Source organism: Dysidea avara, chromosome 1, assembly GCF_963678975.1.
Source record: "Dysidea avara chromosome 1, odDysAvar1.4, whole genome shotgun sequence".
In the NCBI taxonomy this organism is placed as follows: domain Eukaryota; kingdom Metazoa; phylum Porifera; class Demospongiae; order Dictyoceratida; family Dysideidae; genus Dysidea; species Dysidea avara.
The window spans coordinates 57,067,759-57,211,937 of NC_089272.1; the positions used below are offsets into that span (position 1 = coordinate 57,067,759).

Here is a 144,179-nt window from a genome sequence, read left to right on the forward strand (position 1 = left end):
ATGGTCACACACACACACACACATATATATATATATATATATTTATATACATATAGCAGCATTGCTTGCTAGTGGTGTGGCCAATGACATGTCCCTGACCATGTGGCAAGGTCGGGGTTCTCTTATGTTGACCTTGCAAGCTACGTACATACACAATGTACATGCACATCTTCTAATTAATTTGTTAAGGTGACTTCATCACCTCAAGTAGTACCAGTATTACCTTCCCCTGATGGCCCACTGTCATGTGAAATCCCATCAACCCTGAGCAATCAGTGCCGCGAACGAGGAAGTTGAGAAGGCTGTGGCAAATCTGTCTGAAGGCAGTATTATAAAGGAAAGAGGCTGTTTACATCCCAAAAGAAAGCCATCGTAGGAAACTACACATTGATCAATGGTCAGAGTGCTGCAGTTCACCACTATTTAGGGGAATTTTAAATTTTTGATTGAGAGTTTCATTCATAGGGTCACAAGTGATTACTCCTCCATGTCTTAAAAATATAAACCGTGTAGACCTATAATCTTTTTTGGCATGTGCCACACAATAACTCCAGTTTTTACCACCTTAAACTGCAAACTGGGGATCCTATATATTGCCTCTCTTGCATTGTATTGGTAACATCCAACTAAAAATTCCTTCTACTGTTTGTTTACTTTTTCAATAACATAATCATGACTACTGAACCCACACATACTGGATCAAAAGAAAGAATGGTGCCAAGCATGCCATAAAATTAATTTTTCATCTAAACGCAAGTCCCAACAATCAATTACTGAGAAATGAAGTGGCCATTATACTTTGTTTTCAGCTATGTTCTGCCTGTTACACAGGCCTGAGGGTTACAAAAAGTTAAGCCTGTAGCCTTATCCATTGTTGAGTTATGCTTGGCTGGAGGCATCAGTTAGTCATTTAATCAGTCAGCATAAAATTCTGTTAAATAAAAGTTTCGTAGAAATTTGAACACAGACCAATATTGCCAAGCTGTAACAAAGGAAAAGTGAGGCTGTTTTTTGGGTGATATTTGTTGGGCAACAAAGCCCAAGCCACCATGATCCCAAATGTACAGTACCACATGGTGTGAAATTTTTGTAGCATAAAAGTTTTGTAAAATTTAGTATATAAACATTTTGTAGGAAATAATTTTGTGCACAGCTGCCATTGTGAGTTTCGTTGATTAAGCACTACGTGGAGCTACCACACTATAGGATCCAGTTCTAACAATGGCTGGTTTACCTGGAGAATTACAGTTTAATTCTTGTGTGAGAAGATACCATGTGTGTCATTAGGGATCAAAGGAAAAAAGCAGTGAAACAAGAGAGGTTCTGTATATACCGACATTTAATCCTTATACTTCAGTCTAGTCTTGTTTCGCTACTTTTTTAAATCGTAAATTTCCTCATTTTTCTTCTACTTGTACATTTAACAAAGAGTTGGTTTTGTGAATGTTCAATTCATCAATACTGAAGATTTGTCACTTTATCTGTTATGCACTTACGTACCTCCTGTACATAATTCATGGTAATGCTTAACCACATGTTCATACCTATTACAGGGTGTATGCTTGTGTATATCACTATTTACTTTCTTCACACAGGGAATAAAGAAAGGCATCGTAGAGATGGCTGATGTTATAGCCATCACAAAAGCTGATGGAGACCTCCTACCAGCTGCTAGGAGGATACAAGCAGAATACACTAGTGCTCTGAAACTGGTCAGAAAGAAATCTAAACACTGGTCACCACGGGTAGGTATGTGTAGGTGTGTTGTATAAGTCAAGATTTCCTGTCGTACGCTTTGTGCTCACTTTTGGTCCTAATAGTAATCCTGTTAATGAGTTTTTCACTTACTGACCCACTGAGCAAAAACTCGACTTGTTTGCATTTTCATATTATGACTTTTTTGTTGTCTAGAGGGCAAAACCAATACGCTGTTAAAGTTTTAGTCCGATCTGATAAGTGCTTTTGGAGTTATAGCGATAGAGCAAAGCAATCAATTTGTACAGTGCTGTATATGGGAAAAAATTACCTGTGCTTGTTTAATTGATCATAAGTAATTTACGTCTCAAGTGCAATTGGCTACAGAGTTGGGACTTGTGTCATTCTATTCACCGTGAACTAGGGCATTCATCAAGATACATATATAGTTTTGGCCTAAATACATCCATGCTATTAAGTAAGAAGGCTGTTCAAGATTAGCAATGGTGATGATTAAGTTACCTTTTACCGCAATGTAACCAAACATGCACGTTAACTCATGTTTGCTTTATGGTAACAGGCTGTAGGACCAGGTGTCCTACAGACCTTCAGCACTTGTGCTGTAAAGCATTAATAAATAAAACAAAGATATTCTTACTCTCCATGAAGATGCGAATCAGTTGGTATATTAGATATTTCAATTCAAGTCTTCCTTCACTGCTTACTGAAGTGATTAAAACACACATAAAATTATTTACAGTATATGTAATGCGTGTTTTTTACTCCATGTATTTCTATAAATTATGCAAACAAATCGTGTTGTCACATAAATCTGGTGCCATTCTTTCTTTTGATGCTGTATTTTTGGCCATAGACTATTAGACACTTTGTTGGCTTCTGTATCATTTTCTGACCAACAATTTTTAGACATGTTGATGACTGTCTGGAAGCATGTGTGTGCGTGCGTGCGTGCGTGCGTGCGTCTGTTTGTCTGTCTGTCTGTCTGTGATGTGTGTGTATGTCAGTCAGTCTGTCTGTCTGAGTGAGTGAGTGTGTGTGACCTTTGTAATTGCACTATTGTGACTAAAGTGAATAGACCGTTTCACTATAGTAAGACTAGTAACTTTACTTGTTGTGTTACAGGTGTTAGGATTATCGTCACTGAATAATGAAGGAATATCAGAAGTGTGGAATGTGATGGAGGAATTCAGAGATACAATGTTGGTCCGGTAACTTTACATTGTGTATGTGTGTTTGTTTGTGTGTGTGTGTGTGTGTGTGTGTGTGTGTGTGTGTGTGTGTGTGTGTGTGTGTGTGTGTGTGTGTGTGTGTGTGTGTGTGTGTGTGTGTGTGTGTGTGTGTGTGTGTGCGTGCACGTGCGTGTACAGTATGTATGTATGTATGTATGTATGTATGTATGTATGTATGTATGTATGTATGTATGTATGTATCAAACAGTACGGTAGTAGTGTTCAAGTAGGATCCTCCCAACAATGACGCCTAAAATGCTGCGTTAAATATCATCCTAGAAACATCTTATGTGACGAAAATCACTTTTACGGAATAATATTGGTCCATCTAACACTAAATGTAGCATTATTAACAAGAAAGACACTTACAGGTGGCCGGGTATACGAAGAATTGTTTTAAAAATTGTCAAAACTCGAAATTTTGTCTGCCTCATTTACTCACTCGCTCGCTCACTCACTCACTGCCTGACCATGGACACAAGCCTAGAGGCCAAACAAGGCAGCTCACAGCCACAATTTTATGCCACAATAACCAACTCACCAGTGGGATGTGCCTTTTGAAGTTCCGACGAATGTGTGCCCTCTGCATCTTGTCTTTCCTTGTATCTCAATCAAACTGTTCCTCCGTCTTCTTCATGCAACGAAACCATATCGATGCATTAATTTTCCTTATCAACACTTTCTTTGAGCAGCATAATAGGCACCACAAAATATTTAAGACACTTAAGACTATGCTACTGTACGGAGGTACTAGATACCTGTATCTTATAGGTCACAAGATCATGTTCTGTATTCTATGCCCATTATCGATCTATTGATCAACACCACTATGACCACACCCCTTTTAAGGCTAGCTGTTTTTATAATGGAATAGTGACCATACACCTTCAAGTTGGTAGGCTGACTTGAGATACTCTAATAATTGATCGAGACCACAATGACCACACTCCATTTAAGGATAAGCTGTATTTATAACGGAATAGTGACCACACTTTCTGACTTCCTGTATTCACAGGCTTTAGCCTCTCACAGTTCACTAGTGGGCTAGCATTTAATAATCACATCATTGTAGGCTGACTCAAGATACTCTAATACAGCAGTCACCCTAATAGAACGGTCACACGTTTATAGTTAGCTGTATGCTTTAACAAAAAAAAATCTAAACTAGTATAAACCATGCCAAAGTAGGGATTTCCACTGAGCTATACTGTAATAGCTACCATCATTCATCTCTTGTTCCACTACTTTTTATCGCTTGGATCCCTACTTCATTTTTAAATTTATAATTTTTAATATACTATGCATGCATGTATGTATGTATGTATGTATGTATGTATGTATGTATGTATGTATGTATGTATGTATGTATGTATGTATGTATGTATGTATGTATGTATGTATGTATGTATGTATGTATGTATGTATGTATGTGTGTATGTACGTATGTATGTGTGTTTGTGTGTGTCAGTGTGTGCATTTGTGTGTGTGTGTGTGTGTGTGTGTGTGTGTGTGTGTGTGTGTGTGTGTGTGTGTGTGTGTGTGTGTGTGTGTGTGTGTGTGTGTGTGTGTGTGTGTGTGTGTGTGTGTGTGTGTGTGTGTGTGTGTGTGCTCGATGGTACACAATCAACATATTATATTTAGGAAGTTGGGACTTTTGAAGAGAGAAGAAAAGAGCAGAGAAAGACATGGATGTGGAACAATGTACAATGGCAACTGATGCAAAAGTATGAGCTTAAAATATGATGTGTTTGTGCGTGTGTGTGTGTGTGTGTGTGTGTGTGTGTGTGTGTGTATGTGTGTATGTGAAAAGTTAACTACCAGTTAAAGTTTCATCCTTGAAATGCAATACATACTGTACATGTCCCACAAGGACTGGATGTGGTGTTTGCTTTAGAGTGTGTCTATACCCATGTGAGCAAGTAAGGAAATGCTACACAATTATGCAATTATTTTGTTCCACTATAAATATGGCATATGGCTTTCAGGTTCTGGTGAATGTCTACCTTCTACACTTTGCCTTTACCTTTCATCCCCAATCTTACTGCTAGTTCCCAATCGTGTTCTTGTGAAGAAACTATATTGATACATTACTTTTCTGTTTCTTACATGTGTGTATAGATATTAGTGAAGTATTATAAGCTGTATATAGATAGCTGCACTTATATCTACTGGTTTCACTGCAGAAAACAAAACACGGCAATGGTGCCTCTTTAATGATTTATCAGAGTTCTATTGATAATCTACCTTTACCAGTGGCCCACTCCAGAGCAGCAGTGAGGTAATAAACCAGTCACCCTATTACAATAGGCATGTAGCATAATATTAGTCCATCTAACATCAAATGCAGCATTAAAAACAAGAAAACACTTAGGGGTGGTCCACAATTTTCTGCTTTTTCACGAGCATACAAACCATACGCTAGGGAGAGGGGGTAAAATCGCATGTACGGTTTTTAAAATGTTGATCATGTGGGTTGGCGAGAAATTCGAATGTAGCGATAAGGCTCTAGTAGTAAACCTCTACTGCTACTTATTTAGTGTCCAATTATAAATGGTGGACCAAAGCGAGCTGATGCTATTAATGCATGGGCCCAAGCCAGCACATGATTGGACAAAATTGTGCTTCGGCGAACTCTGGAAAACAGCGTAGCTAGGGTTAGCTACCAATGAAAAGAAGCTTTATAAGCTAAAGGAAAGATAAAGCTTATTGAATCTACAGGTAAGACGGTTGTCAGCGTGATAACACATACTATAGGCTTTATATTTTTTTATAACAGCACTTACTCTTTCTCTTTAGTCTTAGCCTAGCAATTAACACTGATAAACGGTTACAACTGAATAGCTTGTTGCTTCACTGCTTGTTGCTTCACTGCTTGTTGCTTTTGTTTTCTACCTGCAGAAGGTGTTGTTGTTGTGGGTTTAGGAATACTGTTGGGTATGGGAGGCTGGATTATGTGGGTACTAATTTGTTTACACTACATAGTTGTGGTCAGTGGCGATTCTAGACCTGACTTACAGGGGGGGGGCAGTAGGGAACAGCATAACTATTGTTGTTTGGCTATAGTATAAAATAGAATTTTCAGGGGGGTCTGGGGGTGCAACCCCCAGACGCTGCAGGATTTTTGCAATTTAAAGGCTTGAAAACAGCCTAAAATTTGTTCTAAAAACATGGAAAATGCTAAAAATAACAATGCCAATCTATACAGCAACTTTTCCCCAAGATTTTTTAAAAGTTATTTTTTAACAGGGGAGGCCCATGGCCCCCCCTGGCCCCCCCTTAGAATCGCCTATGTTGTGGGTTGCCTATAGAGAAAACCTGTCTCTGCAGAGTGTACCCACATCTCCTGACTCCATTCCACCTCAGACTATGGTGAATATCCAACAAACTAGTACTACTGTTGCTACTGCCCGTGTTGGGATGGTTTTGTATGAACACATTGAAGATAGCCAAGAACTATTTCTATGATGTGTATGTACACATTTGCAAATGTGCATCAGGTACTATTGCCCGCTGTGTGTAGGAATGTTTCTTTCAGGGCATCAGCTTCAAAAGCATCAAAATGATAAGATGCCTAAAAGACAAAACAATTACCAAACATGAATTTTGCAATATTAAAAAAGTATCCATGTGTTTGTTCAGCCATACAATACATCCATGTGTCAACATTTATACAGTACGCTTTGGGCTGGGGGGGAGGGGGTTAGAAAAAAGAGTACTCTTTGTACGCTCGCAAAAAAACCCAGAAAATTGTGGACCACGGCAGCCGAATATAGAATTTTAAAAAAAATTGCAATTGCCAAAACTCTTTATTGTGGTCCTGCCAGCCTGCTACAAGGCAAACAAAGCAGCGCACGGTCTCCATTTTACACTGCAATAACAAACTTACTGGTAGTGTTGCACTGATAATTGGATTAGCTGTTGGAAAAACCATATATTGGCTGTGTTTTTTGTATATCGGTATCGGATCAGCACCACAATGAATATAGCAGCAGATACAGATACAGTATTACGTATGTATGTATGTATTTAGAAATACGTGCTCATGATGTTTACAAATGTGTCAAGTTGCATTTTCCTGCATTGTTATTACTGCTTCAATGTACTGTCAGTTGTTGTAATAGCAATACTGCTGTTATAAACAAGCTAAATTGATCCTTCACAATCAAATTTCTAGTAAAAATTGCTACAAGATAGACACATGTGTTATATCAGATCGGCTACATTTATCAGCTTGAAAATGTTATCCAATATCGGTTATCAGAATATTGGCCAAATCTCATATCAGTGCAACACTACTTACTGGTGGCATGTGCCTTTTTGGGTTCCAAATAGTGTGTGCCCTGTCTTTTGCTGGTTGTCATCTTCTTTATCAATATTTAGGCGTTAATGTAATGCGTTACCTAAGTAATGAAGTTACTGTAACGAGTATAATATTATGTAATATTATTACTACAATATCGAAGTTACTAATCTCGTTAGTAATCCACTGAGTAACGCCTAGTCACAACGAAGTAATGAAGCCTACTGAATGAAGCTTATTCACCAGTTTCTTACTTATAACCAAGATTTGCACATTGTCCAACAACGCAATCATATCACGTGATTAGGTGGTAGTTTCACACGTGACAGCTTAAGGCTGTGGAAACAAAGTAATATAATATGTAATATTATTATAGTTACTTTATTTTATGGGTAATATGTAACTGTAACTAAATAGTTCAGTTGCAAGTAATATGTAACAAGTTACTGTTAAAAAATAATTGCCCCAACACTGACCATTTTTATAATGATAGTTTAGCTGTATTTGTAATAATGGCATGGTAAAAATAGGGAATACTCCTTGGTAGGTGAGAGACTGACTCGAGATACTCTAATACAGCAGTCATCCTAATAGAACAGTCACATGTGTATAGCTGTTTGCTTGCTTACCTGATTCCTCTACCAAATTTTGATAGTCTGTGGTGACCATGAAACTTCCATGTAAAATTATCTTTACCTTTTTTTTCTTCTTCAGCTAGTTAGTTGAAAACAGCATTTGTGATGGTTTAATTGTTCCATTAATAGTAAAAAAGTATCATTTTGTGAAATACCTTAAATCACACTTAAGAGTTTGCTCATACAGAATTTCTAGTTGGTAAAGTTGCAAGAAGAAAATCCTTTTGCATAGGTGTAGCCGAGGGTGGGCATGGGTGGGCATTTTCCCAACCATCACAGTTTCTTGCCCAACCATCACAAGTAGCTTAAGATTCATGTGAAGATTCACAGCAGCACACAAAACAACCCTACTTTAATAGTGTAAAGTGTACTTCATTTGTTGAACCATGACTTTGAACGAGGGACCGAGAGATAGAGGCATTAGAGGGTGTATCATGTAATCCATTGGGCAGAAATTCCTTGGGAAGTCCCTATAATTACACTTCATGAAGACGCATGTGCCATGTTCCTCTGCATTCGAATTTAAAATGGAGTCGAAGCGTAGTACTGTATCTCTTAAGTCACAGTGAGTGATATAAGTGTCAGTAGGATTCAGTGTGAATGGTGCTGGTAGCAAAAGATTTAGTTTCAGTGCCATGGACTTGTCAAGCATATTTTTTGATAAGGAAGTGCCGTATAGCCTACTGCTGATGAAAGGAAACGGGAAAATAAATTATACTGATTTAGGTAACAATAATGGAATATGCAAATGGAGGCTGCTGGAGCTGGAAATGGAGAAAAGGTCAAGTCATTATAAAGTGTCACATGCACGATTTGTACTGATTAACCGAGTTATGGTTTACCTGAAAATTTACCAGATTCATGCAAAATGTACATTGGCTGCTATAACTCTGGGAGTCCGGGATGAAGCTTTTAAAATGCTGATCTCATAAATTAATGCCCCCAGCCTTCATTTGGGGCCATGTGGCATTTACATTACATATCGCTGTAGTGGTTGGTCTGTAAGTTGTAGTCTACTACCAGTTGATTGTAGTAAGTATGTGATGAACTGTTTATATTGTTGGTTCTTGTAGGTTCAGCAGTTTGATGTCATGTGATGCTCGGTTATGCCAATTGTCGGTAGATGCCTGCCCTACAAGTTTAATAAAAGCTAGTAAATGTTTGCATGCATGCAAACAGCATTTGTTTGCACTATAGCACAGGTAGATGTAGGCCTTGTGTTCATACGCTTTTCATATTAATTTTTTCTTTGATAATGTCTCACATGAAAGTGAGTGTGTTTCCTTTGTATGTAGTTAAGTTGATGTTATGCCCAACCATCAAATATTGGCTGGCTACGCCCCTGTACTTTTGATCTTAAAAGTGTATTGTACGTACTTCATTAATTATTTGTTAGGTTTCAACGTCATCCTGAAGTAGTGTCGATGATCAATGAGATGGAGACGAAGGTGATGGTAGGAACAATCTCACCTGGTCTGGCTGCTGATCAACTGTTAGAAGTGTTTCTTAATCAACAAGAAATTAACCAATAATATAATGCTATAAACTGTATAGTGTATATATTTGTATATTTACAATAAACACATTAACTATGGAGAACCAGTAGTGTCAATAATTTGTACGTATATATATTCTAACTACAGCTATTTAGCAAGTAATATCCATGTACATGTGCAGTGACGACTGCACAAGGACTGGTGTTTCAAGTATTGCTACAATGTGCATGTTGAATTGTAATTTAATAAATTAAGCTACATCCACACAAGTGTAAACTATACACAGCATAAATAAAAACAATGTAACAACACTATATATGAGCTACTCCCACACTGACTGTACTTCCCTTTTATTACTGAGAATTGATGCTCCCTGTCAATGCATGTAATAAAATAGAGTATCTAAATCAGACCTGGATATTGTATATATCGGCTGGGATAAATTAATAATCTTAAAGTTTAGTAGAGGTAATAAGGGAGGTTGCCTACACCTGCAGCAGTAGAAACTTAACTTCAGTCATTGTCATACATTCAACACTAGAGATCATATAAAGGGGAGCTAGAGATTCATATGGTCTTGAAGAAACCTAATGTATTATTTTAGTGAAGAAATTTAGTGTATTTGTGTGGTGAGTGTGTGTAAACAAAAAGTAGCATTACCAAAATTAATTATAATTATTAGGTAGTCAAAGTACAATTTTTCTGCACTGGTAGATTAAATGTTGAATAAGTGACGTGGCTTAAGTGTAAAAGAGAAAAAAAAATTAACACAGCACAAAAAATTTGTTTTACAAAAGTGATAACCTTTATGCTGTAGCTAGCATTATATTTGGTGATCCACTAATTAATTAATTTCTTACCCTATAGTAACATCTCCCCTCACACACTAATATGTACCAATCAACCTCTCTAGTTACAATATTATCATATCATGTAAACAAGTAGTAACCATGGTAATAATAGATTACATCATACAAACACAATTTAACTGTTAGTAATAATTTGTAGTCTCTTGTTGTTCCCCTCTACAACATAAATATTGCCAGTAGAACTGATTGATATACCATTAATGTTATCAAATTCTCCTTGTTGAGATCCCTTCTTTCCAAACACACTGATCAACTGATGGGTGGGGCTCCATACTCTAATACTTGTACCATTATCACAACCAGCGATGATGTGACCATCAGGGCTAACAGTAATGGCCCATGGCCAGGTACATGTTATCCTACTAATAAAACTGCCAGTATGACTGAAGAGACGAATGTGATCACTGTAGTAGTCACTAACTAACACTCTATTGTCAGAAGCAATTGCTATTTTAACAGGAAACCGAAATTGTCCAGGGTTGTACCCGTAACTGCCAAATGTAAATGCAAATTTATCATCTTGTTGGAATACCTGGACTCTGTGATTACCACTATCTACAACATACAACATTTTATTACTACTGAAGACTAGTCCTCTAGGTCTATTAAACTGGCCATTGTTGTTCCCTCTATTGCCACCAATTACTGATAAGAGTTTGCCTTGTAGGGAATACTTCTTCACTTGATGGCTAAAATACTCACTGACAGCTATGATGCCATCCTTACTGACTGCTACACCTTCAGGCGAGTCCAATCTGTAGGGACCCGCCGATTATATGCTCATAATTTTACCTATTATGCTATGCTGCACTGCTAAAAAATTTACCTATTATGCTTAAATTTATGCTCAATACTTACCCATTATGCTCAAATTATGCCCAATTATTTATGCCTCGTTCTCATGCTCTACTTATAATTTCCAGTTTATGGATAAATAATAAGTGGCTGAAGCACAAACTTACTTGTCAAACTGTATATTACAGAGAAGATCGATATACTCTAATAGAACAGTCAGCTATGTGATTGTTCTATTAGAGTTACTGACTGTTCTATTAGGGTATATCGATCTTTCTTATAGCTACTTTGACAATGGCGGATCCAGGATGGGGCATTTGGGGCAAATGCCCCCCCTTCAAGAAATTGCATACAAGATCGAGATACTCTAATAGAGCAGTCAATTGCTCTAATAAAGTAGTCACAATGTTCATGAGGCAGTGTAGCTTACCCATGAAGTTATAAATAGGATTTTATTTTACATAACATACGTGATATAATATATTTGGTAAAAGATCACTAGCTATTATTGTTGTGACTTTTTTTTTTTTTTGCTCTTCAACTTTTTTCAGCAAAATGCCCCCCTCTTTCCAAACTCTGGATCCGCCCCTGTTTGATAAGCAAGGATTCATACTATTACACAAATATTCTACCCATTATGCTAGCATTATGCTCAATGCTTTCAGGCACCTATTATGCTCATAATTATGCCAGCATAATCGGCGGGTCCCTACCAATCTGTTGTCATCACTTCCTTGTCCAATCACTGATAACAATGTCATGTTACAGTCTAACACTATCACACACTTGTTAGTATAATCACAAACAACTACTTCACCATGTACTCCTATAGCAACATCATGGAGTTCACCAAACTTGTTCCCTCCATAATCAGTCACCACACTACAATCTTGTTATCTCATCTTGTTGTATAGTCTCTCAGTACAACTGATATCCTACAGTAACATGACAGGATCATGTGATCTACTGTACACTTATACTAATAATACTGGTGATGTCACTTCCTGTATGTATAGGAAATGTGATGACATACATAGTGTGGTGAACTATAATTGTAAATTTTATATATATACTTTGATCTCTGAAAATACAGGTATGTCTTTTAAATTGACTACTTATTGAGACCAACTACAAGGGTCATGGTGGATCATACAGTAAAACTAACAGATTATAGAACAGCAGTTGAAACCCACAATCAAACTTGTACTAGGTTTTAAATATACTTTAGAAAATAATTTAAGGCTATGTAACCTAGCTCTAACACTTGAAAATGAGTAATCTGGACACTTTGTAATGTTCCAAAGTATCCCTTAGGGTGTATACTGATATGGTAAATCAGGACACTATTGGTCTGTCCTTAATACACAGGTTTCACTGTAATGGTGTACATATCCACAAAACACTCTAATAGAACACACATTATTCCTTACTTGTGAGGACTGTCTGGGATGTGTTGTCCATTAATTACAATTGATATCACATGATCTCCAAGTGTCCTGGGAGTGAAGGATACTGTGTAGTTTCCACCACCAATGTCCAGGACAGGTTTAACTGCTATACTGACTCAAAGTTTTTGTTCATCACTAACACTTGTATGGTACCAGCCCTCCCAATAGCATTATCATCATTGATATCTTTAAGTGTTAATACTAGTGAGTTTTCTTTGTTAATGATCACTACTGCTGGAAATGATACTTTACATTTACTACAAAAAGTACCAATGCAACCATGTAAATACTGTAGTAGAGTATCTGTGGCATAAAATAGCATGTGAAACATGCCAATCCAGGGATCTGGTGTGTGTTCCCCTGAGAAAGTTAGAGATTGATTATGAGAGTGATCTTAAGTAGTTTATCAAAACTATTATAAAAATTTACTTGACTATTATATTAGGGTGACTGCTCTATTAAGGTACCTTGACTAGTTTTGAAAACCTCCTTGGAACTTCCATTGGATGGACTAGTCCGCTTTGATTATTTTGTACTGTTAGCCTTATGTTGTATACTGGTCTAATAGTGTGTAGAGTTGGTAACAGGACATTGTTTCCAGGAGACACATATCCACTAGATTGTAACACATGGTAATGATGACATCACATCTTGTAATGTGTCCTCATGTTTGTCTATACTAGTTCATGTACCAAAAATGGTTTAGTGGCGTGTACTGAGAAAGCTTGTCTACCAGGTAATGTCCTTGATGGTGTTACATGGTACAACATATCACTTGTTACAGCTGATTCTTGTGCATCAGTGACCTGTCCTACAGGATCACAGTGTGAGGTATACAAGCCAACTGGTGAAACATTTTGAAATCCATCATGTGATCTTGATAATGGAGGATGTCCAACTGGTCGGACCTGTTCACTACAACAGGTTCAGTGTGTTAGAGCTCCATATCCTCCTGTGGTCCAGTGTAGTAAGTTATAAGATTATTACTCAACAGCACTTGGACATTATACTTTTGAACAGTACCCAAAAATCACCCACGTGCACTATGCTCAAGAAATTCCCAAAATTACATACATTACAGGGCTGGGAGAAGCATCAAATTATTGGTCAGGCAAAGCTATCAAAACTTGGTAATGGTAAAATTTCATGACTAACTTACTGTGACAGTAAAATATTGGTCAGGTTCTTGCCTGGGCTGCCTGGGCACTTCCCCCAGCCCAGCATTAGAGTAATGATTCAGCTTCATTCTTTCTTTTAGCTGGTTGATAGGCAGCTCCAGGATCGGTTTCTGATCAGGAGTATAGCTGGACTTTTGGTAAAGACCACAACAAAGCAAAAAAGGTAACTACCTAATAAATGCCCTCTTTATAGCTACACAGCTTGCTACACTGCTTCTGTGACTGTTCAGTTTATTAGAGTGATTTACTGCTCTATTATGCAAATCAATGCAAAATATATTTAGCTGCTTGAATACACTTGACTGGTTTCTGAAAACCTCAGAAACTTCACTGGAGCTTCCCCTGATTACAGTAATCCATCACTGTTAGAGTATCTTATAACTGATTGTTCAAGATGTCAGCAGATTCAGCACTATATTCCTGATGCCCAATGCCCATGTGTACCAGTTATTAATGAAATGATGTCACATCCTCATTGTTTGTTACATGTGAGTCAGTGACCTGTCCTACAGGATCACAATGTGAAGTGGTGAAACATTTTGTAATCCATCTTGTGATCTTGATAATGGAGGATATTGACCTGTTCACTACAACAGGTCCAGTGTAGAACTCCATGTCCTCCTGTGGTGCAGTGTAGTAAGTTCATATCATCTGGTTCTTAGTGTGTCACCATTACTCCCCCCCCCCCCCCCCCACCCCCCCAGAATGTCCTATAAAGGGTCAGGTGTTCACAACATGCGGTACAACATGTCCCCCAACATGTAATGATCCAGGACCAGTGATATGTACACTACAGTGTGTGGTTGGTTGTCAGTGCCCAACTGGTACTATACTAAATGAGAAGAAATGTGTACAGCCAGCTGCAGATCAATGTGATTAGTGTTATCCCATCACTCATAGGCGGATCTGAGGGGGGGCCAAGGGGTGCTGTGCCCCCCCTGGCCTTTCTCTTGCCCCCCTTGGGCTCACAGTTGATACCAGAAACTGGAATCATGTATTCATACTGTATTCAGAAGTATAGAAAGCAAATGGGCAAATAGAAGACAACAATTGTAAATGTACTTTACAGTTATACTGTACATTGTAAAGAAAGTGAGACATATAAGTTTGAATTTTTGTGCCAAGATCGAGATACTCTAATAGAGCAGTCACTACTCTAATAGAACAGTCACAATTGTAATGTCATTACAACAATACTAGCTATAGCTACACCTTATCTCTATTTAGCACACTTTACCATCAAATAGGCTTTATCTCAATTAGGCTAACTAATCTTTATATTATGCATTGTAAGCATACACTTTGTTAGCTAAATGCTATCAAAAATGCTCCCAGATTCAAACCTAGGAAGTCTAATTTTAAAATTTTTTTCGCCAACTACAGTCTTACAACCGTATGTCTATCATTCATCCAACTATACTGAATGAAGTTATGTAACTAAATATAACTTGCGTACTAGAATTCCTCTTAGTGGAATAAACACTTTTGTACACTAAAACTTTTTGCCCCCCCTTGGCCCCCCCTGACAATGCCTCCTAGATCCGCCTATGCCATCACTGAACTGTATACCATCACATCACTTTACTATGTGTCATTAGAGTGTCCTCCCATCTGTTCCCCTCAGTTCTGTAGCAATCCAAGGAACAGATACAGACCAAGTAGTCGGTGAGTATGTCCCTGTACTCTACTAATAATAAATATTTCACATTTATATCCTCACTGTACCACCGTGTCCTGACACGTGTCGTAAAACATATTGTAAAGCCTGTTACTACTCTGATACTGCTCTCCCCACCCCCTCACGATGTACCAACGTGTGTCACTTCCTTCCCAGTTTAAAATGTCTAAGGAGTTGGGCATCATGTATTGGACGTTGTAGCAACCACTACGTGAGTCACATTATGGTTACCATGTTGTCTTGTGTAGTGGAGGAAATCTTCTACCTTCCATTGTTATGAGTACATCACCATTACACCCTGTAGTTAGTTATATGGCTACATCATTGTCTATTGTTTCAGTTTAGCCAACAATTCAATAATGTAGGGGTTTACTCAATTTTGTTGCTCAGTATAGGGATGTCCCTCAGCATTTCTAGTATAACAAATACCTGTCACATATGTGGTCATGTTGTACTTGTCATGTGACCACACTTAAGATTAAAGCCATGTTAGTATGTCGCCATATTTGGTGCATATAATAGCTCCTCCAAACATTTTTGGAGTATGTGTTAGTTACTAGCATGTTCAGTACCACCAAGAGTTCACAATAGGGAATATTATGAACTCTTGGTACCACTAATACATAGCTATCAGGTATGACACGCCATCATCATGTGATCCCTGCAGGTGTCGTGTAAGGACATGTACTAAGTTATTTTGGAGTTTACTATCAGCATCTTCTGAGAGAGCTGCACTCTAATTAGTATAAGACTGAATGATCCATTACTATTGTAATACAATATGGATAGCTACTATTATGTGTATAGCTTTACACCACTGAACAGCTTGTTGTATGCGTTCTTTAGCTTTCTTTATAAGAAATCTTAAATGATAGTAGCTATATAAGTATAGTTTGGTGGTTTACCTGTAATCATATAACATTGTCTATTGTTTATCCAACAATGGAGAACTGTGTGTGGTAGTCACTTCTTGCACAATAAGATGTTTACAGGATAAGAATATCTCTCAACACTTTTAGTGCAGCAAAGACCTGTACGTGTGGTCATGTATAGGCCAAACTTGAGGCCTTATAAGGTTTTACTGCCAAATACTTGGCAGAGTTGATTTATACAGTTACTTCAGTGAACCTTGGTAACCCAGTATATAGACCACAACAAATACATGCACAATAGGTAGCCATACTTGAAACTGAATTATAACTTTCTAGCCACGTATAGCAAATTTAAAATGTTTCTTTTTCATTCAGCATCTCCACCCCATACCAGCTCTGCATACAAAACAAAGCAATGAGTTTATCTGGCAAATATCTGTCCCCTAGAATATGATGACACAACACTTATGATGTCATTTCTAAGGTCATTTCTATCAGAGAAAATATTACACAATAATTTTCCAAGTGTTAACTTGTCTAACAGGTATAGTAACTACATAACATATTATATCACCATAATAACCAAATGTGGAAACTAATTATGTCAGTAGTTGACATCACATGACATCATAATAATATAACTTCTAGTCTCACAGCTTATTTTGTTGCTTTACAGATCAATGTGTGCATACAGCTAGGGACCCGCCGATTATGCTGGCATAATTATGAGCATAATAGGTACCTGAAAGCATTGAGCATAATGCTAGCATAATAGGTAGAATATTTTGTAACAGTACGAATTCTTGCTTATAAAAATAGCTATCACAGAAAGATCGATACACTTTAATAGAACAGTCAGTAACTCTAATAGAACAATCACATAGCTGACTGTTCTATTAGAGTATATCGATCTTTTCTGTGATGTGCATTTTGACAAGTAAGGTTGTGCTTCAGCCACTTATTATTTATCCATAAACTGGAAATTATTAGCAGAGCATGAGAACTGAGGTATAAATAATTGGGCATAATTTGAGCATAATAGGTAAGTATTGAGCATAAATTTTAGCATAATAGATAAATTTTTGAGCAGTGCAGCATAGCATAATAGGTAAAATTATGAGCATAATCGGCGGGTCCCTACATACAGCTGCAGAGAAAAATGACATGGTCTGAAAGAAACTAGCTACTATATATGTTGTAGGATAACACTACTGGCTAGCTATTTTGTAAAATAAAATTTAATAATCAATGAGCTAATTAAGTTATGGAACTTTGCACCACACACTGCATGTCATAGTTCAAATGATGTCATTGTGTTACATCGTCAACAGAAGTCACATGATCTCATTGTCAAGGTTACTATATAAAGACTACTACATCCTTATAGACTTTATTAACTGTTAAAAGATGAACAGTGTGATATTAGTACTAGCTGTGCTTGTTTCAAGCAGTTTAGCAGACTCCAGTGAGTGGCTATCGCAGTATGGGTGAATAACTATTTGTCTGTCAATAGGATCATCATGTCCAATAAGGGGTCAAGTGTTCCAGGCATGTAAGACCTGTCCAGCTACCTGTACTAATCCTGGTCTGTTGTGTACTCTACAATGTCAACCAGGGTGTGGTTGTCCTCCTGGAAAACTCATTGATGTTACTAATAATAGATGTGTACGGCCCAAGCAGTGTCCTATTGATTGCTCTGTAAGTTCAGTTGAAACAGTTAGAAGTCACAAGAAGGGTATAATGCAGCCTGTAACCACAAGCTGGTTGCAGGAAAAATAATCATTAAAGTGGGAGCAATATAGCCAACACCTAGAGAAAGCTAACCCAGAACAGCTAACATGAGTTAACAGGCCACCAGAACACTGGCCAAGTTGTGAGTGTTCTTCCAACAATTTTGAGCCCTAACACTTGTAATGTATCATTTGTGACTAGTAACAATTACTGTAAGGAGTTACAATTACTCTAGAGTATAGAATACTTTATCCAATAGGAGATGTCCATTATTAATTATCTTTCATCACTGTTATAGCTGGTGAAGTGTGCTCTACCAGAGTGTGCTACTGGAGTAGGTACTGGAACAATTCCTGGTCAATGTTGTCCTTCATGTGGTAAGTAATTTCATCTGTTATCATTGAATATTATACTGGTCTAATAGTGTGTAGAGTTGGTAACAGGGCATTGTTTCCGGGAGACACATATCCACTAGATTGTAACACATGGTAATGATGACATCACATCTTGTATTGTGTCCTCATGTGTGTCTATACTAGTACATGTACCAAAAATGGTTTAGTAGCTTGTACTAAGAAAGCTTGTCTACCAGGTAATGTCCTTCAGTACAACCTGCATAATAAATACCATCATATCACCTGTATAGATCCTTGTGCATCAGTGACCTGTCCTACAGGATCACAATGTGAAGTGTTTGGACCAACTGGTGAAGCATTTTGTAATCCATCATGTGATCTTGATAATGGAGGATGTCCAACTGGTCAGACCTGTTCACTACAACAGGTTCAGTGTGTTAGAGCTCAATGTCCACCTGTGGTCCAGTGTAGTTCTAGTAAGTTACCTTGTGGCTCATAGTGTGTCACCATTAGCCCCCCCCCCCATCCAGAGTGTCCTATAGAGGGTCAGGTGTTCACAACATGTGGCACAGCATGTCCCCCAACATGTAATGATCCAGGACCAGTGATATGTACACTACAATGTGTGGTTGGTTGTCAGTGTCCAACTGGTACTGTGCTAGATGAGAAGAAAAGGAAATGTGTCAAGCCAGATCAATGTGGTTAGTGTTATCCCATCCCACTGAGCTGCATAACGCTAATCAGTGTCACCTAACTTAGCTACAGTCAGTGTCCCCTGTACATTAGGTCAACCCATTAACTTACCTATTTATGTGGTTTAGTATGGTCACTAAGCTGAACTTGTTACAACTCTAGCTACAAATCCTTGTGCTGCTGTTCAGTGTTTGAAAGGATCAAATTGTGAAGTATTTGAACCGACTGGGGAGCCATTTTGTACCCCATCATGTAGTCTTGATAATGGAGGATGTCCTGATGGTCAGATATGTACAATACAAGATGTTGTGTGTGTCAGAGCTCCATGTCTTCCAGCAATCAAGTGCAGTGAGTTACTGTAACAACAATTGCTTCAATGCAACTTGTTAATTCTTCTCTTATAGCTGATCCTTGTGAGTCAGTGACCTGTCTTACAGGATCACAATGTGAGGTATACAAACCATCTGGTGAAACATTTTGTAATCCATCTTGTGATCTTGATAATGGAGGATGTTCAAGTGATCAGATCTGTTCACTACAAGTAGTTCAGTGTCCTAGAGCTCCATGTCCTCCAGTAGTACAGTGTGCCCATCCATTCAAAGGATGAGCTAGTTGTGGCACGAGACTAACAATATAGTTCATTATGTATAGTATATTAGGCACATGCTACTAACATCAATTATTGTACATTGCATTAGGCACATGTGACTAACAGTATGGTCTATTATTGTACATTGTATTAGTACATGTAATAACAATACTACTATATTACAGGAGTAATATATCGCATACCCCTACACAAAATCACTCCTATATAATACAGGCAGGGACACCCAAAAACAGTGCAGGGTATTCAATATGGCACTCCATTGGCCCAGTGTAAACAAAAATGACCCATGGCTTCTGCTCCAATTTTCTCAGCACTAGTTCAGCTTTGTGACTAATACGCATCTAATGTATATAGTAAGTTGAACTAAATAGCATAAAACTGATCAAACTTTGTTAACACAAGCTTTCAATGCACTGAGGTCCAATGTAGCTCTCAGTTCAGTCACCAATATTTTGGTGAACTGCCTCACCTGTCTAAATTGTAGCTACGCCTTTGTGCTATTAGTTTTTACATCCATAACATGAGGGACTAATATTATTCAGTCGATACACATCCTGTAGTCCATACAAAATGATGGCTATCCATGCATACAGTTTGAGCAAACTAAAGATATTATGTATTTACCAGATGTTTAAATTGTGTGTTTGCAATTTTGTAGATATGTACAGATATGACTTCTGCTATCTCATGGTGTAGTAGTAGTAGTAGTATACACTGATCTCTGAAATCACAATGGCTTGATGACATGGTTATTAAAAAAACAATTACCTCTGAGGCTAATTAAGGACATAGACTTGATCTTTTCACTGTTACACTCATTTTGGCATACCAGAGAACATATAGTACATGCACTTTAGTCCTCCTTCATGTCCATTAAGCTTGGCTGACAGTGTAAGGTGTTGTTTCATGGTGCATGATGGCTTTCCTAAATGAACTTGTCATGCATTTTCTGCAGTGGGAAACGGGTGGATCCAGGAGCTGGCAAAGGGAGGGCACAAGGAAGTTCAGATACACATGTACCATTAAAAAGGGGAAACCACTCTGAGTAGCTATGATATAGCTAATTAGCTACGTAGTCTGTTATAATTGATGTACATATACACATGTAACACTTTCATACCTCAGATCAAAGGAACTGCCTAGGCTACATTTTGTATGTAGCCCAGCTAGCTGGGCTACATACGAAATGTAGCAGGGCTACAACTAGGCTGTTTTGACAGCTAGACTATTTTGACATAATTTTTATAAGGAAGATCAGGGATGAATGTGGTAATTACAACTATTATGCAATACTTTGAAGTTGTATTTAAAGCCTTAAATCGATCAGTTTAAAGTTACTTCATGTTTTTGAGAATACTTTTGATGTACTTGAAAGTGCTTTTGATGTGGTTTGGTATAGTTTCAAAAAAATTTCAACTATAGCACTAGCACTTACTATGTAAGGTTTTCAAAATGTTTAAGAAACCTATATCACTAAGAGATAGTTTTATTGTGGGATTCAGTTTGTCTCAATTGAGAGCCACAGTAGACTCAATTGTAAGCCACATGAAACCCACAATGTAAATAAAGTGCATCTTGCCTATATAGGTTTTATATACATTTTAGTAGTTTCTAAAAGAAAGAAACACTTAACAACACAAATAGGCAGATCAAAGGAAATATTTCTTTGATCTACCCATGCAAAGTGTTACATATCAGCTGTAACACGGGGCATTCGGGCTTTGCCTGATATGTATGCCCTCTGCCCTCGGGCTTGCGGCCCTTGGGCAGTCGGGCATACATATCAGGCAAAGCCCTCATGCCCGTGTTACAACTATTACATAACAACAATATTAATTTTGGCTTGTAAGGCCACATAAACTTTATTAATTTCTTATCCCCTGCTGCATTGCCGTTTTCCTTACCTCATTGAGGATTTTTTTGCACCGCTGGTGGCTAAGGGAGGCCAATTAGCAACTTTTGTAGTTGGTACCTTGCTAGAGCAGTCTAAGAAAACTGAGTAACTTCGCTGACATGTCCTTTCATTGTAGCCACCAGTTTCATATCAGATCCTTTAGTTGCAAACTGTCGTAAATATATCAGACGATCCGTTGATGAATATGCAAACAAATTCCTAACAGAAACAACCGAAATAGCACGAGTTATATTAGTACTAAGGTTTATTTTGTGTACATATTTACCATCTGGAATTATGTAGGAATCAAACTGATTCATGCATGCAGTAACCATCAAGTTCTAGTTCATCTCAATCACTGTAATGTTTTAGTTTCACTATGCATATACACATGTAATGTTGGTGGTTGATGGCTATAGTATTATTATGGTTCATGTGTGGGAATGTGTTAGTACACTGCCCACCACTATGTGGTATAATAGCCCACCAGTTAAACGTTGACATCACTAACTGTGTGACTATCAGGTTGGAGCCAGTGTGATGTTATTTCCACAATTAACTACAACCTACATACTTCTGTGATCTATAGTGTTTGTGAGTTGTTAATGATATTAATCATAGTCAGTTCAATGACGTTTACCAGCTGTTGTTCATTCATGATTGTAATTATATAATTGACACCATGTAAAAACATGTGAATGAGAAAACAGTACAACAGTAAATGCTTTCCTTTCAAAATCTTTGTCGCAATAAAAATAGAGACAGATATTGTATATATCCACGAAATCGTTTCAATAGGTGTACTGATATCAACTGTTATACTCTACCACCTCCCCTTTACATGCATTATGAGGTAACATCAGATAACATGATTTACATTTCACTTGAATAATCCAGATCAGTGATGACTCCATCTGAAGCCACCTCATGTCCTCCCAGTTGACTATGGAACTCATCAACTAATCTGAAAGCGTATGATATTATGAAGTGTTATACAAATGATATGAATACGTACTTTCCTGTTTCAAGATTCCATAGACAAATCCTTTGATCCCATCCACCAGAAATCTGTTTGAAGGAGCAACAATTGTGACCCAGTCTGACAAAACCGGGCTTATCGCCTATTTAAAAGTGTCGAGAAATGCCGGTTTTAAGTATTTGGTGTGTTAATTGTAGCTCGCCAATGGTCGAAGCTATGTGTACCAAATTTTCACACATTTTACACCAACTCCGTACCTTCCAGAGCATCCACTGTACAAGTAGCCAGCAACTAAGTTTCCCGCCATTTTAGATAGTTTTAAACCGAGGTTGACTGTATCAGGCGAGCTGCAAATTGGGTGAGAGGGGGGGCCCTGGAATGCGGGAAAGATGGTGTTCAAAATTGAAATGGAAGGCCAAGGGATGAATTAGGCCAAGTTTTGAGCCATTGAAGTCTCAAAACTGGCTAAAATGAAAGGAAATTTACAGCAGAGGTACTTATTCAACACCACAGAGCTGTACAGCCACATACAGTCATTCCCAGGCTGACCAGAGCTCCATTAAGGCCCTACACCACACGTACGGATCGCCACTGGGCTCGGGAAAAGCAGCCAGCAAAACCAGACCACTGAAGACTAGCTGATTTTAAGTGTGGAATTAGATAGTTTATTCATGTAGCTGTGTGTCCTGGGTGAAAAATCAAATCTGCTGACATGGGCGATAAGACCGGTTTTCTCAGACTGGGTCACATTTGTGCTAGTACTGACATGTTGTACCATACATCATTAGTACACTTATCATGTCATTGTTAGTGGATGAGATGTGTTCCTACAACATTTAGTCACTACTCTTTGATCTATACATTATCAATGGCTTTATACATGTTTGAGTCATTTTAGCTAGCTGATTCAGCTATCTAGTTAGTCAAAAATAAAATAAAAATCCGCCCTCCCACACTGCTATTTTGGGTACAGGAGGATGAAAAACTAATAATTAAGGTTATGTGGCCTAAGGTGTGATTAGTAAGGCAGATGGAATAGTCAGGGCCACCCAGAGAAATTAAGGGGCCCAGGGCAAAGAGTTAAAGTGGGGCCTCAGGGGTAAGGAGGTTTCCATTCTGAATCACAATTTCACCCAAGCTGCAAGTTGACGACCAAAAAAAAGGTCATTACATACTGACAATGACAATAGCTACCCCTCACCAACCATATCTCCTTATTTACAAGCTTGCTACACTGCTCCTCTGAAGAATACTGTGACTGTTCTATTAGAGTATTTAGATCTGACTGCTCTATTAGAGTATATCGATCTTTTAAACAGGTATTCAAGGGGCCCTTCCTGGGGCCCCTTTCAGGCTGGGGCCCCTTTCAGGCTGGGGACCGGGGCAAAATGCCCCAGTTGCCCCCCCTGTGGGCGGCCCTGGGAATAGTGGCTTGAGGTGATTCACTAGCTTGTAAACCCTGAAGGTCAGCAAAAACATGGATAGATGAATTATCACTACTGAAACATTTCTGTGAGTTTAGAGGCCAGAAGGCGAAGAATTTGATCATGACAGTACTGATGTATATCTCTGTTGTAGTAAGGCAACAGGACAGCTACTTACTGTAGGATGTGAGCTGTGGTAGGACGAGTTGAGTCACACAAAGTATATATATATATATATTTATGATTGTAAAACTCACAAATTTGAGTATAAAAACAATGTCTTTAGATTATTAATTACTGTTTTTCATTGAATGTGACAGTGTTGATTGAAGAATACTATCAAAATCATTTAGGGAAAAAATATCATTGATTGGTAGTTGATTCCATAGGGTAATTGATCTTAGGTAAAAGCTAGATTTGTATGCATCAACACTAGCAGATGGTTTGATGAACTTATCCTGGTTTCCTCGTAAACATCTTGTAGAATGTATAATATAACTGGGGATAGGAAGCTCTACTAGGTGATTGACAATCTTGTAGAACATCAAGAGACGAAGCCTTGTATGGTGGAGCACTATGGATTTTAACTTTAGTGAATTTAGGATGTGTGATATACTACTTAATCTGCGGTAATCTGACACAATAAAACGAGCGGCACGTTTCTGAACAGCTTCTAGTTTATTGATGTAGTATTGCATGTGTGGGGACCAAACTGTCGCAGCATAGTTTAAAATTGGTAGAACAAATTAAATATCTTGTAGGCATCTAGCTTACCTTTTTGGTGACAGTGTTTCAGATTTCTTAGTAAGAATGTTAAAGTGTTATTGGCTTTTTGGCAAACAGTGTGCACATGATGGTTGAATGTAAGCTTGCTATCAAAATTGATACCCAAGTATTTAGCATTTACAACAGGATTCAGTTTTTTGCCATGGAGGGTGTATTCCGTAATGTAAGGATTATGTTTTAATGTGATTGTTAATATCATGCATTTCTCTATATTGAATTTCATCCCCCAGGTCTCTTCCCATATTTCCAGTTTTCTCAAGTCTTCTTGAAGTATTTTAGCATCATCCAGTGTATCAATCTTTCTGTACAAAATACAGTCATCAGCAAATAAACGACAGGAAGATGATAAATTGGTAGTGATATCATTGATATATGCTAAAAATAATAGTGGTCCCAACACACTTCCCTGAGGTATGCCACTAGTTACGTTTATAGGTTTAGAGGTGACACCACCACATACCACACGCTGAGTACGGCTGTCCAAAAAGTCAGTAATCCAGTTCAAGATGTTACCACTTACACCATAATGTTGAAGCTTTGTGAGCAGTAAGTGATGCGGTGCTCGGTCAAAAGCCTTGCTAAAATCTAGTAATACGGCATCAGTTTAGCCTTTGTTGTTTAAGCTAGAAGCAAAATCATGAGATGTTTTTATTAATTGTAGTTCAGCTGAATAATTCTTAAGAAATCCAAATTGGGATTCAGAGAGTACACTGTGTTCAGAGAAGTGAGACATGATGTTTGTATGTACAATATGTTCCAGAACTTTACAGCATATACATGTAAGTGATATTGGTCGATAATTTGAGGGGTTGGATCTATCACCTTTTAAAATAAGGGTGTCACGATAGCCTGTTTCCAAATTTGTGGGATGGCACCTTGATGAAGGGAAGCAGAGAATATCAGCTTCAAGCTAGGAGAAATTTCAGCAGCCATGGATTTCAGTATAATCTAGCAGGTACTTCATCAGGACCATGGGATTTTGATGGGTCTAGATCATTAAGTAAGCAAGTGATTCCTTCACAACAGATCTCAATATTAGGTATATCTGGATAGGGGCTGGGTCCCATATCCGGGGGTGGTTGGAGATGTTCATCATTAGTAAAAACTGAGGAATAATACTGGTTTAAAATACTAGCTTTAGCTTAGTTGTCATCATGCCGAAGTCCATCTTTTTGTAAAGTTGGTACACCACAATAGTCTTTCCGTAGGGATTTTATGAAACTGAATAACTTTTTCTTTTTACTATTTACATATGAATCATGGATAATGTCAGACATATACTTGTTATAAGACCTACGACATTCTCGTTGCATTTGTCTTTTAAGATCTTTAAATTGTGTCCAGTGTAGTGTTAAATTAGTTTGTCTGGCCTTGTTATAGGCCTTTTGTTTACGTCTTCTCAACTGTTTGATCTTATGATTTATCCAAAGCTTACGGTTGCTAGTGTGTTTGATCTTTGATGGAACAAATGTGTTTAACAGACTTAATAATTTGTTATGAAATAGTGACCATAGTACTTCTACAGGTGTTTCAATAGAATAATCTTGTGTAAGTTTGGAGGAAAACTCCACCATACCTTTCTTCATTTCTTGTAAATTAGCCCGCTTCCAAAGATAAACTTTGTAGCCCATAGACTTTTGGTAAGTAATTGTTAATTTCATGGTAGTCAAAATGGCACAATGATCACTAATTTCAGGCAGTGGCATACACTGCTCCACAAGAGATGGTTGGGAGGTAAAAAGTAAGTCAAGTGTATTGGGTCCTATGCCATGAAGACTCTGTACTTAGTACTCTGTCAGTAGGTTCCAATGATTCATCAATTGGTACTACATTTTGGGAGCTTAAGTTGTCTAGTTTAGTTGAGACCTCAGAAACAAGGCGGTGGAGATTTCCTTGTTCTGCCTGAAGTGATTTCAAAGTTGGTAGGTCAGAACGTTGTTCTAAATCATTATAGTAATTGTGGATTAGTTGTTTAACACGACTATTACAGAAGTTTACTTCACAATAATATGAAATATTCTGCACCTTCCTAAACACACTGTTAAAATTATCATAACACTCACTTGGGATTCCCGCTTCACATTCACTTAACATCAAATTGAACATACCAACGCCTTAAGTTAACTGCAGTTGGTAAGGTATCTGAAGCAGCTAGCCCGGAAAAGAAATAACAACTGCCCAGGATGAAAACCAGACATCAGCCAGTTCCATGTCTTGCACGATTCCTCTAACTAATAGCAGAATCTCTAAACTTACATTGGACTGAAAGTGTCTGCAGATGGGTATCACATTGGGACTTAATGTTGTTACATAATAAACGTTTAGCTTTTATTAAACATACCGGCAAAGATCGAGCAGTTGGAATTGAAAATAGTTGCTCACGAGCAGACAACAGCAAAGAGTAGTCATCATCTTGTATTTGTCAGACTCTCTCAAACTGCAGTTGCAATCCTAGTTCTTGAAGGCGATGGTCAGAAAGGGCTTAGCCCCCCCCCCCCCCCCCCCCCCCTCAGAATGATATCACGCCGAAATTATCCTTCTTGGAGTGGGGCTGAAAACCGCGATAAAGATCGAGATACTCTAATAGAGCAGTCACTCTAATAAAGCAGTCACAGTATTAGAGCAGTGTGTAGCGAGCTATGTAAGGATTTTATGTAGTTTATCAGCCGGCTATAAATGCGTAGCTGGTGAGGTGGGCAACTATTCTCAGCTGGCTGTGACCTTTTTTTTTGGTCTCACCTTACTAAGGGGGCATCTCCAAACTGATTTTGGTACGCTTAACGTGATAATGACGTTAGGGGGGTTCAGCCCGTGACGTTAAATTTTTTTATTAAAGCAGTTATAGTGTAAACAGCTAGGAACAGAGAAAGTGACGTGATCAAGCAGCAATACTGTTTGTAGACTATGTTTTCAGGTGAAGAATATAACGTTTTGTGCTTCTATTGCCCGGCAATGCATTATTTTCATAGTGTGACGCTAGAAATCAGTTTGGAGACTCCCTCTAAACTAGAGACAATGTAGATCATTTCCATAGGTCTGGGTCTGTCCAGCCCCCCCTCATATCAACTACTTCCTCCGCCCCTGACTCTAATAGAAGGCTCAAATTCCCTAATCGAAGTGGATATTTAGCCGGTCACCGGCTAAGCATTCAAAAATATATTTAGCCGGTCGTTTGTTGTATAAACATTAGGAAGTGTCATCTATAAGGCGAGTATCATATTTTATTGAGAGAGCAGTCAAGGCCTTCATAAAAACGTGTTCCTAAAAATAATAATAAAAATTTCCTACAACGGGAATCGAACCAGGTACCTCTTACTTCAAGAGTTGGCGTCTTACCGCTGTATCAAGTGTTTCCAGGTTTCCAGGTGGCCATAAGCTGCTTATAAATGCTATTATGTTAATTAACCCTGTGGTCAACAGCTAAAAGCTTTGCCAAAAAAAGTTTTTTAACTGGCAAATAGTGTTTTAAATAGTTTTGACTAAAAGTTGGTCTTTTAGTAAAAAATTAATGCTTTAAATTGTACCTATAAAATTGCTATAAAGTAATTTTGGTGAACTCTGAGACGTTTTCTTCAAACTTTCTGACCACTGTTTTTGACTTATCATTGTATAGTGATTAGCTTTTGTATTTTTATTTGTTTAACATGTTTGATTATGTATGTTTCACCTCGTCTGTACTTTATGCCTAGTTAATTGTAACTCTGTATACGTGTAATGCTCCGGTAAGGAAGAACGGCTATGCTGATTACCATGAGGTCAATAAGTACTACCTGCCATGCATGCATTGAATACACATGTGTACATACTGTTACCATCAAATGTGACCATTTCAGGCAGCTAAACCTCACTTACAAATAATTTATTGAGTTACTGCGGCAGACAATTGTAGTACTAACTAAGGATCCTATACAAAATGTTGTGCCATTCCAACTTCATGTAAGAATTGTGGAAATCTGAAAAATTTCATATAAATAATAATTTTCATTGATTTGCTTTGCACCTGTTTTTAAAATGTATAACCCAGCATTCATAGGCTATTCTTTTTCTGGTGAGGAGGGAAGATGTTGAACGTAGGTTTTAAGATACTTGGGGAAAGTGTATATTGGCATTGCTAATTATATTAAATTTATAGCATCGATTTGAAGAGATCTTATTAAAATTCAAAAAAGGTATACTTATAACTAAGGGGTTACACTCCAGACCACCTGAAATTATACTTCATACTAACACAACCATACTACAACATTCATTTTGCATGTGCCCCACTTATATGCTAGCTCTAAAATGACCACTGCCAATATTTATATTATGTATTACTATCGATTCAAATACAGTTGTCCAGTTTGTACAGCACCCGCCTCAAGTACAGTAGTATCTGGTGGTATTGGACACTACTGATGTGTTTAAATACAGATTGTCTTAGCCTCTTAGGAACAGGATTACGTCATCTACTAGCATGAACCAGCCTGGCATAATTTTGAGTATAATAGATGCTTTGAACTATCAAGCACAAAATAATGAAGCTAAGCTATAAAAACCTTGTCTGTGAAATGCATCAGCTTGCTGTAAAATATCAATCTATTTTATTACAATAATAAAACTCCAATAGAGCTGGCAGGTAGCCATTTATATATGACTGTTTTATTAGAATATATTGTACACATGGTTCATGAAGCAGCCAAATAGATAGAAGATTCATTTGCAAAAACTATTAATACTTTAAAGTACAGGCAAAATATAAGAAATTTTATGATCATAATGGGTCAAATTTTTAGCACTGCAGCATAACATAACAGGGGCAGATCCAGACATATCGAAAGGGGGGTCAAAATGAAACTGAGGCACTACATTGGCTGGTTTGGTAAGGTGAGACCAAAAAAAAAAAAAGATCATAGCCAGCTGACAATAGCTGCCCACCTCACCAACTATGCATTTATAACTGATAAAGTACATACAAATCCTTACATAGCTTGTTACACACTGCTCTAATACTGCGATTGCTTTATTAGAGTGACTGCTCTATTAGAGTATATCGATCTTAGTATATATACTAAAAATTTTTGAAGGGGGGTCAAGAGCCCCCATGTATCCGCCCCTGATCATAATATGTAAAATTAAAAGCTAATAAGCTAGAGTGCTATGCCAGCATGAAAATAGATTGGTACTTTCTAATATAGCGATCATTGGAAATAATAGAGCACTCAAATGCATTGTACATAGCTCCTTAGATCAATACTCTCTAAAACAGTCACTTTGTAGTGAAATATTCCAATAGAGCATTCACTGAATAAAATGTTCCAAGAAATGTTGCTATCCTAGGGGCATAATGCCGGCATAATGGGAACAACTGAATAGCATAATAGGTAAAGATTTTGGGAAATTCCTGAAAACATTTTGGGCAAAGTTTTGAGCATATCTGACTAATTGACCCAGGCCTCAGTTTATCTACTAGAAAGGAAATCGATGAGCCAAAAACTCACCATGCTCTGTCTCTAGTGGTGTGGGTGTGAGTCTGTAAATGAAACAGAAGGCCTCCTTTAAAAATATAATGTAAGCACTACTAAACTAGGTAATATAAGCTGTTGAGGGATGATGTACAATCCCTGTCTTTAGTAGATGTTGGTTGGACCACATGATCAGGACACTGGTGATAATTATAATGGTCCATATGATTTTGTTATTTTTCCCTCTGGGAGATATTTCCATAGAAGGTATAATAATATAGGATATTGTCACAAGCCACTTAGTTCTGGAGGGACTTGCTGGTTTTGTTGCTTCCTGTGACTCTTTTTTCTGTTGAAAGCTATCTAGGTCTCAGAAACTTCTCCATACTCGTATCATTAAGAACTATACTATCACGTAAGCCTCTGAAATTACATGCACACCAGCAATTCTTAGCAAAAGTAATTATGGTGAAAAATAAGTTTCATCTGAGCTCTTTTGGTTTAATACATGAAATGCTACCTAGAGATCTACAAATATCATGTCCACAGCTACATACAGCTGCAATGCCAGTCTGTTACCCAGCACTATGCATTGAATTAAATTACATTTATTAAAGACTATTGTATATACAAGAGAAAAGATTATGACACAGCACAAAAACTTTTCTACAATAGCTACAACTTGCATAGCTATCAGTATATTATGTTATTTTGGTTACCCGCAAATTTCTAATTGTATAATAGTAGCATCTCCCTTCACACACTAATAATAGTATTACACTGTATATCAACCAATTGACTTCAGAATATTATCATGTAAACAAGTAGTATTTATGATTAAATCATACAAAAACACAATTCATCTGTTAGTAATAATTTGTAGTCTCTTGTTCTTCCACTCTACAACATAAAAAGTCCCAATAGAGTTCATGGCTATACCATGGATATCATCAAATTCTCCTTTTTGAGATCCCTTCTTTCCATACTCACTAATCAAATGATGGGTGGGGGTCCATACTCTAATACTTGTACCATAGCAACCAGCTATGATGTAACCATCAGGGCTAACGTAATGGCCCAAGGACTGTCACATGTTATCCTTCTAATAAAACTGCCAGTATGACTGAAGAGACTAATATGATTACCATCACAGTCACTAACTAACACTCTATTGTCAGTATCAATTGCTATTCTAATAGGATCCTGAAATTGTCCAGGGTTGAAATTGCCCTTTACTATACCAAATGTAAATGCAAATTTATCATCTTGTTGGAACACCTGGACTCTGTAATTCCACCTATCTACAACACACAACATTTTATTACTACTGAAAGCTAGTCCACTAGGCCTGTTAAATTGGCCATTGTTGCTCCCTCTATTGTTACCGATTACTGATAAGAGTTTTCCTTGTAGGAAATACTTCTTCACTTGATAGCTACTACTCCAGTAGCTAACAGCTATAATATCATCCTTACTGACTGCTACACCATAAGGAATAACCTCATCACTTCCTTGTCCAATCACTGATAACAATGCCAGACAAGAGTCTAACACTATCACACAATTGTTAGTTCCGTCAACAATAACTACTTCATCATTCACTCCTATAGCAACATCATAGAGACCACCAAACTTGTTCCCTCCATAATCAGTCACCACACTACAATCTTGTTGTCTCATCTTGCTGTAGCCTCTCAGTACACTTAATGATATCCTATAGTAATATTATATGATATATAGGAGTACATGAACTTCTGTGCACTTATACTTGTAATGTCACTTCTCACATTTACAGGAACGTGACAGCATTTATGAAATCACCCAGATCAGATTTTGGAAAACCATTCTGTTGGGCACATACAAAAGTTGTAGGAAAACTCAATCAATTTTTTGGCAATACTTTTAAAATTAAGTTTTCGGATAAAGCAACTATATTAAACCTTCTTGCTGTGAAGCTATACATCCAAAGCTTCCTTCTGCTAAGAGATACGGATGATTATATCAGGCCATGTAGTAATTTTACAATGCATGGGGATACCAATTAAATTGGGTGAGATTTGCTCGGGTGATGGAATGCTAAAGTAAGTACCATATTAGCAGAAATTTTGGCATGTAGCTAATTAAAATTGGCAATTTGGCCAATGCTTACAAAATCACCAAATTGAAATCTCATGTCGCTATAATTTTATTATTGTTGTTTCTTACCAATTTTACAGGCTTGAGATCAAGTAAGGTGCTGTACCTAGCAAGCTAGTCAAGTATGGTGATGTTGTAGGTTGACGAAATAGTAGTGGAGCTCCTGATACAAAAGTAATTAAGTAATAGCTAGCGAGATTGTTGACGAAATAGCTATAATATAGCTATTTCGTCAACTGGTAAAGCAGATAAAAACAAAGCAAAAAATACTTTACCTCTATGGGAGGCATAGTCTGGACAATATTTTTACTAGCGATGCACCAAAACTCAATCCTACCTCACCTGTGGTTATTAAATCATCAAACAATTTTACAATTGTATGATAGCTACTTATTTCTGAAGGAATAAAAGGTACACGCACCAGATATCTTGTACAGAGAACTTAGCTACTGAATCATTTCGTCTCCCTTTTTGGTGGCTCAGTGCTGTGCTGGCTATGAATTGAATAAATCTGAGTCTGCCATTTCATGTGAAAGACTCTTTCCAGTACATAGGCCAATACGTACATAAGCAATGAGATAAGTGTTTATACATCTTTGTTAATGCAAAGCCACGTAGCTATAGCTTGCTGCCACAAGGGATTCACTTTATTATACACATGCATTTCATCAAATTAAACTCTCACCAAATGAAAATTATTAAGCAAATGCTAAATATTCTGCTCACCAAAATTTCTGCTGATGCGGCATTAGACGATGATTTAATTGAAGAAAAGAACAAAGAAATTTAATTATCAGAAATTTTGTTTTACATACTTATTTTAGATGGTAGGAACGGAATCATTTGTCCAATAAAATGATTTGTCACCATTTTTCACACATAATCACTCACAGAACTTATGATAAAAAGTTTCTTTGTATATATATTAATAGTAAATGGGCCATATCTCTGGAATGCATCGAGATATCAAGCTAAAATCTTAACACAAGACAGATAAACACCCAAAGCCTCATTTTGGCTACAAAGGAGAAAATTGACCAATGTACCAAAAAGAATGGTTTTCCAAAATAACATGTTTACATGTATAGGAGAAGTGACACTCTGTATTAGTAAAGTAGCTTAGCATCAAATTTGAGGAAATCATTACGAAGCAGATAAAAGCACCAATTTTGTTCTGAAGGTTTGTTGAAGCATTTGGACCATGGTGCCATGCCTCCATTATTATTGATCACTACTTGTAGCAAAAAATCTAAATGCTCTAATAGAGCAGTCAACCACTAACAGATATAGTTGTGTATATCTCCTTTAATAAGCTGTAGCTAATAATTTTTCTGTAAAAACACAGTAAGAACAGTCTAAAATGTTATAACAGTCCTTCTATAACCTGCAATACCCCTGGGAAATATGACCCCAGACCCCAGAATGGCATCCAAATCTGCTGTATTACTCAAACTTCACTGTGTAATTTCATTTCCAAAGTTAACCTATCCCCACTTTCTGGCTCGCTTCATGTTAAGAGTATATAGGGGCAAGGGATTAAAGCAATGTTTCTTTGGCTTCTCTTAAGTTGTTAGTTGTTTATGTACAGTAAGTCTAATTTTTGACCTGTTTGCCCTTAAACTTAATTGCCAATTTCATGGTAGCACAGCATAGTGTAAATATTGTATATAACTAACATTAATATGTTACATAATTGTGTTGATGATCTAGAAACCTATCATGCTGGAGAGTCTAGTTTGTAAGCATTTTTGAGTTTTAAAAGTACACTCAGCTACTGCATGTCATGGATAGCTAGTGCTGTAATTGAATACAACTTCCTGGAGTCGGTCCACCCTGTTATGACTATACAGAACGCAATTTTACCACCATGAAATTTTAGACAACACAATTGAGTGTCACATGAATAGACAGTATACAAGGCAACACAAGATTTTAAAAAATGCATGCAGAAACATACAGTATATTTCAGCAAATAAATCTACATACCTGGTTAAAATGGAGGTACTTGAAATGCAAAGTAGGAAACAGACTGAATTGTCCATGTGGTTACTTCAAAACTTATGATTCTTCATGCAAACTAGTTTACTACTGAACATTGCATCAAGACGATCTATTGATTTTTTTCCTTACTTTGGCCCCTTTTCTGTTACACCTTTTCAGCTATAAACCACTAAGTCTAAGTCCTTGCAATTAGGTTAGGTAATCCTAAGGCTGCAGCACATGTTGCTGTCAGACCTTCAGTGCTGGTCACTGTAAAGTGCTAATAATAATAAATAAAAAAATAATAATATTCTAAAGTGATGGTGGTTCTGTGGCACTTAATATTCCACATAGCCAGGAAAGGTTTTCAGACCAATGCAAGCAAATGCTTGAAAAGCCATTATCATCTTATAGTGCATCTATTGAGCTACGTATAGCCACTTGTGACTCAAACATTGATATAGATTATTGGTATTTATTAATTTGCTTAAACCAGTCTGTTCTCTCTTATTAATATTGCTTAGCAATTAATGTGCTGAACGCATTTTCTAAAATATTGAGGCGATTTTGAAAAAAAAACTATGTTACAGACTCTTTTCCAATATTACAACCTACCTTGCTTTCAAGGGGAAAAAAAAGCATTTGGTGGCAAATGTAGTTATAGATTATAGCCAATTTTATGCATCTTCCCAGCACCGTTTAAAGTTTCCAGCAATGTGAAAGATTTAGTATTGTCTGTAGTTTAAAGATGCAAGAGTAGGTTGTTCAGCAAATGTATTTGCTGAGCAATCTACCCTTGCATCTTTAAACTGGCTTGTCATAAAGACAAAACTAAACCTTTCACATTGGTTGAAACTTTAAAAGATGCTGGAAAAGATGTATAAATCTAATTATGTGTAGGGTGAGAGCAAAGTGACCATCACGTAGCCCCAGTATAGTACATTTATGCTTGAATGTTTATATTGGGCATTCAAAATGTGTCAAATGAATCAGTAATTGGAAATGTAAGTTAACTTTTGCTTGTGTGCAATTTGCAATGAGTAGTCTTCTGTATGGGTCAAACGTTAACAGTCATTACCAAACTGCACTGTGTACATAAGCTATAGCTTGAGCCAAAATTTTGTACATGTATTATTGAAGTGTTCAAATACCTGTTGACACAGCAAGGTTGTGAACATGCATCTTAAACTTTGGTATTAATTGCCACTAACTGGTCTAAGAAGACTACTCAAATTGCTCACATGCAAAAAAATTTACTTACAGTGCCAAGTCTATATACACATATGGAATGCAAACTATAATTCAATTAAAATAGGAAAACTACGTAAGTGTGAATGCATCAAGTAAAAATCAGGCCTTCATGCACAAAGCATTTTTATACTGAGATAAATATATTCACTGGATGCATGCTATAATATTATTATAGTGTATAACAGAAAATGAACAGCAGTACAATTCAATTTGTATAAAATTTTTACAGTGAATAGACCATAAGTTAATTACAATTTAAAAAGCATTTTAGTTGAGTGATCTGAAAGCCTGATTTTTACTAGATGCATTCACAAGTACATTTCACTCAAGTGTATGATATACCGTAAATGTACTATCCACACAAAACAGCCAAGCTGTGAAAAAATGGTGCAGCCTTAAAAAGCCTGGGTGAAAAAAGTTGTGAAATCAAAGGTGGTGGCCAAGAAATGGCTGTAATGATGTTAATGCTAATAAATTTTAACAATGAACACAGCCATTTTTAAATTTTTTAGCAGTAACATCACTGCAGCCATTTCTTGGCCACCACCTGTGACTTCACAACTTTTTTCACCCAGGCTTTTTAAGGCCGCACCATTTTTTCACAGTTTGGCTGTTTTTGTGTGGATTTCACTCCTTTTTGTACTGTATAAGGTCTCAAAACCAGTCTATGGCTGAATTTGAGATTTGGTTTTACTCACATTTCTTCTTTTCTATATAGATACAATGATGAATATTGAAAACAGACTTATAAATGTATTTCATTACATGATTTAATTCAGTATTTGATAATATTATTGTAATACTCTAATAAAGTGCACATTTTTGAGGACTTCTAATAGAACATACATAGAATGTTCTAGAACAATCTAGTACTTCTATTGGTAGATCTATGAAATTACAAACATTTGATTATAAGCAGATTTCAACTAATGGATACTTAACTTTTCAGATGATAATTGGGGCGCGCAGTGCTATTTCAGATTCGGCATGCGTGGGTTCACCAGTCATAATATTTATTTGCAAAAAAGTTAACAAGCACACAAAAAATTTAAAATTTTAAACTAGAGTGCACATTGATAAAAAGTACCGAAACAAGCTGGAGTAGTGCACAATATTAAATCACAGTAAAGCAATAAGAAGTGTTATATCCTCTAAAAAGACCACTTTTAATTCTCCAGGTGAACTATTTATACACTGGTTAACCTGTTTAAAGCAACCACCTACCTAGTAAGGCCAAAAAATCTTGGCCCTAAGGTGACCAACTTAGACAGGTTTCCACTGTAAATGAATGGGCTTGATTTATCTGAACTAATTCACACTTTTGTGATTGAACTGGCACACAGGTGTTCGAATAATGGAGGTCCCACTGTATCTTTTTCTAAAGGTCCATATTGTCCCAAGAATCCAGAGAGACGAGTCATAGGTTAGCAAACTCACTATTTCTTGTGAGTGTCAGGGAGGGATACCGTAAGGCAAGCTTGCTTGTTGTGTTACTTCCTCCCTTACACCAGAGGTGTTGTAGTTATCATGTTGAAGTGAACTGGCACACTACAATGCATTGATGTCCTGGTGTATCAGCACCATATCCCCTGTTCAGTGTTATATATATCTTGCTAATGGTCAAGAGAAAAGTGCTTTCCAATGACCAGCAATAGAACAATTTAACAGTTTGATCCTGCATACATTTTGGAGCACACACACACACACATACACACACTGCATGCATGTCCAGTGAGATATTAGTATAATGTCAAGTAGTATGTGTATAATCTGTTCACCTCTATGTACATATATATATGTAACGTGTATACATAACTTAATAAAATAACTTTATAATTTCAAGCTACGTCCACACTAGTGTAAACTACACAACACAAATAAGATGACAGTTGTGCAAATCACGCGTAGAGAGCAGTACTCATGATCAGTGCTTCTTTGTTCACTGATACCCTTCAAACTTCTCTTCCACTTTCATGTTTGCTGTTATGGTTTGAATATTCTAAAAGAAAGATCGATATACTCTGATAGAACAGTCAACTACTCTAATAGAGCAATTGAAGAACTTTGAAAAAGGTGTACCTGCAGTAAAAGGTCCAAAAAGGCGAAAAACGTTTGTCTGACTTGGGGAATTGAACCTGCACTTTTCAATGAAGTGTAATCTGCACCATTCTACCATATGTTCACATACTGTTTGTTTTCTTCTAAGGCCCCTATTTGGTGATTATTAGTTTTTCATCCAGCCTTTCTAATTATTATGATGCGGGCGGGAGGGTATTACCATTATGCCATTAAAATATTAACACACTGATGTACAGACCTTGTCCAAATTGTCTTTCTTTCTTACTACAAACATTTCCTTCACCAGCTGATTCTACTTTTCGTGATCGCCAACTGTTTTTCGACAGTCAACTGAAAGCTGCTTTGATGAAGTCGATATATAGAACACAATTGCAACTGGCACTGCAGCAATTTGCTAAGGAAAACAACAGTTCTCCTGGCGATATATAGCGCATTGTAGCGTTCATCAACAAAAAATTATAACAGTTTGGCATCACGTGTTCTTCTGAGCATGCACAGAGTAAATAATGGCTTACCATGCGGTAGCTTAAGAAGGATGCGGGCGGTGGATGAGAAACTAATAATCACCAAATAGGGGCCTAAAGGAATTTTAAATGTTCTGCAGCATAATTATGACCATAATTGCTATTAATCGTGAACCAAGTATATACATGTCATGGCTGCTGAAGGAGTTTTGGGTGTCAAAATACTCACATCCAAGCTTTGAAAATCCTTCTTTTTTTTCAGAGGTCGTACCCTAGATCCCCCTAGCTTGGCATGTTTACGCTGCTGCTACTGCTGCTGCTGCTGCTTTGCACAGGCATTGCCATGTAATGTCAGATCATGTTAGATCAACTTTGACTTTGAGTTGCAGATCAATGAAGGCTAGTTATAATCCTCTCTACATATGTCACACACACCCGCACGCACACACACACACACACACACACACACACACACACATGCACACAAATTCACTATTGTATTTTTATTGGTTATTTATTCACTGCTTGAATGATGGTGGCTGCTTGTAGATCACAACTTAGGTTGTTGTACTATTAGCAGGGATGGTGGTATGAAGCTACCATCATCTATCAAGTCATTATACCAAATAGCTAGTGTGACCATACAATTGTACCAACATGTAGTACAGTGTTCACTTACAATCACATCTTGTTCTTGTAGGAGCAGGATATGGTACAGTGATAGTGGAGATTGTTGGAGTGGAACAAACTGAAATAGCTGATATGGTGGAGGAGGGTCATGTGTGGAATGACAGTACCCTGACCATGTGATGGAGACTAGGCAGGGTCATACTCCAACTTCACTTTGTGTGGAACCAGTTAGCAGGTAATTGTGTGTATTGTGCATGGTCAACGGTAAGTGATAATATATACAGTATGACAGGTGGTCAGACTGAGGGATGATTGCTATTAGCAACTGAGCTATTCTTGTATGCAGTGAAATTGAGTTTATTTTCTCGCAGAGACAAGTGCTGATACACAGGTGTGCACCCACAGGCTGCTGTGGGCACATGCCTGGTTTCCTGAAAAACATATACATGTGTGTTTAACCCATATGCACCCACATGAGCAAAACCATTAAATGGTAAAATCAGCCAGTATGTAAGAATAATAAAGTTTGTATTGAACTTATGCACGGGTAAGCTTTGCTCCGAGGTGGTTTTTTTCAATGGTGTGAAATACAGTTGTGGTGACTCTGGTGAATGACCTCCCTTTGGGTTTTACAGTTACGTATTTCATGATTGATTACCGGCCTCACAGGCTATCAGAGATTATTTCTTTGAGTTGAAGGAGAGTGTCCCGTGCATATGGGAATGAAAATTAAGGGGATTTCTCTAAAGAGTTTGCATGAGATAACATGGTAGACAAACTATAAAAGTTTTCTACTGTCTGCTTACGTCTTCAGTTAAGAGTAGCGGCTTCTTTTGCAAAAATGTTCCGGCCTTAAGAAGAAACCTTTAGTTTAGTAAAATAAACACGTACACTGTGTGTGCTATTGTCTTAGTTTACCTTTAATCTTTCTTTATGGTGGCCATCTCTCATTGGTAGGGTTTCCATCTACGGGCATATGCCGGCTACGGGTATTGTACCAATTTATTCAAATCATAAACACGTGGCTGAGCGTTTGAGGCTATGCTTGGGTGAAGTCAACTCTGAGTAGTAGTGTTGCTGTGACAGTGAGTTAAGACGGCAAGCTAAACACTGCGTGTGAGTTCTAGCCAGAGAGTGTAGGAAGCATGGGTTCTTGGGCACTCATTAATATGTTTATGTCTGAGCCATAATGCGCCTATCAATTGTAACTCCCAGTACCCCCAGTACGGGATCCATAGGGGGTTTATATGGGGGTTCACCTACAAAGTTACCCCCAGTAGTGGGGCTTTTGACACAGGCATTTTATAGCAATCGAATTGTGTAACTGTATTTAGTTAAATCACGTGACGTTGACCCGTAGCCAGCGAAGCGGCGTTGATCATGGAGTGGGGGAATACCTCGGGAAATATAGGTGATAGGTAGGGGATTAGACAAACACTTAGGCCCCAGTAGTGGGGTTATTGCTCTTGCAGGGTGTCAAATCCCCACCTTGTCCCCACATGGCCCGTACTTGGGGGGGGGGGGTACGGGCCTAACATTGATAGGTGCATAATGGTTAAAGGAAGTATTATCTCTCCTTTTCTAGCTTGCCAAACTCTGACCAGCGTTGTAAGTGGGCTGGATTATTTGGGTCACAGGTCAAATGGGTCTTATCCACTTCACTGAATATTTGGGTCTGACCCAGATGAGATCATGTGTGACTATAAGTTAACAAGCTCGATTGTATTGATGGAAGTGCAGTAAACACTCAAGAAACTTATGTGGAGCCACACCCACCATTCAGGAATAAGCTTTGCTGTCTGTGTGGGGTATGTATAGCCACGCCCACTTTTAGAATTGTATCAGCTGTGTTCTGTGGGCATGCATGCATCAGCAGATCTGTGTTGCTACTTGAAATGTAGGTAACTAACTTCTAAAAAATTCTTTAGCTGCATGTAAACTTACGTGGAGCCACACCCACTTGATAATACGTAGCTACTCACTTCTTGCAGACAAATTTTTATAGTGTAAAAAAAAATGTAGGGCTGACTAGTGTAACTTGTGGACTTTTAATCTAGTCTTGTTTTAATCAGACCGGGTCACATGAGGGTCAGATCCGGATTATTATTCGGGTCAGTGGGTCAAACGGGTCAACAGTACTGACCCACTTACAACGCTGACTCTGACTACTAAGGCTCAATAATGTGTGCTTTAAGTCTGTTCCTGTAGTCAGTATGAAGTTTTTAATATTATAACCTGCATGCTGATTAGTGTCTCTCATATGAACTCAAAGCAACTGGACCTCTTTTTCCTTTTTGTAGTTAGGTGGGAAAAAAGGGTCTCGTGTAAATTATAGCCATTTTGTTCTTAATCCCCAGATTCTGGGGATTGTTGAAAGGGTTGAAAACAATCTGCAAACAAAACAAAACTTTTTATATTTCATGCACTGTCATGGTGATTGCTCAGTATTTGCAGCAGGTGCTGTTGAGTTAAAAAAATTTCATATTTAATAGAAGTTTGTTGGAAGGGTGTTGGGTTGCTCCGAAGACATTTAGAAGCTTGGTTATGGCTAACCAATACTGCCAGGCTGTGAGAAAAAAAAATGAAGTTGTCTTTTGATGATATAGAAAGCCTAAGTTCTTGTCCACGGCTTTTTTCTTTTTTTTTTCAATCCTACAACAAGAGAAAAAAAAGCAATCTGGGCATGAGACTACTGGGTTTCACCCATAAGGTAAATATCTTCCTGAAAGAAGCAGCAGCTTTAGTGCCCTGTGTAATATAAAGTTGGGTTTTGTCTGCTTGTTTCAGTGGTTTGTTGTAGTTCCTACTCATACTAAGTTTTGCTTATACTTGAAGTATTACAACAGATATCATACAATTCAAAGAGACTATCAATACTTGTTACTCAAAGAGTTGATACTAATACAGGTAGCTCACATGATCAATTATCAAAATTGTACATAGGAAGTGCATACTATTGTAACTGTCAATGTCTGTTTTCATATGGAACTGTGTTGCTTGATTAGGCTATGTAAAGCACTGTTTGTACTTTTGACAAAGAGATTTTGTTTACAATTAGTTGTGTTATAAGTTCATTTCAGCATGTAGGTACTATGACTTCAGCAGTTTTGAATGAGATTATGATCATATTGCATCACATCAATACTTTGCAATACAGTATCAAACTTGTTATCACCCATCCCTACGTAACAGTATTGAACTTCAAAAGTTTCTATTTAATTTAGGAACCACAACAGGCTAGCATTATTTGTTCTGGATATACCTGTGTCACCGTTGTCAAATATTTTGGAAGCATATTTACAAAGACCACCTGTGTACAAAGACCACATTGTAAAATTTCCCTTATTAAAGGGACATTGGAAACAGTGGAAATTGAAAACTGAAACTGAAAAACTAAAATTGGTCAAAACTTCGTATTAACAGGTACCTCTTAACAAAGACCACCTCATTATAGTAGTTATGTCAAGTAGGTCCAACAAAAAGGCTATAAGGTGTATTCATAATGTAATAAAGTATCAATCAATCAGACAATACTTAAAAGTTAAAATGACAGCTACAGGGTTGTACATAAGGATACACTATCTTACTATGCCAAGACCTAAAGTCCATGGTCATGTCACAATGAAAAAGGGGTAATTGCATACATAATTTACTCTGCTGATACTGGATTTGATAATGGATTTCTCATGAATTGTGCATGATTTAAGAGTTGCATAGTTAAATTAATGATCTTGGACTTCGTATATTCATGTGACATGACCATGGACTTTAGGTCTTGGCATGATAAGATATATCCTTTTGTACAACCCTGCAGCTGTCATTTTAACTTTTAAGTACTGTCTGATTGATTGATACTTTATTACATTATGAGTACACCTTAGCCGGACCTACTTGACATAACTACTAATGAGGTGGTCTTATTTTAGAGGCGGTCTTATTATACAGGTGGTCTTATTGTAGAGGTGGTCTTTGTTAAGAGGTACTGTTAATATGAAGTTTTGAACAATTTTAGTTTTTCAGTTTCAGTTTTTCAATTCCACTATTTCCAATGTCCCTTATTAAACCTTTATATTGATCTCCAATCAGTACTTGTTTAACACCTGCAGGCCTGAAATAACCAGTACAGCTACACACAGGCTTGAAATAACAAGTAAAGGTACATGCAGGCTTGAAATAACAAGTATAGCTACATGCAGGCTTGAAATAACAAGTATGTGTTTGAATTTTTACTGCATTCTCAATGTATGCTCAATATGTAGGAGAGATCATTACTCAGTTTCACCCTTTTCTCTATTGGACCATAGCGAATAGCAGTCATCCACATTGCAAACCATATCTCAGACAGTCTGATCCATCAACAGATAGAATGAAAGGGTAAAATTGTCATAGTGGTCAATGCCTTCCTGTATGCACATTCTCTTTTTACACAGCTGCATGTAGCATAGCCAGCCAGGAGGTATTGGAGAGGCAGAGTTCGCTAATATGCACTCTCATAACATGCTCAACAATGCCAATGGTTGTATAGACAAAAGGCTAATGATCCAATGATGGGCTAGCCAACATACAGTGTTGTATTCTAACTGCTAACAATGAATCATAACTATGTATGCAGCCACTCTAACTGTTTGAGCTGGATCGAGCCTTGTCTCACGTGCCTCAACTGTACTCCAGCATATTCATCCACTAGATCTATGAAATGCTTAAAGCTATCTAAAGTGTTATAGCCAGCTACTTACCTATACAAAGTCTGTGTCCTACTCCTGGCCACACTGATTTTATCAAACCTCTGTGATTCCAAATTCTCCTAAATTCTAATTTCAAGTCTATAAGCCACAGACCTGGGTTCCATCTTACTGTTACAGCAGTTGGTCATAGTCAAAATAGACGTAGATAAAAGTTGTTTGGTGCCATGGCATGATTAAACTTTCACTATATATAGTATAATACAGCACAATAGTACTGTATAGTAGGGACATCGAAGGTGTGGGCATGGCCAGTGATATAATAATATAACCCAAAAACCTGCCTCGATTTTTCCTCACAACAACACGACAGTATCAGTTGGGTAAAATCAAGCCCAAAAGTGTCTTCAGATTGACCTGAAATGTTTCCGTCAAGTTGCTACAGAATATAAATATATATATATATTCAAATGATTTTTCTACTGCCTGCCTGACGCCTTCAGTCAAGCGAAGCAGAAAGCTGGCTACAGCTACAGCCCTAATTCTGCTGCAGAAATGTTTCTAGTTTCCTTAAGAAAAAATCTTTGGTATATTGATAAACATACAAATGCTTGTGCTATTGTCTTACCTTTTATCCTTCTTTACCATGGCCATCAGTCAAGGTTCTACCACTGAGACTGAGTGTTAATAAACTAAAGTGGGGCTTCCATCTACAGGTGTATATTGCATCAAACTGTTCGAATACACGTGGTTGTTGCACCAAAGTATTTGAATATACGTGGCTCGCCAGTTTTCAAAATTGGCAGTTGATATCGATCAGTGAGAGCAACTCGCAGCAAAGTGTAAGTCAGTTTAGTAACAATGTTAAAACCAAGTCGGGTCATACAGGTCCTGCTTTACAGATTATCCAGGTCTGACCCCATGTGCTATGTAAACAAGTTTGTTTGTGGTAATTTGTACCTGAGGTTTGCTGAGCTACCATACTTTAATACCAATGGCTTTTACATTAATACCGCATTAATACCGCATTAATACCTCGATATTTAGTAATACTGTGATACTTTTATGGAAGGTATACCGTTTGCTCTTTTTCAAGCACTAATGTTGTCTCAGACTGGTGTTGATGATTTCATTCTACACTACATGTTGAAGAAAGGCATATGGGATATAGTAAAGGCAGGCTAATCAAATATGGCAAGCACTGTGATTGATAATTACTATTGTCTCCCCACCCGTCATGCCAGGTACACAAACTATAGGAAAAGGTATTAATGTCAATAACATGCACAGCCTCAACCTAGGTTACTATCAGTGGCGGAGGAAGTAGTTGATATGAGGAAGGGCTGACCAGGGGCGGAAATGAACTGAGGCACTACATTGTCTCTGGTTTGGTAAGGTGAGACTAAAAAAAAGGTCGCAGCCAGCTGATAACAGCTGCCCACCTCACCAGCTACGCATTTATAGCTGATAAACTATATAAAAATCTTTATATACCTCGCTACACACACTGCTCTAATACTGTAACTGCTTTTTTAGAGTGACTGCTCTATTAGAGTATCTCGATCTTTATCAAGGTTTTCAGCCCCACTCCAAAAAGGATAATTTTGACGTGATCCCGTTATTTTGAGGGAAGCTAACCCCCCTCTCAACAGACCGAAGGGGGGCTTCAGCCCCCTAGCCCTCCCTTTCTGCCACCTATGGTTACTATATACACTAGACAGACATTGAAATGTATAGCTAGGTTCAAATCAGGAAATGATCACATTAACTTCTCGGAAAGTGTGCAATTTCCAGTATAGCCTGTACAAAATTACTGAGTTAAGTTCAGTGAAATTCTTGTTATCTTTGATCAAATTAATACCTTAACTGATGATAGAGAACTGTTGATTGATACTTACTAGTGTGAATATGGTCAAACCTATTATTCTGTGAACAGGCTTGACTCAGTGATATCTATGGATGTATTTCAGTTTGATACACCCTCTGAACTCTTGGTTCTGCAGAATAAACATCACTCAATCTCATATGGTAATCACACCCAGATCTCGTTGTGACCGGTTCCCTTTCTTTCTCTCCATACCAGAGTATAAAGTACCCCACAACCAGTCTATCAAACTGTATTATAATTTTTTTAATTAAAAAACAATTACTTGTTGAGAACTAGCTACTGAGTAAAAAGGTCTCCTAGAGGTTTTGAACATTAGAATACCATTATTGAAAAGGAATGTCCTTTATTGAAAGGGTTGAGGCATGAAATAACAAGATTTGCAATTTTGCATACCTGTTAGAAAGTCAGCAGTTTTCAAGGTTTCTATAAAACAGGTTACCAGTGTTTCTGCTTTTTAGTCTTGTATTGATCTGTGTAAGTGTTGGATCTATTTTCCCTAGATATTGATGATGGCAGCTAGTCAGATAAAGAAGGTGCTCAGCCATCTCACTTGTCCACTGTGTAACAAACTCTTCAACAAACCAAAGTGTCTACTTTGTTGCCACTCCTTTTGTGAAGTATGTATGGCAGTGAAATATAATTTTGAAGAGGAAGATAGTAGTTGGAGCATTATGTGTCCTACATGTGGAAAACGATCAAGAATACCAGGAGGTGGATTTGAAGATACCTCTATGATCACTAATGTTTGCTCTATGGTGAATGAATTAGTCCCCAAGAAGGTAAAAGATGATGAACCAGATGTGAAATGTGACAAATGTGCCACTGCAAGTGGTGAACCAGTAGACACTTATTGTGGTGATTGTAACTTGTTCTTTTGTCATATCTGTGATGTATACCACAATTACAGTCTCACATTCCACATACAGTAGTTCTGATGGATTCACAGTCGATTGCACATCAATTCTCCCCTACATTGCTAGATCCTCAAATGTGTGAAACACTTCATCTCCCAAAAGACATCATTGCTGGTAGGAAGGTGCAGTATATTGTCATCACAAAAAATGGGAACGGTCATCGTTGTTACAGGCAAGGGGATAATGTCAGTATACAATTATTGGTAGGAGTTGCTGAGCCAATAAACGTCATAAACAATAATGACGGTGTGTACATGTCCACTATGGTGGTTGATAAAATCGGAGAAGTGGAACTGTCAGTATTAGCAAATGGAGAGCACATCAAAGGGAGTCCTTTTAAATTGACGGTCCGGCATCATTACACATTGTTATGCCAACCTAGTGAAATACACCAGGAATGGTTGCATCCTTATTTTGTTGCTTTCAATAGAAGTAAATGTTGGGCATTTTCTGAGTCAAGTGTGGTGGTACGTATTAGTGAAGGCAGAAGCAAGGTTATTGATACGCAAAAATTGGAAGATCCGTTCCATCATCCAGCGGGAGTTTCTTTTGATGAGGACGACAACCTTTACATTATGGAGCAGGCTACCAGAAATATTTTCAAGTTCACTATTGATGGTGATCTCTTGCTGCAGTTTAGCACACGTAGATCTGATGATGTACAACTAAATTGTCCAAAAGGGTTCACTGTGCACAATGGTAAGGTATACATTGCTGATCCTGGCAATGGCCGTATCACAGTACTTCACACTGATGGAACCTTTCACCAGATCATTGGTAAAGGACAGATGGGTATGCCATTTGATGTTACAGTCAACATTAATGAGGAGCTACTTGTCACTGATATAACACATTTCTGTATCCACAGGTTCACCCTCGATGGCATGTATATTGGCAAGTTTAGTAGCTATGGTAAATCCAGGGATGGATACCCCAACACTCCTCATTGTATTACCAATGACTCCAATGGCTACATACTAGTAACTCAACTTGGTGACAAAAATCAGGTGGTTATATTTGACAACAATGGCCACTATGTACACAGCTTTGGGCCTCATGGATCTGGTGATGGTGAATTCTCAAATCCACATGGAATAGCTGTTAACAATAATGAGGATATTTACATTTGCGACTTGTGCAATAACAGGATACACATTTTCCATAATGAATGATATTACTGTTTTCAAACTGACTAAACCTGAACAGTGATTACACATCTTAGCATAATGTACTACACATTTTGTAGCTACATGCACAATGGTTGATTAATATATTCATAAAATCACAGTTTCAAATATATGCACTGTAAAGCACTGGTTGAAACTTGAAATTTAATTTGTTACACTATTAGGGAGCTAGCTGTAAGAGCTTTCATCTGAAACTTCTACCCCAGCACCTCCAGATGACGACAGTGCCTCAAAAAAATAATCAATTGTTCCTACAGCTACTTTTAAAAATTGCATTTCTATGGTACACTGGACAGTGAAACATTGCTGGAGGGTGATTATTTGCTATGAACTATTAATACTAGCTATAGTATGTTCACATTGAGCTGAATCCTGAAAAACAGCTAAAAATTAAAAGTGGATTTTTTCTCAACAGAGTTAACATTTCAGCCAACCAGATGATTATTGGTAACAGCAAAGGTGTCAACAACAGACACGTACAGTTTGGCTCCATTAAAAGTTTGGGAAAGGGTTGTAATGGACATTGCTCTTATATGGCTTCCCAATAGGAAATTTATTGTGAAAATTTTGATTGGCTGTAAATATTATGTCATATTTGAACAAAAAGATTTTAAAATATTTTTAGCGGGTCAAGCAGTACTACAAATGCGCCAAATTTCAAGATCGTGTGTAATTGCATCAATGAGTTATTAAATGTTTTTGAGGATTCAGCTCAACGTGAACATACTATAGGTAGCTAGCTAAATAATTACAGCCACAATAACCATCGTGTTTCAGTTTACACTGAATATTTCCTTCCATTGAAGTGGCTTAAAACTTTTCACTTGGTTTGTCCATGTTTAGGCCTTGCAATGTCCATACAAACCCACAAAGGAGGGTCTGGTGCTTGCTGTGGAATTCTCCCATCAGGTTTGGTCAAGACCTGATCAATGTGGCTAAGAAGTATGCCGATCATGGAAGTTGCTCGACATCCTTACAAGAGCTGTATGTTAATGGGTAATTATATTATATAAGTGACTGTTGTGTGTTTTGAGTGTTTGTCTGATATATCCATGTTAGTCTGCCGTACAGTACGGTAGTACTGTATAGTAGGGATCATGCAAAATTGGGCTTTTCCAGCCAAAAATATCACCCATAACCAGCCTCAATTTCCCTTCATGACAGCTTGGCAATATTGGTTAGGCACAGTCAAGCCCAAAAATGTCTTCAGATCAACTCCAAACCCTTCAAAAAAGTTTCTATGGACTTCTAAAAATTATGGAATTTTAAAAATTTTCTATTTAGAATTTTATTCTGGCTAAATGATGCCTAGTGATGACATCAAACAGTGAAAAAGTCACAAACTGTTAATTTTTATTCGTGATGGTGCATTAGTGGCTTCCTTAGCTAATAATTTATTTAATGTGCACTGCTCTACTTTCTGTGCTGGCTGGTACATTTGTTTCTCGTGCACTCGAGTTCAACAGATTGTTCCAGACGACGACAGATTGTTCAATGTCGTCTGGAACAATCTGTTAACTCATACACATCATCGTCTGGAACAAAAAGTTGAACTCAAACACACAAGAAACAAATGAGTTCTTATCCTACACCCATTGTCAATAGGATAAGAGCTCATTTTTAGCAAAGTAGAACAGGCATGTGCTGATTAGTTGGCATGGTTTAATCACTTGTGTTTCTTACAGGTTCAGTTTGGCAATTGAATTCGTCATTTTGGCATTAGAATTCATCTTGAGACATTGGGGGCCGAATTCATTTTCCAAAGTGATGAATTCAATCACCAAAACAACGAATTCAATTGTCAAAACCTGTAACACGCTAGCGCTGCTTTGCTGTGTTGTAAGTTGCACTAAATTATTTCATTCTATTTTGCTTGTTTATCTTAACTGATATACACTGGGTAAAAATTTAAAACAATAAACACTGTTAATTGTAGGTTACGGAATAGTTTTAAATGCGTGGGCGGAACAAATTACAAAACCTGCTTTAAACCAGGCAGGGATAAATAATTTCAACAACTGTGTTGTGTTAGCAATACAACTAATTGTGCTTGTTTGTTTTTACTACAGAACAACGACTGTTCTTGGGTGTGTGGTCTACAATAGAGCGATGTTTTATAAAAATGCGCCGCCAAAAACCAGACTAACAGATTACTGAATCCTTATAATTTCAACACAAGTGACTAAACAATTTAAATATCTAGGTCCTGTGGAAGCGATTTTTTAAGTTACTGGTTGTATAGACGTTTTATTGAACTTTTAGTAGTTTTTTCGAGTGAAACAAGCTCTTTGAAGGCATGTATCTGAGTCACTGGGAAGAAACACGCCAAAAACGCTTCCACAGGACCTAATAAATTTAATATACAATATCACTATGCCCCAGAAAAGCCAATAGAGCCTACAGCTTTTGTTGTATTTGGCGGCGGAAAAACATGGTAGTGACAGCTGGAGCTGAGCGATGTATGGGCTGACTTACTTGTGTTACTACAACAAATTGTAGTGTTCCACCTGCCTCAAACTACACTGTAGCTACATAAAAACATTAAATATGAAGGGCTTCACCTTCATTTAAAACTTTTTACGCTGCTAGACTGGTTTTATGGCCTTCTCAAAAAGTATCGATAGGCATTCAAAATTTTGAACGATTGCCCGTGACTATACCGTAACCTTAAGTTCAACTGACTGTTCCAGATGACTGGTGGAAGAACTCAATCTTAGCAAAGTAGAGCAGGCATGTGCTGATTAGTTGGCATGATTTAATCACTTGCATAATTGCATTTCTTAATGCACCACTTTGCTGTGTAAGTTCTTTGCACTAAGCTATTTCATTCTATGAACACTGATGATGTAATGGCTTACAGCTGTATGCCCAGCTTGTTGTATATAACTGAGATTGGCTGCTTAGGGCACTTTATATCTGCGACACTGCTAACCAATGTATCTTGTGCATGCAAGTTACCATTCAGAGCTATTAAGCCATTGGTTGATCAAGCTGCCAGAATTGCAATATCCTGCTCATACAGAATTTTCAGTGCTCACTCCTCAGAACTATGGGATCTGTCAGATCTGTTAAACTAATTTATTTAACTAATATTTGATGTATGTGTGTGTTTTGTTTCTTTTTTGCATGTGTGTGTGTTTTGTTTCTTTTTTGCATGTGTGTGAGTTTGCCTTGCCAGGGCTCCAGCTGCTTTAAAGCTTCTTGGTACCCCTATGTCTAGGTTTCTTTCTTATTTCCTGTACGCTTGTCTTAAACCATAAGACATAATATATATAAATTAATCTATTAAATCAATCGTTGTAGTATATCAGTACACCAATCTATGTGCAAAATTACAGTTTGTGTTTAACGAAAAAATTGATGGCGCCTTCTTTGATTGACTTCCCATAGCTACATCAATTAAAGATTGGTGTACTGATATACTACAACGATTGATTGGTGATCAATCTACCTAAACATAAAGATGAATTATTCATCTTTATGTTTAGGTAGATTGATCACCAGTTCTATATATAAAAAGAGCAGGAACAAGTATAGAAAAAATTAGGATTTTAAACTAGAGTAGGGATCAACTAGAATATAGTGCACCAATAAAAGTACTGAAACAAGCTTGAGTTGGTATATTATGACAGCAAAATACTGTAACACAAAAAGAAGTGAATATCCCTACTGTGCATTTCATTAGAGAAACTCCACAGCACAGTATGGATATTCACTTCTTTTTATGTTACAGTATTTTGCTGTCATAATACATTAACTCAAGCTTGTTTCAGTACTTTTTTGATGCACTATGTTCTACTTACTCTAGTTTAAAATTCCTACAAACAAATCACCCTGTGTATAGAGATCAGCTACAGACACTTCACCCATTCAGCTACAAATAATTCACCCTGCAAAGTTCAGCTACAAGCTAGGAAAATTCAGCTACAAACAATTCACCAGTAGAGAGAGAGTTCAACTACAAGCAAATCACCCTGTGGAGAGTTCAGCAACAAACAAATCACCTTGTAAAGCATTCAAACAAATCAGCCTATGCAGAGTTTAGCTACAACTGCATAAGCCACCTTTTAGATTGGTAGAGAATTCAGCCTAGAAATGAGTTACTGGTAGAGTGTTCAGCTATAAACAATCACCCTGTGGAGAGTTCAGCTGCAAACAAGCCATCCTGTAGAGAGTTCAGCTACAAGAAAGTCATCCAGTAGAGAGTTGAGCTACTGTTCAGCTACAAACAACTTACCTGTAGAGAGTTCAACTACAAACAAGTCCTCCAGTAGGGAGTCCAGCTACAAACAAGTCATCTGTAGATAGTTCAGCTACAAGCAAGTCACCTGTAGATAGTTCAGCTACAAGCAAGTCACCTGTAGATAGTTCAGCTACAAACAAGTCACCTGTAGATAGTTCAGCTACAAACAAGTCACCTGTAGATAGTTCAGCTACAAACAAGTCACCTGTAGATAGTTCAGCTACAAACAAGTCACCCTGTAGATAGTTCAGCTACAAACAAGTCACCTGTAGATAGTTCAGCTACAAGCAAGTCACCTGTAGATAGTTCAGCTACAAACAAGTCACCTGTAGATAGTTCAGCTACAAACAAGTCACCTGTAGATAGTTCAGCTACAAACAAGTCACCTGTAGATAGTTCAGCTACAAACAAGTCACCCTGTAGATAGTTCAGCTACAAACAAGTCACCTGTAGATAGTTCAGCTACAAACAAGTCACCTGTAGATAGTTCAGCTACAAACAAGTCACCTGTAGATAGTTCAGCTACAAACAAGTCACCTGTAGATAGTTCAGCTACAAACAAGTCACCTGTAGATAGTTCAGCTACAAACAAGTCACCCTGTAGATAGTTCAGCTACAAACAAGTCACCTGTAGATAGTTCAGCTACAAACAAGTCACCTGTAGATAGTTCAGCTACAAACAAGTCACCCTGTAGATAGTTCAGCTACAAACAAGTCACCTGTAGATAGTTCAGCTACAAACAAGTCACCCTGTAGATAGTTCAGCTACAAACAAGTCACCCTGTAGATAGTTCAGCTACAAACAAGTCACCCTGTAGATAGTTCAGCTACAAACAAGTCACCCTGTAGATAGTTCAGCTACAAACAAGTCACCCTGTAGATAGTTCAGCTACAAACAAGTCACCCTGTAGATAGTTCAGCTACAAACAAGTCACCCTGTAGATAGTTCAGCTACAAACAAGTCACCTGTAGATAGTTCAGCTACAAACAAGTCACCCTGTAGATAGTTCAGCTACAAACAAGTCACCCTGTAGATAGTTCAGCTACAAACAAGTCACCCTGTAGATAGTTCAGCTACAAACAAGTCACCCTGTAGATAGTTCAGCTACAAACAAGTCACCTGTAGATAGTTCAGCTACAAACAAGTCACCTGTAGATAGTTCAGCTACAAACAAGTCACCTGTAGATAGTTCAGCTACAAACAAGTCACCCTGTAGATAGTTCAGCTACAAACAAGTCACCTGTAGATAGTTCAGCTACAATTAGTCCACCCCGTATAGATTTCAGCTACGTATATACTGTAAAAATAAATCATCATCCAGAGAGTCATCTACATGCAAGTCACACAGTAGAGAGTTCAGCTACGAACAAGTCACCATGTAGAGAGATCAGCTTGAAACTGTTACCCTGTAGAATGATCAGCTGGAAACAAATCTTGCTGTAGAGAGATCAGCTAGAAACTGTTACCCTGTAGAAAGATCAGCTAGAAACAAATCTTGCTGTAGAGAGATCAGCTAGAAAAAAAATTGCTCTGTAGAGAAACCACCTGCACCTTGTGGAGAGATAAGCTTGATATAAATCATCCTGCACAGATTCCAACTACATTTCAAGTCACCCTGTGCTGCCTGTGGAGAGTTTAGCTACAAAAAAAAATCTCTCAATAGACTGATCAGCGAATTACCCTGTACAGCATTCAGTTAAGAAACAAATCACACTGTAGAGAGATCAGGTTGAAATAAGTTACACTACAAAGGTTCAACTAATTTTCAAGTCACCCTATATTGAGATCACCTAGAAACAAGCAACCCTGTAGAGAGATCAGCTTGAAACAAAATGAGAGTTTAGCCAAAAAGGAGTCACCCTGTAGAGCAATCAGTCACCCTGTAGAGAGATCAGCTAGCTAGAAACAAGTCACCCTGTAGCGAGATTGGCTACATTTTAAATCACCCTATACAAAGACTAACTTGGTACAAATCATCCCGTAGAAGGATAAGTTAAAAACAAGTCACCCTGAAGAAAGATCAGATAGAATCAAGTCACCCTGTAGAGAGTGCAGCTAGAAACAAGTCACCCAGTAGAATGATCAACTAGAACAAATCACGCTGTAGAGAAATCAGCTAAACAAAAATTACTCTGTAGAGAGATCAGCTGGAAACAAGACACCCTAGAGAGTTCAGCTACATAGTAGATCTGCTAAGCAAAAAAAAATCATTCACTTTTTGATAAAAGCATCAAACTCGGTACAACATTTGCTTAATTCATACTATTTCATATTAGATACGGTGCCATTAAAATTATTAATTGTATTATGCTCAAAAAACTCGAAAAATAAAATCAATATTGGGGAAGCCATAAAGTGCTCTGAGCTGGCTTGATAGTACCCAGTAATCAGTTATTATGTTGAGTCTGTTTATGGCAAATACAACAGTGCAAGTTTCAATTGCAAGTCTGTATTATTATGTTCATTAGTTATAGTCATTTCATTAGACACATTTTAGTAGATTTTCATACAACACTGTATAGGTCTTGCAGGGGCATTCCGGGGGGGCTTCCAGAAACCCCTACTAAAATTGCCAGTTAAGTAGCAAGCAAGCCTAGGCCATAGCGCTGTTGTTGATGTGTTTGCAAACAAAAAATCAATTACATCAATATACACTATTATCTATGCAGGGGTGGGGCACAATCCCTCCCAAAAATGGTTATGCAACATCGAGATACTAGAGCAGTCAGTGAGATATTCTAATAGAACAGTCTCCGCATGTAACACTTACAATCTGCTACAATATTATTATTATCTATGATAACTTGCATCTGCAGCAATATCCCATTAGCCTGCTAGGATTATTATTTTTGTAAATCAAATGTACATGGTCCTTGGTACATAATTCTATGCTGTATTTACTGTAAGTTCTTAACTGGACTACATGAGTACTCATTACTGTCATTGATTACCACCACTCTTGATGTACTGCATGTGTAATGTTAACTGGTACTCTGTTGCTAAACCGTTAGCTAGCTAACTAGTTAGAACTAGGTATATATATTATATATGTATTATATTTTATTGCATGATATTGAAGGCGGCAAACAAATTATAACCGCTATAGTATATTCTTTACTAAAATAACTATGTCATTGATATAAGATATGTGTGAGTGTGTGTGCGTGCATGTGTGTGCGTGTGTGTGTGCGCGTACATGTGTGTATGCTTGTGTATGTGTGATCAAGATAATTACAATGTAGGTCAGTTCAGTGACTAAACTTGATGTATTTAATGTACATTAAATTATTATGTAGCAGTCAGACTACTGGCTTTTGACAACCTGTAAAATTGTCATCAGCATGTGGGGGCTGCATCCCCAGAGTTTTTGCATCTACTTTCCAGTGGAAATCCTCTTTGAAAAATCCTAGGCATACCTCTGTCTTGTTTTATACTATATACTGTAACTCCAAAAGTTCTTGGCATACAGAGATGATTCGGATAATAGTGTATTAACTTTGCTACACGACTGTCATATCATGCATACAATCAAGTGAATAATATTATTAATATTGCCTTGAGAGTTTAACTACTTTGGATGAAATAAGAATTAGGTCTGAGTAACATGATGACCAAGACGGAATAGATAACTCCGTTCCACACTGTCTGCAGAACATGTCAAGTTTTCTTTGTGGATGAACAGGACAAAGTTCCGAAAGGGGCGTGGTGGTAGGAATATTCAACAGAACAGTCACTACAAGTTATGGCATCTTGAAGTTGGTCAGGCCCGAATTGTCAAAATGTTCCATCAAAACCTGAGCCACAGAAAATACGCGAATAGAAGCTAGTAATACGGAGCTAGCGAACGGTGGGGGTGACAGGGAGCTGCTAAGAGTGTTGAATATTTTCTGGATTTATTCAAAGCTAATCAACTAGCTGTTGAAGCTCACGTGAAATTCCAGACTATATAGCTATCAACTATGCACAGAGGTAGCTATGTGACTGACAAAATAGTCTACATACGCTGTATTATTCGAGCAATGTAATCTTTTCACGAATGGCAGCACACTTGTCTCGCGCGTAACAGGGTGCGTAAAAAGATCGAGCGCGAGAATAATCATTTTCACAATTAAAATACTGTAATAAAATTAACGTGTAAAATTAAAACTTACGCGAAAATTACGTCAATCAAAAAGACACCTGTACTCGCCAGAGCACTGTGTATACCTCGGCGTATATGCCATAATGGGTATGTCATTTGGAATGAAATAGATAAAAACAGAAATGCGAGTTAACTCTGGCACTGTGCTCTTAGTTCTCCTATTAATGCACACCTAGTGTTCATAAGAGGATTTGAGAGTCTGGCTCTGGAGGAGGTGGTAGTGTGAGAGGAGACAAGGGACATGAAGGTGACAGTGTAATGTCATAGATCCTTTACATCCCTCCTAAAAATAGATCTATTACACAGAGATTCTATTGCATAGTCTTGTATAGCCAGCACTTCACACAAGATGGTCTGGCTATGCAAGAATATAACTGCACACTCCAAGGGGTTCACCAAGGGTCCACTACTTCTGAAACTGTGTGCAAGGTTTTGAGATTTTGTACTCATATCAGGATATGTGACCGGCATTTTTCGAATTCTACTTAGCCAAATGTGTACTCTGGCAAAGTTTCAACTAACAACTTGGAGTTACAGCCAATAGCAAGCAGTGTTAGGCAAGTTACTTTGTAAAAGTAACTAATTACATATTACTTACAACTGAACTATTTAGTTACAGTTACTTAAACCCCAGTGCGTGGGAGTATCAAAGCGCCGCGCTGGGTTGTAACTACCATACAGCTAGACAGAGCGGTGCTGCTACTGTACGATATATTAGTTATCACCCAGTGATATCTAACTTATCACCCTGTTACGGAGCCACTCAGTCTCTTTCGTGACATCATAATAACCACGAATGGCATTGTTTACCAATGGAACAAAGAGCCAAATAAGGAAATATTGATACAAAACACACCAGTACAGCACTTAAAACTACCTAAATCTTACAAGAAAACTGTTAATCCTTTACACAATAACACTACAAGTTACCAATACCGTGATAACTAGTTTAACAAATGTCAAGAATAGTCCGTGATGATTTTCGCTCCAGCAATCACTCCCAACGGTCACTATGGTGAAGAAATAACTTCCTCTAGCTTCATCGTTCTATCTTGGACTATGGTAGCCACTTGTTGGTCTTTATTTTTCTCTTGCACACCACGCGACACCACCATACCAATTTCTGACGAAGGCGAATCGTACCTGGAACCGCTGCTTCATAACACCGCCCTTCGCTACAGTTTGTAGGCAGTATGTAAGGTCTCTCTTGTAGCTACGAAGTAGAATCTCCACACAATTCAGACGAAATCTTGAACACAGTGACAGGAATTCAAACCGGAACTTAATTTACTATCTGTAAACTTCTGCGCACTCCCGCGCACTGGGATATAAAACAGTTATATCCCGTATACTCGGATGATATCATTGTTATTACACTCGTCCTCGGCTCCGCCTCGGACTCATGTAATAACAATGATATCACCCTCGTACCGGGATATAACTATAACATATTACACATAAAATAAAGTAACTATAATAATATTACATATTATATTACTTTGTGTCCACGGCCTTAAGCTGTCATGTGTGAAACTACCACTTTATCACCTGACATGATTGCGTTGTTGGACAATGTGCAAATCTTGGTTATAAGTAAGAAGCTGGTGAATGAGCTTCATTCAGTAGGCTTCATTACTTTGTTGTGGCTAGGCGTTACTCAGTGGATTACTAACGAGATTAGTAACTGCATTACATGTAGTAATAATATTAGATTCATTACAGTAACTATATTACTTAGGTAACACGTTACATTTGTAAGTAAAGTAACTTGAGTTATATTACTGATTTTTATAGCGTATTTCGTTATATTACTTAGTTACCACGAAAGTAATAATATTTCGTAACGCGTTACTCCCAACACTGATAGCAAGTATGACAACATTATCAATAGCAGAAATATATCAATAGAACACAGTATTTCAACCGGTTAATAAAAGTTTGACCAGAAGATAGATCTATTTATGCAGTACAACAACAATACTGATTTTCAAACTCCTCTTATGTACAGTATTTATTTTTACAGGTTAACAGGTTGTTTCAACCTGTTATTATTTCTGTTATATCGATAGCAGAAATATCAATGTACATAGCAAGTATAGGGAAAATAAATACTGTAACTTGTGAATGTAATGATATACAGTGTAGTGAGAATTACACCTTGCACCGTTGTATTTGCCATGGATAGGGAATTCGAAATTTATTGCATGCTGGGTAAGTTTTATCTTGAATCACCTTTCTTCACTACAGTGGAACCTCAAACCCCTTGGGACCAGGGGTGGTCCATAAGTATGAAAAGTATGTATCTTTGAAACTGTGTATGAATAACCTTAAAATAGCATAAATAAAATAAAAAATAGAATATCTGTGTTTTCAACAACCCTAATAGAACAGTCATTTCTGTAGTTTGGTTAACCGAGAGTCCAGATAAGTGGTGTCGGGATAACTGAGGTTCCACTGTACATACAGAGATGAAATCATGGAAGAAAGATTGATCATGTATGATCGCCTCGATGTGATGTAATGAAACAAAAAGCTCCTCTTGAGTAGGCAGCGAATATGCATGGGAAACAAGCTTGATCGTGTACTGGCTTTAAAAGTCACCCATTGAGACACGAGATTTTAATTAATGTATGCCAAGTTTGCGGAGTGTTGGACTGCTCAGGTGCCGTGTAGCTACTGTACTATATGATACTTTTACAGTGATATTTGATTTTGATCACTGACCTTCATCAAAATTTCTCTTGACTATTGATCAATTCTGTCTATGGCTACTTACACACACAGCTTTGACTCTACTTGGAAAACAGCTACAGTACTAAACTTCACTTTGACCAAAGTTGTAGATTACAGACATTGCACTAGTGTTGTTTTAGTAAGGAGTTATAGTTTTAGTTATAGCAAGAGTAAATAAATAAATGCTGCTCTTGATTATAGTCATAGTTAGTTTCGTCAATAATTTTAGTTCCATTTAGTTATGGTTATATTCTCTGTGTTGTTTTAGTTTTAGTATGTGAAAATCTTATATAGTTTTTAGTAAAACTTATATAAACCGTTTGGTTTTAGTTTTAGTTTTAGTTGTACAGTTATAGTTTAACGTAGTCTTTCCCAATTCATTATAGTTTTAGATTTAAATTATTCCATTGTTTTTTAGTTTTTGTTTTTAGTTATAGTTTTAGTTAACTAATACATATTTGTCTTACTAAAAGTAGTTTTAGTTTAAATCACAAACTATAGCAGTATAATTATATTGATGTTTGGATGCTATGTACATATAGCAAATAAATTTCATTCTGTATTTCATTGTATCTGTAGAACATAATGTGAACTTATATGTGCAATACCGTAAACGAGGAAAGCTACGCATGAGAAAAGTTTCACGAATTGCACTCCACTGTGTATACCGGCATAAAAGTTTTGCGATGCTGATTGTGCATACTAATTTTCTTACTGTACAAATGCAAGAGTTTAGCAAGCTAACCGGCGTAAAAGTTTTGCAATAGCTACTGCAATCATGAAATTTGCAAACTTTTTCCCACGCGTGACTTTCCCCGCCTATGGTAGTGTGAGCAACTAATTTACGGTACAGTAACACCCCTTTGACACAGTATTGTGGTTCACAATAAAAAGTATACTTGAACAAAATTACTCCCCGCCTAGTACCTTAACTTGTAGGGTATACTGATATGTAGCACAACACAATAGCTTCTTGTAATGCTGCAAATTTTCAAATAGTGTAACAATCATTGGAGAAAACAGTAACATTTTATCCTACCATAATGAATGCAGATGTTTCAGCTGTCAATTTGTCACATTGTTTTATATTAAAAATTGCCTGTATACCCCTGGTATGTGTTGATGTTGATATGGAAATGGAAATGTTATCGCTTATTGAGCTGGGAACCTGAGTGTACTTGTTTGGCTTCTTTGTAGCACATTGGATGCAATGGGAAGAATGACTCACCATGAAAACTATGAGGGTGAAGAGTGCTGCTACAACATTGGTCTAATATAGTCTCACATACTATACTTGAAAAGTTTTGATATGTGTCATTCAAAAAGAAAGCAGTTTGGTCATGCAAGACTATTGATCTAAGCTAACACCATAACATGGCCCTCAAGACGGTCCATTTGTACACAGAATGGAATTGTTATTAAGCTTGTTTAGTATGCGGAACTACTACCATGTAGGTACTGTTCATGGTAATACAGGATGGATTCAGTACCTTAATTTCTGTTGTGTGACTTGGGTCGATTGCAGAGTCGCTTCTCGTATACTGTTCTTCATTTGTAATGAGGTGAGACATAGCTATAACTGAAGCAGTAGTATTCCACTTTGTGTTTCAGTTATTATTGATAGTTGGGACCACGTTCAGTTGTAAATTCTGTAGTTAACTGGATTGATTGCAGGAGCAGTTTTTGTACTGTTCCTTGCTTTTGCAATATATAGCTAAAATGAAAAGAATAACCGCTTTACCTTTCGGAAAGGGGTACATGTTCAGTCATGCAACTAATTTATAATGGGTGTGGCACCATTCCATCCTTTGATGTGGTATGTGATGGTTTACCAGAACTACTGTATGTATGTAATTGCAAAAATGCAAACAAACAAGTGTAAGGAAAAATTAGAAATTTTACAATATGAAGCAATGAAACAAGGGAGGTCATGTAATATCATGTAAGTGGATAGTAAATCCCTACTTTTAGTCCATGTATGGTTATATTGTGATCAAAAAGGGATTTAATGTCTACTAGTATGGCTGCAGGTATAGTTTTTCTGCTTGTTATTTTTTCTATGATGCCCACTCAAATTTAATATTTCTGGTTGTTAGTGAACTCTTCTTTTCTTGTACAGCTAGCAGTGTATAGTGTAGTGTACACTTCCAGTTATGTCATCATCTTGTAGGAGTAGGATATGGTACGGTGATAGTGGAGACTGTTGGATCGAGTAGGACAATCTGAAATAGCAGTAGTTGATATGGTGGACATCTTTGTGTTGTTGTTGCTTCCAGCAGCTGGGGATGAACTACAAGTGAGTACACTATAGTGTGTTTGTACATATGTGAAGATGTTGTGAGACAGTAGAGTGGCTATAGGGGACATTCACTACATGGGTCACTATGTGACTATATTTAAAAGAATTTGTGCTAGTGTATGCAGATGTGTTTGTGCACACTCACTGTAGTGTCCATGCCTATACATGCAACACAATCCCATGTACATGTACTGTATGTATATGGTTCATGGGAATTTGTGATTTACTGTATCACACATTCATGTGTATTTAGTTAAGCTTGTGTATGTCACTACACTCCTTTGTTTTAATACACACAGGGAATAATCAAAGATATGTAGAGATGATTGGTGTTATAGCTACCATAAAAGTCTCCTGTCAGTTGCTAGGAGGATACAAGCAGAATACACTAGTGCTCTGAAACTGATCAGAAAGAAATCTAAACACTGGTCACCACGGGTAGGCGTGTGTGTATGTTGGTTCGTATTAGGAAAATGCCGCGAATGCACAGGTAACAGTAATCATTAGTAAAATTGGTACTTGAGCACTTGTTAAGGCCACATGACCCATCTCACATGATGTGTTTGTCACCATGAAAGCTGAAGAATTTGATTAGTGTAATTTAATGTACAATGCTTGTCAGGAACACTAACATCAATACTTTATACACTGTGTATTACTTGAAATAGTTGTAAAGTACTTATTGTCCAGTAGAGTTGCAACGATACAGTTTGTAGACGTATCGATATATTGCCTTTGGTGTATCATGATACAGCGATATATTGTGCAGTCTAAGCAATGGTCTATGTTGTTTTTTTAATGTTGTTTTTTTTGTTTTTTTAAATAAATAAGTGAGCTAATTTTTTTTTTGAGAAGCATTAAATGCTATTCAGTTTAACCACAATGTACAATAATTTGATTGTCAGCCATGTTAACAAGCCACGATATGTCGATATATCACGATACACAATATATCGATACGGTTTGAAATATCACTGTATCGATACGTCACTACATATCACTGTATCAACATCACTGTATCAATACGGTTTGACTTTGTATCGATACAGTGATGTTGTCTTAATACGATACGATACGCGATGATATATCGATATATTGTTGCATCTCTATTGTCCAGTATAAAACATGTCACATGGTATAACTAGTATTTGTGAGTACTTGATCATTAATACTAGAAAGTGCTCAAATACTAAAAACCTATGATTGTAGTCTCTTTGAATTTAGTGTACCAACTTTTGGTCTGTGATCAATGGTTTTTACTAGCTCAGTGTATTATTGCAATAATGTACATGTGTAGTTCAGAGGCACACTACTATTCATACCATAAAGTCAGGTTGTTAACCGCATGCGCTTATAATTTTCGGAGAAAACTTTTTGTAAAAATCGTACTATCTGTTAGGCAGATATGCCTAATAAATAATTATGGTGAGTGTAACACGGAATCATTACATTGTAATAGAGTAGTTAATAGTTTGTGCCGGTAACCATGCCAGTACTAGTATGTAAGGATATTTAACTCCATTTCTGGGTGAAATCCTTCGTGATGAACGAGATTATCACTATCCAGATGGCTGATTTGCTGTATACATAGCGAAGAGAGACCTCAAGGGAGACGTATAAGCACATTAATTTTTCAGCATTTCTTGCTGTGTGTAGCTCTATCATTGCATTTTGCCGTGTGCGCTTATCATCCATGGTTAATTACAAAAAATGTGTATGCGCTTAAAGATATATTCGCTTAACAACCCAACTCTATGGTATAGCTTCATATGTAATATGATACAGTATATCATAATATATATCACAATAATTACGATGCACATTGTATCTTCACTTCATTGATGCAGATTTCTGGCTTTAATCAGCTACGTACAAAGGCTGGTATTTTTGTTCATAGTTGATATTCTACAATGAATTAGTCTAATACCAATAAACGAGGAACTTGAAATACAAGTGTTTTAACAGCATGAAAAATAGCAGTAAGCAACATTTTAGTACAGTTTGACTACATGTTCAAATTAATTACTATCCTGAATTAAATTCCATAGTTACAGCACGATGTAAGCATTGCACTATTGTACTGTATCATCACAAGTTATGTATATCATGATATATCATGTATTGTGATTATCATGACATCACTAGTTCAATCTAGTTTCATAGTTTTGGTCCTATGGTCTTCAAACTTTGTCATCTGCTACCTGAGTATATTTGTAGCAAAGTATGGAAGTAATTTTTTCGAAGTACCCTATTTGTTCAAATGATGAGCTATGGAATTCTGTTGAAAAAAAACACAAATCTCCTCCTATTTGGTTTTCTGAAGCTGTAGTAGTCAGTTAATACATTAGACCACTCCAAATGAGACTGCAGTTTCACGTCACGATGTTTCAATATTTGGTGCAAGCGGGAAGCTTATTATAATTTTTCATTATTAATGATGTGACTGCTCTATTGGAGTATCTCGATCTCGAGGGGGACATGAAACTGGCTTCTTTGCCAGATAGCAACCACCAGAACTAGAACTGGCTTCTTTTCATTGTGTTTTTAGCATTGCATAAATGAGGGCAGTACCCTGGGAAGTTTCTATATAGCAGCACAGGAAGTGATTTTGGAAAAATAATTACATGTAGTGCATGCAGACCAGATGTGACGCAGGCAGAGAGCGGGAAACTACCATCTCATTTGGAGTAGCCTTTACCTACAAATCTGTTTCCATACTATTAAAGATAATACTAATATAAGCCACTACAAGAATTTTCGGAGAGTTTCACAAGATCTAAGAGAACAGTCAATTTTAGTGTAAAATTGTGGTGTGTTCCAACTGTGCGGTATTTCACTAAGATTTGTATTAAACAGAAGTTCAGTGTACATGTGTTATTTATCAGATGGTGTGTGTGTATGTGTGTGTAGATATGCGTGTGTGTGTAGTTAGCATATGCATGCGTGCGTGTATGTTTATTTGTACTCATGTGTAAGTTAATGGTGTAGTATGGTTATTTGTTGTACAATGATCAGGCCACTTGCCTAAAGTGGCCTTTGTGACTTCCCCACAGAGCTCAAAATAACAATTCGTCACCTGTCCTTTTCCGACAAGGACTGACCAAATTAAAAATGGTCCAACATTCTGACCTATCAAAATAAGCATTTAAAAGCTAGTAAAATACATATTATTATATACCAATCACCAACTATGTTGCATGTTGGTCTGTTATTTTGACAGATCATGTAAAAAACATTATAACGAGCACTGTTACTACACATGAGTGTTTACTGCTCGATAGGTTTAGCTCAATGGTAAAGGGATTAGAGATTTTACTGTAGGGAGGACAACTAACTATATATGTGACAGGATCTGCAAAAACCCGACATATTGGTGCAAGCCTAAATTTTCAGTATAAGCCATTGATTTGCAATGGGCAAAATATTTGCGTAATCGAAAAAAAATTCGTAAAATTTTTAAATGCCTTGGTCTTTGTGAAGGAAGGGTCCTATGATAAAACCCTGGATATCACCTTATTCGCCTACTCAAGAGGAGTTCAAAAATCTTTGTTTCGTTGCAGTGGACTAAAGGATACGTAAGTTATGGGCGTTTGTTTACGTCACGTCGAAACGATCGTACGCGATCGATTTTTCTTCACTGATTTCGTCTCTGTATGTAGTGAAGAATGGTAATAGAAGAAAACAACTTATGGACTCCCCTATGCATGGCGAACACAATGGTGTAAGTTGCAATCCTGTACTGCATTGTATTTGTAAGTTACAGCCGTTTTTGTAAGCGCATGTAATTTATTTTCCCAATACTTGCTGTACAAATCGATCTTTTTGTTGTTGCTACTTTGTAGGGCTGCAACTCCAAAAGTTGTTGCTATATGAGGCTGAAACGTGGCCAGAGCATACACTTGACTAAGTAGATTATAAATATTCAATAATAAAGAATTTGAAAAATGCACCATTATGTCGGGTTTTCGCATGCAGATCCGGTCACATTTTTGTATTACAATTACTAAACAATGAATTGAGTTTCATCAGAAGTTTAGAGTGTGATGGAGACACAATGATGAATGGTGGTGTAGAAGTTAGTCCTTCTGTTGTGTGTGTATTTGAGTGTGCGTGTGCATGTGTGTAATACCACGATACCACATGGTTTTTGTATCCAGGAGGTTGGCACTATCAAAGAGAGAAGAAAAGAACAGAGAAAGACATGGATGTGGAGCAATATACAATGGCAACTGATGCAAAAGTATAAGCAATTGATATGTATGCCATGTTGTCTGTGTGTGTGTGTGTGTGTGTGTGTGTGTGTAGATTTTGGGGGCACATATATTGTTTATCCATGCATGATGACAATTGCATGGTCATAAATTTTGTTGTAAATAGTGAATAAGATTCAGTCTGTATTTGAACAGTGGAATGATTAGCTATCAGTTGTTTGAGCAGTTGCTGTCAATTACACCATCAAGTTACAAAAACCAATTGTTAGAGTACGTATAATAATTATTATAATGTTATTAGAACATTTCAATATTTTTCATGTTAACATATCCACAGGAGGCTCATCACTCATACGTGTAGGATTGTGCAACCAAGCAGCTAGCTAGTTGTCAACGCTTGTTTCTTAGCTAGAAAAGCAGGACACTGTATTCTTTGGGGGTGTTGATGTAGTCCATGTGATGAATGATGATAAACCTCCTCTGGTACATATCTGAATGTTAGCCATCCTGTGATTTCACTTCAAGTACACCTCGAATTGTTTTGTGTTAAACAAATTTTTTTTTAAATAAAATTTTAAAAAACAGGGCTAACCCTGCCATATCCTGACACAATACACTACTGATGCAACTGTTTGGTTGTAAAGTAAATGTGTTGATGCTTTAGTATGAGATATAAAGTATTGATTTATTGACCTAGATTTCAACATCATCCTGAGGTAGTGTACATGATGAATGAGATGGAGATGAAGGTGATGTCAGGAACAATCTCGCCTGGTTTGGCTGCTGATCAACTGTTAGAAGTGTTTAAAAACAAATTAACCAATGGAGTATAAGCATTAGTGTATACTGTATAGAGGAAAACTTTAGCGGGGGAATATTTTGGCGAATTAAATTTGCTACAAATTTGACAAAGTTTAACTCACCAATTACTCGTAGCGCTGAGAATGGCATCTGTATAGCTATAGACTGAACTTGAATTTGCCAAAGTTTATTTCGCCAAATGCAATTCGCCAAAGTTTACCCCCACCAAAGTTTCCCTCTATACGGTATAATATCAAATTTATACATCACACAGCCCTAAGTAAATTAATCATATGTTTTATGTACTTCGTATCCCAGCAAGATACAGGCAGGTCAAATATATACTATTTTCAGCAGTACATGACTGTTAGAGTATACTGACTACTGTTCTATTAGAGTATGTGAATTTTTACAAGTGCTTCTGAAATAAAGGGAGGGAGAACTCCATCACCTATGATTGCTTGTACAATGTTTTGGAGTCTACAGCTTGGTGTTCTTTAATCTAGATAGCCGCCCAGTTATGCCAAATTAGTGTTGTTGCTGTTTCCTTAAACTTTACTCACATTGCTCAAGTCTACTCAGGTGTTTAAATTGTGGTCTGGTGTCATCTGGAAAACAGCCCACCCAACTATAACATCAATGGGTACCTGGGGAAAGCAATTACCAGCTGTACATGTCTCATATAGTGGGTGAAAGTCCAGGTAGGATTTTGGGTGCCTGCACCTTCTCTTGTTTATGGCAGTTATTATAAAGTATGTGAAATGGCAAAGGAAGAAAATGGAGATGTTTAAGGTAGCACATCAGAATTGCCTGAGGTGATTTTGGTATGCCATGCATGAGCTATATAGAAGTTGAGAAAGAAGCTGTTATCCTGATATCTGTAGTTTAATACACATAGCCAACAGTGCTTCCCATTGAAAGCACTTGTTACCCTTATTAAAATATTGCTTTTTAAATTTTTATTTATGTGTGAATTCATGGTCCTAATGTGTGCACTTGTAACTTGTAACATTACCAATTTGGGATGATGGTATATTGACAGTGAAGTCAGCTAAGTGTATGCTTGCCTCAGCAATTAATCACAAGTTGCATAACAGTTTGAAGTTGTTCTATAAGGTATTCCCAGGTAATTCCCCTTAACATCCTTGGGTATATATGATATCATCTTTATTTTGAACTTTGTTACATGTTTACTTGATAGTCTGTTATCAATCAGGGAAAAGTGATAGACAGTGTGCTATCAGTATGATGTAAATGGATGCAAGCTGATGTATCTAAATAAATACTCCTCTGTGGTTAAGCAAGTAATTTACTTCTTAGTGTTGAAATTGAATCACAGCACTGAAATGAGGCAGTAATTTTATTAGCATATTCTGTATATACCAGACATGGCAGAGACCTTTTTTTGGCACAGCTCAGAACCCTTGGTAGTGATAACAATATTAATGATAGCCACACCTTTACAACAAATCTTTCAAACAATAGAAACTATTTAGGTGTGGGAAGATGACATAACAGTCACATTTTCAAACTTGCTAGAACAGAATAAATATATCTGAAGTGAGGTAGCCATGGCACCTGCACCACAAACATTGTGTAACAGTATGCATCATGCTGCATATTATATGTGCTGGATTGTGAATATGATTTTGAGAACAATGTGTGGCATTGTTGAAATTAGAGGAAAAAATCCCAGACCCAGTGGCAACTTGAAGTCTGGAAACCCCATCAACATGTAGTATAGTTCCATCTTAAATGCCGTCAGACTAATGACCTGTGAGAAGGCTGTACATATAGGGAATCAAATCATTCCATCAAAGCCTTACTGAATGTCCCAGACTCAGACTTAGTGATGACCTGAACCTTAAGGGTGCTCTGTACAGTCCGTTAATATGGCTTCCCATTAAATTTAATTTGTTCTATAACTTACAAATGGTTTTAGAAAATGTCTGTACTTTTTTACTGGATATAAGCTAACACTAGTACACAGTTTAGTCCAAACCCAACTACTAAATTTGCTTTAGAACATGAGTTACAGTTTTTCCCTTTATACTAGAACTAGTCCTACAGTTTACACACAAGAGCCTTGATACTTTTATGATACACTATGCTAAACAGCAAAAACCATTGTGCGTTTTTATTTTTTGTCTTTTAGCTTCTCAATCATCACATATTTATCTTTCGGGTTGACAGTCCCAGAAATCCTTTTTTTACTTCTACGTTATTCATCATCTGAACTTGCTATTTCAAAATGGCAAACGCTCTTCTTTGGTAAAATTACTAAAGTAGCTTGTGTGAAAATTTCATGTCTATTGGGGTAAAAATGATGGAGTAGTTCTGATTTAAGTGATAAGGTGTAGAATAGCAATATTCGTGTGTTTGTTGCTATGGGATACCTAATTTACAGGTACCAAAATGCGTCAACATGTCACAGACTAATTAAGTGACCATAATATTTCTTTTAATGCAAAACAGACTATGTTTTGGGAAGCCTTGTATGAACTGTACAGAGCAACATCCTGTGTAGGTTTAAAGAGCCACCATCTATGGAGCCACAACAGCAATTAAATACTTGTCAGACAGTCCCACCTACCATGTAGGCTACCCACCTAACCAGGGGACTCATTTACAAGACAGTCTGCATGAAGGCAAGTAGACGCTTAGGATGATATGGCCTCGGTCATTGACCTATACTGCATGGCGAGCTAGCTCCAACAAACATAAGGTTATGGCAATATCCCATTAATTCAGTTGCTATCACCTTTGAACCATATGACAAATAGTAAACAAATAATGTAATTTTTACAGTGGAATTACCATATACGTAAACAAGGAAACACTATATAGCCCCATAGCTACATACATTTGACTCAAAATGGTATAGGTTTTTTTTTCAAAAAAATACCTCTTTGTTGCATATTATATGCTTAGAAGTCTGTCCCCTCCTTCCTCTAATGGATATGCCAAAAGACTAATTTGGTGACATTTCAGTATACTTTTTATTGAATAATATAGTTCTCTGTAGTGCTGAAATGATTATTTGGATATTTGACTGCTTGGTTGGCATTATTCAATTTGTTAATTACATACACTAAGCTGTGATCAGATGAATAAAGCTAACCTAGAAGCTTGAGATTGTGAACAAAAGGGTACGTATATTCACATTGAAAATTTCCATTTTAGAAATAGCTCTCAGGGTTTACCTTACTGCCCAACAAAGATTTCAATATTATTTTATTCATGCTTTTATAGAATAATCGGTTGTTTTGTTCACGATTCGAGTAGTAAATATTGCTATTCGTTATAGCATTAGTTCTCTGGACTGTTACAATAATTGACTTATGTATTAGAATAATATTATTATTGGAGCTTACTGAAGGTCTGACAACAACTGCTGCAGACCTTTGGATTACCTATATATGTTATAGATACCTGTGACTATTCAAGTAGTAAATTGACTACATTGTAGACCATGTATTTGTTTAAGTGTGGATCCCTTGCATATGGGCCATCATCCACATTTGACATGCCAAACATGCAAATAGTGCAGTATATGTATAATTGTGGGCATTATGGTTATACACGACTACAAATGGCTATATATGTACAATACGGCATAAACTACCTTTAAAAACTTAACAATAAAAATATAAAAAGGTTGCCTTAATTACAATTTTGTTTCGTCCATCACATTTTCAAGTTGGATTGGTTCATTTACACCATCGGTTGATTGCAGTTCTTCCTCCACCTTTGGCTCAAGCTGTTCACATCCACCAGGTATACATCCAGCTAACTCAAACATGTGAGGGAATCCCTTGGGAAGCCATTTTATCATTATAGTAAACAGAACACTTAAAAGTATTGTAACATACACACCATATATGGTTATGGATTGATCCATACCAATATTATGGTGATATTCTTCTGTTAGTCTTCCACAGTAATCTCGTAAGCCATCCATCACACAGGACCATGCATAGTGGTTGAGCCACTGACAGATTAACAAGGGAATAATGGAAATTTGAATCACAAATCTAATAATTACCAAAATAAGTTTAATTATGATTATGCAAGTGCATTTTCTTTTGATTGGAGCATTAACTTTTGGCTTGATTTTCAGTTTACTTCCATTAATGTGGCTAGTTGGGAAAATGCGTTCAAGATAAATAGGATAATGGCTGGTTAGTGTCTTTTGTTTCAGGATTTCCATCTTCCGATTCAAATTGTCATCGTCCATGTAGTATGTGCTTGCTACCAGCTTGATGAGTTCCTTCTTGAAATATCGTTTGTGCTTCTTCAGTCCTTTAGCTGCAGCATCAACTAATCTGCTAGTACCTTCATCATCATCCAATTTACAACAACTATGAAATGTCTTAAATCCACCATAAATAAACAGAAATATTGCCCATATTACTGCAGTCCCAACCGTAATGATACTATAAAACCTTCTGTCACTTGGATCACAACTACACTGGGTCGACAGAACAAAGCTTTCATCAGTGTGTTTCTCCCCGAATGCATTATAAAATGTATAAGCGAAGTTAAAAGTGACCACTACAACAAGTGCCACTTTAAACGGCGTGTCACCTAAAGCCTCCGACAGTATTCCCTTCAGAGAATCAATGTCATCGAAGTCCCCACCTCCCAAAGCATCTTCGATAGCTTCATTAGCAGCTTCGTCGTATAATTCATCATCTAAGGGGAGTATTCCCTTCAGAGTATCAATGTCATCGAAGTCCCCACCTCCCAAAGCATCTTCGATAGCTTTATTAGCAGCTTCGTCGTATAATTCATCTTCTTCTAAGGGCATATCTCTCCTAGTCCACGAACAGTCCGCTTGTTTCTACACAATGATTGCGCTAAGGTTTGCGCATGCCTATTATGACGTCACATTGCACAAGGGAATGCACCTAGGATTGTTGTTGGGTAGGCCGCTGTGCCACTTTTTTTTTGGTATATCAGGTAAAGGCACAAACACACAATCAGAGTTTACAGAGGACATGATCAATAGTTGCTGCCTCTTCAAGACGATAGGCGACGGTGTGACTCGCTGCTCGCGATGGCGTCTTCTCCCCGAAGTTCCCTATCTCGTCTACTTGACTGACTTAAAGGTGGTCTTTGTTGTAACAGCTGTATACACGTCCCTGATCTCCCAGTTCAGGAACCTAGCTGTGGGCGAAACGGAGAGAAATTTAAATAGTGGAGTTAACTTCAAAATAAATAGCTACTGGTCTAATCATTCCATAGAAGGTGGAGTATCTGATTCAATCCTTTGGAAATGCAGAGAGGATTCTAGTTCACGTCACTTTTATCTATCACTATACGGCGGTTTGTTTAGCATATTCGGTTCTGTGGTAATCCTGTACTTCATATTTCGGTTAGCTATAGTAATTCTTACATGCAAGATAGCATGCCACATTGTCTACCCTGGTGTAAATGTGAACTATTTAGTATTGGTTGCAAACAGTTTGAAGAAGATTTACCAGCTGAAGAAGAGACTGAGTGACGTGCACGTTAGGGACAAAATAGAGACACAAGAAGCTGTCATCACTCAAATAGCTCATGAATGGCAAAATGAATGGAAGATGATCACTGTTACATTAGGTGTTCAATATCGTATGTTGGTGAGATGGATCACAACCTTGTATGTAATCCCAATGATTGAGAATTGCATTATTCTTGCACTGTTGATATTGATATTAACTTCATTTGACGTGCATCCTTTGGGATGCTTTTTTGACATAGACATCCACTACGAAGAACTGACTAAAACCGTCACTTTACGGTTTTCAAATGTGGTACACAATTATCAGAAGGTTGCGGTAGTTGTAGCACTAATCATTTGTGTATTTTGGATTTTTCTGAAGTGGATTCAGAGCTCACTGTTGCCTGATGCCTACCAAACAGATAACAGGTCTATTGATTATGGGTCCCACCTTTATCCTAATTCAGAAGACGAGGTTGTTGATCAAGTTGAAGAAGTGGAGGTTGTTGAAAAGCTGGATGGCAACCCACTTTCTCATGAAGACAATTCAGACATAGCGTCTCCTTTTAAGGAAATCACATCTGAATCAACAGGAACTAGTTGTACAGTTAAATTTTGATGATAAGTTTTAATGACATAAAATTATTAGATCTTCCAACCACACTTGTACTTAATTTTGTGCATGGATGTTCTGTGTAGGATGTTGTAGTAGTATAATATGGTAATGTTAAAGTCACATGATATATTCCATTAAAATGGTATGCAAAAGTTAATCCAAACAAATTATTTTAAATTTTAAGGAAAGTCAAGTCTAACAAATTAAATTAATTGAACACAACCTCTGTAGACCTACAAATGTGATGTGCATATAATGATATTACCCATGCAGTTATAGTACAAATTATCAATTGCATGATCTCCATTGGCTATAACTCTTGTCTTCACCAAACCTATTGTTTTCCTTTTTGTATGTGGCACACCAATGATGTTAGTTGAAAGTTGAAACTAGGGCTGATCACTGCAAATACCGGTACTCAAGTACTTGTTAAGGATTTTGGTACACAGATAGCATGCAAATTTGGTACTCGATTACTCATTAAGATCACATGACCAAGATGTATTTGTCATTATAAAAAAGGTTATAGAGTTTGATGAGTGTAATTTAATCCACAATGCTTGTCAGTAACACTAACATCAGTGCTTTATAGCTACACTGTTATTACCGTTACTTTAAAAAGTTGTAAATTGTCCAGTATAAAATATCTCACATGGGTACTACAAGTATAGCTGGTAACTGCAGTATTCGTGAGTACTTGATCATTAATTTAGAGACTAACAATCCTGTGGTGTTTATTACCATAATTCAAATAATTAATACAGTAACTAGACCATGCCACACTACTCAACGCTCGAAAATGATTTTAGTAACATGTTTCTGACTCCCTGCTACACAGTCTTATAGTGGGATAGTGACTAATAATAACGATGCTGAAGTTCATAATAAAATCAATTGTGGGTGCAATATGGTCAATATTGCAATTGGTAAAAGTAGTTTGTGTACCCATTTCTTTACTTTCATATTATTCAGAATGATGGTCAGGCTATTACACTGCCTTGAAGTATAGAGATGGGTACACTCATGACATGACAACCATTCAATTTGATTGTGAAAATTGCTATTAAAGTTTTCATACTAACCTCAGAGTGTAGAACTTTACACAGTTTATAATTTTCATCCAGACCTAGATCTCTATTAATATTTATGCATACTTTAGATAGGGCCTGCGGTATTGCTCAAAACCTTTATTCAGTATATTAAAGTTATTACCTTGCATGGTATTGGTATTATAATTGCTCATGAATGGATATAAAGTTATTTGATTAATCACATGGGAAAAGTAAGTGGCAAAGCAAAAAGCATTAAAAATTTTATACTCAGCAGCTATAGCTATATACATGCAGTTTATTTTGATGCTACAACATACCTATAGCTAACTTCTTATTTTCGTATGGAAAATTCTTACATGAAAATTTTTGCAAGATACTCTAATAGAGCAGTCATTCACGCAAATCATCGTATATACGTACATGAAAATTTGTATCATAGTGCAAATATAAAATTATGGTAAAACTCTACTACAGTATACAGCTATTCAGTATTTTTGATATTAAAGTTGGTTTTGGTTATGAAGTCCGATCCCATAATAGTATTGCTTAGATAATACCTTTAGGTGCAGTATGACTATAAATTATGCAGAGCCCTAACTTTAGAAAGTTAGTATTGAACACAGCATATTATATTATGTTATACTCAACATTGTCATTGTATTGTAGCCCACACTTGATCACATTAACATCTTTATGGTATTAAAAATGTGTAATGTGTGCTGACTGCTCTATTAGGGTATTTTACCACTTTAATAGACTATAATTATCATTTTAAGTGCATTTCCATTCTCACCACCAGAATCAGAGATATCTAACCAATGTGTTTATAGCATATCATAATTACACATGAGTCTAACATTGTAAAGTTGGGACTAAACTTTGTTTCCAAAACTTGCAAATATTATTATGCAAACTACGAAAATTCAGCATCACAATGCACCTCACCATCACTTTAGCCATATGCATTTTGATATATGATGCTGCCCAGCCACAATGCTGATGAATTGTGCACAATAGATGCATGAGGGGTAAAGCCATCAAAAATCCATTATTTATGACAGAGCAATTACTACCTTGCTTTGGTCATGTGTCTCCACCTACGTACCATGAAGAATTAATTCTAACAGCTACAGTGACTCTATACATGTACAGCTCCAGCAGTCTAGGGGTAGGACAACTCTGAGCAAATCAACCTATTTCAGTATGAACGGATGATTTGTAGTATTGAAAGTGTTGATGAAATGGCACCCACTTCGTATAACTGGTCAAATAAAGATAAAATGATTTCACTGATGCTGGATGTTAGTCATTATAATACGAATATACCAGTGAAGTGTATAGACTACTAAGATTGTAAGGACATGATTTCCCACAAACAACATACACCACAACACACACTAAACTGCATGCATACAGTCTATTTGTAAGTGCATGCAAACACGTAGGACAAAAACTTGTAGCCTGCTACACATGCATACCAATAAACAGATCATCTCACAAGGAATGCTTCAGCTTTTGCAAAAATAGCAGACACAATGCACGTGTCATGTGAGGATCTGGTTGTCAGAAAGAAGTGGTCATTACTAAATATTTAAACAATATAGAATAAATAAATTACTCACAAAACTTATTAGCAGGTGTAAGGCCAATTTAGTATAGCGGTACAACCAAAAAATTGTGCACTTTTTCATAAAGCCATGAAACTGTCCACATAAATAGTAGTCCTCAATACATGTATTTTCAGATATAGTGCCATCACTGATTTGACCTTTGGTGACCTTTATGGCCATTTTGTACAGAAAATTGATCATTTTTGTCTTTAACTCCCTGAGGCAGTAATTAACTTGTTAAAACATGGTACCAAACAAACGATCTTGCTGATAGAAACAACTTGGTTTTTATTTGAAGTCAATAGGTGATTTCATTACAAAGTTATGATCATTTGTACTAGCAGCAAAATCTGATAAATTTATGCATAATTAATTATCTGCCAGCAGGTAATAATTCACACCTCAAGGGCAGGTAAATTTATCAGATTTTACAAATGATCATAACTTCGTAATGAAATCACCTATTGACTTCAAATGAAAACCAAGTTGTTTCTATCAGCAAGATCTTTTGTTTGGTACCATGTTTTAACAAGTTAATTACTGCCTCAGGGAGTTAAAGACAAAAATGATCAATTAGCTGTACAAAAATGGCCGTAAAGGTCACCAAAGGTCAACTCAGCGATGGCACTATATCTAAAAATGCGTGTCATGAGGAGTACTATTTATGTGGAAAGTTTCATGGTTTTATGAATAAGTGCACAATAAATTATTGCCAATTTTGGGGCTACGCCGCTATACTAATTGTTCATCCTCAATATAATTGTTATCTGTGTCTGAAGATTCTTCCTTTTCAACTTTACTTAAGCGAACAGACACTTCTTGCTCATCAGAGTCATCTGCAACTTTCTTGGGTGTGGGCTTCGACTTTAACCTCTTTGCTTTGTGTAAACTCCTAACTCTTTCTCTCTCTATTTTCTTATCATCTTTGTCTCTCTTTTTCATCTCTTGCTTGACTTTGCTGACGTCTATTCCACCTTCAAAGTCTGACTCACTATCACGCTCTTCTTTACCAGCTAAGTGATCGTCATCATCAAACACTACGTGAGTGTTTAGCTTCAATTTCTTGTTGACAAGTTTCTTGGCCTGTGATATTTTTCTCTTCCTGGTTTCTTTAGTACTGTCTTCAACAATGTCTTCTGTTGGATACATGATTTTCTTCACTGTAAGGAAGTTAAGGAAGTCTTCATCTTCAGTTTGTTTCTCATCTTGCATGAAGTTGAATGAAGTAGTACCCATCTCTGTCTCATCAGTTTCACTTTCAACATCATCAGCCTCCAATTCTACATCAGAATCAACATCACAATCTTTTGTGGTAAATTTCTTTTCAGCCTTCTGTAAGAACCTTACATTAGGTGGTTGGACCAGACCTAATGACAAGGCGTACTCATTCATTGGTAGCAAATGTACATTAAATACTTCCTTGTTTGACTGCAAATAAACTGAACAGACATACGAAATAAAGCTCTTTTGGGCCCAATGTTTCATTTCACCATCCTGAGCACAGAAGGCTTCTAGTTTACCCTGAATTGGCTGAAGCTTTTTTGGGTTGACCTCAATTTTGTTAATGGGGACCTTCTTGGCCTGTAGCTGTTCAACAAACTTCTCTTCTTCTGATGGTAAAAGAAATAAAAGTGCCTGGCCATCTTTCTCAAATCGAGCAGTCCTACCTGCTCTATGTACATATGTATTGGCATCTTCTGGGAAGTCAGCCTGAATTACCCAATGAACAGCAGGAAAGTCTAACCCTCTTGCAGCAATATCAGTGCAAAACAGCACAGCAAACTCCCTACTACAGAAGTCATTATAAATTGCAACACAGCACAGTTGTTTTTGCTTTCCGTAAAGCGCCATCAGTGGCACACCAGGCCTCAAGTGATGAAGCGCTTCATAAATGAACTTTACTTGCTCACAACTTGAGAAGAAGACTATTGTTTTGGATTTGGTGTGATTATGAAGAAAAGAGTACAAAGCGCACAACTTCTGGTGGAGCTCACAAACAATGTAACTTTGGGCTAGTTGCTTTTTTTTGGTGTGATTGTTCCCTACATCTCATATGTAGAAATATACTTGGGATTCTTTAGACAAAGTCGTGCAAGATCTTGAACAGATTTTGTCTGGGTAGCAGAGTACAATAGTGTCTGTCTGTCCACAGGTAGGTTTTCAATGATAGCATTCATGGCTGTCTTAAATCCCAGATCTAATATGCGGTCAGCTTCATCCAATACCAATATCTTCAAGTTTCCACAGTCAAAGTTAGGAGTCTCGTCCATGTGCTGCAGAAGTCTCCCTGATTAATGGTTTTTCTTAGCTCAGTATATTATTGCAATGATGTACATGTGTAGTTAAGGGGCACGCTACTATTCATATGGCTTCAGATGTAATATGATATACTATATCATAATATATATCACAATAATTACAATACACATTATATAAATCTTCACTTCATTGATGCAGATTTTTGGCTTTATTCAGCTACGTACAAAGGCTAGACAATAATTATTATATTTTTGTTCATAGTTGATATTCTACAATGAATTAGTCTAATACCAATAAACAAGGAACTTGAAATACAAGTGTTTGAACAGCATGAAAAATAGCAGTAAACAATATTTTAGTACAGTTTTGACTACATGTGCAAATTACTATCCTGAATTAAATTCCATTACAGCACGATGTAAGCATTGCACTATTAATTGTACTGTATCATCACAAGTTATATCATAGTGTATCATGTATTTCATTGCATTGTGATTATCGTGACGTGCCGTCATTACTCAAATAGCTCGTGAATGGCAAAATAAATGGAAGATGATCACTGTTACATTAGGTGTTGAATATCGTATGTTGGTGAGATGGATCACAACCTTGTATGTAATCCCAATGATTGAGAATTGCATTATTCTTGCACTGTTGATATTGATATTAATTTCGTTTGATGTGCATCCTTTAGGATGCTTTTTAAACATCACTTTACAGTTCTCAAAAGTGGTACACAATCATCAGAAGGTTGCAGTAGTTTTAGCGGTAATTGTTTGTGTGTTTTGGATTTTACTGAAGTGGATTCAGAGCTCACTGTTGCCTGATGCCTACCAAACAGATAACAGGTCTATTGATTATGAGTCCCACCTTTATCCTAATTCAGAAGATGAGGTTGTTGCTCAAGTTGAAGTCATGGAGATTGTTAATCAATTAAATAGAAAAACTGGATGGGAATCCACTTTCTCATGAATTCAGACATAGCATCTCCTTTTAAGGAGATCACATCTAGTTCATGGAATCAACAGGAAATTGGTGTGCAGTTTTTTTTTGATGAATAGTTTTAATGACATAAAATTATTAAGTCTTCAGACCACACTTGCGTATATAAATTAATGTTGTATTTTGTGTAGGATGTTGAGTAATGTTAAAGTCACCTGGTATATCCATGAATATGGTATGCGAAAGTTAATCAGTTAATCTGAACAAATTGTGCACATAGGATAAGTTTAGACTGGTCATGTCTAACAAAATATTTAAACAAGCTTTTTACAACTTCTGTAGACCTACAAACGTGATGTGCATATAGCTAGCAGAGTTACAGTGCCATTAATTGATTCCCATTATAGCTAACTCTTGTCTTCACCTGCAACCCAATTGTTTTCCATGTCACACTGATGAATGATGTCAGTTGAAAGTTGAAACTAGGGCTGAATACTGCAAATACTCGAGTATTTGTGAAACATTTTGGTACTCGGATAGTAAAATTATTACTTGTTATGATAATGTGACCAAAATGTATTTTCCATTATAAATTGACACCACGAAGGCTGTATAGTTTTATTTGGTGTAATTTAATGGGTGTTGCTTGTCAGGAACTCTAACACTAGTACTTTAAACATTGTGTATCTTATTGTTGTTACTTGTATTTGTATCATTAACTCTCTAGACCAGGGATACGTATTTGAATAGAAACAATCCATTATTGTTTCAGCCTAGCTTATAGTTAAAACCAGCTCTATGGTGACTGCATAATCTTTGGTGCTTGTTACTACTGTACCCACAACTTCCCGGGTATACTGGAACAATGTAGTCTGCACGCATTGTGTGTGACTGTGTGTGTGTATAGTGTGTTCATATATACCCTGTACTGTGTGATACATCATACTGTGACAATTTCTGCTTAGGTTTCTTGGCTCATAGTAAACACTTCATACGGCAGACTTTGCCTCCTGTACTTGCCCTCCAATGCCTAACTGGTAAAGCAGACAAACAATGCAGTATTATTATACTGCAATGGTTTGTGATAAAAGACTAGGATATAGGCCAAAAGTTTAACAGGGCAAAATTTTAGATGTTACCAAAAATTGAAGTATTTTAGCAAAACTTCACTCATCAAAATTGTCCAATTCATAAAAAATTCCCTCTTTAAATTTTACATTTGTGGTATTCAATGACATCAGTATTGAAGTATGTTGTCAAAAATTTCCTGTGTCAGACATTTGCAATATAGCTATGGTATACAACAACATCATAATAGTCCGGTAGAATAAGTGGCTTTTTTGGCTGAACCTTGCAATAATTATGGTCTATAGTTTATTTTATGCCACAAAATATCTCTCCATACTATGTATGGACTACTCAAAACCACCTGCTGGACCTCCATCAGCATTGGAATATTAACTCAGGAAGTTCTAGTATTTTGGTCATTCCATGCTAAATTATCAAAGAAATTAAAATGTTAGCCCACTCTTTTCAAATTTCTTTAAAATTGGCACAAAGACAGTGGATCATGAGTCAAAGTCATACATTAAGTTTCATTTGACTCCTTTGATCACATTCCGTGTTATGCCTGTTTGCTTTACTGGTATTTTACTGCATTTGTGATTGCACAATTCTTCTAATATTCAACTATACAATGAAACCTGTCCGACTGGATCACTGTATAATAAGGTCACCTGATTTAAACTGACCATTGTAGCAGTCTCCTAATTGTGTCATTTTGTGTACACCGTGACTTTAACACGTTTAATGCAACCACCTCCTTAATAAGGCAGGCCTGGCAGAGGTGACTGGAATGAACAAGTTCACTATTACTTTTATGCTGAGTGATTAAGTAATTTTATACTAGTTAGATTAATGTAATCTCATTAACTAAAAATAGTTTTAGATGTATATAAATTGTCTAAGTTCTGTTTTCAACATCAGCTTGACTTTCCGCCTTGAATAGAGCACATGTAAAGTAGTAAATGATGGGATCCATGCCAAAAATTAATAGCCAAGCTGCAGACAGAATAGCCAAACTGTGAAGTAAATCACCAAGAGATTGCTCCAATATTTAAAATTTCAGCTAGGTCAATACTTTTTACTTTTAGTTTATAGCTAACTCTGAATGATACAGTTGTAGTACCACTACACCCTTTGCATAGCTTGGATTTGTTGTAACCGAGCACTGTCCCTGTCTACCACTGCATTTCATAAGAACATCAGTTGTATATGTATGTACATGTGCGCATTCAGCATGCACTATTATGAATTATTTGTAAAACCATTTTTTGTACCGCATATGTGTGCCACACACGTACATACGGCAGGCTGTTGCCGACCCCAATACATGCAGTTGATAAATGCCAATAGAGGAAATCACTAGTGGAACAAATAGGTGGCAGCAGGAAAGACTTTTAAGGTCTAATTTTGTTTATGCAATATAATGTAATGGATGATCTTAAAGGCTGAACTTGTGTCTTCCACACGCAATTGCCAATTGTATGAATAACTTTGTTTCTGAAAATTATATCTAATCCAAAACAGCCAAGCTGTAAAAACACAGTGCGGCCCTCAAAAAGGCTATGGTGAAAAAGATGTGAAATCCAAGGTGGCGGCCAAGAAATGGCTGTGATGGTAGGTTAATGGTAAAAAACTTGATAACGACAATTCAGGTGAATTTTTGTGCCGCTTGGTTTTGGCAAAAAAATCACCTAAATTGCCGTTATTAAAATTTTTACCATTAACCTACCATCACAGCCATTTCTTGGCCGCCACCTTGGATTTCACATCTTTTTTCACCATAGCCTTTTTGAGGGCCGCACTGTTTTTTTACAGCTTGGCTGTTTTGGATTAGATTTCATTTCTTTTTGTATTTGTATACCATAGGCCAGCTTTGGGACTTTTTTAACCTGTCTTTTTTTTCTTTACCACAGGAAGAAGAAAAGATGAAGCAGATGTACTTTAAATATCTGATTTTATCAGTAAATGTACAAATTATATATATAATACATATATTTATTACAGAACTCTCCATGGTGGTTTCTTTGTAACTGAACACTCTACAAGGTGACTTCTTCTTGCTGCCCTCTCTACAGGGTGAATTGTTTCTTCTAGCTGATCTCTCTACAGGGTGATTTGTTTATAGCTGAACTCTCTACAGGTGATTTCTTTGCAGCTGAACTATCTACATGATGATTTCTTTGTAACTGAACTCTTTACAAGGTGACTCCTTCTAGCTGATCTTTCTACAGGGTGATTTGTTTGTAGCTGAACCCTCTACAAGGATACTTCTTCTAGCTGATCTCTCTACTGGGAGATTTGTTTGTAGCTGAACTCTCTACAGGTGATTTGTTTGCAGCTGAACTCTCTACATTATGGTTTCTTTGTAGCTGAACTCTCTACAAGGTAACTTCTTCTAGCTTATCTCTCTACAGGGAGATTTGTTTGTAGCTGAACTCTCTACAGGTGATTTGTTTGTAACTGAACTCTTTACAAGGTGACTCCTTCTAGCTGATCTTTCTACAGGGTGATTTGTTTGTAGCTGAACCCTCTACAAGGATACTTCTTCTAGCTGATCTCTCTACTGGGAGATTTGTTTGTAGCTGAACTCTCTACAGGTGATTTGTTTGCAGCTGAACTCTCTACATTATGGTTTCTTTGTAGCTGAACTCTCTACAAGGTAACTTCTTCTAGCTTATCTCTCTACAGGGAGATTTGTTTGTAGCTGAACTCTCTACAGGTGATTTGTTTGCAGCTGAACCCTCTACATGATGGTTTCTTTGTAATTGAACTCTCTACAAGGTAACTTCTTCTAGCTGATCTTTCTACAGGGTGATTTGTTTGTAGCTGAACTCTCTACAGGTGATTTGTTTGCAGCTGAACTCTCTTCATGATGGTTCTTTGTAGCTGAACTCTGTACAAGGTAATTTATTTTAGCTGATGTCTCTACAAGGTCACTAGTTTGTAGCTGAACTCTCTACATGATGGTTTCTTTGTAACTGAACTCTCTACAAGGTGACTCCTTCTAGCTGATCTTTCTACAGGGTGATTTGTTTGTAGCTGAACTCTCTACAAGGAAACTTCTTCTAGCTGATCTCTCTACAGGGAGATTTGTTTGTAGCTGAACTCTCTACAGGTGATTTGTTTGCAGCTGAACTCTCTACATAATGATTTCTTTGTAACTGAACTCTCCACAAGGTAACTTCTTCTAGCTGATCTTTCTACAGGGTGATATGTTTGTAGCTGAACTCTCTACAGGTGTTTTGTTTGCAGCTGAACTCTCTACATGATGGTTTCTTTGTAGCTGAACTCTCTACAGGTGATTTGTTTGCAGCTGAACTCTCTACGTGATGATTTCTTTGTAACTGAACTCTCCACAAGGTAACTTCTTCTAGCTGATCTTTCTACAGGGTGATTTGTTTGTAGCTGAACTCTCTACAATGAAACTTCTTCTAGCTGATCTCTCTACAGGGAGACTTGTTTGTAGCTGAACTCTCTACAGGTGATTTGTTTGCAGCTGAACTCTCTACATGATGGTTTCTTTGTAGCAGAACTCTCTACAAGGTAACTGATGTCTCTACAAGGTCACTAGTTTGTAGCTGAACTCTCTATATGGTGGTTTCTTTGTAGCTAACTGAACTCTCTACAAGGTGACTTCTTCTAGCTGATCTTTCTAGAGGGTGATTTGTATGTAGTTGAACTCTCTACAAGGAAACTTCTTCTAGCTGATCTCTCTACAGAGAGATTTGTTTGTAGCTGAACTCTCCACAGGTGTTTTATTTGCAGCTGAACTCTCTACATGATGGTTTCTTTGTAGCTGAGCTCTCTACAAGGTAATTTCTTCTAGCTGATCTTCTTCCAGGGCGATTTGTTTGTAGCTGAACTCTCTACAAGGAAACTTCGTCTAGCTGATCTCTCTACAGGGAGATTTGCTTGTAGCTGAACTCTCTACATGTGATTTGTCTGCAGCTGAACTCTCTACATGATGGTTTCTCTGTAGCTGAGCTCTCTATAAGGTAACTTCTTTTAGCTGATGTCTCTACAAGGTCACTAGTTTGTAGCTGAACTTTCTACATGATGGTTTCTTTGTAACTGAACTCTCTGCAAGGTGACTTCTTCTAGCTGATCTCTCTACAGGGTGATTTGTTTGTAGCTGAACTCTCTACAAGGAAACTTCTTCTGGCTGATCTCTCTACAGGGAGATTTGTTTGTAGCTGAACTCTCTACAGGTGATTTGTTTGCAGCTAAATTCTCTACATGATGGTTTCTTTGTAGCTGAACTCTCTACAAGGTAACTTCTTCTATTGATCTCTCTACAGGGCGGTTTGTTTGTAGTTGAACTCTCTACAGGTGATTTGTTTGCAGCTAAACTCTCTACATGGTAGTTTCTTTGTAGCTGAACTCTACACGGTGATTTCTTCTAACTGATCATGAACTCCCTACAAGGTAAATTTTTCTAGCTGATCTTTCTACAGGGTGAATTGTTTGTAGCTGCTCTCTCTACAGGGTGACTTGTTTCTAGCTGATCTCTATACAGGTTACTTGTTTCTAGCTGATCTCTTGAATTCTCTTCAGGGTGACTGCTCTATTAGGATGACTGCTCTATTAGAGTATCTCGATCTCGCACTTGCTGCACCAAGTTGGATTTCGTGTTATAACTCCGTGGCTTTAAGTCTGATTCTTCTACACCATTGAAGAGCCTTTCTAAGATGATTACTCCTTCTATACAGCGATTTTCAAAGCATTCGCCCTAGCAGTTTATCTGGTAGGCGTGGCAAGTAGTCGTTTTTTATTAGCTAATCTCGATTGCATAATTGTTACACACTGTTGGTTTTGTCGTTGTATTTTCCTGGTTTTTAGCTCGATTTCTTTCAAACCACAAAAGGTTTGAGGTTCAATAGTTAACCTATTCACCCACCGATGTTCAGCTTCTTCCCATACGCGGTTTACCCTGTAGCCGTGACAACATATTGGTGTTATTTTTTGTGAATAATCAATCATAACTCTTTTCCTGTTTATCGTATCCTAGCCAAAGTTGGTACAGAGATGCGCCTTTATACCTCCCTTCTGTGTGCCAAATTTCAAGGCAATCGGATATAGCGTTCGCGTTTTATAGCAGTTTTTGTAAGTGTGCGAAAAGAAGAAGAAAAATAAGAAGAAAAAAAAAACGAAGAAACTAAGCCAATTTTTGAAGTCGCATATCTCGGGAACGCTTGAAGCGATTTCGCTCAAATTTGGAATGTGGAGTGCTGAAGGTGGAGGGAGTGTCCACAGCAAACATCGTCTTGTTTCATCAAGGTAGCACAAAGCTACGGAGGTGCGAAAATTGCGTTTTCTTTCTTCCTGTCAATATACTCACGGGTGTTACGCGCCGGCTTCTTGGGCCGCACGACACACTACCGTGTGTCTTGATTCTGGTTATCACGGTGTCCACATTTCAGGGTATATAGGGGGCACAAGAGGCAGCTACTATACTGCATGATACCACATATTATGATGCCCCAAATAAGGAATAACTTCCATTATTTCTTGAAAATAAGCTAAGTGAGCTAGATGATAGTGGAACAGGCCAGGTGTGAAGAATCTAAACACCAGGCAGTTAATAAGCATAGATGAAGAGCACACAAATGCTATTCACTGTATGGTGAGTGTTTTGTGACATACTCCACAAGTATATAGCAAGTACTAGTTATTGAGCTTACATTTGATGATCTGCATACATGTACAGTCAGTAACTTCTTTATGTATAAAACTGAAATTCTATCTTTAGCACCAATGTTATGGAACATTTTATAATACTGCACCTGATAAATTGTTTGCACTTCATGAACTTTAGCTGCATGAAGAAAGGGTGTATTAACTGAGCTTTTCCACACCAGCAAAACCAAAAAGAGGCAAATCAGTATCACTGAGACACTTGATTCTATCATAATGATTTAGAAGCATTCAACAGGAAAAGGTCAGAATTAAATTTCCTATATACCAGCAAACTGTATTAATGTTGTTCTCTCAAGTCTAAAAGTAATGGTAACCATTATATATAGCTTAAGCTGAAACAAACATTTTTAAAAATAAGCAAACTAAAGAAAGTCAAGAGAGCAAATGTGACTGGGCCTGTGAATATAAATATAGGGCATGCGAACACAAAATTTACCAACTTTTCGAACTTTAATCACCCATAACTTTATGTTCCTATGTGCTATAGCTTTGAAAATTTAAGCAGGTATTAAGCAATTGATTGACTTTATAATACAGGTAGCAGAATGCGAATATTTTACTCCAGTACTGAGATACGTCCATGTTGTGTGACAGGGTGTAGTTTGTGCCTGAGGGCCTATGACAGTTATTGAGACATACGTAACTATGGCATGCATGATGATGCCTTCAGGGGTTTATCGGACTAGTTAATTATTCAGTTTTTTTTTTCTGACATTAATTGTAGTACTTCAGATTTGTTAAATGGTCAGGTTATCAAACAATTATGGGTAAAACTGAAATCCACAGAAGCTATTTTGTGAAATTTGTATGGTTGCTATGCAGCTAATTAAACTTTGGTTGCTATGGCAAAACGCCCAAGGCTGACACCTGTCCAGCAGGTGGAATATTGTTTTATGTATACAGGACAATCCAAAAGTGCATTAAAATAAACTATAGACCATTTTGCAAATTTCACCCTGCTGTCTGCCAGACTATAAGGACAAGTCATGTAGAGGGAGAGGGCTTTGTCTAATTTCATTCACATACAGGTATACTGGGATTTTCCAGTCCATTGTCCTGTTAAAAATTATGCATGTCATTCATGGGTGATATAGTGGAGTCATAACAACATGATGAGTAAAAGTTTTACTAGCAATCTCTATTCCCATGTTTAATTAAAAAAATAAATTTTACACTACATGGAGTGGTTAATTACTTTTTATAAATCCATTTATGCATGGCTGGCTAACATGGCAGTACCACATTTACAACTTTCCACAGTAACAGGACACGATGCAGTTATGGTACTTGAATCTGCCATTTCCCTCGTATTACCAAGTAGGGCTGAAACAGATAATATTTCAATATCTGGATAGTAATTTGAAGCCATCAGAATAGTTGCTAATAATTTCATGATGATTTTCTTTGATACAAACAAAGCCTTTACACTGAGTATTATACCACAATCCCATGAAGACTATTTGCTTCTTTCTATATCAAGCAGGTTCATGGCAAAATATGTCATTTTTCAATGATGTAACTATCCGTAGGACATCTTAGTTTAGGATATCCAGATAGCAAAAATAGCTATCCGCACATGCATTGAAATATTTGAAAATCATCCTTATCCCAATACAACTGTTGAAGAGCACTGAGGAAGCTGCATGGGACACGTGGAAGTCATTATAGGGTGCACTCCATTGAGGGCTGAAAAAAGATTCACAGCTAAAAATTAATAATGTATGCAGTAACTATGTATGGTTAGCAGGAAGTAAATTGTGCGTACAGTGCTACATATACATTATAGTGGAGGGTTTGTTAAAATCTTCATTGAATTAAAATAACACTCTAATAGCATGTAATTATCTGACTGTCATTCTGACTATTGAGAGTAAGGTTTAAGAAATGGGTATACACATTACTTAATTACCAATTGCAATACTGACAGTTATTATAATCATCTTGAATTCCATTCAGTACATGTGTGTGCAGCATGTACTCAGTTAAGGGTGTAAACATGGTGTTTTAGCTCTTTTTGTATCATGAAAAAGAAAACAATTATAATGGATTTAGAGGAATACAATAAAACTAGAGCATATACACTTCAGCCAATTGCAAGACTATGAAGTTAGCACTATAGTGAGTATATACCTGCACATGAGTGGTACTACAATTGATTTTAAACTTTAGCATCATTTTTAAACATCGAATAGTGGTCTAGTCACCGCGCACATTATTATTTATGATAAACACTACAGTGTTTCATATCAATACAAAAAAATGACAGACTGTTTCATTAGAGTGTTTGAAACATATAACAGAGATAGCTACACTGACAGATGATTGATGTATACAAACATCTTTTAGTTGTTGATCAGTTGCCTATCTAACCAATGAAATCCCTACAAGTGCAAATTATATTCATATGGCAATATGTGACAGTAATGTCCCATTAATTTTCTTTAACATGATTATTGAAGGGAATTCATTAGCTCATACAGTACACATAATAGTTGTCTTCAAGGCAAACCCTTCAAGTTTTCTTCAAGTGATCACTGTTTACTATAAAAAAAATTAAATCCAAACCTGGCCAACTGTTTTATTAGAGATCTTCAAAATAATTGTTATCGTATGTCAGAAACAATTGTACTTAAAACATTTGCTCTGTATTGCCTTCTTTAGTGGTCAGCTACTTACTTATTCAAGTAATGAAATCCTTACAACTGTTAAGTATATTCATACCACTCAATGAGACAGGTATGACATATTTGGTTTCTTAAATGTTATTCATTATTAAAGCAAATTCAATGGTCCATATGATGTATATAGCACTTTACTAAGTGTCTATACACACAAACTTTCTGAAGGTGTTATGTATATTAATGAAATCCATGAAGATTGTATTTACATACTCTAATAGAACATTCACTGATGTCGCAAAATTGTTTCCATATGTAATAATTTATGGCAATCAATGTAAAATATTTTCACGTCTGTCAAGTCATGATTTGGTCTCATGCTACTGTATAGCTGAATTGAATTTGCAGAAGTGTTAGTAAAGCTACCAGTCAGAGTATTTTTGTTAAGAGCTCATAAGTGGTGTAACAAAACTAATTATGTGCATGCCCAAAATTGATACATTCAAGGGTGCACTCTACCTTACCCACACAGATATACATGACTTCCTTAGCTACTTAAATTTTGTATCCCAAGTCTCTGCCTACAAAACTTCTATGGGCTCTAGTGGCATAGCAATTCTTTCATGACTACATATCAGCAACAGTATTCATGCATCACCATACATCACAGTTGCAGATTGTGCCACTTATATTATGGCTTTATGGGCTGTACATAATTACGTAGTTTAGCTATACCGCTTATAAGCTCTTCAACAAAACTAATGCTCTATGCCTTGGTATGATTGGTAGCCATACAGTACTAAAGCTTCTGCAAATAACACAAATGGCAAATCATGACTTGACAAACAAGACAACTGGGACTGCTTAATTAAAAGAATTTCGATTACTCGGACTCACTCCCTGATATCTGTATACTAAAGAAATAGGTTAATAACAGGAGAGAATCTATGCAGTTAAGTTGTAGCTATGAAATTTGCTAATTTTAGACAGAAATCTCTATTATACTATAATTGTGATTTAAATTCAGTACATGTGTACTCTGTAAGGGTGTAACTACAGTGTCGTTTATTTTTGTATCAAACGATTATAAGGGATTATAACAAAACTAGAGGATATAATATATACACTTCAAAAAAAAAGACTATAGGTGTAGCAATTTAATTTCCGGCTTCAAAGTATAACTTTGCTTCCAATAGTTGATAATTATAGTTTGCATAATGCATTGCTAAGACTGCCATGAAGCACTTATGGCGTGATAACCATAACCATTCAATTTGATGGTGATGATTGCTTCTTGTGGTATTAAATTTTCATTCAATATTTATTCAAACTTAAAATTTTCATTAAGAGGCAGGTTTAGCTGCTTCGCGATTGGGTGACATAGTTGGCCTGACTGTCATTTCATTGCTATAGATCTGACCCTGAGCATATAACTACACAGTTTAAAAATTTCTAGCAATGACAGTATTATGTATACTTTAGATTGAATCCTGGTATTGCCCAAAACCTGATATCATGTTGGTATTACTAAACAATTGTCCATGCCATGATGTATACAGAAAAGGATTGTTATTTGATTATAATTAAGCATGGAAAAGTAATTAGTAAGTGGCCACAAGGCAAAAGAACATTTGTACTCTACCGTACACACAGAGTTTTTTTTATGTAACAACGTACTAATGCCACTCAGACAATACACATCCAATCACCAGACACATCATAATGTCCAATATAGTATGTAGATAGTTGCTGTACAGTGAGTTCTTGAACACCTGTGTGCTACACTAAAAATTAATGTGTTCAGATAAGTGAATTTGTCTGAATCTAGAACATACACTATACTCTAATAAAACACACAGTAAGTGTCAAAATACTCTAATAGAACATTCATTCGTACTGTTCGGATAATCGAGTGCCTACTTATACCCTACACTCATATATATATACACACATCCTTTTAATAGAGGTCCTGCAGAATTTATGGCAACTACAGTATCTTTACACGTGCATCTCCAGAACAGCATGCACAGAGCATGCAAGCCCTTAGGGAGGGGAGGCATTTGCTGCACACAGTTGAAAATTTGCATTTACATATGCATTTTGTTCTAAATATTGTCATGTGGTTGTCCAAACAGTCCTGCTGGTATACCAGCAAACAGTTAAAGTGAAGACAGGTGAACAACTGACCCCACCCCACCCACACACTACATAACTTTGACTATAATACTGTTCAGTGAAGTACAGCTTGCTATTTTAATTTTTAAACAACTTTTATAACTAGCTAAATCGCAGCTAACTATTTGGTCATAACTAGCCCCTGCTAAAAGTCTAAGGGCAGGACAATTCTAAGGAAACAAACTTTTTTAGTGTGAAAAGTAGAGTTGGGTGATTTGTGGTGTTGCCAGTTATGCACTCACTTAGAAGCTGGTTAATTATTCATGAGCTGTACTCTTATTTTAGATGTTATTGTAGTATGATCATGCAAATGAAGTTCGCATTACAACACACATGCACTAGACTGCTACACATGCAATACACATGTATACAAATAAACAGAGATTATCTCACAAGGAAGGAACTATGTAAAAACTCTGATGACACAATACACATGAGAATCTGTTGTAAGCAAGCAGTATTGTCAATACTGAATAACATAAAAATATACTTCAATAAATAAGTTATTCACAAAACTTATGTAGAAGTTAGCAGGTGTAAGGCCAATTGTTCATCCTCAATATAATTATTATCTGTGTCTGAAGATTCTTCCTTTTCGACATTACTTAAGCGAACAGACACTTCTTGGTCATCAGAGTCATCTGCAACTTTCTTGGGTTTGGGCTTCGACTTCAACCTCTTTGCTTTGTGTAAACTCCTAACTCTTTCTCTCTCTATTTTCTTGTCATCTTTGTCCCTTTTTTTCATCACTTGCTTGACTTTACTAACATCTATTCCACCTTCAAAGTCCGACTCACTATCATGCTCGTCTTTGTCAGCTAAGTGGTCGCCATCATCAAACACTACGTGAGTATTTAGCTTCAGTTTCTTGTTGACAAGTTTCTTGGCCTGTGATATTTTGGAGGACATTTTTCTTTTCCTGGTTTCATTAGTGCTGTCTTCAACAATGTCTCCTGTTGGATACACAGTTTTCTTCAATGTCAGGAAGTCTTCGTCTTCAGTTTGTTTCTCATCTTGCCTGAAGTTAAAGGAAGTAGTACCCATTTTTGTCTCGTCAGTTTCACTTTCAACATCCTCAGCCACCAAATCTACATCGGAATCAACATCAGAATCCCTTGTGGTAAATTTCTTTTTAGCCTTCTGTAAGAACCTTACTTTAGGTGGTTGGACCAGACCTAATGACAAGGCATACTCATTCATTGGTAGCAAATGTACATTAAATACTTCCTTGTTTGACTGCAAATAAACTGAACGGACATACGAAATAAAGCTCTTTTGGGCCCAATGTTTCATTTCACCATCCTGAGCACAGAAGGCTTCTAGTTTACCCTGAATTGGCTGAAGCTTTTTTGGGTTGACCTCAATTTTGTTAATGGGGACCTTCTTGGCCTGTAGTTGTTCAACAAACTTCTCTTCTTCTGATGGTAAAAGGAATAAAAGTGCCTGGCCATCTTTCTCAAATCGAGCAGTCCTACCTGCTCTGTGTACATATGTATTGGCATCTTCTGGGCAGTCAGCCTGAACTACCCAATGGACAGCAGGAAAGTCTAACCCTCTTGCAGCAATATCAGTGCAAAACAGCACAGCAAACTCTCTACTACAGAAGTCATTATAAATTGCAACACGGCGCAGTTGTTTTTGCTTGCCGTAAAGTGCCATCAGTGGCACACCAGGCCTCAAGCGACGAAACGCTTCATAAGTGAACTTAACTTGCTTACAACTTGAGAAGAAGACTATTGTTTTGGATTTGGTGTGATTATGTAGGAAAGAGTACAAAACACACAACTTTTGTGGGAGCTCACAAACAATGTAACTTTGGGCTAGTTGCTTTGGTGTGATTGTTGCTGACATCTCATATGTAGAAATATACTTGGGATTCTTCAGACTAAGTCGTGCAAGATCTTGAACAGATTTTGTCTGGGTAGCAGAGTATAACAGTGTCTGTCTGTCCATAGGTAGGTTTTCAATGATAGCATTCATGGCTGTCTTAAATCCCAGATCTAATATGCGGTCAGCTTCATCCAATACCAATATCTTCAAGTTTCCACAGTCAAAGTTAGGAGTCTCATCCATGTGTTGCAGAAGTCTCCCTGGAGTGCACACAACAATGTTAGTTCTCAGAATATGGTTCTGCTCTACTTTCAAATCCTTTCCGCCAATCACGAGCCCTCCAGAAAAGTCATGATACTTTCCCACTTTTCGTAGCACCTCAAATGTTTGATAAGCCAGTTCTCTCGTTGGAGATACAAGCAATGCCCCCAATCCATCAAGACTACTCCATCTCTCTCTCCACAACTTCTCCAACACAGGAATTAGAAATGCTAGAGTCTTACCAGAGCCTGTCTTAGCTGCACCCAAAATATCTTGACCACACAAACCCAGTGGAATACCTTCTCTTTGTATTAGGGTTGGTTCGTAAAATTTAGATTCTTCTAGACCACGCCTCGTTCTTTTAGAAAGCGGAATATCATCAAACCTCGTAATGTCGAGCTTGTCATCAGCTTCGAGTACGTCATATTCCGATGTAACGGTTTCTATTTCCTTAAGCTCTTTTTTCCAGGCTGGCTGTTTGCTTTCCTTAAAATGTGTTGTCTTCTTTTTGCCCTTATCACCATGGTACACGCGCGCGTGCTTCTTCATTTCACCCAGTGTTATTTTCTAATCAATGCCTATCTACAATATTCCAAATAATGCCACTTTTACTAAGTGGTATGTTGATATCTGTGGGCTGATGTGTTCTCGCTTCTGAACCGCCTTACTATAGCGAGTGTGTGTTTGTTCATGAAGAGACAGGTAAATAGTTTCCGTCTTATTTGTACCGTAGGTACGGGCCGCCCACACTTAATTTGAGTGTCAAGTACGTATCTGGCAGTATTCACTTATCAGTTGTTCATCATAGTGCACACAGTGTTTCAATGCTTAATTACCATTAGGGGCTATACTGACTATGTAATTTATTACCTTGCTATTCTCATTTCCTCTAACAATCCGCTAAGCTTACAGCCTTTCTTCCTTGCTGGAGGTGATTTTAACTTTCCTTTGATCATATTTAGGCTGCTATAACATTGTCTGGTACACGAATGTGTGTGTGTGTTGTGTCATAGTGTGTGTGTTGTGTCATAGTGTGTGTGTTGTGTCATAGTGTGTGTGTTGTGTCATAGTGTGTGTGTTGTGTCATAGTGTGTGTGTTGTGTCATAGTGTGTGTGTTGTGTCATAGTGTGTGTGTTGTGTCATAGTGTGTGTGTTGTGTCATAGTGTGTGTGTTGTGTCATAGTGTGTGTGTTGTGTCATGGACAGACCTCTCAACTCTCACGGTTTAACTGTGAGACTCAAGTTTTTAGCCTCTTCTCAAGGTCTCACGGTCAGGTACCAATTTCTCAAGGTCACGCTCTGGATCTCGAGGTTTTCGCTTGTAAACAAAACTCAAACCCACAATTGAAAACATTTTGTCAACTTAATATATGAAATAGTACTCGCATGATAAATATTTAAACTTTATGGTGCTCAAATCAATAAAAGACTGGAGCCAATCTGTAGCCCAATGTCGTATTACAGCATGGTAAGGTGACTTCTCAAATTTGTTTAGTATTAACTAGCATTAATCAACTATAAATGGACTTGGTTATGAATGTAGAAGGCGGGAAATATATCATGTGCCAGGGCAGAGGCCAGATTTGGACCTAGTGAAAGGATTAGTGATTAGTGATATCTACAATCAGCGGTGGAGGAAGTAGTTGATATGAGGGGGGGCTGACCAGGCACTACATTGCCTCTGGTTTGGTAAGGTGAGACCAAAAAAAAAAAAAAAGGTCACAACCAGCTACATCTTTATAGCTGATAAATTACATAAAAATCCTTACATAGCTTGCTACACATAGCTCTAATACTGTGACTGCTTTATTAGAGTGACTGCTCTATTAGAGTATCTCGATCTTTATCAAGGTTTTCAGCCCCACTCCAAGAAGGATACCTTTGGCATGATATCATCGCCTATGTCTACAATCATCACAAAGATAGGCATAAAGCTGAATAGCAGATTTATGACTCCACCGTGCTTGGAATTCCAGGTTGCTTAGATTCTGTGTGTAGATTAACATCATAGAGCATAGAAATAAGCTGCAAATAACAGCAGTATGCAGTATAGCTAGTTCATGCTTGTTGATATTTTTAATCAATAAAATGTGTGTGTGCATGAACCCCATTGTTGCATGAGGCTGGGATGTCTCAAGGTTAACCCTAGTTCCAAGTTGAGAGGTCTGCATGGTGTGTGTGTGTGTGTTTAGTTTAGCATATGAAGAAGTTTGCTACATGGAACCATAGATATTCTACCCACTGGTCGGTAGAATATCTATGATGGAACCAAGGGGTGGCACTCCAACATCTCCTGTTCATCCTCGGTCAAAGTGGTCAAACTCAAAAAATAAGCCTTGACTTTTTACTAAAATTTACGCACAACCATTGATTGAATTTCTGTATATTTTAGTAAAATTATGTTCATGTTGCTATTCTAAAAGTATCGATCATGGTTTACGCTTTGCAAATCACACTTGTCCTTTGACCAGCTGCAAAATTCTAGTTTGACTTGACTCATTTTGACCGAGGACGAAGATCGGAGTACAGAATATATTGGAGTGCCACCCCTTTGTGGAATGGACGTTGTACTTAATCACGGAAACAACTGAACTTTTCACAAACTATACTGCAAAACTAATACACAATGTTTTTGTTTCATCGTAACACTAATGTAGTGAAGGTTCATGATTGTCAAGAGGTCAAAATAGTTTCAGAGCGTTCCCTTCCAAATATCTGCCATTCAGAAAAGTAAGTGATTTTCAACCTTAAAATGGCGTGTTTAATTTTGGTCTGGAATCTGAGGTATCTATCACGTGTCGCAGGTTATTACACCTTTTATTACATTCCCGTGAAACATCCAATTCAAAATGTATGGGGAAAATTGCTACACTCGGTCGATTTAGGACATTTTGACATTCCGTGGATTGGACTTCTGGCATCATTGTACTCGCAGAGAGTTGTTCTACACGTATCACTCTTGGAAAGTTAAATAAACAGACTTAAGGTAGGCGGCGGTACACAATAATTAATTTAATTTTAAATGGTTTTCCAATTGAAATGCATTGGACATGCCTGTTCCAGTTGGCATTTTGCCATAAACAAAAGTATAGCAAATGTCCCCAAACTTCTTGATATGTGAGGCAGAATAGCCAAGTGGCTAGAGCATTGTCCCGGTAATTAAAAGTTTCTAGGTTCAATGCCAATTTGGTGTTGTTGATTTCTTGAGCAAGAAACTCTACTCACATTGCTCCTACCAGTATACCCAGCTGTATATTGGGGACCTGGTCACACCATGGATTAACGTAATATAATACAGTATACACTGATCACAAACCAACTGCAGACATTATTGAAGTGTAGACAGATGCATGTACACAGAGCCCGAAATTATGGTCAGACATCTGCCATTTTCGGTTAATGTCTGAACACTTAGAAAAACTTTGTACAGTACTATTGAGTATGTCCGACCAAATAACAGGATTTGTCAGATCATTTCCAAAATGTATACGTATTATTTCATGCCCTGATGTACATGTGTGGTAATAGTGTTGACCAGGTGAGAGAGAGCTAACTATACAGTGCATGGTGTGTGCAACGAATCTGTGTCAAAAGCTACTCTATTATAATACTTCACACACACCACAGAGAAACGATTTTATCACTGACATAAATTATATAAAATAATTATATAATATGCACACACAAGTATACATACACAGTAAAGTATATTTTATGTATTCATATAACAGGCAATACATTAATGCATGTACATATACATCTTGGATATAGACATTACAATGAAGGTACTACAATGTAATATTATGACTGAGCTTTATCATGCAGTACAACACAAAGTAAAGATGTGTATTAACAATTACATAATACAGTTTGCACCAGCTGATTTTGCACTTTTGGAACAAGGAAACCATCGTAGTATTGCAGTTGATAAAATTGCCATTAATAAACAGCAATAAAAGGTAAAACCCAAAGCCGCTTTATCTAATCCAAGCCGATACTGATTAAAATCATTTCTGCAGTAAACGTCATTTGTGACACAGATCCAGGAGTATGTGCCTAATACTTGAAACAGCAATAAGGGTACTAGTGCTAGTTGAGCAAATAGCCGCAATATAACCAGAATGGGATACAAAAAGAATCCCACACCAGCGCAGGTCACATCTGCCGCCATTATCACAATATTGTCTTGTTCATCAATGTCAGTATACAATCCTTCTGGCCTGAGGTCAACAAAGGAACCGAGAAAACCCTTCTGTTTATTTTCATCATCATCATCACTGCCAGATGTTAACCCTAAATGTGAGGAATTAGAATTAGTATCTTCTTTAGCAACAACTGAACTCTGTACTTTTGTATCTGTGGCAGGGGATTTATGGTCAGTTGCATCTTTGTGCTTAACAATGGAAGATTTCTGATTAGTAACCTTTGTAGTAGTGTCTGTTACTTCATGCTTTGCATTCAACTTGGTGCTCTTTGCTTTTCCAGAACTTTTAGCAACCCTAGTATCTTCATTCTGAGTAAAATCCTCTAAATCAGAGTCTTCATCTGAAAAGTCAGGTTCGATAACAATCGTGGGTAATTCTGCTGCACCATCATAAGAAGAAGCTTGTAACAATGGTTGAGCTTCTGATTCCACATTACTCTCATCACCAGTGTTTGTTCCATTTTCAGCATCTCCAAGAATGTCAACAAAAGCAGGAAGTGTATGACTGTCATCCTCAATAGCAGCCCCCACAGAGTACACCTTGTAAAATTCAAGCCATAAAAAGTTTTCATAGTGTTTTAAACGTTGCAGTGTTTTACGATCAGCAGAAGAAAGAGTTCTGGTCTGTGATTTTTTAGCTTTACCTTTAGCATTAGAAGATCTTTTTTTCTTTGGTAGCGATTCTTCGAATTCGATTAACTGCATCTTCTTCATTGACCCAGAAAGTGTTGATTTGTTTAATGTGGCAGTATTTGTAAAATTTCTTGCTGCTGAGGTGTCAGTTTTATTCATTAACCTTTTGGATACGTCATTTTTTGGAAGTGGTGTATTCTGCAGCTGAACTGCATTTTCAAGCATTCCCTGTAGTGACAATTCAGGTGGGCCTTGATTTGATACCATGGCATCCACAGCATCCATTGCTGTTTCAGTAGGATTTTCCTTAACCGTGGACACTAATTCAGTTGCCTTGTCTAGCATTGATGATGTTGTCGGGTTTGATTCAACAGCAGAAACAGCAAGCTCCATTGCTTTACTACTCAATAATTCCACTGGATCTTCCCTAGCTGCTTCCATACCCGCTTCTGCCAAGTCCAGCGCTGTTGATAACATTGATCTGTTAGCTTTCTGTTGTGTCTTGTCTGAGTTCTGCATCTGTTTTGATATGATATTGTCAGCTACACCCACAGATGCTGCAAGTAAGGCTTCACTAGGGTTCTCCTTCACAGCAGCTACAAATTCCACAGACTTTGCAAGAATTGATGAGGCTTGGTTAGGTTGTGTCTTATCATCGACAACCTCCATTGCTTTAGTAAGCATCACATCTGCAGGGTTTTCCTGTATCACTTTGGCACCGCTGGCAGCCAAATCTGTCAGTAGAGAACCAGCAGCAGTTTGCTTGGCTGCTTCTACTTTTTCTTCAAGTGGCTTCACAACTTTACTAAGTATAGAATCTTGCCTTGCCATATCTATCAATTCTGTTGCTTTTTGCAGCATTGTTGGCTTAGATTCAGCATTGTCATCATCGTTGTCATCATCATCGTCATCATTGTCAGTTTCAGCACTACCATCTTGCAATACTTCTAACTTACGCGTCACTGCATTGTTCACAGATGCCATTGTCTTTGTAAGTATCGTATCTATGGGATTCTCCTTCATCTGCTTAATCCCATCATCGACTACTTGCAGAGTCTCCACCCCGTCATCTATGATATCCAAAGTTTTAGTGAGCATCGATTTCACTGGTATCTTCATGGCTGCTTGAGCTCCTGCTTCAACCGAGTCAATTGTTCTCTCTAAAAATGAAGTAGCATGTTCTTGAGTCTCTGAAGATTGCGATGACACTTTAGTTTGGTATTTTTCTGGGTGCCTAGCTCTGTCTTTGAATCTCCAGAATTTATATGCATCCCAAATTGTGAGTACAACAAAACCAACAAACCAGATGAATAAACCGATGATGATAACACTTCGATAGTAGACTCGGTGCAATATGGGACATCTACAAGTGGAAGAATTTTCTTCCCTAGAATTGCCGCCAACAATCGAATTGAAACCAGTAAGGAATACATAAAAGCAAAATAATATACTCAAACCAAGAATTAACTGAGGATCATTCAGAGCCCCGGAAAGTACTCGTTTCCAGTTTTGGAATTGCTCTTTTGTCTTTTCTCCAATGGAGTCAATCTTGTCTCTTGCTTTGGTAACTCCAGATTCAACCTAAACGGTGATGAAATGTAATCAAATGTAAACAATACCATATTTAGGAATTTTCCATAAAATTTAATGTTTTGAGTACAACCCTTAAAGTTTTTCTCTTAAAATATTTACCACATGCAAGCGATTTACAAACTGGTTGTGCACAAGATTTATCTGACATCATTATGTGCCCAAGTTAGACTCAAACAAATAGTGATATTTATGTAGCATTCAGATTTTCTTTAACAATTAATGACTTTGCCATATTACTATGTTAACTTGATGCCATATACGTAGCATGGTTTTTATAGCATGACACAATAATTGTATTACACATTCGCTAATATTAAATCCATGCCACAATAAAAAATGTGCATTGCCAGAAGTTACATGATGTGGATTGGTCCATTACAGGAAGATAGATTCACCCAACCAATGCTGTGTATCGTTCATTACAGTTGTACTGTATAGTAAGGGTCATGAGGTTTGAGTTTTTTTATCACCCAAAAAGCAGCCTCAATTCTCCTTCATAACATCTTGGCACATGTAGGGTCATTGCACTTCGGGTTTTCAGTAAATGATAGTTAAGGCGCTGGTTTTATTGTAATTATCATATTGACAGGATTGGTTTTAGAGGCGCTTCTTGTACTGTTTTTCCTTTTTATGCAGTATAAACAGGTGACACATAGTGAAAAAGAGGCGGAATCACCATTATACTTCGTGTAAGTAGGCTGTTCATTTTGTCTTAAGTGAAAACATATCTTTTCTTGTTTATATCTAGAACTGCCAATACAGCCTGTACAAAATCACTGCATATTACTGAATAGACAATAATCTTTGAACAAAGTAACACTTTTACTGATGATAGAGATCTGCTGATAGGTGTTGAGAGCTGTTAATAGGTGTTGAATAACGTAAAACTTTTGCTCTTACCAATGTGTGGATGCTCTATAATACACAGTGATTTTGACTGAAGGTGTCCTAGTTAGACACTCTCCCTCCCTATTTTTATTATGTACTCTTGGTGACAGCCATTTTATCTTGATAATTGATATTATCTCGGTAATGATATGACATCATAGGACTGTGTTTTAAACACAATTTTATGTATTTGTTGGCATAAAATTATGTTAGGTCAGAAATTTTATCACTTCCAACTAGTTTGACACCTTTCCATAATTTTTCCATCTGACTGTAATTGATTTACAATAGAGTACAAAGATTTACTACTATTAACTCGATAAGCAAATTTATTATTTATGATAGGTGATTTAGGTATCTAGATAATCTTTTATCTAAACAAGTGCATAGAAAAATTTGGAATTTTCAACTACAGTAGGGACCATAGCACATCGATAAAAAGTACTGAAACAAGTTGGAGTAGTGCACGATATTAAATCACAGTAAAACAAAAAGAAGTGTAATATCCCTACTGTGCTCAAGATACCATAATGGAAATGCACAGTAGGGATATAACACTTCTTATTGTTTCACTGTGATTTAATATCGTGCACTACTCCAACTTGTTTCAGTACTTTTTATCGATGTGCTATGGTCCCTACTCTAGCTGAAAATTCCAAATTTTTCTGTGTACTTGTTTGTTAACTTTTTGTAATAGTAATTATTATGACTGGTGAACCCACGTATACCGCATCTGAAATGGCACCGCGCGCCCCAATTATCGTCTGAAAAGTGAAGTATCCATTACGCTTCGTTGTCAGCTTTGTTCAACCCGTTACACAGCATTTCGAATCAAGAACCTTTCGAAAAGCACCTCTGTAATCCAGGGTCGCATACCAAAAGAAAGGGTGCCGCGCCCCCCGGTTATATCAATTATCGTCTGAAAAGTGAAGTATCCATTACGCTTCATTGTCGGCTATGTTCAACCCGTTACACAGCAGTATGAATGAAGAACTGAAAAGCACCTCTGCTATCAAAATAGCCACTATGACAAATACGGATGATATCCGTTACAAAGGGAAGCCATCACGTGCTATCGCCAAATCGACATGTTTCGCTGTCAGCAAAGATGAATGGGACACAAAGGAGGACACTGGTAAGTCCACGAAAAATGTATTGTACGTACTGCGGTATGCCAAAAAGGCACCTGTCGGATAGGGTTGAGCGATACTACCGTTTTAGTGATATATCGCGATATTTTGAAAGTATCAATATTGCTATATTTTGTTATTAACTATCGTGATACCATGCCTGTACATTACTGTCATTAAAAAGCCATTTGTTATGAAGTACTAAGCTAAGAATCCTTGTAAGTCATAACCTGGTTACCCCTGCAGAGAGGTGTGAACACCATAACATAACTTCAAAGCATGTGTTACAATAACTGTTACTGTAAACATAGTTGACAGTGGCTAGTTTGATGCTACTTTTGAAGACTTCCTGCAGGAATACTGAGGAATACACTATGTAGCACCAGCTATGATTGACATATTTGTAAGTATCGTGAACTATTCAGTATCGTGAATAGTGGCTTTAGTATCAATCGTGATACTAAAATGGCAGTATCGCTCAGCCCTACTGTCGGACTGAAGCGACATAGAACAGTGAAAAAAATCAAGACCGTAGCCTTAGCTGTTATCGAGTTACGCTTGTCTGAAGGCATCAGTCAGTTACTCAGTCAGTCAGTCACTAGAAAATTCCGTTAAATAAATTATTTTTAAAATTCCGTAGCAACTTGTTGAAAGTGTTTCGGGTCGATCTGAAAGCTTGTTTGGGCTTAGTTTTACCTAACCAATACTGCCTCATCGTCGCCAGGGGAAATTAAGGCTGCTTTGTGGGTGATATTATATCGTGGGCCATGCCTACTCCTTTGTGGTCCCTACTATGCAGTTACTATCGTACTGTATGATTATCACCCGGCCCTAAACCACCACCTAAATAATCATATTGTAATTCAATAGAATGTGTAGTAGTTGTTGTGCTGGGATACCATTTTGTTTATAATACTGTAACATCCAATTTCTAACTGGCCATTACAGCTAGGGCATTGCATATGCAGATGACAGACTCACAGTGTAAGTTACATGAGGTCATAAAGCAATCATACGGTAGAACCCCACAATAATGGACATATTGAGACCAACAAGTTTTGATCCATTTTTGCTCCAATAAAGATGCTGTCTGGTACATGTAGAAATGTATAGCCTGGGACCAAATCTTTGCTGTTTTCTCTATTGTGCATCCTAAGAGGTTCACTGTACAGAAAACAGTGTCCTCGGTCAAAATGAATTACCATATAACCTAAATATTTCGAGGGAGAAAAGTTTTGCCGTTTTCAGGGTTTTGGAGGTATCAGCAAAAAATTTATCCTTGAAATACATTAGATCTCTAATATGTACATTTTGGGATTGTATGAAAATTTTTTTATTTTTAGCTACATTGCTCAACCTTGCAAATATTGTCCCTTGGCTATCATACAGTATGATAGTACTGTATAGTAGGGACCACAAAGGAGTAGGCGTGGCCCACGAAATAACATCACCCAAAAACCAACCTCAATTTCCCTGACGACGATGAGGCAGTATTGGTTAGGTAAAACTAAGCCCAAACAAGCTTTCAGATCAACCGGAAATGCTTTCAACAAGTTGCTACAGAATTTTAAAATTTTTTTTATTTAATGGAATTTTCTACTGACTGGCTGAGTAAGTAACTGATTGACTGATGCCTTCAGACAAGCATAACTTGATAACGGCTAAGGCTACGGGCTTGGTATACCGCAGTACATACAATGCATTCTTCATGGACTTAACAGTGTCCTCCTTTGTGTCCCATTCACCTTTGCTGACTGCAAAAAGTGTCGATGTGGCGGTAGCATGTGATGGCTTCCCTTCGTAATGGAAATTGTCCGTATTTTTCATAATGGCTATTTTGTTAGCAGAGGTGCTTTTCGAACAGTTCTTGATTCGTAATGCTGCGTAACTGGTTGAATATGGCTGACAACGAAGCGTAATGGATACTTCACTTTAATTGATATAGCTGGGGCACGGCACCATTTCAGATGCGGTATTCGTGGGTTCACCAGTCAGATTTCAGCTTCGATGTGTTTATTTGTTCTACATAACAACTTTTTGCTGGGCTACTTAACAAGATTGGTAAGCTAGCATTTGTACACAAGACCATATATATATGCACCAGCGTTGAAACCGGGTCGGGTCATCCGGGTCACATTTTCTCCGGGTCATCCAGGTCTGACCCGGTTTACAATTTATCCGGGTCTGACCCGGATTGGATCACGTGAGAAACGAAATTGTTCGTTTGACGACGTGGAAACTTATAAACGCTATCGCGTAGCTCTTTCGTGAGCCACGCCCACTTATCGCATTACCAACATCCGCTCAGCCACGCCCATTTGTTAGTAAGTGTAGTATGTAGCACGAAACTGAGGGTATCTATGGTGAGGGGTAGCTATTGTCAGTAGGTGAAGACCTTTTTTTTTTTTGGTCTTCAATCTATAGCTAGGCTGAAGTTGCAATATTTACTCAACACGAATGGAACGCTCAAAATGTAGACTCGTTCGCTCGCTCGAGACTAGCTGAAACACGTCTCGGCTTTAATTAATCCGGGTCACACCCGGGTCAATCCGGGTCACATCCGGGTCTGACCCGGATTGCTATCCGGGTCAGCAGTAGTGACCCGGTTTCAACGTTGATATGCACTAGCACTTCAGCCACAGATATATGTGACCCGCTGAGCAAACACCTGACTTGTTTGCATTTTCCTCGAACTTTATTTTATGACATTTTGTAGAGGGAAAAATCAGTGGGCTGTTAAATTTCCAGTCTTATCTGGTAAGCGCTTTTGAAGTTATAGTGATAAACAACAATAATCAATTTGTACAGTGCCTATATGTGAAAAATTACAGGTGTTTGTTTAATTGATTGTAAGTCTCGAGTGCAACAGGCTACAGAGTTGGGACTTGTGTTCATTCTATTCATCATGAACTGGGGCATTCGTTCATCAAGGTATAGTTTTTGGCCTAAATACACCATGCTATTAAACAAGAAGGTTGTTCAACGACGACAATAAAGTTAATCTTTATAGCACATAACCAAACACACTTAATTCCCGTTTGCTTTATGGTACAGAAATGAAACAAGGATATTTGTACTCTCCATGAAGAGGTGAATCCATTGGTATATTAGATATTTTAATTCAAGTCTTCCTTCACTGTTTACTGAAGCGATTAAAACATTTTATGCATCCAATGTATTTCAATGGCATTTATCTCAAAAACAGATTATGCAAACAAGTCAGATTTTCGCTCAGTGGGTCACATAAATTATATGCACAAGCACAAGAGCTGCCGAGTGCAGCAAATCACTAATGCCCATGTAACAACTGCAACTGCAGGCAAGCTTTGCGAGTGTACTTATATTGGGATGTGAATTTTGATCATGGATAACCTACGTAAGAATAACAACAAGGTGTTACTGAGGGACAAGGTGTGATTGAGGTTGAGCGTAAGTGCAATGCCAAACAGCTTCGATTGTGGGCGTGTAATAAAACTGAATAAAATAAAAAGCATGAACTCATAATGTGAACTCATAATGATGTTTTAAGTGCACTTAAGTTTTTATTTAGTGCTTACTTTAATAGTAATAGACATGAATAATTTTATACAGTTAAAAGGCTAAAATCCATTAATTGCCACTCTATGTGCTACATGACACCATCATATGCATCATGTAGGTGTCTATTATCAATCAAAACAAATAAACCTGTGAAATCCATGCAAACTTCAAGTCCATAGCATTATTCACCCATAATCGATCCCATAAAGTATCACTATAAGGCCAGGCAAACTTGATTACTTGTTTCTCATCCATGAAAATTTGGGATTTCCATGTGGGCGGGAGATCATTTTTCATTCTACACTGCAAAAGAAAATACTTCAAATCAAGCTGTCTGTTACTATTGAGGTACTAAAGCCTTTTAAGAACTAGTACTTACGTTTTACCACTGTTTCTGCGGTGTAAGTGACACTTGCTGTGCTGTAAAATGATAGCCAGCCTTCTTAGCATCAAAATAAGTGTGCAAGTGATTGATAACAGCAATAATGAAATTAGAGGCGGTTGGGTAAAAAGGGATGCGGGCAGGGATGAGAAACAATTAATCAAGTTTGCCCGGCCTAATTTTAGCAGAAGCAGAAGAGTCAACTTTCCATCAAAGAAATTTGATGATTTCTAGAAATGCCTGGAATTCATTAACGAGAAATTGAGGTGGTATATAAAAATGCACTCCTTGCTAGGAAGAATATGTGACTGGATTTGACAAAACAAGGCTTCGACGCACAAAGCTTTGTTAGGAGATATGACGATTTTAAGGAATCATTGTGTAATAACTTCCCAGTGCCTACAGCTGTGCGAACAAAATTTGCACCAATTGTTCATCTGTTCACTAGCTATCACTGAGTGGGTGTATACACTTCTGATACCCAACATTTGCCCTGTTTTGAGCAGCTTTTTTCGAACAGGTTATAATATCACAGATGGTAGTAATAAGGGTGGGAGGGTGGGGGTGGACGGTGGTCTTAATATACGGGTATAAAATGGAGTAAGAAGACGATTGGAATCCAGAGGCCAAGTTTGGGCTCTCCATGGCCCTCCATGGCCCTCAAATTACTCCAAATTGACTGAGAACACTATTGGCGAGCTCTCTGTGAAGTCCCAGTTCACTACACACCATTATCACAAAGCCATGGCCATTTAATGGTGCCAATCTCACACTCGTGGCTTTGACAGGGTCGGAAGAAAGCTGCTACAGAAACCAGACTTGCCAGTGCTGAAGGAAGTACAGTGTGAAATATGATAGTGTATTAGACCGGCAATCCATTTCTGGTAAAATCGTAAGTTTGATTTTGTGTGTGTGGAAGCCTTGTTATATGAAATCCGGTCACATATAATATATATATATATATTTGTGATCTACTACCTTTGTTTCTCATTAACATATTCCCAAACACTGATAGCAGTGCCATATGGTATTTATACACCTTTGCTTTCCTTTGAAGTGATATGTGAAAGTTCGGTCAAGCCCGCGAATCAACTAATTAAGTTGACATGGCCTTAGGAAATTTCACTAAAATAAATTCTTCAGTTGCAACTGACAACAAGAGCAAGATCTTCCTCATAGCATAGCAGTATACATCTGGATGTTCACTCAAGGTTCAAAAATAGTTTGTTGCTATACATTTGTTGCTATGAGAACAATGGATTTTAGCAGTTTGACGATGCTGCACATCTGAGGGTAACCGCACCTTCCGTGGCACTTTAAAACAGCTAGCTAGTACCTGTTAACACCTACCCACACACTTGATGTAACACATGTAGTGTTAAGTACAAGATTTTGCCATACTGACTTGTTGAAAGTGCTAGTTTATAGCGTGGATACCCATTTACAGCTAACACTAATACTAGATCAATCATCAATGCTTGGCGACCTCGCCCACAATAAGCAAGTTCTCTGATACAGCTAGACAATCTAACCTTATCTAACGCTTTATCCATTTTTCAGTGTTGCTGGTCTAAGTTGTCCCTCAATCACGAGCTCAAACGCTACTCCTGAGACCTCACCTCAGACATGGACATCGCCCATGCATGGCCAATCAACTTTATATTAATTGCGTGCTCTAATTTTTCACGTGACATTTTTATAAAATTCTGATCTTGTGTACGTATACTGCTCGGCTCTGACCACCTCAGTATTAGCTATGCGTTAGGTAGAATGCGACTGAGGCTAAAAGTGAAGGCACCGTCTGGAGCGGTGGGAGACCCAAAAAGACACGCCAAAGAGGTATCGCGATTATCCAATTTTCTCCTTATCGATATCAGAGTTTTGTTTATTGTCGTCTCCGTGTATACAACCGTGGCTGCTGTGATCTCGACTGCTGCTCATAACGAAGCAACGAAAGACACCACCAGCGAAAGAGAATTCAACATAACTGATAGGCCTGAACATATGGATGTCATCGTGAATGAAGTATCCAATGCTATCCTATGGGACTGCAGAGCGAAGTCTGTTACACGAAGATATTACAAATCTCTGTATGGATTACTGTTCATGTCATTTGCAATGATTGTATTGATATTTATTGGAGCACGGTTGACTGTAATGTGTGGCTGGAGGTCCAGACTGAGTCACAACCTACACAACATTTTGTGGCGACTGGTGTTGATAAAGAGATTGAAACAGCTGGTGATACGTTACGGTGCAAATGACCCTCGGACTAAAGAGAAAGCTGAGCTTTATTATAAACAGTGGGATAGCAAGCAACAAGAAAAGGTTCACTGGACGATATCGGCAGTTCCTTACTTTGAGGCTCTTTTCCTAGTACTTGCTCTACCATTCATATTAACTTCCTATGACATTCATCCATTGGGATGTGTGGTAGGTCCTGATGAGGACTCTATTCAGTACTTTAATGATACCGGCAAAGTTGAACTACCGTTTCATGAAAGTTTGTTAGTATATCAGAAGTTTGCTCTTGGTGCTTCCATGGTGCTAATGACTCCGATTGCTATCTTTGGGTTTATCCTTGTTTGGAGATACAAGAGAATCACTAGAGGAATGGGTAAGGAGGTAGACAAAATAGCTGGTAGGATTGAAGATGACGGTGCACCAACTAGTGGTTTTCGTAACAAGCTAGGTCTTGCGTATGGAGTGGCAAAAGCAGTTGTGAATGAAACGATGGGAGGATTGAGGGATGCAATGCAAACAGAGATCCCAATGGAGGACTTGAACAAAACACTCAGTGCTCGTCTTTATGAGACTGATGAACTAATTGAGGAAGGTAATGATGAAGATACCACCACTGTATGATTTTATTACATGAACATATATTTATTTTAAACTAATATATGTATAATTGTATATATCAGCATATAATGCCACATTATTCTCCTATGACTTGTTTAGTTGTGTTGCGTTGGTATAGTGCATGACAGTAGTGAGCTGGGATAGATTGTTCCATTTCAGTACATTTGTAGGAGTATGTATAATATTATTATATTCATAAAGTAACAAGCATGCATCCTCTGTACAGAAAGCAAAGCTCATTTGTGGTATAATTAATGGCTCAGTGTAACAGTGTCAACAAGAGGGCTGAATTCATGTTGCTGTCTGTGTGGTTGTGTGAAAGACAAGCAATTTGTGGTTGATGTCTTAAGGCACACCTTGTGCTATGGTGGTTCTCATCCTTAGCTACTTGTGTTTATTCTTTTTAGTTTCAAAAGACAGCACGGGGCTTCCACCAGCATCTCTGTTTGTGTTAATCACAAAACTGTTTAAGGCCTTCAGGCAGTATATAGATCAGTGCTATAAAGTCTTAGTTGAGTATGTTTACTTGAGAAGTTGTAGAAATGTGTGTGGCCATAATAATAGTTTTCTTTGTGGCAGTTGTATATGTAAACTTGTGGGCTTCAAGCATGCATGACATCACATGTGACTTGGAAAGGTAATCCATTAACTACACTAATGGATACTAATTACTGATGATGGAACATTGCATCGACATCAAAAAGTTATGTGTACTTTGATGTACACTAGGGATGCCACTATAGTCATGACATAATATGACATAATTTGTGACATGAAATCCCATGACATAGTATCAAGAGTTTATAACACATTATAAACTCTTGATAGTATGTTGTGACCCATTAATGTGTTGTGACAGAGAAATAGCATACAACTTTAATGTACAAAATTGAATATTGGGACCAAAAACCATGCATGTGTATTATACTCTTGAATGTAGCTATATAGAAGTTTTGTGGAAATTCACAAAATGGAGACATGTTTTGCTAGACTTTTTCTAGAGCAAGTTATGTCGTGACATGATAAATCGTGACATAATATATTGTGACATAAGTGCCTGCGACGTTATGACAGAAACATTTCTATGTCGTGGCATCCCTAATGTATGACCATATAATGTCACTAATGTGTGCCAATTACACCCACTCAGGCAACTAAGTGCACTTACATGTATGCATAAGTAATGCAGCACGTGCACTGTTCAATTGTACATGTTGTGGATACAAAGCATAAACGTGCATGCTTTGTATCCATAACATGTACAATAGTATTATGTGGTCATGTGCATGTGCAGTTGTACCAAAGTATAGGTGATTGAATACTGCAACACGTACAAGCAAAATTCAAGCGTTGTACATAAAGTCTAGCAACGACAAAACGTTTACACCAAGGCAATCTTTGCATAGGTAATTGTTTGCATTAGTCTCTTGATTGACCTCAAACTCTTATACTAGCTATATCTCGAGCTATATGGTTGGCTGCGAAGTATATTAGTATGTTTTCCTTATACCTAATTTGGTTTAACAAGTTGCACTATTTGAATTGAGCGATATAAATGACATAATTATATAGATCTTTGCTACAGTTATGTACAGTATGCTTTGATAGTATGTAAACTTTAAGTGGTGTGATCATTGAATTAATGTGTGTAATGGATCACTTTGATGGCCAGTACGTTATGGCCAATTACTACCAGCATTGTTGTTTTCCGTACCACTTTTTTGTGCCATTGGTGGTAAATGCAGCTATAGTAAACGAGTTTTTAAGATTAGCTAGAGTAGACAAAATGTCCTCTTATGTCAGTCATATATTTATGTATAGCTTAATCTGCTAGCCAGTATTACTGCTATTTGAGTACTGATGGATGACAAACTGTACTAATGTATTTAGTTATCTGTAATAGGTAGAGTGATGAGAAACTAAATTATATATGTTGCTTTAGTGATGCATCAAACATCCAATGTGGGAGGAATATTATGTACACTGGTTTTTATTTTATGCAGGCATGTGTTAAGTGGTCAGCTGCAGTAATATATGTTTATTATATAGAAATGGTTTAGCTGATTGGTATATGCATAGCAACTGCTTTTGAGTGTTAAACTTTGCTGTAATTAATTACATCTTGAAACATGCACATACGGTAGTTTTCCGAATATCATCCGTTTTAACCTTTCAATATGAAACTAGAAAATACAGCTGAACCTCTCTAATCTGACACCTGCATAATCCAGAATCCTCTCTAATCCAGCCAAAATGTCATTTACCAACACTTTTGTGTAGAAAACAACCTCAGTAATCTGACACCTCTGTACTCCGTAAGGCCAATGAAACTTGATTACCAGTTTCTCACTCAGATTTTTGAAAATTTGATGCGGGCGGTTATTATTCATTATTCATTATGCACAACACACATCCCAAACATGAAGATTTCTGCCAAAAAACAGTGAGATCTACATTGATTACTCTTGCATTAGCTAAAGTATGTTACTAGAATATTCGGTTAATTCTGTAACTCCTAAACAAGTGATTTTTCCATTAGAGTATAGCTGATTGCTCTATTAGAATAAAAGTGATGACTCTATTAGAGTATTTCGATGTGAAATACCAATAATGAAATTCCATGCGGGTGTATCAAAAGCATGCGGGCGATGACACGAAACTGCTAATCAAATTTCATTGGCCTAATCTGACACAAAATTTGATTCCCTAGACTTGGAAATACATTGTTTCAACCTTTGTAATCCAACAGAGAATAAAAGCAATATTAAAAACAATCACAGAAAATAATTTTTAACATTAAAACATTGACAATATTAGAAAAATAGTTGTAATACTTGCAAATTCTAAAGTTAAAAACATTGTGTGATCTGTTTTCAGGGGTGGATTTGGGGGGGCGCAAGTACTGAAAACCCCTAAATCTTCTATGTGTATAAAAAGCACAGGAACTATGCATCACTACCAACACAAAATTAATAATGTCTATGTAACTATACCTATTGTTCAACTCCGTTCATAGCTTCCTTTTCCTCAAGAGTTCTTCAAGAAAATGTTCGATTGTGGGTTGCATCTTTAGTTACAAAAGTTTTAATTGTGGGTTCTGTATTATTCAGATAATTAGCAGTGTTTTCCATAAATGATTTTATTATATGATTCAAAAAGTGTTAGTTGGTTTAACTGGTTAGAGTTATCAGCTTCAGTATAATATGTAGTTACCAACTCAGCCATTTAGTAAACTGTACTGAGTCTTTTTGGTATTTTAAGGCAGCTATAACACTTTTTTTCTATGAATGTAAAATCTGTATCAGTTACCTTCTGATATGACCCCATGCTGTGGGTTTTGGTGCTGATATGGCTATAGATCAGTCTTCATAATCTGGCAGATCTAGAAATAAGTTGACTATCACAACAGCAAATTCAGAAACCCCATAAATACAAATATAGCTGCACTTTGCTAAGGATTAGCATTAATACAATACACTAAAATACAATTTCCAGTGGACTAGCTAATAGCTACTAGTACCCTTTGCTGCATTCTGCTTTTTAGTACACTTCATTGGTGTTAAGGCTATACTAATAATCGTGACATTCAATACCACTACTACTTAGCTATACATGTTTCTGCCTCTAGATCTGTTTAGCTATACATGTTTCTTCCACACATTATTCCACAAAGGCTTACCCTAGGGGAGTATTTAGAAACAGCATCCTTCATGCAGACTGCAAAATCATCACAGTCAAACTTGTGTAGTTTGTAGTCATAGTCACCCAATGTTGATGAATCCCAGATGGTCTTTAGATGATGATAGTCTAGTGTTCCATAAAGAGAGTCTGCCTTGAATCTGTTGATGTTGAGGCTGCATGGGGTAAGCATTTTTCACAATTCTTCCAACTTCATGATGTGTGATAATCTACTCCAACCTTCCAGTGGGATCCAACATTATTTTTATCAGTAAGACAGACAGTTGAGGCTGTTGAAGAGGAGCTGATGCATTATGGTATATAGCTAGCTATATCTAAATGCTTGGTAGCTACAAATGAAAAGATTATCATGCATGTTCACGTAAAATTAAAGAAGATTTGTATTTTACTTATGTTAAGCCTGTATTAGAATATGCTGCTGCAGCTTGGGCTCCTCACAGCAGGCGCTCTATAAATAAACTGGAGTCTATACAAAGACGTGCAGCTCATTTCGTGATGGACAACTATTTTCAAACTAGTAGTGTATTCAATATGCTGTTACATCTTAACTGGAATACGATAGAAGCTCACTTTAAATTACTAAGATTACAGATGTTACATAAAATTATTTACAATCATGTTGACATCACACTACCTAGTTATGTAACATATAGATCAAGATATACCCGGAGCAGAGATAACAAATACATTGAGATAGGCTCAACTGTGGACGCTTATAAGTACAACTTCTTCCCCAGTATGATTCAATTGTGGAACACTCTACCTTATAATTTGAATGTAAAAATGTAGACACTTTTAAGGATCTCTCACATTGTAAATTTATGTAACTTTATTTTGTAGTATGTAGTTTCTTTTTAATTGCCTTTCTATTGTAACATACTCACTGACGTGAGTCCTACAATTATAACATATGATAATAATAATGCATGATAGCTACTCAATGCATATTGCAATCAGTCCTGATTAAATGGAAAAGTAAAAGTGTTTTGAATTCCATTATCTCCACTGAAAAACTGCTTAAAACACTCTCAGATTCACGTTTAGAGGGCCTAATTTTCAAAAATTCTTGGGGGGGGGGGGCATACCTCCAGACCTTCCTTCACACACTAATGTAGTCATTATTCCAAATAGCTTATTTGACCATGGAACTACATGAATCTTACCACTAGGGCCTTGTGAGAAGGCTTGGTATCTTCTAATGTCTGGCTAGTTACCTATGTCCCTGTCCAGCTTAGCCCCCCTTTCAAAAATTCCTAGATCCGCCCCTGGTTTTACCTGTAATTTACTGCATAATCCTAGATATTGTACAATTTCGATTACAGAGGTGACTTGATAATCCAACAACCTCCTTAATCCAGCAAAATTTATGGCTCCCATTGAGAGTCGGATTATAGAGGTTTGACTGTACATTGCCAACTACTGTACACATTCCCAACTAACATACACTGGATTTGTGAAAAGGGGTCTTCCACACACATCCAATTTACGAACTTTGACAATTCATAATTTGAGATTGGAAAAAGTTATTGACTTGCAATTTGGTCAGAAGTGAGTGCCAAAATAGGTTAATGGATGGGGAAAATTTTAAGAGTGTATCACACATAACAATGCAAGTGTCTGTTCATGCACACACACTCCAGTCTATAGATTTATAGGAAAAACAGAATGACGTAATTTAACATAAAAATGTCACAATACATGGAGCACATAAACAATGTAGTGTACATGAAGGTTAATGTGCTATAGCTAAATTACTAGACATCTGTTTCTTGCACTTGGATAGAACTTGATTGTCTTAAAAATGCCACAGTCGAGTGATGAGAATTTTGCTGTTGTTGTTGTTGTGGGTTTGCTTGGTCACTTTGGATGTTCTGTTGGTTACTTTTTGCTTTTATAACTCGGACAACCCTTCTGTGGTAAAACAACACTAATATACTGAACAAAGCAGCCATGAGAATGAACATTACAATTGCCACAGACACTGCCACTAACTGGTATACACGTAAACCATCTGTAAAGTTTAAATCAACTCTCTGTGTTTCATTGTTGTATGTTATCAGACCATCATCAGGACCTATCACACAAGCTAGTGGACGAGGATCATATGAAGTAGTAATGAGTGTTACAGCAATGACCAGGACGAACACTTCAAAGAGAGGAACAAGTGAGATGACCCAATTAATTTGTACTTCATCTCCCATCTCCCAATGATCAGAATAGGTCTTAAACTTTCTCAAAGCTTCATTGTGTTTGGCTTGTACCTTGTTTTGCTTGTCATCTACTATTCCCAGTGATTGCAAAGGTTTATGTACCACTTTCTTTAAGGATCTAAGAATGCCATGACTATGGAACAATTCTTTCATTTCATCCACAAGTGCTATTTGCCATAGCAAACTGTTTAGTTTGCTACCAAGTATGGTGCGAAGTCGTAATATCATTGTTATCCTTGTGACAGCGAACAATAAGATGATGACCAAGTATGCTGATAGCAATAAGCCATAGAGAAGTTTGTAGTAGGAATTGGTCACAGACTGTTCCCTGCAGTTCCATAACACTGCATCTGACACACTGCTGATTATTAGATTTAGATGTTCTGGCCGGTGTGTTAGATTGAACAATTTATTGCTGAAAATGAAATATAATTACAATATTATACATATGATTTTAAGACTCTACCATACAGTATGAAAGAAGTTGAATAACATACTGAAATATAAGATTGGTATTACTGAAAGTCATTGCTTGGACAATGCACAGTAGATATTAGCTTTTATTTACTACTTGAATTCGCAGCTGCATGTGTCCTGATTTGTGTTTGAAAATCATTGATTTAGTTAACTAACAGACTGATTTAGTGAGCACAACTACAGAACATAGTGAAGTATAATTGGCTAGTGGAGTCATGTTATCTATGTGACCATGTACTTGGATTGTAGTTATACAAAATTGTTACCTGTATAATAATAATAATAATAATATTATACATATGTCTTCATTATAACCTTTGGGTCCTACCAAACCATCAACTTTGTATGATCTACTGTGGCCTTGCGGAGTTCATGCAGGGCTTGCTGATTTTTAGTAGGTGTGAAATAGTTGTTTAGGAATCTACAGTCATTGAATACAACAGATCTAGGAGCTGAAAGAAAATGGGAATTAAGTAAATGATAATAGCACTTAATTTAGGCCTGCATCAAATATGCCAGCATGATAAAAAGCATAATAGGCCAGTGCTATGTAAGGCTAGCATATTAGATGGATATTGCAAACTTCATTCCATGAAAATAGATTTAGCTATACACCCTAATAGAGCAGTCTGTGGAATTCAACTGCAAACTGCAATCGAGCACTCAAAATGATCCTTCCAAACATGATACTTCAATTTGGCTTTCAATGTAATCCCTTGTAAAACATACTTAACTGCACTATTAGAGTATTTAGGCAGGTGACTCCTCTATTAGAGTGTTTCAACGGAAGAATCTAACAATTCCTTCTGGTAAAAAGGATGATAAGAGAAATGCATTGTGATCCTCTTGCTATTGTGTAAGTGGTGGGTTGATGTGTTATCAGTTGCTGTTAAAGATTTAAAATGTCTGTTCAATATCTTTAGTCTATAAGATCTATAGATAATCATGTCTTTTCAAAGTCATGAACTATGCACATGGAAGTGGCCAATTGCATTCTGTTTTTGTATAGCTATATTGCATTATGTTCAAATCCCTTTATCTTTACTTAGTCAAAATAATTTTTTTTCTTAAATTTATAAGTGTATGGAGAAATAGGAGTTTTTAAGTTTGATTGCAGTGCAGATATACTAGTAGATATTCTTAATTCAGTCTATAACCAAAGACTGAATTATAAGTAAGTCCACCTATCTTTGGATTTCCTTTGTTTCACTACTTTTTTTTCCTAATTAACCTTAATTGCTTAAAACTCCTCTTGTACTAGTTTATTTATTTTTGTGACTGGTGATCATGAACCTGCAAAATAAAGAATGGCTAATGTATTCATCACCCTGATTATCAGTTAATGAAAAGTGAAATTACCATTATGCTTTATTTTCAGCTATGTTCAGCCCATTATACTGCGTTACAAATGAAAAACCTTACCAGAAGCATCCATGCAGTCACTATGGAATATACAGACAATTCCTTTTACAAATGCAGGAAGCCATCTGCTGTGAGCTGACACCTTGTACTGTCAGGGAAGAGAAATCAGATACAAAGGAGGACAAAGGCAAGTAAGTCCATGATGCATAATGCGTGTCCATGGATTGTATGGTACGTATGTACTGTGGTATACCAAAAGGCTGACGTGACATCTTAAACAGTGAAACAAAATTAAACGTATAATATAGCCTTATAGCCGTTATGATATGTACTTGTCTGAAGGCATCAGGTAGGTAAACAAGTAGTAAGCGAGACAAATAGTAAGCCAGTCAGTACAAAATTCCACTAAAATGTTTTTGGTAGAAACCATGTTTCAGGTCACTTTGGGGTTTGGTTGTAGTACCTAACCAATACTACGGCAATATGAAAGTTTTGCTAGGCTGGTTTCTGGTTAATATTTTTTGTGAGAAAGTGCAAACCACCATGATCCCTAATATACATACAGTACTATCCACTGTATAATATTAACCAAAAATCACACTTACATGCATATTTAAACAATTTTGGAAATCAACTTGCAGTTATCACACCAATGTGTTAAATAAAAAACATGCAGTCACCTTTTCATTTCTCAAATCACACTCTTATTCTTGGGGAGATCTAGAGTCAGAATATCCTGAATCAGGGGTATGGAAAATGCACCAGTGTGCAAGCTGTTGCTGTAGTCATATCAGCGTAAAACTTAAAAGATGCTTTTAGAAAAAAGCCTTACATCAAAAGTAAAAAAAACTAGAAGTAGCAATCGTTACACTGGGTTTGTGTGAAGTCAAGCGGTTCAAAGTGTGAAGCTAGTTAAAACCACACCTGCACTCGTAGGATATCCTTGTTATCAACACCTTAGCCTTGGCTTTGCCTCAGCCTCAGGTTGATAACAAAGATATCCCACTAGTGGTGAGGTTTAACTATAGCTTAATATCAAGAGTACGCTGATATTTATTAAAGGTGATGGCCCATATAAATATTATGCACTCTTGATGATACATTTGATCAATTGTAATTTGCATTTAAGAGAAATTATTGTTTAAGTACAGTACATAAAATACACATTGTACAGACCAAGATGTAAATAAGGTATATAATTGTAAAAATGTTATATAATCGACTCTTCTATTAGAGTATAATATACTTTAGACTACAACGAGTTTTATACTGAAATTTGATTGGCTGAAATGTGGTCTCTATATCCCGTAAAGCCGCGCTCATGTCCAATAGAGACCACGCTCTGAGAAACACGATAATTACGCGCCAGTAACATTGGCAATGCACGAGCGCTTAAATGGCTAGTAACAACCATACTGAATTAGAGGGAGGTGTAATGGGCTTGTTTGTACTAATCAACACTACATTTCTTGTTTACAAGCAGCTGTCAAGGCACAACAACAGAAACAATGAATTGTAGTAGTCCAGTACTTCGAAACAGAGCATGCGCCTGTAATATTGGCAACGCATGGGCGTTTAAGTGGGTAGCAACAGCCACGCTGAGGTCCCGCCATGTAGCATGTGTAGGGACAAGGCCGGAGGAGACGGACCAATAATCTGAAGTTGAACCAACTAGCTGACCAGTTCGAACTACATTACTCTCATGCAATCTTTGGACGATCACATCTACATGTAGCTACGTACATTTTACAGATGTTATTGAAAATGCATGACACGAGTAGTTACCTAGTTTCTCAGCCTAACTAAAGCACAGAACTATACGTATAGTACCTCCAATTACCTTACAGTACAGCATAGCATTCGTATCGTTTTGTACAGAAATGATTGTGGGTTCTACGTACAGTATCACGTGGGCTGACAGTTGGCATTTATCACATGTAAGGCAGGTGCCTTCTTTGATTCTAAACCAGCACACTTATATCACAATTCAATCTTCATAAAATAATCATTAGCATTCCTTGGCTTGTCTCTCTTGGCTTCCTTTACTGGGTGAAGGGCTGGCAGCTAGTGACAAACCAGATGACTCATTCCTCGGCAAGAAGCTGCACACTCATACATTACATGGTGGCCATCTGGATGAGATGCTGAGTAGAAATCACTCCTCTTCAACTACCCACTCGTCCTGTCGAGATACCCTCAGTCCATTTTCGAATGCTGATTGGTCTCGTGACTGTCCACCAGTATATTTACGTGATGATCCGTTCACTTCATACAAACCAGTATAGTAGTATACAGCTGTGTAGCATTTTATTGTAGCTCACTGTATAGTAATTATATCCTAGCTAAAGGGGGCCATGCTGCATGGGTTCCCTGTGAAATTTGGGGGGGAAAGTTGCAATTTGCTAGCTAGTTTTACTTTAAAATTTAGCATCAATTTTAAATTTTAAGGCATTTTCAAACCTTTAAATTGCAAAAATTCTGCAGCTCCTGGGGGTTGCACCCCCAGACCCCCCTTGAACTTCTAATTGCTAGCTAAAACTAAATGAACCATACAGCAAGTTTCATGCTGTGTCCCCTGTATGTCAGGTCTACAATTATACATAGTATAGAAAGTCTGAAGAACAACAGATAGACTTGAGCATATTTATATAGCTAGCTAGCAGTGAAATATCACTAATGAAATATCACTAAAACTGCATATCTGAGTGTCTAATTTTCAAAAATTTCCTGTGAGGCCATGCCCCCAGACCCCCCTAGAATGCTCACTGTGCAACAGCTCTTCTCTCATTGGCATGTATACAGTAGCAATTTCAACATTATAGTCAATGGCCTGACCAGCTCAATTTTCCCTTCTCCGGCCCTGAGGGAGGTGTACAGGGCTTGTTTCTAGTAATTAGTGATACATTCCTCATTTACAAGCAGCTGTCAACTCAAGGTACATAATGAGCTGTATGCAGAGAAACTCTCTGCGAGTACAATGATACCAAAAGAAGTCCAATTCACGGAAATTTAGGTGCGTCAAAATGGCCTAAACCGATTGGGAGTAGCAAATTTCCCCATACATTTTGTATTGGGCGTTTCGCGGGCCTGCAATAAAAGGCGTAATAACCCACGACATGTGATAGATACCTCGGATTCCGAACCAGATTTGGAAAGAGCAGTGAAGAGCAATTATAAGATGAGCTATAGCAGAAGGAAATCAGAGGAAATTTAAGCGCGCCATTTTAAGGTTGAAAATCACTTACTTTTTCTATGGCGAATTGAATGGAGGATATTTGGAAGGGAACGCTACGAGGTATTTCGATGTCTTGACAGCCATTAACCTTCACTTCATTAGTGTTACAATGAAACAAAAGCATTGCGAATTAGTTCTGCAGATTAGTTTGCAAAAATTACAGTGTTCTGTGATTAAGTCTGTATTTATTTTCCAAAAATGTGCAGCCTCAGTTTGAGGATTAACGCACATATGAAACATGCATACAAAGTGTTTTACAATATGATTGATTATGGGATTACTGATTGGTAGGGGAAAGTAATAATAATTTCAGTTGGTATTTAAAAATTTGTAATGATTGTTGTTGGATTAGGTCAGGTGGGAGTGAATTCCACAGTCTAATTGATCTAGGGAAGAATGAATTAGTGTACTGATTGGTCCTTGCATAGATATGATGAAATCTTTGGTCATGTCCTCTGGTGTTAGAAGTGACAGGGATTAAATCAACAGGAGATATATCAATGAGATTATGAACAATTTTGTAGAGGAGGGTGATACTGGATACTTGTCTGCGGTATTCTAAGCTGGGAATATTAAGGTCAATGATCATGTTAGTTACGCTGCTGAAACGCGAGAAGTCAGCCATAATGAATCTGGCAGATTGCCTCTGTACTCATTCAAGCTTATCAATGTCTCTTCTGATGAGAGGGGACCAGACAGGATTGGCATATTCCAAGATTGGTCTTATCATGGCATTATAACATTTCAATTTGATTTGAGTTGGGCAGGATTTAAGATTTCTCTGTAGGAATGCTTAGACTGATAGAGCTTTGGATGTGACATTAGTAAATGTGTGTGGACCAAGACAAGTCATTGGTGATTGTAACTCCTAAATATTTAGTAGATCAAACTTCTTGGATAGAGATGTCATTAATGGTGTAGTTGTACGTGATCGGATTGTGTTTACGAGTGATTCTCATGAATACACTTTTATCAGGATTAAAAAACATACCAGATCTAGTGCCCCATTGTGATAAGGAGTTGAGATCATTTTGAAGTGATAAACAGTCGGATGTAGAGTGAATAACAGTATAAAGTATGGTATCGTCAGCATACAGACCAATGTTGGCATTGATTGATAATGGTAGGTCATTAATATAACATAAAAATAATAGAGGGGCTAAGATTGTTCCTTGGGGGACACCCGAGTTAACTGCATGTGACTCACTGGTTGAACCATCAAGAATTACTTGTTGATGCCTACCGATGAGGAAGTTTTGTAACCATGTTAGTAGTTCCCCTCTAATACCATAGTAGGATAATTTGTTACATAAACGGTGATGGGGGACTTTATCAAATGCCTTAGATAGATCTAGAAAAATGATATCAATTTGAAAGCCAGAGTCAAGAGATTTAGAAATGTTGTTTACGGTAGTAATAAGTTGCGATTCGCATGATCTTCTAGGTCGGAAACCATGTTGTTGGTCACAGAGAATATTTATTGATTCTAGGTGAGAGAAGAGATGAGTGTGAATTAGGCGCTCCATAATTTTGCAGCTGATACTGGTTAGCGATATTGGTCTGTAATTGGATGCAAGTGTTTTGTCTCCTTTTTTGAATACAGGTACAATATTAGCATGTTTCCAGTCCACGGGAAGTTCTCCTTGATGAAGTGATGAATTGATGATCAGAGTTAGTACTGGAGCAATTTCTTGAGAGGCTAATTGAAATAAGTGTGATGGGATTTTGTCTGGTCCTGGTGCTTTATGAACATCCAAAGTTGTTAGGAGCTGGGAGACGTCAGCATAAGTAATGGAAATAGGTTGTATATCAGGATAAGGGCTTTCATCTGGTGTGAGAGTACACTGGGTGTCCTCGGTGGTAAACACTGAGCTAAAATAATCGTTGAGGATATTAGCTTTAGTGGGTGGAATCAGTGATGGTATGACCATTATGTGACAGTGGGGGTATTCCAACGTGATCCAAGTTTTGCTTTTTGATATATGACCGAAGTCAACTGAATTATGTCCGTTCCATGTAAAAACTTCTTCATATGACTTGTGGCTTATTGATTAGATTCCAACAGGTGCTTATAATAATCTCTATTCAATGAGGCCCAGCTAGCATGAAGAGTTTGCGCCAACTTGCAGACTATACATGATGTAAGCACTATACATGCACATCGTGTAGGGGGAAAGTTTCGATGGGCGAAAGTTTTGAGGTAGAGGGAAACAAACTTATTCGCGGTTAAACTTTCGCGGTGGACGAAAGTATGGCGGCGCCCGCTCAAAACGTTTATCCGTCCACATAAATTTGTTAATAAGTGGGCGTGGCTCACGACAATTATGATGTGAATATACACTGGTACCTGACGATCAATTAAAGTGGGCGTGGTTCTACATTGGGCGTACACAGCAACGCACGTGGCTTCGTACATGCCTTCGGATTGCTGCAACACGCCTTGACAAATGGGTGTGGCTCCACGTATGACTAGCTACAGACAGTGATGCACAATCCAAATAAGTGGGCGTGGCTCACGAAAGAAGCTGGGCTGTTGCAGGACTTTCCAGCGAATTAACTTACCTGACACACAGCTAGCAGCAGTATTCGCAGGGAAGCTTTCGCGGTTTTTGACAGAACCGCGAAAGTTTAGCCCATCGAAACTTTCTCCTATACGGTAGATTATAGCTAGTGTCTATAATCTATGATGATACATGGTATCTGGCATCTCCTCTCGCTGGTCTTGGGCGTTTCAATATGCATTCACATGCAACTAGATAACGTAAAGAGCCTTCTCCTCGAGCCTCTCTTAACACTACTGCTTGTAGCTACTTCCTTGCACCCAGCAGGCTGCTAACATAATACAATACTGCATTACTATTACACTTGTAGTTATTAGTAATTACCTGTTAGTGTCACTTGTTGCTTCCCTACTAGCTGCGCCAGATATGACGGTCTCTATGGTGCTGTAGGATGAAACAATGATGAATAAAACCTTCAGGTCGACGAGGCAGAATGTTTGCACTCGAGTTGTCTGTACAAACTTTTGAAGCAGTTTGTCAACTGTCTTCAGCTTCTTCCTCAGCATCATTTCTGGAGCTTTTGGCAGGTGAGCACACGGTTTTAAACCGAGTTATAAACTACTAACTGAGTGCTTTTACCTGTATTTTTAATATAGACTACGTAATTTCCACCGGAAACGTGGGGGAAACCTTAAAAAATCTCCCCGATCGTATGTCGTTCAAAAATCTCCCCTATCGTATGGCTTTTATAGTGTTGCATCATAATTCCACAAACACTATAGCTACGTAAGCCAATAAATGGTAAGGTGGAACATGTAATTAATAAAACAGTGTATATACTTGCAAGGTGGTGGTCCAAGTGAAGTAGAAAGTTAGTTGCCCGCGTGTACGTGCTGATCGGTGGCACAATTATAGCTAACGATATGTCGTTGGAATTGCAGAACTTAAATGCCGTATCGCCACCTGGCGATAACGATATCAAGAAGGTGATCAAGGCAAAAGAAGCGATTAAACAGCTCAAGCAAATTGGATTAGACGCAAAACGACAACTACGTATCTGGGAAGATATCTTGTCTGGAGCACTGACCAGCTTCAAGTTGACAGCTGCTTTAGTTATTGTCTTCGTGTTTTACATACTGTACACAATCTTCAACTCAGACAACGACCATGCGGATGAAATAAATGAAAGAGAAGAAGATATCATCACCTGTAGCTGCAGATCCAGAGATCATTCCCGCTACACTGCACTGCTATATACTTTTTCAATATTGTGGATAATAACACTCCTGCTAAAAACTTTCTGGGACTGTTTCCAGTTCTATAATTCCAAGATCAAAAAGTCATCTACAGATGGAGAGGTAGTACACAAACGTGAGATGGAGGCTGAAGATGAGTTACAAGAAACACTTAACTACTATGAGAAATCTTTGATCATACGATACCTTAGTGTGTACTCTGTTGGTGCTAAACAGAACAGTCGGGGACTAAAATTACCACACCCCCAAGATGTATTCGACTCAGCTGATGGGGAGGATGAAGACACAGGGCATACTCACAATCCAACAGGAACAGAAGATGAAAACAAACCAACTACCCACATACTCGAGTATCGAAAAGAAGATGGTTATTTTCAGTGTGGTCTTTCCATTGGACTTAATCTAATATATTATTTCATATTGACATTACAGACTATAGCTCAGATGGGGCTAGTACCAATGATGTTGTTATTATTTCTTGATAGCTATGCATGGATTTGTATCACTGGGAATAAGTACTGCCGGGATGAGAGGTCTGAGTATGAACTTTCCTTAGATCAAACAGCAATAGCATTTGGATTCTATGGTTGTATTTTGCTGTCTGCATTGACCAATACAATGTTGAAGTGGTTTAAAGACACTTGATCTGTTGGAGGAGCACACAAGCAGTTAAATGTACATACATTACAGTACATGCAGTGCAATCTATTTTAGTTCTCGTGTTTTATATACTATGCACATGCCTTTAATTTTGTTGTCTATATATTATACATATACTTCAAAGTCATTACGCACATATTATATTATACTGTATAATAAATTAATGCTTGGATAGCTAAACTAGAAGTTTTAATAATCTATTGTTTGTGCTGTATCACTTGTAAAAGGATAGGTTACTTCAGAGGTGTGTGTTACTGTAATATCTCCTCAAGTGTAACTGGACCATGCAATGCAATGTTATTTGCTTAGGATATTGTGAGGCCATATCAAGGACATAGCTAGGAATTTTCAAGTGGAGTGATTTTCCAACAGCAACAGTGAGTTATCAGAAACAGAGATTTTGGAGAACAGCTGAATATTTTAATGGCTCAAAAGTAAACACATTGTTCATGTAAGAATAATTAATACATTAATGAGTATATAACTGCTTTAGACTCTATTTCACATTACACTCGGATTACTTACCTCATCCACGGCTGTTTCTGCTGTAGGCTCGGCAAAAGCAGCTGGTTTTCTTGTGATGATACTAGTGCCAGGGCAACTATGCGTCCTCACGTGACAAAATAAATAAACTAGTGTCCATTTGGTTCTACTAGGTACTTAGAGATAATGAGTTACCATCTAGAATTCCTATGGATATAATTACATGAAAATAACAAGGAGAAAACATCCTGACCACCTGGTAGACTCCTGTAAGCGTTCGAGCGTACAGTAAATCGGATGGCTGCAGGTTCGAGGCCACCTAGGTCCAGTCATGTATTTTTTCTCCTTTCTCCAACTTTTCAAACACATCTTAAGTAGCTAAAGTCTTTGAGCAGGCTGTAGGACCAGGTGTCTTACAGACCTTCAGCACTTGTGCTGTAAAGCATTAATAGCTAAATAATAAATAATAAAATAATCGCGCTCGTTAAATAAGCCTTGGAACAGACACCACCGTGACAGTATCACAGACATGTTAAATGAACTAAATTGGCCATCTTTACAAGAACGCAGAAAGCAAGCACGCCTCATCCTATTGTACAAGATAGTTAATCATTTATTATTGGTCCCAAATCGCTGTCTGCCATCATTAAATCAAACTGCTACCAGAGCCCATCATGATCAGAAATTTAATCATATACAGTCTTCAGTAAACACGTATCTCTATTCATTCCTACCCAGAACTATTCCCCATTGGAACGATCTATGTATCCCTAATCTATCTACCATTGATCTTGAAACATTTAAACAATCAACTACTCCTTCTTTGTAACTGTAACTTAGCACTTATTGTATTTATTGTAACTTAGCCCTCACTGTAATTTAGTATTCATTGTAATTCTAGCACTTATTGTAACTTACCACTTACTGTAATTTAGCACTAGTTGTAACCTAGCACCTATTGTAACTTAGCACTTATTGTAACTTAGTACTAATCATTATTGTAACCTAAATTATAGGCACTTATGTTATTGTAACTTAAACTAGGCACTTATGTGTACGTACCTTGTACATTAGCGTAAAAACCCTGTTGGGTGTTTGCTAATCAATAAATAAAAAATAAATCACTGCACGTGAACAATGCATAGCGATTGGATAAACCTAGATTTTGAGCATATGTTATATTGTGCCCATAGGCGGCGGAAAGGGGGGGGGGGCTAGGGGGCTAAAGCCCCCCCTCGGTCTGCTGAGGGGGGCTTAGCCCCCCCTCAGAACGATATCACACCGAAATTATCTTTCTTGGAGTGGGGCTGAAAACCGTGATAAAGATCGAGATACTCTAATAGAGCAGTCACTCTAATAAAGTAGTCAGTGTGTAGCGAGCTATGAAAGGATTTTTATGTAGTTTATCAGCTAGAAATGATAGCTGGTGAGGTGAAAAGCTCTTGTCAGTTGGTTGCGACCTTTTTTTTTTTTTTTTTTTTTTGGTCTCACCTTACCAAACTATAGAAATAAGTCTGGGTCAGCCCAGCCCCCCCTCATATCAACTACTTCCTCCGCCGCTGATTGTGCCTGAAGGCGTGGAGTATATGAGATTTATTACCCACCCAAAACGGCCTAAATAGAGTCTAAATGGTACATATATCAGGGGCGGATCCAGGAGCTAGCAAGGGGAGGGGCACCGACAGGCTAAGTTGGTAGGTGGTTGGGGAGAGCAAATTCTCTTGTTAGTTGCTGCATTTTTGAATCAGCAAATAATCACCTCTTAGTAGTGTTTCATTGTTCATTTTTGCCATTTTGGCCTTTGCAGATGGTTGTGAAGTCTTAAAAGGCTCTGAATGTCTTAAATAACAGCAACACATCATCTTCTATAACAAGAGGTCATGATTTAAAGATCTACAAACCACACGCTACCTGCTTGCCACGCCGTCACTTTTATTCAGTAAGAATTATAAATGATTGGAATGGACTCCCATATGACTCAGTTAAGGCCAATGAAATTTGATTACCAGTTTCGCGTCATCGCCCGCATGCTTTTGATACACCCGCATGGAATTTCATTATTGGTATTTCAGATCGAAATACTCTAATAGAACGGTCACTTTTACTCTAATAGAGCAATCAGCTATACTCTAATGGTAAAATCACTTGTTATAGATTAGTAACGTACCTTAGCTATTTAATGCAAGAGTAATCAGTGTAGATCTCACTGTTTTTTGGCAGGAATCTTCATGTTTGGATGTGTGTTGTGCTTTTGGAAAAATAATGAATAATGAATAATAACCGCCCGCCCGCATCAAATTTTCAAAAATCTGAGCGAGAAACTGGTAATCAAGTTTCATTGGCCTAATGTTCATTCAACCAATTTGTTTAAGACACACCTAGATAGATTTTATTATGATTACCAGTATGATATTGTATAGTTATTTTTGTAGTAGTTTGATTGTTTAGATCAGGTTTTTACAGGCTTTGCCTCCTTACCTGTACCCCCAATAATAATAATAATAACAATAATAATAACACGATAATTATTTTTTTATTGGCGCTTAGTACGTACGAGGTGCTGGTTGACAATTTCACAACTGGTTTGACTTTGGTTTCAGGTGAATTTGTAATAAAATGCTAGTAAAATATGCATATTTTCATGAGTTTTATAAACTGATCTTGTCCTTAGTATTTAGTCTACTAGAAGTATGGCTGGCTCCTCCACAAGGTCAGTGGGGGAGGGGGGCATTTGCCTCAAATGCCCCATCCTGGATCCGCCATTGTATATACAGTAGTTACAACCATAGGCGGATCTAGGAGGCATGTCAGGGGGGGCCAAGGAGGGCAAGAAGTTTTAGTGTACAACAGTGTTTACTCCACTAAGAGGAATTCTAGTACACAAGTTATTATTCAATTGCATAACTTTATTCAGTATAGCTGGATGAATGATAGACATACAGTTTTAAGACTGTAGTTAGAGAAAACTCTTAAAATTTAGACCTTTTAGGTTTGAATTTGGAAGCATTTTTGATAGCATGTAGCTAAAAAAGTGTATGCTTGCAATGCATATATGAGATAAAACCTGTTTGATTGTAAAGTGTAATATAAAGGTGTATAGCATTGTTATAATGACATTAGAAATGTGACTGTTCTATTAGAGTAGTGACTGCTCTATTAGAGTATCTCGATCTTGGCACAAAAATTTTAACTTGTTGCCTCACTTTCTTTACAATGTATACAGTATAACTGTAAAGTACATTTATAACTGTTGTCTTCTATTTGTCCATTGGCTTTCTATACTTCTGAATACAGTATGAATGCATGATTCCAGTTTCAGGTATCAATATAGTACTGAGTCCAAGGGGGGCAAGAGAAGGGCCAGGGGGGGCACAGCACCCCTTGGCCCCCCCTTAGATCCGCCTATGGACTTACAACTCTGCTGCATATATATATACCCCCGAGACTATAGTGAGGATAGACGTCATATACAGACACGCACACATCTGTAAGTAGTTTCCCACCATAGTATAGGGACCGGCCCAGAATCCACTAGTATATACAAGATGGACAATGCTACAGTTGTACAAGTTGTCTGCAATTTTTTTAGTTATGGAGATAGAATAGACTTTTTGTCTCCTGGCCCCTGTATATCACTTGGGCATCAAAATGAATTAACGCCGGTACACAACTAGAAACATAAAACCCAGATCATTAAAACCAACATATTCTACATACATCATTTCCAACAATGAAGTTCCTTGATAACAACATAATGTAGTGTTGCGGATACCAAAAATTATACAAGGGTAAGTCCTCCCCTGAGAGAAGAATGCTTTTCATTGTGCTGTACTGCATACCATGCTACTCACTCATTTTTGTGCTGCCAGACTAAGTGGTGTGTTAGAAACTGCTTGAAACTATTTATTTTTAAGCCTAAATTTTAAATGATGAAACCCTTGTAAACCCAAAACTTCCTACCTATTCCCCTGATATACATATATATATATATATATATATATATAGTATGCCAGATTCTGTACAAGACATGCATGCCTGTCATATGCAGTGTTGATAATAATACAGTGTAACACGAAACAAACTGTGTCAAAATTATTTGTACAGGTTAAGCGTATTGGCTAACACCTATATTTATTATATGTGATTAGATTTGCGAAAAGGGATCTTCCACACACATTCGACCGTAGCCCACCCCGCAAGAAACATACAAACCTAAAATTTTCTCCATCTATTAAGGTATGTTGGTGCTCAGTATGTAGCGAATTTCAGGTCAATTACATTTTCTAATCTGAAGTGATGAATTGTCGAAGTTGTAGGATGTGTGACCGGATTTGCAAAAAGACATTTTAACATTCCAGAAAACATATTAATGTCATAACAGTTGCCTCCTTGTACTATAGCTAATTTTTATGATTCTCTGTATAGCTAATAAGATGTAACCAAATACTGTAACTTTAGTTCACTTGAAAAATGCAACATTAATATAATTATTGTTATGAAGTTCCAAATTTAAAAAAAAATGATTCAAATTTTGTATGTGTAAAAAGGTGGCTACCTTTCACAAATCCAGCCACAAATTTATTGATTGATAATTCTCATTGATTCAGGGATACCTAAGCATGGCCGGGTAATTGGAAACAGTGGAAATGGAAACCGGAAATGGTCAAATTGTAGCATAAATGTACCCTACAGTAAACCCTTGTTTAGTGGCCACCTCTTAATAACCACCTTCTTACAAAGACCACCTCCGTACAAAGATCACATTGTTGTTGGATCTCACAAAGATGGCTAATGTAAAGCCACCTTATAAGACCACTCCATGGTCACCTTTTATAAAGACCACCCTTTTACAAAGTCCACCTTTACACATTTTAATAATAGACAAGTTTTTCAAACATCAATTTCACGGCCTTATCAAAACAGCTACTTGAGGTTAGCTAAAATAAGCTAGGTTCACCTTATGAGACCTCTTTTTTGTTGATACACTGATTCAGAAATGTAACTAGTCACTACAACCTACAGTAGGTTGTAGTGATTAGCCCCGGCTACATTTCACTTGCATGGACAATTTTTGTTATGGCACATACTGGTACAAACTAAGTGATGGCTTGAGTGGAGTGTGGACCAATTGCAAATTATGGGTGACCCCTTTCTATGAGTCACGAAATACATGTTTGAATATTACAATGTAAAGAGGTAGTCTTTATAAAAGGTGACCATGAAGTAGTCTAATCAATTAGATCATCAAGTATGCCTTAACTATCTTTAGAACCTAATTACAATGTGGTCTTTGTAAAAAGGTGGTATTTAAGACAAGGTGGTATTTAAGACATGGCCACTAAATAAAGATTTTACTCTAGGGTACACTATAACGATTTGACCATTTCCGTTTTCCAATTCCTGTGTCCGGTTTCCATTTCCACTGTTTCCAATTGCCCATGTTATTGTGGGAATATCACCAATATGTGACACATGTACATTATTACTATACATGATGTGATTTTCTCACAGTGGCATTATGCATCAGTACACAGTAGAGTGTAGAACAATTGCGTAATAATACATGAGTAATAGAGTTCATGATGAGTTGATCATCATCATGCTTGTCATGCACACCAATTCAATTGCTCTCAAGCATATATACCTACTTCGTAAAGCATTATTAACGCAACACATTTTGTAAACCGACCAAACTAGAAGCTACTCCCACCAATAGTCAATGGTCAATTAAACATATTTTCCGTATCAATTCCAAGCATGAAAATTGTTAACTTACATGCATACAGTATACATATAATTGGAAGCAGCACAGATCTGATGTAAAAAATTTCATGTAAGAAATTTTTGTACACGTTTTTGCATACGAAAATTATTTTATGACGAAAAAGAAAGCAAATTACAGTAGCACACAACCAGCATTGTGTATGTACACAGTCATCATTTGTTAAAGTTGAGCACTTACTAGCTACAAGAGACCGATCTGTTTCTTGCACTTGGATAGAACTTGATTGTGTAACAACTGAGTGAAGAGGAAGTTGTTGAGGACTAGTTTAGTCATTTTCTGTGGGCTGTTGCTTACTTTTTCCTTTTACTACTTGGACAACCTTTCTGTGGTAATACAACACTAACATACTGCAAGATGATCATGAGAATAAACATTAAAACTATCACAATTATTACAATCTGCTGGTAAACAAGCAAACTGTCAGTAAAATCTAAATCAATTTTCTGTGCGGTCTGATTGTTATATGTTATCAGTCAATACCTATCATACAGGCTAGTGGATGGGGATCATATGAAGTAGTAATGAGTATTATAACCGTGACCAGGATGAACACTTCAAAGAGTGGAACCAGTTAGACTGCCCAATTAACTTCTACTTCATCTCCCATTTCCCAGTAATCAGAATAGATTTTAAATTTCTTTAAGGCTTAGTTTTTGTTTTGCTTTCTTTGTCCTCTTGGGTGTACGAACGTTTTTGAACCATCTTTTTGAAGAGCTTTAGAAAGCCATGACTATGGAACAATTCTTTCATTTGATTTATCAGTGTTATCTGCCATAGTACAGTGTTCAGTTTGCTAACAAGCATGGTACAAAGTCATAATATCATACACTGCTTAAAGGTTCTTAGTTTACTAATTTGTTAAGCTGCTTTACTGTAGTTCTTCCCAGTTATACTGATAGTTGTACCCAGTTATACTGATAGTAAAATATCAGTAACTTTTAGTACATGGAACATATTGTTTACTAAGTTTTTAAACTTTCAGTAAAACATCAGTAAATGTGGGTTTACTGAAAAGCTACTAAAAGAGTAAACTATTAACTGTTCCATATACTGGGGATATACCACTCTAGTAAACCAAGAAACTTCAAGCAGTGATAGTTATCCTTGTGGCTGTGAAAAATAAGATAACAACTGCGAATGTTGATAGTAATATGTGATAGAGTAGTCTGTAGTAAGAGTTGGTCACAGAGTGGTTCCTGTAACTCCACAACACTGCATCTGCCACTTTACTGATCGATAGATTTAGATGCTCTGGATGTGAAGTCAAATTGAACATCTTCTTACTAAAAGGTAAATCAAAGTGTATTATATTAAAATGGCACTTTTATATACATGATTATGTGAACATTTGAGAATTTTGTATGCACAAACAGATTTTAGGGTACTTTCCTAAAATTCACATTGGTAAAGTTAGGGAGTGGAATTATTAACTGGCATATTGAACTATAACATAGGTAGAGTCCACTGTTGCATACAAGTGCCCCAAATGAAAACACATGGTAATGCCCTCCAGGTAGGTGTAGGTTATTGGTGATTTCTGAGATATTCACATCCTAACTTTCATTTTTTCCTTCTTATTGCACACTTTACAAAGAAATACCACAAAATGCATAATGCTGAAATTTATTAGTTGTTAGCTTTGTATATATTTTATCAATTTATGAATGCCAAATGTGATTGAAAGAAAATTAAAGTTTCAATTATGGAGTTATAAGCTAAGAACCGAACATGTGTAACAAATACATGATCAATGTACTCTAATAGAACAGTCATCCAAGCTGCAAAAACTACTGTATGTACAAAAAGTTACCCTAGATTTGAATCACACGCCTAAAAACCTTAACCACTACTGTTATTTGTTTACCTCCTAACTAAACAAAAGTTCTCTACTTTGTATATAAGTACAAGATAACTACTGCCATCAAATCCAGTAGCTAAAAAACAATTTTTAATACAACTAAATAGGAGGCATGGGAGAGGGATGTAGGTATAGTTGATACTATGTAATGCTCTACAGTATCATGACTCAATACAGCATGTATTCTAAGGAAGGTGGGGGGGGGGGAGGAGGAGGTGACTGGGTGAAAGTGTAGATCTATTATGATTTATGCTACAGTATACTTTTTTGAAGTTCACTCAAAGTAGTGAACTGGTTACTATATAATGGTTAGTCATGAAAGTTGTCTCACAGTGTTAAGGTAAAACCAGATCCTAGCTTGTGCTGCAATGGATATAGACAACCATACACGTGCTCCTAATGTACACAGTTTTATTAATTGGGGTGAACCTGAGCAAGCCCCAGTATTGGCAAGAGAGCATGGTATGTAAGTCGCGTGCACAAAATTTCTGGAAAGGTTCACACTTGTTACAAAAGTCATGAAACCAAAAATAAGGATGGTTTAGTAATAATAGGTGGCAGCCCATGCAGAGTTGGGGTAGTTTTAAGTTACTTCAAAAATGTAATGGGTATATAATAATATAAATACTCGTTACTTTAATCCTTAGTTACAGTTACTGTATAAAGTAACTAGCTAGTGATTAAGTTGCTTGTCATGTTTATATATATGCTTGTTTGTAACACATTTGTATGATTATTCCATTTAGATATACCTTACCAAGGAAAGAATAGGTTACTTGCAAGCTAAGTGGCTGTTACAGTTCTAAAATTCTGTCTGTTACGCAGCTTGAATCATGGAGTGTAGTACACAAAATATGTCTATACTTAATTAAGCTGGCTGTAGCATGTATGTTGCAAGAAACTGCAGTAATGATGTACGTAGCTTGGGTGTTTTTGATTTTAATTATAATTAGAAGTGCAGATATTTTAAACTATGCTTTGCCCACATGCACACTGCATCCATATGGACAAAAAATAGAAATGTGTCTGCAAAATTACAAATAATTTCCATTTCCATAGAATGATGCGGCTGTGTGATTGTTGAGGCTTTAGTATGAGGTAAGTAATTGAACTTCTGTATAATAATTATATATATACATATATATATATATATATATATATATATCACTACTGGAGATATACAGAAGTTCATCATGTAAGTATCACTATTTTGTCCATTAAAATCCAATGAAAAAAATGCTCAACCTGTGAAAATTACCACTGAAAACTCTGTGAAACTGCTTTTCATGGAATTTTCAGGGTGATTTTTCCATTAATTTGTACAATTAAAATACTATGAAATTAAAATTTCATTAATGGAAGCTTTACTTTTCACAGGTTGAACATTTTTTTCATTGGATTTTCATGGACAAAATATGTCCAGTTAGTGTATAGATATGTTTGTCTATATACAACGAAAATACATGACATAAGGTGTTGCACAATGAAATGATGTGGATGATGTAATGTGACAAAAAGTTGTTGCACAATCCAATATGCGACAGATGTCTTTGGAGTTCTGAATTTGCATTGGACCTGGCAGATATTATTGTGGATCTATTCATAATAATATTATATTAATTTTGTAAAATACTGCTAGGTATATAGATTGCAGTACCATTTGAATTGAGTGCTAATTCGGCACCAACTTTACATGCTGAGCATCACCTTACTATAGTATGTACGCGTTAAGCCAGATCCTCAAAAACATTTAATAATTCATGATCATGGATGTAATTACACACGATCTTGAAATTTGGCTCATTTATAGCACTGCTTGACCCACTAAAAATATTTCAAAATCTTTTCGTTCAAACTTCTGACATAATATTTACAGCCAATCAAAATTTTCACCATACAGTTGCCATAAAAGTGCAATGTCCATTACAGCCCTTTCCCGAACTTGTAGTGGAGCCAAATCATGCATGTCTGTTGTTGACACCTTTGTTGTTGACACCTTTGTTGTTGACACCTTTGTTGTTGACACCTTTGCTGTCACCACTTATCATCTGGTTGGCTGAAATGTTAACTCTCTTGAGAAAAAATTCACTTTTAATTTTTAGCTGTCTTTCAGGATCCAGCTCAACCTGCATATACTATATATACCTGAAGATTGCCTTACGACTAGACCATTGCCTTACTACCTTATTTCAAACCAAGAAGCATTGTGCTGGTTGTGAGTTTAATCACTCCCCTGGGCCTAGAGTCAACTTATGAAAATCCTAAGTATACTTATAAATTAATGTATTAACTTATTTACTGTCCCAATAGCAAAGCTAGTAAGCTTAATTTGGTAAAACTAAAAACTAGATCCCACAATCACAATTTTCTGGTGTTGTGTCACTTGTGTGTATAAGTATCAATAATGTTCTGTGTTATTAAATAACTACTATCAAATACTGATATATAAAATAAACAGGGTGAGTGCTCATTGTTCTTTCACCTATATATCAGCTGAGTATGCCTAAAGTGTTACAATTTATGTCACTTATACCACAACTGCTTTGGGTTTTGCTGATATATAATTATTATACACCCTTAGCCCTTGGGCCTGCAGCCCTCAGGATTTTGGGTGTATATATCAGTAAAATCTCTTGCAGCTGTGGCATAATTATTGCTTAAATCATATACTACACAATTACAATTCTTATACTAGTATACAGTTAATTAGCAAATGCCTCAACGTTAACTGCTCTAATAGAACAGTCATACAACTAAGCAGTAGCAAAGCACTGTTGCAGTTTATTGCAGACCTCCACTATCTGAAATTAAATTTAATAAGATAAAGAATGTCAAATAATCAAGAAGAGTGGCCTTATATACGTAGCTAGTTTTAGACATACTGCATTTCAGCTATATGTAGCTACGTATCTACTATTTCCACCTAGAATTGACGGAAATTAAGGTAGTGCTTTATTGAAACCCACAAATTACCAAAATTATCACAAATAATTGATAGGTTCAAAAGAAAGTGATTTTTTTGTATCTGACATGCATTTAATCATGTTACCACTTCCAGGGAAAAGGGGGCTATATATAATACCAGTTAATAAAAATCTAATCTGCTTATACCCTGGGGTAGCTCAAGGTTAGCTCTATATATCACTACCACACAATAGCTTAAAAGTTGCAAAAGAATTAAGGGTATAGAAGGTGGAATTTGAGTGCACATAACATTAACTTTGTCTGAGCATCAATGTTATTTCCAAGGTCACTGCAGCAACATGATATAGCCAAATCCTTTCATATTTGATACGTGGAAGTTATAGTAATAGGTCTTCATAATAGTGATTGAGTCTTGCTGCTCTTCTAGGAAATATCGCATTCAAAAGTACATGGTGGCTGCTGTTCTTCATGCAGTGAAACGTACCCAATGTATATACAAGGGACCATAATGTAACAGCTTTAAAAGATTTATGAGGTCATCGGCAATGGCGGATCCAGGATGGGGCATTTGGGGCAAATGCCCCCCCCTCAAGAAATTGCATACAAGATCGAGATACTCTAATAGAGCAGTCAGTTACTCTAATAAAGCAGTCACAATGTTCATGAGGCAGTGTAGCTTACCTATGAAGCTATAAATAGGATTTTATTTTACATAACAGACGTGATATAGTTGGTAAGGATAACTAGCTATTATAATTGTTGTGACCTTTTTCAGAAAGGTGCCCCCCCTCTTTCCAAACTCTGGATCCGCCCCTGAGCTACTACAAATGATATCATAAAGCTGACAGGAGTGCTGGCTGAAAGGAACTGAAAAGCCTCTAAAAGATCGATTTACTCTAATAGAACGCTCAAATACTCTAATAGAGCAGTCAGATCGTTTCATGTTAACAATCTGTAGCCAGCATGAGGGATTTAACTGCATGATTCTGAAACTTGTACATCTCATACCAGTGTATCTTCTTCAAGTCTTTGAGCATTATTATCTACCTATTAACTTAGCTATATAGTAGTTACAGCATATTATTATAATGCACTAATAATTAAATACACTTGAATTATTACTGTAGATAGCTATTCTAAGACTGCTGTAACTATCATGGATAGAAAAATGATATGTAAGGTGGAATGCTTCATATATGTGACTGGATTTTGGAAAAACGATCCAAATCGCACATTAGAAGTTTCGAGATAAACGGTTTTAAAGAATTGAAGCCAGCATAACTCGCCAGGGATAGCAAGCACGCGTATGAAATTTACACAAAAGATGCATCAATCTGTTACCTTTCAAGCCACTTCCAGTACTTGGAGCTGCTTGTACAGTTTCCCGCCAAATAAGATAGAAACTCTGAGCAGTTGGACGAGCGAAGTAGTATCACGAGTGCTCACAAAGGGGTGGAAGCTGGGGGGTGGCGGGGAGGGCAAGAGATAGACCTCAAAATGGAGGCAGACCACGATTGGAGTCCAGACACGAGATTACAGGGCTGTGCTGGCTCCTTAGTGGCTGATATGTAGCAAAATCAACAGAGAACACGTCTGGCCAACATTATAAGGCTGTCCACCAGTAAACCACTGATTCTTGCCAGGCCAGGTCCTTCACAAGGCCTGAAACCGCCATTTGAGCACTCCACACCACCCAGAAAAGACGTGTGTAAAAACCAGCCTCGTGTAGTTTGAGTAGTGCTGAGGGTCAAAACTTGTAGTACGATAGTGTAGCTATCCACTGGTGGTGTTAGTTTGATTTTGCCTGATGTGCGATTTGGATCGGTTCTGTAAAATCTGGTCACATATGGCTATTAATAATTCGGACAAAACTACTTATAGCAGCATCTTGAAAACTAAGCGACTAGCTACAGATATATACTGAATGAGAATAATTATGGAATAATAGGCTGGATACAAGAATAACAAAAAGAATAATAGGAGAGTTTTTTGGGAAATTCTGGAAAGAATAATAGGTAAAATTTTGAGCATAATAGGCTCAGGCCTAGTTCCACTTCATGAATGCGTTGGTCATAAGCACCCCGTTTGATGTTGTCACGCATCCTGTAGGCAGCAGACAGTGAGGAGCACTTGTTAGAAGCGGCATATGGATTGAAAGCTCTAACATCCACAAAACACTTCACTGACTGACCACCCCAGAAACCATTCATCGCAATCCAGGCGAGCACCATCCTGAGTATTTAAGGTAGAGAGGGAGTACTCACTGGGATTATATACCAAAAAGTTGTAGCTCAGGTTCAACAATGATCTGAGAACAAACTTCAGTCAACAGAGAAGTAGTAAGGTGCCTGATATCATTGTGTCTCAGTGAAGGGATATCACCCTTTTGGACACAATAGCACATGGTCCACATACAACCCCTGGACAACCTACCAAAAAGAGTCTAAAATAGCCATGTGGTGCACTGCAAGACTAAATTTGATGTGGCTGATCATTGTGAAAATTGTCAGTGCCTTCTGAATCAAAGGATTAAAAAATGATTACCAGAATTTAATGGAAGCATAGCTGATGGTGTACATAGACACATAGTATAGTTTATAGCAATTAAGCTGCATTAATAGCAGTGTATAGGTGAATAGATAGCAAACATACGTCCATGACTATACACAGCAATTATCAGCCTAAGGGCACATTTTATGTATGTTGTGTTTGCATTTGCATGTCAGTGCATCCCATTATATGGGATGAATTGCTTACATGTTGATCTTTCTTCAGGTTGAGAACTACATATGCATTACCACACAAACTTCCCAGCTGGAGACTACACTTTAGTCCACACAATGGCCCATCCAAACTACAGTCTGGCTGCACTGGAGACTAAATACTGCTAGCTGGAAACAAACCTATATCTTCAAACAATCAGTATCAACTTTCAATCATGTTAGCTTGCTAAGTGGTATCTGGAGATCATTGAGTGGTTGAATGCAGAGAATATCTCAGATCCCAGCTGTTGTGGCTCCCTTAGTGTATACCTAGATTGCATGTTGTGGGGGATCTGGGCCTGGGATTTTTTTCTACATTCTTCACAGTTTTAGATACATGTTTCTGACTCCCTGTATTTACAGGCCTAGCCTTCTCACAGGTCCCTAGTGGGATAGCACTTAATATAATATTGAGTTGTAGAAAACTCATCACATTTCTTTGGTTAACACTACCTAATTATCTGGGTAGTGTCAAGATGAGTGTGGGATTCGAACCAGACCAGACCCTTTCCCAATGATAAAGAGAGAGAAAAGCGGTCTGGCCATGCCAGACTAATATATTTGAGGGGCGAAAATCTATATGATAGCTAGCTACACTTGCCCAAGTTCACAGCTATATAGCTAGCTATAACAATCAAATATAGTTGTTAAACTAGTTAGTCATTTAAGGCTGTACATGTGTCATGAGTGTTAACTTTTTTGTAATTGGGTGAAACCAGATCATATAGTTGATAGCTAACATGAGTGTAGTAATGATTACAATGGTGTAATATCTAGAACAATTAGCAATCTTGTGCATGTCATTTACATAATCTCACTGCATAGTCTCATCACCCAGACACTTCCTCAACTGCACTTATTGATTTAGATTATAAGAGCACTCCGATGCATGCTTATAATCTAAAATCGATCAGAGTGCCTGATGAAGGGTCGGGATGACAAGATATTGCACTGCATACGCTGGGCAAACAATTTTATGAGTTGGCTATGATACTAAATCGGTGAATGTCTTACAAGAAAAAATTATATCTTGGGCTTTTTGAAATTGAATATTAGGGTATTTTTGTGGTTATAGGAAAACAAGGATATGTACCAAATCACGCCTCAAATCAAAGGAAAGCCAGTGCATATATATAACATAATTATTATTACAAAATGTTAACAAGATAATTCACTGTTTAGTGCATATACATAATATTATCTCGTTAACTCAAAATATTTATATAGTGGGGTAGCTTAGCATCAAATTTTGAGGAAATCGTTACAAAGCAGCTAAAAGCACCATTTTTTCTGAAGGTTTGTTGAAGCATTTGGACCATTTTTAGAAGGAGTGCCGTGCCCCCATTATTATTGGTCACTGCTTGTAGCAAAAAATCTAAATACTCTAATAGAGCAGTCAACCACTAACAGATATATTGTAAATATCTCTTTTAATAAACTGTAGCTAATAATTTATCCGTAAAAAGTCTAAAATGTCATAACAGACCTTCTATAATGCTGGGAGTATGACCCCAGACCCCAGAATGGCATCCAAATCTGCTGTATTATTCAAACGTCACTGTGTAATTTCATTTCCAAAGTTACTCTATCCCCCACTCTCTGGCTTGCTGCATGTTAAGAGTATAGGGGTAAGGAAAGCAACACTTTCTTAGGCTTCTCTTAAGTTGTTTATTCAGTGTCTAATTTTTGACCTGTTTGCCCTTAAACTTGCCAATCTCAGCATAGTGTAAATATTGCAACAGTTTACATCTTCCAACTAACATGTGACACAATTACGTTGATGGTCTAGAAACCTATTATGCTGGGGAATCTAGTTTGTAAGCATTTTTTGAGTTTTAAAAGTACATTCAGCTACTGAATGTCATGGATAGTGTATAGTAATTGATTAAAACCTCCTGGACTTGGTCCACCCTGTTATGACTAACAGAAGGCAATTTTACCACCATGCAATTTTAGATGACACGATAGAGTGTCACATGAATAGACAGTCTACAAGGCAACCCAAGATTCAAAACAATCTACTACTGAAAATTTGCATCAAAACAATCTATTCTAAAGTGCATAGTGGTGGCTCTTTGGTGCTTAACACGTAGTAATAATACAGCATGCAGATATTTGTATCCAGGAAAGGTTTGCAGACCAATGCAAAGAAAAGTGTTAGCTAGGGCTGGGCGGTTTCTCGGTATTATAGTAATACCGCGGTATTGCAATGAAACGATATCTGTATCGCGTAGATTTCGGTGAAACGATAATATCACGATATCGATATTATTACGATTTTTAGTGTTTGTGACAGCTTATTAAGCCCTTAAGGTAGTTATAATGAACCTCAAATAATCACGTGATACTACTGCAAACAAGGACCTAGTACTAGCTAGTCAATTTTTTTTACAAAGATCGAGATACTCTAATAGAACAGTCAGCTAGGATCGAGATACCCTAATAAAGCAGTCAGCTACTCTAATATAGCAGTCATCTTTAATAACCGCGATAAATAGTAATATAGTGATATATTTCTGCACGATATATCGTGAAGCGAAACTCCAATACCACCCAGCCCTAGTGTTAGCCATACAGTGCATCTAATTAGCTACGTATAGCCACTTGTGGCTCAAACATTGATATAGATTATTAGTTTGCTTAGGTGCTGGTGCTGAACACATTTTCTAAAATATTGAGGCAATTTTGAAAAAAGTTTATGTTACAGATTCTTTTCCAATATTACAACAACCTACATAACTTGATTTCAAGGGAAAAAGCACGAATGTATGTTTGGTGGCAAGTGTAGTTATAGTAGCCATCCAAGAAAGCTGTCTAGATTCTAGATAATTTCATGCATCTTTCCCAGCACCTTTTAAAGTTTTCAGCAATGTGAAAGATATTTTAATATTGTCTTTATGATGAGCTAGTTTAAAGATGCAAGGGGAGGTTGTTCAGCAAATGAACTGCATTTGCTGAGCAACCTACTCTTGCATCTTTAAACTAGCTTGTCATGAAAACAATACTAAATCTTTCACATTGGTCAAAACTTTTAAGGTGCTTGGAAAGATGTATAAACCTAATTATGTGTGGGTTGAAAATAAAATGGCCATCAAGTAGCCCTAGCATAGTACATTTACGGTACACCATGCACTTGAATGTGGAATTAGTTTTCCTATTTCAATTGAATTATATAATTTTGGCATTCAATATGTACAAACTTGTCAAATGAATCAGTAAATTGTACCACAAATTAAGCTTTTGCATGCACGCAATTTGCAATGAGTATACTCTTCTCTATGGGTCTAACATTAACAAACTGCACTGTTTGCATGAGTTACACACTGTAGCTTGAGCCAAAATTTGTGTATTATTAACTAGTCCAAATACCTGTTGGTGCATTGAACACAGCGCCATTGTGAACATGCATCTTTGTGAAAACATTCTGAGGAGCCCCTTTGACTGAAATGGAGCTGGATTTTTTGTGACAGGTGAGTTCTGACACCTGTCTTGATGCTACATAACTATGTGCACTAAATAGATTAAGCCATTAGCAGTGAATTGGCATTCATGTATCATTATCAAATTGTGTTTTTATGTCTTGTATTGCTACCAGTATGTTTGAACTCATAGCACAGCGATGCCCTGTTGTTTTGTTTCAGTGGCTTCTATCGAAATTCACATAACCCAATATAATACACTCGTGAGTCATGAAGTATGCTAACAGTTTCCCACATGTGTAGGTGATTAACCCATGTGGCACATCAGTTATAATATATATGTGATAGTTATACCACGAGTGCCCATGGTATAACTAATATGTTCTACTTTAGTATGCAGACTTGCCTAATTGGCAAAATGTTTAGTTGCTATACCCTTCTCTTATATAGGGAACCAAGTAGGCTGTGATTGTGGGATTGAATTTTGCCAAACAAACTGTGATAGTGGGATTCAATTTTAATACATCATTTACTTTAAATGTTAAGAGACTAGTGTTAATTATGTTACTACATTTACAAAAGCAAAAAAAAAAACTACTGTTGATGCATTAAAATTGAATCCCACAATGCCAGCTTGTTTGACAAAATTTAAACCCACAATCACAGCTTGTTTGCTTCCCTATATATGAGGAGAGGTAAAGTATAACATCAAAGAAATCTAATGATTTCTGGATATAGTGTGCAATATCTCGAGTTAATGAGCTCGTTAAGGTAGTGTTTAACGAGGTATACGCACTGTGCATCTCGTTAACTTTTCTGAACCAGTGCAATATGTGATATATATGCACTGGCTTTCCTTTGATCTGAGGTGTGACAGAAACTGGTACATATATAATTATACCATGGACACTTATGCATGGTATAGCTATATCATATGTGACCGGATTTCATATAACAAGGCTTCCACACACACAAAATCAAACTTACGATTTTACCAGAAATGGATTGCTGGTCTAATACACTATCATATTTCACACTGTACTTCCTTCAGCATTGGCAAGTCTGGTTTCTGTAGCAGCTTTCTTCCGACCCTGTCAAAGCCACGAGTGTGAGATTGGCACCATTAAATGGCCATGGCTTTGTGATAATGGTGTGTAGTGAGCTGGGACTTCACAGAGAGCTCGCCAATAGTGTTCTCAGTCAATTTGGAGTAATTTGAGGGCCATGGAGGGCCATGCATGGAAAAACCCAAACTTGGCCTCTGGATTCCAATCATCTTCTTACTCCATTTTATACCCGTATATTAAGACCACCGTCCACCCCCACCCTCCCACCCTATTACTACCATCTGTGATATTATTACCCGCTCGAAAAAAACAGGGCAAATTTTGGGTATCAGAAATGTATACACCCACTCAGTGATAGCTAGTGAACAGATGAACAATTGGTGCAAATTTTGTTTGCACAGCTGTAGGCACTGGGAAGTTATTACACAATGATTCCTTAAAATCGCCATATCTCCTAAAAAAGCTTTGTGCGTCGAAGCCTTGTTTTGTCAAATTCAGTCACACATGAATACATTATAGCCCATATAAAGTGTAACTTACCAATTGACGCTTGAAAACAGGGCCACACTTTAATACCAACCCACGGAACACAAGGAATAGCAAGAGGCAGCCAAACAAGCAATCTGTATTTATATTGTTAGATCACGTGAGCTAACGTGATGCCTCTCATAATATTTGAATACATTATACCGTGTTTTTCAGGTTTCTTGCGAAAATCAAAGCATAAACGTGATCAAACACGTGATCTGTAATTTAAACATCTCGAACTTGCAAGGCATTTAAAGTGAATATTCGCACCTTTTGCCGATCATTGTACACGTTCAAGTATTGCTAGTATGTTGCAAGTTATGTAAGCCTTGCTGTAAGCCTTGCTAGTTCGAAGCACGGATCACGTGTTTGATCACGTTAATGCTTTGATTTTCGCCAGAAACCTGAAAAACACGGTAGCCCATATAAAGTGTAACTTACCAATTGACGCTTGAAAACAGGGCCACACTTTAATACCAACCCATGGAACACAAGGAATAGCAAGAGGCAGCCAAACAAGCAATCTGTATTATTGTTAGATCACGTAAGCTCACGTGATGCCTCTCATAATACTTCCTTCAGCACTAGTCTCGCGTGTCAGACGGTTTGTGTGGGGGCGGTAAATAAACCGTCTGGTCACTGTTGCACACATTCCGGGACCACTGCCGGAATGTTGGCAGAGCCAATCAGATCGCTTCGCGCACTCTGTGACGAAACAACCACTAATAATTCAACTTCTTAGTGTAACAAAGAACTGAATCTCGGCTACAGATCACTTTTTCGAAAGTTTAACAACGCCATGGGCTTAGGATCTTTGTTTCCCTAGTACACAAAGCGTTCGTATAAGAACGATCGTGGTTCGCTACGGATTTGTGAAACGACAGAATTGTCGAGGAAGACGTTCAGCAATGTTTCGAATACGTCACCAGGACATTACCAGTACAATTATTGTCTTAGTCTGCTCAAAGAGGTGATTGGAACGATTATTGCATCATCCTTGGAGCAAAACAATGCCGTGATGTAATCTAATTGCATTCCAGTGAGTTCACGGAAAGTGTGCAACAGTGACCAGACGGTTTATTTGCCGCCCCCACACAAACCGTCTGGCACGCGAGACTACTTCAGCACTGGCAAGTCTGGTTTCTGTAGCAGCTTTCTTCCGACCCTGTCAAAGCCACGAGTGTGAGATTGGCTCCATTAAATGGCCATGGCTTTGTGATAATGGTGTGTAGTGAGCTGGGACTTCACAGAGAGCTCGCTAATAGTGTTCTCAGTCAATTTGCAGGGCCATGGAGGGCCATGCATGGAAAAGCCCAAACTTGGCCTCTGGATTCCAATCGTCTTCTTACTCCATTTTATACCCGTATATTAAGACCACCGTCCACCCCCACCCTCCCACCCTATTACTACCATCTGTGATATTATTACCCGCTCGAAAAAACAGGGCAAATTTAAATGTATACACCCACTCAGTGATAGCTAGTGAACAGATGAACAATTGGTGCAAATTTTGTTTGCACAGCTGTAGGCACTGGGAAGTTATTACACAATGATTCCTTAAAATCGCCATATCTCCTAAAAAAGCTTTGTGCGTCGAAGCCTTGTTTTGTCAAATTCAGTCACATATATAGCTAAATGATGAGTTTAGACTGAAGTATGCATTACTTAACATGAACTTGCTCGTTGTAATTATAGTTAGATAGTTATGTGATTATTTATGAGAGAAATTACTGATATTAATTTTGCATAGGTCAGCAAGCAAGCTGCTAATTAATTCTTAACATATAATAGCTAATGTGGTGCATGCATTACTTTTATACATAATTATGAATATAATGACTTCAGCATTGTAAGTAGAGTGAACTTCTATGGTATCCCAATAAGAGAGAGAACCATCATTAATAATTGATGAGAAAACATGCATGATTACAAACAAATTATATATGTGTCCTCGGACAACATGCGACCACATGTCTGACCAACAGTGGACAGCAGTGGGCATGGCAAGGAAAAAAAAATTATAAATTTAGGTACAAAACTAAAGTTACAGCTTAAATTATATACAGATTAAAAACAGTCCGGGTTGATTGTCCATTCTTTAGAGTTCCTACCATAAAATATTCTCTGTGAAGCAGAAATTGAGGCACTGGCCATCTTGAACAAAAGATTTCTAGCACTTCCCTTGGAAAATAGGGATACTTGCTGGGTAAAATTTATCACATCCTTAATTGCAGTAATAGAACTAGGTTGAAAATGGCCCAAAACACTGACTTCCACAGTTCTGTAGCAGTGAGGAATCTTCAAACAATCCAATTCAGCCAAAAGCTGTACATATTCAGGTTTATAAAGTTTGCGGTTGTGTGCAGACTCCAAATGATGTATTGAGTCCAATGGACATGTAAGCTCTATAATGCCCATCGATGCAGAGTGTCTGTTATAGATGACAACATCGGGTCTGTAAGGAGTGACTAAGACATTGGAGGGGATGGTTTCAGGAGGAGAGTCATTAAAACGATGTCCCTGCAGGTCCGCATAGACACTGACCATCTGGCAATCAGAAGAGAGTAATTAACTGAGAAATTAAAGTGAACAGTACTTGATTATGTCTATAGGTGTACCTTTGTTGGGATAGTGCTACTGGGCAACCACCTAAAATATGAGCGGTAGTTGGCCGGTTAGAGTCACAAAGGGTACACTTGGCACCACACTGTATGTGCCAGCGACGCAGGTTAACAGCAGTAGGCAGAGTGTCCGAGGATGCTCTCAACAAGAAAGAAAGTTGCCCAGGGTGAAATCCAGTCATTAACTTATTCCATGTTCTGCAGCTAGTTTCTAACCTAGCAGAATCCAAAAATTTGCATTGCACAGTGAGTTGATTGAGATGGGCTTCACTGTCAGAAGTAATTTTACTAGTCAAATCATCCTTAGCTCTCTTGTAAAGAGACCGTGCTGATGGCATATCGGACAATTGGCTTTGGGCAGCCGACAATATGGAATAATCTTGATTCTGGAACTGCAGAAAATCATTACCAAGATGGAGATGCAAGCCCAATTCCTGCAGCTGAGGATCAGATGATGCACAGATACATGAAAGCAAACTAAGTTTTGCCTCTCTTGACACACAAGAGACACTGGGGCAACAAATTCCCGGATAGTATAGTTTTGCCTCTCTTAACTCTACACAATTCATATAGCAACACTATATACCCTACATATAAATTTGCAATGGGGAATTTCTACTGATGCAGGACATGTTGTATTACTGTACATGCTTTTAGTTTTGATTGTATTTTTGTAAAAGATTTTTTGTGTCGTGAAAAATTATAGCAGAATTAG

General features: G+C 37.3%; 9 protein-coding genes and 1 pseudogene across 20 annotated transcripts in view; 5 read left to right on the top strand and 5 right to left on the bottom strand.

The window, feature by feature from the left end:
- Positions 1-9,479, top strand: part of LOC136237254 (methylmalonic aciduria type A protein, mitochondrial-like) — a 16,305-nt gene extending 6,826 nt beyond the window's left edge. For 3 of the 6 annotated variants that reach the window (XM_066027595.1, XM_066027603.1, XM_066027608.1), the window contains 4 exons: positions 1,596-1,745; positions 2,839-2,919; positions 4,587-4,669; positions 9,277-9,479. In XM_066027595.1, coding sequence (XP_065883667.1) covers positions 1,596-1,745; positions 2,839-2,919; positions 4,587-4,669; positions 9,277-9,412 — 450 coding nt within the window. In that variant the 3' untranslated portion in view covers positions 9,413-9,479. Of the gene's footprint in view, positions 1-1,595; positions 1,746-2,838; positions 2,940-4,586; positions 4,670-9,276 lie in introns of those variants that run through there. The other 3 variants (XM_066027614.1, XM_066027619.1, XM_066027626.1) reach the window with 3 other exon arrangements.
- Positions 9,480-17,623: 8,144 nt separating this feature from the next.
- LOC136237288 (keratin-associated protein 16-1-like) lies at positions 17,624-19,772 on the top strand. Its single transcript, XM_066027638.1, has 9 exons — positions 17,624-17,681; positions 17,730-17,914; positions 18,246-18,324; positions 18,372-18,435; positions 18,487-18,539; positions 18,594-18,779; positions 18,834-19,004; positions 19,159-19,344; positions 19,401-19,772. Exons 1-9 carry the CDS (start codon positions 17,624-17,626, stop codon positions 19,601-19,603), a joined length of 1,185 nt encoding a protein of 394 aa, XP_065883710.1. The 3' UTR covers positions 19,604-19,772.
- An 11,246-nt stretch (positions 19,773-31,018) lies between these two features.
- LOC136251203 (E3 ubiquitin-protein ligase TRIM71-like) lies at positions 31,019-39,638 on the bottom strand. Its single transcript, XM_066043596.1, has 3 exons — positions 39,592-39,638; positions 39,480-39,537; positions 31,019-31,847 (listed from the first exon to the last, which is right to left on the bottom strand). Exon 3 carries the CDS (start codon positions 31,811-31,813, stop codon positions 31,178-31,180), a length of 636 nt encoding a protein of 211 aa, XP_065899668.1. The 5' UTR covers positions 31,814-31,847; positions 39,480-39,537; positions 39,592-39,638; the 3' UTR covers positions 31,019-31,177.
- A 53-nt stretch (positions 39,639-39,691) lies between these two features.
- On the top strand, positions 39,692-47,437 carry LOC136237305 (tripartite motif-containing protein 2-like). 3 transcript variants are annotated; one of them, XM_066027661.1, is made up of 2 exons: positions 39,692-39,789; positions 45,744-47,437. In XM_066027661.1, exon 2 carries the CDS (start codon positions 46,178-46,180, stop codon positions 47,327-47,329), a length of 1,152 nt encoding a protein of 383 aa, XP_065883733.1. In that variant the 5' UTR covers positions 39,692-39,789; positions 45,744-46,177; the 3' UTR covers positions 47,330-47,437. The 3 variants fall into 3 exon arrangements, with proteins under 3 accessions (XP_065883733.1, XP_065883734.1, XP_065883731.1); XM_066027662.1 differs by having other exon boundaries at positions 39,740-39,758; XM_066027659.1 differs by lacking the exon at positions 39,692-39,789 and adding an exon at positions 43,769-44,197.
- On the top strand, positions 45,753-46,172 carry LOC136247815 (tripartite motif containing 13-like). Its single transcript, XM_066039641.1, has one exon. It carries the CDS (start codon positions 45,753-45,755, stop codon positions 46,170-46,172), a length of 420 nt encoding a protein of 139 aa, XP_065895713.1.
- Positions 47,438-55,726: 8,289 nt separating the features above from the next.
- On the top strand, positions 55,727-66,090 carry LOC136237337 (methylmalonic aciduria type A homolog, mitochondrial-like). 5 transcript variants are annotated; one of them, XR_010692423.1, is made up of 6 exons: positions 55,727-55,816; positions 55,906-55,976; positions 56,023-56,286; positions 60,633-60,758; positions 61,061-61,199; positions 64,919-65,048. XR_010692423.1 is itself a non-coding variant. In XM_066027663.1 (5 exons), the coding sequence occupies exons 2-5, from the start codon at positions 64,427-64,429 to the stop codon at positions 65,803-65,805; spliced, it is 375 nt and encodes a 124-aa protein (XP_065883735.1). In that variant the 5' UTR covers positions 63,967-64,336; positions 64,421-64,426; the 3' UTR covers positions 65,806-66,090. The 5 variants fall into 5 exon arrangements, 1 of the variants encoding a protein (XP_065883735.1); XR_010692429.1 differs by having other exon boundaries at positions 55,741-55,816; positions 55,883-55,976; XR_010692417.1 differs by having other exon boundaries at positions 55,730-55,976.
- Positions 66,091-75,233: 9,143 nt separating this feature from the next.
- Positions 75,234-77,310, bottom strand: LOC136247826 (probable ATP-dependent RNA helicase DDX10 pseudogene; annotated as a pseudogene).
- A 12,452-nt stretch (positions 77,311-89,762) lies between these two features.
- On the bottom strand, positions 89,763-91,996 carry LOC136237389 (probable ATP-dependent RNA helicase DDX10). The gene has a single exon (XM_066027666.1). It carries the CDS (start codon positions 91,930-91,932, stop codon positions 89,809-89,811), a length of 2,124 nt encoding a protein of 707 aa, XP_065883738.1. The 5' UTR covers positions 91,933-91,996; the 3' UTR covers positions 89,763-89,808.
- Positions 91,997-95,033: 3,037 nt separating this feature from the next.
- On the bottom strand, positions 95,034-105,435 carry LOC136237373 (titin homolog). Its single transcript, XM_066027665.1, has 2 exons — positions 105,287-105,435; positions 95,034-97,802 (listed from the first exon to the last, which is right to left on the bottom strand). The coding sequence occupies exons 1-2, from the start codon at positions 105,305-105,307 to the stop codon at positions 95,241-95,243; spliced, it is 2,583 nt and encodes an 860-aa protein (XP_065883737.1). The 5' UTR covers positions 105,308-105,435; the 3' UTR covers positions 95,034-95,240.
- Positions 105,436-111,950: 6,515 nt separating this feature from the next.
- LOC136237405 (uncharacterized) lies at positions 111,951-120,726 on the bottom strand. Its single transcript, XM_066027667.1, has 2 exons — positions 120,485-120,726; positions 111,951-112,940 (listed from the first exon to the last, which is right to left on the bottom strand). Exons 1-2 carry the CDS (start codon positions 120,667-120,669, stop codon positions 112,070-112,072), a joined length of 1,056 nt encoding a protein of 351 aa, XP_065883739.1. The 5' UTR covers positions 120,670-120,726; the 3' UTR covers positions 111,951-112,069.
- Between the last annotated feature and the right edge of the window lie 23,453 nt (positions 120,727-144,179).

What these genes read in the sequence shown, in the direction of transcription:
- LOC136237288 (XM_066027638.1), top strand. Translation starts at nt 17,624, where the DNA reads ATGAACAGTGTGATATTAGTACTAGCTGTGCTTGTTTCAAGCAGTTTA. An exon ending in TCAATGTTGTCCTTCATGTG is followed by an intron (nt 18,325 to 18,371) that starts GTAAGTAATTTC and finishes CTGGTCTAATAG; the next exon opens with TGTGTAGAGTTGGTAACAGG. An exon ending in TAAGAAAGCTTGTCTACCAG is followed by an intron (nt 18,540 to 18,593) that starts GTAATGTCCTTC and finishes TCACCTGTATAG; the next exon opens with ATCCTTGTGCATCAGTGACC.
- LOC136251203 (XM_066043596.1), bottom strand. Translation starts at nt 31,813, where the DNA reads ATGAGACAACAAGATTGTAGTGTGGTGACTGATTATGGAGGGAACAAG.
- LOC136247815 (XM_066039641.1), top strand. Translation starts at nt 45,753, where the DNA reads ATGGCAGCTAGTCAGATAAAGAAGGTGCTCAGCCATCTCACTTGTCCA.
- LOC136237305 (XM_066027661.1), top strand. Translation starts at nt 46,178, where the DNA reads ATGGATTCACAGTCGATTGCACATCAATTCTCCCCTACATTGCTAGAT.
- LOC136237337 (XM_066027663.1), top strand. Translation starts at nt 64,427, where the DNA reads ATGGTAATAGAAGAAAACAACTTATGGACTCCCCTATGCATGGCGAAC. An exon ending in TGCATGGCGAACACAATGGT is followed by an intron (nt 64,483 to 64,736) that starts GTAAGTTGCAAT and finishes TTTCGCATGCAG; the next exon opens with ATCCGGTCACATTTTTGTAT. An exon ending in TGATGAATGGTGGTGTAGAA is followed by an intron (nt 64,837 to 64,918) that starts GTTAGTCCTTCT and finishes TTTTGTATCCAG; the next exon opens with GAGGTTGGCACTATCAAAGA.
- LOC136237389 (XM_066027666.1), bottom strand. Translation starts at nt 91,932, where the DNA reads ATGAAGAAGCACGCGCGCGTGTACCATGGTGATAAGGGCAAAAAGAAG.
- LOC136237373 (XM_066027665.1), bottom strand. Translation starts at nt 105,307, where the DNA reads ATGGATAAAGCGTTAGATAAG. An exon ending in TGGATAAAGCGTTAGATAAG is followed by an intron (nt 97,803 to 105,286) that starts GTTAGATTGTCT and finishes ATCACCGTTTAG; the next exon opens with GTTGAATCTGGAGTTACCAA.
- LOC136237405 (XM_066027667.1), bottom strand. Translation starts at nt 120,669, where the DNA reads ATGATGCTGAGGAAGAAGCTGAAGACAGTTGACAAACTGCTTCAAAAG. An exon ending in GCAACAAGTGACACTAACAG is followed by an intron (nt 112,941 to 120,484) that starts GTAATTACTAAT and finishes TTTCATTTTCAG; the next exon opens with CAATAAATTGTTCAATCTAA.